We start from the raw sequence: 141,383 nt of genomic DNA, 5'->3' as shown, positions 1-141,383 counted from the left end.
TAGTTTCACCCAGTTTTAGCAGCCATTGACGATTCTTTGGCCGAATCAGTTTTTGTTATAGTGGCTACCTAAGTGTGATTTTTCTAAATCCATCATTCTTTCCACACTTATCAGCTGCAATTCTACTATAAGGAAGACCTTTTCTCCTTTCTCATTTTTTAAAAATCTTTTATTTATATCAGTGTGAACTCATGGATTTCTACCTGATCATCCATTAATATCAACATTTATTTTCATGCTCACATTGTCCCCATTTGGCCCGTGGAAGCCCACCAAGTTAGCTCTCATGCATTATATAATTTAATTGTGCATTATTTATTACAAAAAATTGAACTAAGATATCTTTTCAAACAGCGAAAAAGAACAAAAACTGACAAGGGCCTAATAGAAGACAGTGGCAAGTGGAAAAGAAATTTATAAGTATATAGGTGGCAAAATTGTGATGATTAGGTATGGGGAGTAAGGGAGAAGTCTAGGATAGGATGCTTTGCTGGTTTTGTCTGGGTGACAAGAGAGCCGCTGGTAATATTCACTAAGAAGGGGACTACAGAACTTTGGTATTTTTCTATCCATATGCTTGTATAAAATATCATACTAGTTACTTCATCCAATACTTTCTGATCTAATGCCACTTCAGAAAGATCTCTGACCAATGAATCTAAAGGAGCCCCAGTCACTCTCCATCTCTTACTCTGCTCTACGTCTGTTAATAGCACTTAGCACTACCTGACATTATATTTATCCTTTGATGGGTTTGTTTGTTTATTTATTTATTGTTGCGGCATGCGGACTTCTTAGTTGCGGCCTGCAGACTCTGAGTTGTGGCATGCATGTAGGATCTAGTTCCCCGACCAGGGATTGAATCTGGGCCCCCTGCATTGGGAGCTTGAAGTCTTACCCACTGGACCACCAGGGAAATCCCATGATGGGTTTTTTTAAATTGTTGGCCTCTCCAATAAACCAAGTTCCATAAGAGCTCAGATTTTGTCTGTTTTGTTCAATGCTGTATCTCTGCCATAAAGAAGACAATCAAAATCAATTAGTGAATAAATAAATGTGTGTGTGTGTGTGTGTGTGTGTGTGTGTGTGTGTGTGTAGGGGGACAGAGAGAGAGAGATATGATCATAATTAAACATTGCTTTGCAGGATACTACTTTTTTTTCTCTTAAAAAACAGACATCATTTTATGTTAGTACATAGTAGGCCTACTTAATGTTTTTTCCAATGGTTACACAGGTGGGGAATGACATCCTAAGCTTAGAGGCAATATACTAAATTATAAAGAAAGTTATGAGAATGTAATCAAAATAAATACAAGCTATGTAATTGCACATTTCTGCCACAAATTTGAATCAAAGGACTAGCAAACCTTGATAAGAAATCAGTATGAGGGCTTCCCTTGTGGCGCAGTGGTTGAGAGTCTGCCTGCCGATGCAGGGGACACGGGTTCGTGCCCCGGTCCGGGAAGATCCCACATGCTGCGGAGCGGCTGGGCCCGTGAGCCATGGCCGCTGGGCCTGCGCGTCCAGAGCCTGTGCTCCGCAACGGGAGAGGCCGCAACAGTGAGAGGCCCACGTACCGCAAAAAAAAAAAGAAATCAGTATGAAAACCTAATCAATAAACATGCAAAGTATGTCCCATTTATAGAAAAAAGGACATAGCATTAAACATATACGAAGAGCTGTTAAACGGAAACAATGGCAAACCATATACAAACTGGCAAATATTTTAAAATGAAAACATCCAATATGCAAAAAAAAAAAAAAAAATTTCCTTTGTAGACTTCTGTTGCAAGTAAGCATTAATTCATCCTTTTAAAAAAGCAATTTGGCAAGATATATCAAAAGCTTTAAAATGCTTGTGCTTTTTGAGTCAATAATTCTACTTCTGGGCATTTATCCCTCTTAAGATATGCCCAAGAAATTCACTGTGATGTTATTTATTTATTATCATTTAAAAACTGGAGGCATCCTAAATATCCGATAATAGTGAATGGTTAAATAAACTATGACACATATCCTTGACACATATACATCAAAAGTTATAGATTTAAATATTTAAGAATATATTTTTATGTCACATATTTATACTTCAATCTTAAATATGTTTATGAATCAATCTTTTTTTTTTTTTTTTTTTTTTTATGCGTTACGCGGGCCTCCCACTGCTGTGGCCTCTCCCGTTGCGGAGGACAGGCTCCGGACGCGCAGGCTCAGTGGCCATGGCTCACGGGCCCAGCCGCTCCGCGGCACGTGGGATCCTCCCAGACCCGGGCACGAACCCGTGTCCCCTGCATCGGCAGGCGGACTCTCAACCACTGCGCCACCAGGGAAGCCCATGAATCAATCTTAAGTTAAAAATATGGTTGATAGTTTTTTTTTACAAAAAAAGAAAAGGAAAAGAATCAAATCCAATCACCATTAGCAGATGAATTTTTAAAAAGAAAATCATTAGAAATATGTTAACTGATTCCTGATTATTATTATAGATTTCAGCATAAAATACTTCTCTGACATTCTACTTTAAAAGGCTTTTCCTCTAGACCCTCTCATTTGACCATTTTTAACCTTACTGGATCTTAAAGGATCAACCAATACCATTACCACCATTTTGCTGATGATGTAGGTGTTTAAGGGGTGACTTTACATGCATGTTTAAGGGCTATGCGTTCTATATAAGTAAGGTAGGACTCAAAACTATGAAGACTGGCATTGGAAGGGATTCAAATCCAAATCCTTCAAGGATACTCATTTTTCTTAGTGTCTTTACTCATCACAATTTTAACCTTTCAAGACTTACATAACATTTAACCTTTTGAGACATGCATTACAAATGTCTTGTACCTGCTGCCAATTCAGTTAGTAAGGATTATGCCGGCAGCGGTGTAGTCTGGGCTCTGGAGCCAGGCTGCCTGGATTTGCATTCCGGCTTCATCTCATCACTTATTAAATGTATTCCCTGGGTATATTTCCTAGGTATATTACTTTGGGCAGGATGCTTAACTTTTCTGTGCTTCAGTGTTTCTCATCTGTAAAATGGGGACAATAATATCTACCTTATTAGGGTACTGTAAAGATTCGATTAGTTAATAGAAGTAAAACATTTACACCATGCCTGGCACATGGTAAATGCTCAATAAACAACAGCACTTCATGTTTGGTGCTTGAAAAGGTACATGCACCAGTTGCTTTCAACTAATTCCTTTTTCACTAACTGCTTGCTGCTTTGCTTGGAAGTAACAACTTACAGTTGTACATAGCATTTTTTAGTTTTCAGAACACTTTCAAACACATTATCTCATTTCACTTTCACAAGCAATTCACAAAGTAGGTAAGCTGCACAAGGCTAAAAGTGTCCAATTTAGAAAGAGACCCCAGAGTCCCCGGTGGCTCGTGCCGCTCTACCATATCCCACCACTAAATGATGAACCTCCTTAGCCTTAGAGCAAATATTCCTAATTGAAAACCTGTTACTCAAGAATTTCAGGGCTGTCTTGGTACAGCTGGATCTTTACAAAGCTTTTTTTTTTTTTTTTGGTACGCGGACCTCTCACTGTTGTGGCCTCTCCCGTTGCGGAGCACAGGCTCCGGACGCGCAGGCTCAGCGGCCATGGCTCACGGGCCCAGCCGCTCCACGGCATGTGGGATCTTCCCGGACCGGGGCACGAACCCGTGTCCCCTGCATCGGCAGGCGGACTCTCAACCACTGCGCCACCAGGGAAGCCCTACAAAGCTTTTTGATGCAAAGAGAAACCTACTCCCAGGAGTAGGATGAACCCATTCCTTTTAGAGCAGGAGGGGAGAAAGACTATAACGGCCTGAAGAAAGAATCGAATGTTCATTTCTCCTGAAATCTTTCCATCCATTATCTTTGTGAGACTGGGACAGGTAGGGTCTAAAGAGATTTTCTTCCTCTTCATTTGGGCGTTTTATGTGAAAATGTCACACATCCAGAAAGGTACATAAAACACTTGCACAGCCTGCCTATTTGTTGTTAAGTATAAAATGTAAATAAATGAATGACTGCTATGGGTGGTGGATTTTAGCAATGTAGCTGGTTTTGATCTTATCTATTAAAGTCTTCAAGTAGGGGAGATTCTAAAAGCTCCCAAGCTTGAGAGAATAAAGATTGCAAACTCTGAGATGACTTATTCAGAATTTAGAGACAAAAATCTCATCATAAATCAACACCCAAAGAATTAGGTTTGGGATTATAAGAATAACCCACCCTGAATAATGGTTTGTAAATTCTAATGGATTCTATCCGCTGCTCAGAAAGTTATAATGACAGCTAAAATCACCTCAGGCTAAGTGATCTAAGAGATAACAGTAATTCTGGCAAGTGTAACAACTAAAGATAATACAAATAAAAGAGAAGTCATCTGCCCTGAATTGCCAGGAGTCCAGAAAATGATGGCTTTGGAAAGAAGCTTCATCAACGTTTATCTTGCACTTTTCAGGGTAGACTATATTTGGCAGACATCTAGCCATCCCAGGGCTACAGCTTGTGTTTAATCCTTCAGGCCTTACAGTCTGGATATGAGATGCCTTGAGGGTATCCAATTCTCACTAAGCACTCCGACCCAGAGGAGGGGCCCTGGTCAGCTGATATTCTATTTATTGGCAAGGCATATCTCCCTCTGTGAAATGGCATTCTGGGGTCGTTAAATCAGTCTCCAACGGATTAAGTTAGTGTCAACTCCTATCCCTGAACCAGATTTCCTCATGGAGGGGAGAGGACATGAGAGAGGTTGTACCATGAGAAAGCACAGCTGAGGACCAAATTCTCTGCTTAAATATAGGATGAAACACATGGGATCAAATCCCATTTTCTTCACTGACTAGTGTTGTGACACTGGTAAGGTTAGTTCATTTCTTTGACCTTTAGTTTCCTCATGGATAAACAGCCAACTTTAGGGGACTTCCTTGGTGGTCCAGTGGTTAAGAACACATGCTTCCACTGTAGCGGGCACAGGTGCAATCCCTGGTCAGGAAACGAAGATCCTGTATGCCGTGTGGCACGGCCAAAAACAAACAAACAAAAAACCTAGCCAACTTTAGAGTTGTTGGGAGGATTATTTACACTGTTTAGCACAGTGCCTGGCATAGTCTGATTCCTGTTGTAGAACTGAGGCAGACGTTCAACAACAGGGGACCCCCAACACAGCACTTTATAAAGTCATAAACAGACACTAGCCCAAGACCACCCTCCATCCTTCCACTCTCCATTTCTCCTCCTGGGTCAAATACTTGGTCTGACAGTGCAAAGAAACGAGGGCAAAAGACTTTGTCTTAAGTAGACAAATTCAGGAGGAGGAAATGGATACCATACCTTGGAAAGCAACTTGTTCCACTAGTCTCTTTTAGCAACCAGGCTATGGAACTACTCACGGCAGTAAAAAACCAACCGTATGCAAAATGGAATACATTCATCAGCAGACAAAAAACTTAAAAGTGGTAGAGCAGTTGTGAAACTTCTTCTGATTGGAAAAAGGTGATCATAAAAAAATTAGGTAGCTGATACACAGTGAAAGCATACGGGCTTTCTTCTATCTTAAACAATTGAGAGCAAAACACAGCCAATTCCTCGTGCAAAGTGTCTGCATCAGCCCTTGATTCCACCCACACATTTCTAGGTGTGACCACTTCCTTGTAGGTTCTTGACTAGCTAAACCCAGGCTTCTGGATCCATGGCAGCAGAACACTTCTCCAAGCTTTACCTCCTTGCTAAAGCACAAAATAGGTTTATTACTAAGGCAAGAATCTTCCTCAGAATCAAGATTTGCCCTACCCTTCTGGTCAGACCATCAGCCTGGCTTTTTTTTTTTTTTTTTTAATATATCTCTACCCTCCTCCTTCCGGATTGTGGCTCTGACCTATGCCTTGTTGACTCACTCTCTGGGTGAGCCCTGGCTGTGGAAATATTATACATTTCCTGGCTCGTGGCAGCTAGCTCAAAACTGACAGGAGTTCCCAGTGACATTCTCATATTTAGCTGAGCTTCAGAGATCCAAGGCCTGATCCCTAACTCAAGAGCCATGACCCCAAATTCCCACGTTCTTGGTGGTGACCCGAAAAGGGAAAGACAACTTAAAAGATATTGACCACTATCAAACATTTAGAGAAGAGGTAACACCTATCCTTCTCAAACTCTTCCAAAATATGGCAGAGGGAGGAACACTGCCAAACTCATTCTACAAGGCCACCATCACCCTGATACCAACACCAGACAAAGATGTCACAAAGAAAGAGAACTACAGGCCAATATCACTGATGAACATAGATGCAAAAATTCTCAACAAAATACTAGCAAATAGAATCCAACAGCACATTAAAAGGATCATATGCCATGATCAAGTGGGGTGTATCCCAGGAATGCAAGAATTCTTCAATATATGCAAATCAATCAATGTGATACACCATATTAACAAATTGAAGGATAAAAACCATATGATCATCTCAATAGATGCAGAAAAAGCTTTTGACAAAATTCAACAACGATTTATGATAAAAATCCTCCAGAAAGCAGGCATACAGGGAACCTACCTCAACATAGTAAAGGCCATATATGACAAACCCACAGCCAACATCGGCCTCAATGGTGAAAAACTGAAACCATTTCCACTAAGATCAGGAACAAGACAAGGTTGCCCACTCTCACCACTATTATTCAACATAGTTTTGGAAGTTTTAGCCACAGCAATCAGAGAAGAAAAAGAAATAAAAGGAATACAAATCGGAAAAGAAGAAGTAAAGCTGTCACTGTTTGCAGATGACATGATACTACATATAGAGAATCCTAAAGATGCTACCAGAGAACTACTAGAGCTAATCAATGAATTTGGTAAAGTAGCAGGATACAATATTAATGTGCAGAAATCTCTTGCATTCCTATACACCAATGATGAAAATTCTCAAAGAGAAATTAAGGAAATACTCCCATTTACCACTGCAACAAAAAGAATAAAACACCTAAGAGTAAACCTACCTAAGGAGACAAAAGACCTGTATGCAGAAACTATAAGACACTGATGAAAGAAATTAAAGATGATACAAACAGATGGAGAGATATACCATGTTCTTGGATAGGAAGAATCAACATTGTGAAAATGACTATACTACCCAAAGCAATCTACAGATTTAGTGCAATCCCTATCAAACTGCCAATGGCATTTTTCACAGAACTAGGACTAAAATTTTCACAATTTGTATGGAAACACAAAAGACCCTGAATAGCCAAAGCAATCTTGAGAAAGAAAAACAGAGCTGGAGGAATCAGGTGCCCAGACTTCAGACTATACTACAAAGCTACAGTCATCAATACAGTATGGTACTGGCACAAAAACAGAAATATAGGTCAATGGAACAGGCTAGAAAGCCCAGAGATAAACCCACGCACATAAGGCCACTTTATTTTTGATAAATCCATGCACATATGGTCACCTTGTTTTTGATAAAGGCAAGAATATACAGTGGAGAAAAGACAGCCTCTTCAATAAGTGGAGCTGGGAAAACTGGACAGCTACATGTAAAAGAGTGAAATTAGAACCCTCCCTAACACCATACACAAAAATAAACTCAAAATGGATTAAAGACCTAAATGTAAGGCCAGACACTATAAAACTCTAAGAGGAAAACACAGGAAGAACACTCTATGACATAAATCACAGCAAGATCCTTTGTGACCCACCTCCTAGAGAAATGGAAATAAAAACAAAAATAAACAAATGGGGGCTTCCCTGGTGGCGCAGTGGTTGAGAGTCTGCCTGCTGATGCAGGGGACACGGGTTCATGCCCCGGTCCAGGAAGATCCCACATGCCGCAGAGGGGCTAGGTCCGTGAGCCATGGCTGCTGAGGCTGCGCGTCCGGAGCCTGTGCTCCGCAAAGGGAGAGGCCACAACAGTGAGAGGCCAGCGTACCGCAAAAAAAACCAAACAACAACAACAAAAAAAACAAATGGGACCTAATGAAACTTAAAAGCTTTTGCACAGCAAAGGAAACCATAAACAAGATGAAATGACAACCCTCAGAATGGGAGAAAATATTTGCAAATGAAGCAACCAACAAAGGACTAATCTCCAAAATTTACAAGCAGCTCATGCGGCTCAATATCAAAAAAACAAACAACCCCATCCAAAAATGGGCGGAAGACCTAAATAGACATTTCTCCAAAAAAGATATACAGATAGCCAACAAACACATGAAAGAATGCTCAACATCACTAATCATTAGAGAAATGCAAATCAAAACTACAAAGAGGTATCACCTCACACCAATCAGAATGGCCATCATCAAAAAATCCACAAACAATAAATGCTGGAGAGGGGGTGGAGAAAAGGGAACCCTCTTGCACTGCTGGTGGGAATGTAAACAGATATACCACTATGGAGAACAGTATGGAGGTTCCTTAAAAAACTAAAAATAGAACTACCATACGACCCAGCATCCCACTACTGGGCATATACCCTGAGAAAACCATAATTCAAAAAGAGTCATGTACCACAATGTTCATTGCAGCTCTATTTACAAACCAGGACATGGAAGCAACCTAAGGGTCCACCGACAGATGAATGGATAAAGAAGATGTGGCACATACATACAGTGGAATATTACTTAGCCATAGAAAGAAACTAAATTGAGTTATTTGTAATGAGGTGGATGGACCTAGAGTCTGTCATACAGAGTGAGGTAAGTCAGAAAGAGAAAAACAAATACTGTATGCTAACACATATATATGGAATTTAAAAAACAAAAACAAAAACAATGGTTATGAAGAACCTAGGGACAGGACAGGACTAATGACGCAGATGTAGAGAATGGACTTGAGGACACGGGGAGGGGGAAGGGTAAGCTGGGACGAAGTGAGAGAGTAGCATGGACTTATATATACTACCAAATGTAAAACAGATAGCTAGTGGGAAGCGGCCGCATAGCACAGGGAGATCAGCTTGGTGCTTTGTGACCACCTAGAGGGGGCGGATAGGGTGGGTGGGAGGGAGACACAAAAGGGAGGAGATATGGGATATATGTATATGTACAGCTGATTCACTTTGTTATAAAGCAGAAACTAAAACACCATTGTAAAGCAATTATACTCTAATAAAGATGTTTAAAAAATAATAATAAAATAAAATAAAAGTTATTGACCAAAGGACTTTTATGCACAAGAAAGCAGACCCAGATAAAGTGTGTTCATAGGAGCAATAATGTTGGAAGCGGAGTTTTTCCCTAAGCAACCAAGAGCTGTAGGAAATCCAAGGAACTTTCAGCCCCTTAAGTAAAAGAGTAATAAGAGGGTTTGGAGGCTTTTCTATAAGCAGAGATGGGAAAAGATTTAAAAAGCACTAAGAAAGACTGTTTCAGATGTAAGTAAATGTAATGGGTTTTTTTGTTTCTTGGGGGTTTTTTTGGCCGCGGAGCACAGCTTATGGGATATTATTTCCCCGACCAGGCCTTGGTGGTGAAAGTGCTGAGTCCTGACCACTGGACCACCAGGGAATTCTCAAATGTAATTTCCTTAAATGTCGCTCAAAGCCAGAATTGTGTTTTGTTTTGTTTTTTTTGCGGTATGCAGGCCTCTCACTGTTATGGCCTCTCCCGCTGCGGAGCACAGGCTCCGGAGGCGCAGGCCCAAAGGCCATGGCTCACAGGCCCAGCCGCTCCGCGGCACGTGGGATCCTCCCAGACCGGGGCACGAACCCGCGTCCCCTGCATCAGCAGGAGGACTCCCAACAACTGCGCCACCAGGGAAGCCCAAAGCCAGAAGTTTTTAAGCTGTCTATGCACACTTTGAGGGATGGAGATAGAGGATGTTTATGAAACCATGAACATTTTGTATGTATGTGTGCATATGTCTTTTTTTGCTGGAAAGGTACCTATTTCATTGCCTTCTAAAATACATCTATGTCCTAAAAGGTAAAGAACCAGTGACCTAAACCTCATTCTTCAATGTATATCATGGTAATAATGAGTTGTTTATTAAAATGAAGGCTTTACAATATAAAGAATGCTATTTTCATTCAAAATCCATATTTAACTAAAATTCTATGCTAATCAATGACCTCAGCTTACTATTTCCTGGTTTTGATAGTATACCACAATGATGCAGGATGCCAAATCGGGGGAGGTGGGGTGAAGGTTGCACAGGACCTCCCTGTATATTTCTTTGCAACTCCCTATTAATCTATACTTATTTTATTTCAGAATAAAACAGTTACAAAAATTTTAAAGCATAAGTTCTGGAATCTGGTGGAGTTTGGTTCTTAAACCCAGCTCCGCAGTTAAAACTTGTAGGATGCTGGGTAAGTTATTAAGTTCTCTGAATCTGTTCGTTGTAAAAAGGCACAATTGCAGTTCGAATCTCACAGAACTGCTGCATATTCAGTTCTCAGCACAGGTATAAACTATCATGATTTCTGTTAGGCCATATGGTCATAGCCCAGATATCACCCTTCACTTGGTGCCAGGTATGTGGCTTTCAGACATGGTTCTGAAAAGGGAAATAAACTGTGTCATTTGGGGTAGTCTTGGAAACCCAAATCCATAAGGTGAGTAAACAGCATAAACAAGGAACTGCTTTTTGGAAATTAGAAGAGAGAAAATCTACCGTAACAGAGACCATAAGGGGTTAGTAAAGGAAGGGACACACAGAGACACAAAAAACAAAAGCAGGGAATGAGACAATTTTTTAAAATGTGTATTCCAGTCCATATTTGCTCAGCATCAATGGTGTGCTTAAGGACCCTTAGAGTTAGATAGAAGCTTCATCTAAATTGTTTCTGAATAATAGTAGACAAAATAACGATAGTGTGTATTTCACAAAGCCGCATGTTTTCCATTAAGGATTAAACTAAACCTAAAGTTTGGAAATGGGCCAATATTACGATTTTTAAAAGAAAAATAAAAGGACAGTTATATAAGTCATCATTTTAACTGTCATTAATAGTTTGCTTTCAAGGAGTGTATCTGCTAAGGTTTAAGACAGAGATTTGCTCAGGGTGCAGTGAGAACAAACAGAAGGGGCAGTTACATTTGCAGCAACATGGATGCACCTAGACATTGTCATACTGAGTGAAGTAAGTCAGACAGAGAAAGAAATAGCGTATGATATCGTTTATATACGGAATCTAAAAAGAAATGATGCAAATGAACATATTTACAAAACAGAAATGGACTCACAGACCTAGAGAATGAACTTATGGTTACAGGGTGGGGTGAGGCGGGGGCGGGGGGGCGGATAGTTAGGGAGTTTGGGATTGACATGTACACACTGTTATATTTCAAAAGGATAACCTAACCAACAAGGACCTACTATATAGCATGAGGAACTCTGCTCAATGTTATGTGGCAGCCTGGATGGGAGGGGAGAATGGACACATGTACATGTATGGCTGAGTCGCTTTGCTGTACACCTGAAACTATCACAACGCTGTTAAGTGACTATACTCCAATATAAAATAAAAAGCTTAAAAAAAAATACAGTGTCGCTCACAACTTTCAGGGCATTACCTGGGCCCTGGAGAGTTGCTGGGTGGGAAGTACTGTGGAAGAAAAAAACAACAAAACAGAAGGGGCAATTATGTCAAACTGGAGGTTCAGAATTCCTGGAGGAGGTGACACCTGAGCTCAATCTTGAAGATGAAGTAAGAATGAGCCAGTGAAGAAAGTGCAGTGGTTGACAACAGCTGGCCCAGGCAGAGGGAAGAGCAAGCACAGAGGTGCAGCAGCGGTGACAGGGCTGGCAAGATTAGGCAGTTTGGTGTTACCATAATAATGATATCAAGGCCGGGCAGGATATCTCAGAAAGGATAGGCATAGGGTAAATAGAATTTAAAGAAACATTTTCTTTAAGCTTTCCCACTGTATATAAATCCTAGATGGGCTTCCCTGGTGGCGCAGTGGTTGAGAGTCCCCCTGCCGATGCAGGGGACACGGGTTCGTGCCCCGGTCCGGGAAGATCCCACATGCCGTAGAGCGGCTGGGCCCGTGAGCCATGGCCGCTGAGCCTGCGCGTCCGGAGCCTGTGCCCCGCAACGGGAGAGGCCACAACAGTGAGAGTACCGCGTACAGCAAAAAAAAAAAAAAAAAATTCCTAGAAAAAATATTTGCACAAGCACTTTCACCCCAGAACCTATTTCTGTGATGGGCAAAGATGACACGACAGACGTCTCAGAAAAGCTGGGCTTAGTTTCCATGAACTCTGCGTTTCCTCCCTATTTCACTACAAACTGAGAAAATAGAGTTTTTAAGCATTTAAGAGCAGTCTTTTTTCTTTCTCTTGGAACAGGCAGGGGTGTGATGACCTTTCCTATAAAATGTGGGGTCTTAAGGGAATCACAGAGTAATCTGGAGCAATACTTAGTCATAGAAATCTGTAGAAGTGATTGGTTTCTGCCAGTTGGCTTAGGGATACATATTTCAAATCATTTTTGGAAATTTCTGGTCTGAGGACTAAACATCATTGCTAATTTTATGGACACAGGGAAGTAGTATCTAGTGAAGGAAGCACATTTATGGGTTACTATGTTTGTTGTGTATATTTTAAACGTCACAGAGCCTTCATTTTCAATGCTTCTGATCTGGTTGGTCTCAAATCAAGACACTGACCTCATACCCCAGTTGCTCTGTGATATTCTAGATAAGAAAGCACAGCCCAAGACCCACATCCCTCCCCCACTTTCAGAGCCTCCCTAAGGCACCTGAAAATTCAAATACATTAGGAAAAACCAGATTCACAAAGACCTGCTTGTGCTTTATACTGAAGGGCAAACCTTGTTCGTACATAAAATGAAATTCCACACAGAACAAATTTCTGTGCAAAGTCCTTCGCCATGTTTAGCATGCATTCTACTAGCTTGTCTGAGTGTGCAAGGAGAAGAAATTGCTAAGGAAACTAGGAGTAAATCATATGGCACTTCCTAACACTTGCAGGTATAAAAACGCTACTTCATTCCTAGCCTTATGTTTGGTCTTAAACATTCCTAAGTGAAGAAAGGGGTTGGTTTACAGTATTGGATATTAGATGTGAAAGAAAAAAAAATTATATAGGAGGAAAAATCATAAGCAGCTCCCAAAGACATGCCAAAATAAAAGATCCCAGGAAGAAAGACCTAGATAAGGAATTCAATTTCTTATGTTTGTTAAATGTTTATAAACATTAAAGTTTATTCAGTTCAAGTTTACTGACTCGTCCAACTAACTCCCCAAGCCGGAGATGCTTTCACTCGCCCTCAACAATTTCAGTCTTCTGAATTTAAATTTCAAAAAAATCCTCCAGGACTAGATTATTTTCATACTGACCAAAGGAGGCGGCTTATTCAATAAATCATCTGAAGAATATTTTAGAGTCTCAATGAACCTTTCCAAATAATTTGTTCTGCAGGAAACTAGGTGAATTTAACATCAAAAGATCACCATGGCTACTGGCAAGTATGGATCTCACAAACATAATGTTGAGTAAAAGAAGCCAGAAACAAAAAAGGACATATTCTGTAAGTCCATTGGTACAAAGTTCAAAAGCAGGCAAAACTAACCTATGCTTGTGTAAGTCAGGAGAATGGTTACCCTTGAAGGAGGGGGGCACAAGGGAAGCTTCTGAGATGCTGATAAGGTTTGTTCTTGACCTGGTACTGGTTATCTGGTGAGCTCAGTCTGCAAAACTGTACTGAGCTGTAGACTTATGGTTTATGCTTTCTTTCTGTACATATGTTATGGTGTAATAAAAAGTAAAAAATAGATAAAAATAACAAGGATCAGCATGGGTCCTGCATCAGTGAAGCACCTGGGTTAAAAACCAACATTTGGGTCCAGAAAAGGAAAATCTATAGAGAAGAAAGTAGATAAGTGATTGCTTAAGGCTGGTGGTTGACAGCTAAAGGGTATGGAGTTTCTTTTTGACTGTGGTGATGGTTAAGCAGAACTCTATGAATATACTAAAAACTATTGAATTGTACACTTAAAAAAAAAAATGAAAACAAAAACCAATATTTTATACTCCCATTGCTCTATTCCACTGACTGGTTCCTACTTATTCCCTCAACTCCCAGACTGGCTATCTGGTTGTACAATGAGTACAGATGTACATTTCCACTGGAAGGAAGAACTGATTAAAATAATACTACTTGAGTTCCACTGGCCTCCTTGACCCCTATCTGTTTATTACTCACTTCTTCCCTTCTCTGTGAGCAATGCTCAGCAGGAGTCAATATTGTGGGAAGGACTCAGGGGTTCTCCACCTTGGCTGCCCACTGATATCACCTGGGGAACCTTGAAAACTACCAATGCCTGAATCCTACCACTAGAGATTCTATTTAATTGGTATGGGGTGCCACCCAGGCACCTGAATTTTTTAAAGCTCCCCAGGGATCAAACTCCAGACCCAGTGATATATTGCCTAAACACACAGACACAGAGGCGCACACACACACACACACACACACACACACACACACACACACACACTCCCCAGGTGATTCTAATATTCAGCCAAAATTAAGAACCGCTGGTATAATGGTTTCCACAAAGAATTGAAAATCTAAATTCTCTGCCATTTTTTAGCTGTATGACATGAGTAAGCTATTTGATCTCTCTAAACTTTGGTATGACTTTGACACATACCTAGCACAGAGTAGGTTAGTTGCCCTTCCTGTTTTCTTTCCCTTCAAAAACTAAAAAGTTCTGTCTTATTTTTAAAAGCTGTTGTCTTGGGACTATTCTGAAGCGCCATTCTGATCTTCAGTGTCCTGCGTCTAGTACTTGCTCAGACCCCTTCACCCAAGTCACAAACTTCTTGTCCTCTGGCTCTCTGTTCCCCACACTTGTAGATCGAGAATGTGATCCCTGCCTCGGCTGACCTCCCAGGATTTGGTATCTAGACCACATGTCAACCCACTGCTGATTTTGGTTTCCCCTACTTGCTGCTGAAAAGCCAAGCATGCCACACAGCTGACTTTGAGTTTGATCTTAAAGGTCAGGTAGGAGTTAGGATTTAGATCAATGGAGAGAATGGGGTTGGGCAGTCCAGCTAATGGGATGCAAAGGACAAAAGGAAGAGCCAGGAAAACACAAGGGATCGGGGAACATGGAGGGGCTTGGAGGAGTTTCTGGAGAGTAGAGGTGCAAACTTGGAGCCCGCAGGCCAGATCCAGCTCACAGTTGTTCTGCTTAGCCTTCACAGGGTTTAAAACGTTTTTGAATTTGTTACTAACATTTAAAATTGGGAGATTTCACACCAAAATTTAAATGTCCAGCTTCTCTTGAAAAAGGTGACGATTTGACAACATTGGACCCACAGTCCACACGGAAACAATGGGGAGATGAGTTGTTGCTGCTCCCTTGGGGTGGCGGGGCATCATCCCTCCAGTCTTCTGCAGCCCCCACTGCCACGGGCTTCTCTCTCTTTTTTTTTTTTTTTGCTGTATGCGGGCCTCTCACTGTTGTGGCCTGTCCTGTTGCGGAGCACAGGCTCCGGACGCTCAGGCTCAGCGGCCATGGCTCACGGGCCCAGCCGCTCCGCGGCATGTGAGATCTTCCCGGACCAGGGCACGAACCCGTGTCCCCTGCATCGGGAGGTGGACTCTCAACCACTGCACCACCAGGGAAGCCCGGCTTCTCCTCTTTATATACTGACCTGCCTCTCTAGGTGATCAATAATTATTTAGTCAGTGAATGCATTAGAATGGGAGGGAGAGGGGATAAAGAAAAGGAAGAGGAGGAAACAGAATCCCCCTATTAATAATACCAAAGAGTTATATCAAATCCTCACACTGTACACCTTAAAGTACACAATGTTGTATGTCAATTGTATCTCAATAAAACTGAAAAAAAAATGAATGAAAAACAAATACTAGAGAGTATCTGCAGAAGACCTCCAATAGCATACCAGTAAGTGTGGACTATATGGCTTGAGGTGAAAGGTAACTGAAGGCATTTTCCCATGCAGCAACACGATAAAGCGAGTATTTGAAAATATTTTAGGTACAACTTTAGTAAACAAGCACATATGTCAAAAGAGTGCTTGCTTGACTTTATGGGAAACTACCAAAGCCAGGCCCTCCAACCTTTCATATGATATGCAGTTGAAAATAAATAATAAAAATAATGCTAATAAAATTAGTAATTGTAAAAAAAAAATGTACTTTAAAGGTAAGTATATCTTTATACCTCACCAACTTCTAGGAACAATTTTATTTTAATATTTATTTATTTATTTGGTAGTGCCAGGTCTTAGTTGCAGCAGGCAGGTTCCTTAGTTGTGGCATGTGAACTCTTGGTTGTGGTATGCATGTGGGATCTAGTTCCCTGACCAAGGATTGAACCCGGGCCCCCTGCATTGGGAGCGTGGAGTCTTAACCACGGTGCCACCAGGGAAGTCCCTCAAGGAAGAATTTAAGATGGCACCTAGAAGGTAGGAGGAGCTGAAGTACGAGGTACCACATCCAGAAATAACACTTGGAGGGATTTCCCGAAATTATTAGCATGAGGTAATAAAAGCATGAAGGAAGCTGGAGCAGCAGGACACAAAAGAAGGCAGGACTTTGAGAAGAGGTAATGGTCAAGACCTATGAATGTTCAGAAGAGCCCTACGGCTTATTCTGCCCGAGAAGGTTAGGGCACAACACTAGTGGGGATGGGAAAAAACAAAACAAGATTTGATTGTCTGGGAAGGGACATGGTAAAACTAATCAGTATTTTCAGGGCCTCAGGAAAACAGGCTTCAGACCTAGAGGGAAAGTAAGCTCAGTAGTTGTGGCTCGCGGGCTCTAGAGCGCAGGCTCAGTACTTGCGGCGCACGGGCTTAGTTGCTCCACGGCATGTGGGATCTTCCTGGATCAGGGCATGAACCTGTGTCCCCTGCATTGGCAGGTGGATTCTTAGCCACTGTGTCACCAGGGAAGTCCCGAAAGTGAAGTTCTTGAAAAGAAAAGACAAGCAGTATCCAGGTGCCCTGGAGGGAAGGTTGTGTGACTGCAGTCCCTCTCACGTACCACAGGCTCAATTCAGGCCTGCCTGGTTTATAGCAATCAGACTCAATTCTAAGAGTCACCAAACTGTGATCCTTTTTGGTTGCTGCCATGACCATCTCCTGAACTGGGTGGGTCCGAGCCTGGAGGTGCTGGGTACTAGTGTCCGGGATCTAAAGTTCAAGGCAGGAGTTGGGCTCAGAAGTCCAAAGTAAGCCAGGTCAACCTGACATCGCCGGAAATTAGCCAGAAATGTGGATCAGGAGCTCAGGAAAGAAGTTGGGCTTGAAAATGGAGCTTTTGGGAGCAAAAGAGTTGAAGCTGAGGAGTGAGTGCTAAGAGAGAGGCACAGGTGACTCTCAAAGCCTACAGAGGAGCCACAATTAAGGGATGAAGGGAGAGGAGGCAGTGACCACAGCAGTCAAAGATACACACAGAGGGGCTCCCCTGGTGGCAAGAAAGGACACTCAGGACAGAGAATGAAATAATGTCCAGGACCTGGCCGGTAACCTTCCAAAGAAGAATTTTCGGAGAAAGAGGTGGAAACCAGATCGGGTAGGAAGTTAGAGGCTGCCAAACAAATCCGTTGGTATTTATGGTAGTAAGGTTTGAGTCATGTTTGGCTGTGGAGGTGCTAGCTCTGACAAGCACACGCAGCACTGCCGCCCTGCCGCCCCCTTTTATGTCTGGAACTCTAACATATCACCTAGTCTTACCCAGTCCTAATTAATAACTGTACTGGTTATAGTTCTTATTTTTTGACGTGGAAGCCAATGGCTCTCTAATCCCGTCTCTGGTTGCCAACAGTCCATCCCAGAGTGGGCTGTGTTAGACAAAGGACCGTGGGGCTCACGCCTTTGAGAACAGGAACGGGGTCATCAAGCAGCAGACTGACTATGAAGAAGGGGATTCGTTCTTCCCCTCCGTTTCGTATTTGTTTTTACTTCCCAGTGCCCCGAGGCCTTGGCAAAAAACACTGAAAAGTGTAAATGATGCAGGTGTGGCAGACAATTGCCAGTCTTCTAGCAGTTGTTCCCAATCATCAGTGTCGTCATGGAAAGAGGACTAAATCAGGAGTGCGGGCACCAATGGGCAGGCTGCTAATTTTATAACTGTAATCCTTTCACACAGTCCCCTGTCCACATGCACGCAAAGGGTAACGTGAAGTTGAATTTACAGCATTTTCTGTATGCTCAAATATACTTGTTTAAGCAGTCAGAAAATGGTCATTCCTAATAAAAACAAGTTAAGAAAAAGGGAACATGACTTCCTTAAAAGGTACAAAAACATATATTCAGACTCTAGTTTCACCCCCTTGAAAAAGACAAGTGAAGTGAGCTTTTTTGTACATGGCACCAAACCCAGAAACCTTAGAGAAAATAATCTAAGAAAATTTAAATCGTAAAATTAATGTATTTTGCTGAAATATTCATGGATGAAATGATATGTCTGGTATTCAATACAACAAATAATTTAGGGGAAGTAGGTAAGAGTACAGATAAAATAAGGTTAGCTTTGAGTCGATAATTACTTAAGCTTGGCGATAAATATGTGGAAATTTAATATACTCATCTATTTTTATTTGTTTGACATCTTCCACAATATAAAGTTTTAAAAAGGAACACGCTTTTTTAAAGTCAGATAATACCTTGTAAACAAAGTTGAAAAGCAAGCAATAAACTGGGGGGAAATATGCAAAATGCTGCACTGTTAGGGTTTATACCCTTAAGAGAAAGAGTTCTTCCAAATGAATGAGAAAGACTAAGAATTAATAGAAAAAAATGTCAGGAATGGGTAGTTCACAAAAGAAGAAATACAAAAAGCTAATAATCATATGAAAACATATTCAACTTCACTAATTCTGGGAGACAGAATAATGGCCCCCCCAAGGATGTCTGAGTCCTAACCCGCAGACCTGTGAATATGTTACTTTACATGGCAAAAAGGGACTTTGCAGATGTGATTAAGGATTTGAGGATGGGGAGATTGTCCTGGATTATCTGGGTGGGCCCAGAGTAATCACCAGGATCTCAAGAGACGGAGGCAAGAGCGGCCGCGTCAGAGAGAAGGCAACGTGAGGAAGGAAGCAGAGTCAGTGAAGGAGATTAAACAACGCTATGTTGCTGGCTTTTTTTTTTTTTGCGGTACGCGGGTCTCTCACTGTTGTGGCCTCTCCTGTTGCGGAGCACAGGCTCCGGACACGCAGGCTCAGCGGCCATGGCTCATGGGCCCAGCCGCTCCGCGGCATGTGGGATCTTCCCGGACCGGGGCACGAACCCGCGTCCCCTGCATCGGCAGGCGGACTCTCAACCACTGCGCCACCAGGGAAGTCCCTATGTTGCTGGCTTTGAAGATGGAGGAAGGGACCATGAGCCAAGACGTGCAAGTGGCCTCTAGAAATGGGCACAGGCAAAGAAACCTGTTCTCCCCTAGAGCCTACAAAAGGAAGCAGCTCTGCTGACACTTCAGCCCAGTCCCTGTGCTTGGAGGAGAACACACAACAGTGCCAGCTGATCTCACTGGCCTACTGACTTCCAGCAGGCCCTCAGTGACCCTACCTCCACTGCCACTGCAATTATACGTTTCCTATCAATTTACTCTCCTAAACGACTATGTCACAGCTTCTCTGCTGTCCTCAATTTGCCAACTTCCCCCACTTACCTTCCCAATGCATTCCCTTTGGTGGTGCTGTTTGTTTTAGGGACTTAATCCCATAACACAGTCAAGAGCAACCAAGACACTTGCAAACTCTCCCATGTGCCAGCATCTGCACCTCACTCCCGGTCCCCCTGCTGCTTTCCATAGACTATGCTCCCACCTAAGGCTAATCCTCCTCTCTCACCTACTCAGCAGCATCACTGCTGCAGTTCTCCATCATCACTACTTTTTCTCTCTCCACTAGATCATTCCCATCAGCACATAAACGGGCTTTGAAACAACAACAAACTTCCCCTACCACATTCCCCTCTAGCTACCCCTCCATTTCTTTGCTTCTTAGAGTACAATTCCTCAAAAGAGTTTTCTATAGTTGCTCTCTCTAATTCCTCTTCTACCCTTTTTGAGCCCACTCCAGTTGGCTCCATTCTCAGCACAGATCTGCACGGTGGGAATCATTTCCATTTACAGAGGAGGGAACTTGTTCAAAACCACGTGTCAGGACTTCCCTGGTGGCGCAGTGGTTGAGAATCCGCCTGCCAATGCAGGGGACACGGGTTCAAGCCCTGGTCTGGGAAGATTCCACATGCCGCGGAGCAACTACGCCCGTGCGCCACAACTACTGAGCCCTCATGCCGCAATGACTGAAGCCCGGGAGCCTAGAGCCTGTGCCCTGCAACAAGAGAAGCCACCGCGATGAGAAGCCTGCGCACCGCAACGAAGAGTAGCCCCCGCTCGCCGCAACTAGAGAAAGCCCGTGCGCAGCAACGAAGACCCAATGCAGCCAAAAATAAATAAATAAAATAAATTTATAAAAAAAAAAAACCACGTGTCAGTCCACAGCTGACTCTGAAGGCTGGGCCATTCCTATTCACTGCTTCAGCCTGCCTCTCCCACTGTCCTTTTTTATTTTCTCCTGCAAGTTGGACCACCCAGCCAGCCTCCTATAACCCTGGCCTTGTCTGCATGCCTTATAAAGTGTTTATAAGATTTGATTCTAATTAGTTTATGAACCACAACATACTATATTGATTTTGAAACTAATGTATTTCAGATTTTATCTGCCTGTGTCATGGCTTACACTGAGATAATGTTTTCACCTATAGTTACTGCTTTTAGGAAAGATTTCATGAATATTTCCCTAAGCTACATCATATCACTGATTTGTAAGTTTACGCATTATTTTCATTTTCACTAATATATACTCAGTACAAAAATGTAGAAAACGGGAAGCAAAAATACGTCAGCCATAATTACACCACCGAATACAAATACTGTTAGCTTAGCGATTTTATTTCCTTCCAGGTTTAAATATGTACGTTTTTTGCCTAGTTATAAGCATAGCAAATATGGAAAAGTAATCTTGTATTATCCATTAAAATATGCAAAGAAATCAACATAAATAAAAACAGGATAGGGCTTCCCTGGTGGCGCAGTGGTTGAGAGTCCGCCTGCCCATGCAGGGGACACGGGTTCGTGCCCCGGTCCGGGAAGATCCCACATGCCGCGGAGCGGCTGGGCCCGTGAGCCATGGCCGCTGAGCCTGCGCGTCCTGAGCCTGTGCTCTGCAACGGGAGAGGCCACAACAGTGAGAGCCCCGTGTACCGAAAACAAACAAACAAACAAAAAAAACAGGAGCACTTAAGGACATATGATTTAAATGTTTAATTGAGCATGGAAAAAAACAGGAAATAATGTTCATCAGTAAAAGAATAGTTACATAATTTGTTTCCTCTTCTGTAAAATCGAAATAATACTAGTACTTTATGGGACTGTTGTAAGAACTAAATGAGGAAATGTTTAGAAACCATATGATATGTTAAATACAGCTGATCAGAAAGCATACTATTTGTACAACAGCTTATCTCCTCAACCCTATATTCTCTAATTCAGCCCTGTCTAGCTCAGGTCAAACTTCTCTAACCCGGCATCACTATTCTAGAAAGCCTCATTACTCTTTCGATTTCTAGGTTCCAAAGAGATGAGGTCATTCTGTGAACGCAACATATATCAAGGATATTTATTCTTCTGTGTCCTATTTCCCCAAAAGATAGGTTCTGCTACATTATTTTGTAGGTACTGAACCTTTTCTCCAGCTTTAGCCATAATTTACCAATTCTAACCTTTCAGGAGTTAAGACTGCTGGGCATACACCTCTGTTTTTTTCCTTTCTCTTTTGGGGCCACTTCCTCAAAGTTTTCTTTCACTTCATCTCCCTGGGGGTAGCAAGCTCTTGGTCTTTTTGATCCTGTATTTAGTTTCCTTGCCCATCTTTGGCACATCACAAAATGAGTAAAAAATAAAACTCCCAGCAAATAGAACAGTGCTAGTAAGATAAATATTTCTTGAACGAATGAGATTATTTTTTATTGTCAGAGAAAGAGAGAAGGGTGCAGAAAATATACTATTAGAGTTTATTAATGCCACCCTTAAAACTGGGAAAAGATTAAATAAAATTGGCCTGATAATTTTAAACCATTTGGTTTGAATAAAATTGTTTTCTTATCCCCCTTAATTTGCTAAAAGGAATCTTGTTGAGTGAGTAATATTTTACACTTGAAACAACAGTGTCATCTGGATCCAGTAAATAATACCCTAGTCACTATGTTTGTTTTTATTTGTTTTATATTCTAGACCCTGTTTTAAGGTTTCTGGGCTCCAATACAAATACTGATATAATTTGGGAGAACAATTTCATCCAATTCTCTCCTACCCATTGAAATACTCTAGAGTAAAAGCACTTCAGTGAAGGGGTCCAGAATATGTCGCTGTGGCATAAAAATTATTTTGAGCAGAAGGCATTTGAGTTCCTGAAATCTCTTATCTGCCTGAGAGCAGAGCCTCCCAAAATAACTCAAAGCACCCAATTGTCAGAAACCAACCAAGGAACATTCTTATCACCAGAGATCTTGAGAAGTCACCACAGCACGACTAAACAAACATTGTCACAAAAACTATCATATCTCCCATGATACTCAGGGCCCATTTACCTTTCCAAAAACTTGTTTTCTCATACATGCCCTTTCTCCCCCTCCCCTTCCCTTATTAAGAAGTCTTTTGTTTTCCTGTAAATGCCCTCCTCCCCTCCCCTTTCCTCCGTTAAGATGGGATATAAGCCCCCAATCCTAACTGCCCCCGTGAGTCACATTTTCTGTGAACTCCTGAACACACATTAATAAAAACACGTGATTAAATTCTGTCTTTTCTCTTGCATATCTGTTCTTTGTCAGTTTAATTCAAAGGCCCCCAACAACTGAACCTAAGACTGTATAGCAATTCTTTCTCCCTGACAACCTGATGATCGAGTATGTCCAATATTTCATTGCAAATACTGAATTTTAAATCTCCACATGGGCCCTGCTATAAGAATAAGCATTATTTATGGTTACATCAGCAGAAGTATATTTGGAAGCTACAAGCAAGGTGATTACTGCCCTGGACACCCCTGCCCACCAGGCCTACCCTGGAATTTGGAAATAAGACTGGCATCGGACACAGCAGAGGTATGTCAATGGCCCGGAAGAGACTTCTAAGTGTTTCCATGAGGTAAATCTGGACATAAGCAGCCTGAATGTATAAACAGAAGGCATCAGTGAGAAGGTCAGTTGGTCAACCTTGGAAGGATAAAAGAAAGGCACCCAGGGCCCACCCCAAGGCGTGATTCCTGCAGCATCCAGCGCTAGGGCCACTATACTGGCACAGTAATGCCTGCATAGCAGGAAGAACAGTCTCCTAACTTCCTTAGCTGAAGGGCAGTCCTTAAAATCACCCACATGCTTTTGTTCCAACACAGTAGGCACTACTAAGTAAATGCTGTTTACAGAAGGAAGAAGGAAAGAGGCTCCCACAAGCAACCTTCTGATTGTAATCTGGCTTCCTTGTAACTTCCTGTGGGCACAAAAAGTGCTGAAGAGGAGTCTATTCCTCCTGTTAACATATCTTCCTACACATAACAAATGAACAAACTTAAGGTCGGTGCAAGGTCCGGTTAGCAGAAGCCAGTCTTACAGGGTTTCAAGAAATTTACGGTCTAGTTGTGAGGACCAGGCACTCGGAGACCTGACACAGTACGAGGGTGCAGCCCCCAGCTCCCAGCCCACAAGACTACACCTGTCAGTCCTCCCATCCACAGCACTTACCAGTTATGCAACCTCCTCCCCGGCCATCCTTTCATTCAACAACTATTTACTAAGTGTCTACAAGAGCCAAACACTAACCTGGATGGAGGCCTGTGAAAGAGACAAAACAGGGCCTCCTGTAGACTGAGGTCTGCTGAACTGGACATACAGATTAGCCAGCAGGGAAGTTTAACACAGTGGGGTAAAATCTATAGGAGAGGCAGATGGGAGCACCAGATTCTGGGGGGCGGGGAACTGAAATGGGAAGATGAGTAGAAGCCAACTTTGTGGATGGGAAGTGGTCTAGGTGGAGGGTAAGCCGGGGCAAACTTCTGGAGGTAAGAATGGTTAGGAACTGAAGCTGTTTAGTGAAGCTCGAGTTTAGGAAGTTGGGGCAAGGCAAATTTGAAGCCTGAGGGACTTATATAAATCAAACGTTTTGAATTTTATCCTGAAGGCAATGGGGAAGTACTGAGGTATGTTAGCCAAGAGAGAAACCACATGTGGTTTTCTTAAAAATATCACACAGGCTCCAGCAAGAACAAAGGAGGGGGCAGGAGGAAGACAGAAGGCAAGGGGTGCCTTTAACTAACATCTTTGGCAGCTGGCCTAATAACTTACCTTTCGTTCGTAATTCCCTCCCCTCTTTCGCTATTGACTTGACTCATAAAATGTTTTTAAGGTCATTTCATTTTCTTATTATGGATTACATGTTGGATTACAAGATAATTTTAACCTAAATATAATTTCATTTTATGGCAATGCCTCTTGTCTGTTCAGAATAAATGACTTCTCTTGATAAATATATTTTGGATCTTAGACAAAATGCCCTCTGTAATCTTTCTATGAAATTTTGTTTTTTATTTGTTTATTTTTTACCTCTTGCCCTGGCCAGAGATCACCTAAACTCATTGCCCAATTTAGGGAGGAAATGCCCAGAGGGGATAATCCCCAGGGAGGGGAAGGTACATTTAACTGCCTGAGGTCCCCACCTGCAGCTCCTCAAAGATGCAAATGGCACACCTGAGGAAACAGAACACCTACGCCTGCCTGGGCAGCAGGAGGTAAAGGCCCACCCAAAGAAAACAAGAGGCCAAAGCCTAAAGAAAATCTGTTGTATTCTCAAAAGTAAAAGCACAGAGGCAGAGCCTGAAGGGGATGCTAGTTTACCATTTCAACAGAAGTCAAGATTATAGACTAGAGCTAAATTAAGTCACCTTCGTACTTTCTTATGGATTTCCCTACAGCTAGTTTCCAGGCCGTTCCCCTGCAGTGATTAGCTATAAAGCTTATTTAGAAAACAAAAGCCTTGTGCTGAGCAGGACAGCCAGAGAGCACTTCCCACGCACACTGGGCCTGGGGAGAGGGGTCCCCTGAGAAAGAGTGGAAGTGGGGGCAGGCCGGCCAGGGAAAAAAGGACGGGGCAGGTGCCAAGGCTAAGGAGTGGCAAGTCCCTGGGACCCTGGAAATGTTCTTCTTCAGCCACTTATGAGAGCTCCCACCTTAGCACCGGCAGGGTCCTTAACAGCTGGCAGAGGGTGAACAAGGACCTACGATACAGCACAGAGAACTATATTCAATATCTTGTAATAACCTAAAATGGAAGAGAATCTGAAGAAAGAATATATATGTATGTGTGTGCGTGTGTGTATGTGTGTATATATATATATGTATGTATGTATATAGATATAACTGAATCACTTTGCTGTATACCTGAAACTAACACAACATTGTAAATTAACTATACTTCAATTAAAAAAAAGGTTAAAAAACAAGAGTTGGTAGAGGGTAAAGGAGCTGTGGAAGAGGGCTATGAAGGAGGAATGTGCGTGAAGGCTTCTTGGTACCTAGACCATTGGATATCAGAAAATCTTACTGTCCTTGAAACTCACAGATGATTGTAAGGGCAGCTATCATTTATTGAGCACAGGAATAGTGCTTAGCATAATAAGTACTTGCTATATGCCAGGTCCTGTTTAAGGTTCTTCACATATGCACACATACATACATATACACACACACACACACATATATACATATGCACACATACACACACACACACATATATACATAAACACACACACACACACACACTCATTTAATCCTCAAGCAGTGCTATCAGGTCAATTCTATTATTATTTCTATTTTATAGTTGAGAAAAGTCTCAGAGAGGTTATATATGTATCAAGATATAATTCACAGGTGAGTCCTTTTGGAAACTCTACTAAGATCCTACTTACCCTTGAACTTCAGCTATTCTAATACACCTGAATATTGAGGCAGTATTGTATATTTTTGCATAGTGTTGTAGACTCTGTAGCTCGATTGGGTTTGAATCCCAAGCTGTGCCTCTTGCTGGCTGTGTGACTTTGGCCAAATAATCACAGAATGGGCATCATAATGGTAGGTACCCTACTGACCACCTAAGGGCAGTTACAAGGATTCTGTTAGCTGATACCTGCCAAGTCCTTGGAACACAGTACATACTCAATAAAAGCTGGCCACTACTAAAAGTCCATATTAGATCACAAGGAGGAAATCAGAGTGCAAAGGACTATCATGCATAGCAGTGGGAACTGAAAGCTAACAACCGTAACAGCAAAAGGGAAATGTAAAAGCACAGATAACCAAGTATATATGTGGAAATGTGTTTTTTTTTTTTTTTTTTTTTTTGTGGTATGCGGGCCTCTCACTGTTGTGGCCTCTCCTGTTGTGGAGCACAGTCTCCGGACGCGCAGGCCCAGCGGCCATGGCTCACGGGCCCAGCCGCCCCGTGGCATGTGTGTGGAAATGTGTTTGATGGGAGAAGACAAAATTTATATTTGGCAAGTCTAAGGCCAGTCAACATTTTTCTAAATTCAAACAATCATCAAATTGATGAATGAGGATGCCATTCACATTTCTTCTATAAAGGATCATTACTGGTTAGTTTTATTAGAATCCTAGGGTTTAACAAGTCAACTTAGAAAAATGTTGACTGGCCTTAGACTTGCCAAATAGAAATTTTATAAAATTAAAATAAACTTGTATCGTTCAAATCTCATGACATGTATTCAGAGCAGAACTGGATTTAATGAGAGTAGAACCTATTATTCAATATTAAACCTTGAATCCTGAGAATAAAGATGTAAACATAATCCCAATTGAATGAATTAGCTAATTGGTTTTCTTAGCTATTATATCAATACCTGTATTTTGGCCAATTTATACATAAAATAGAAATTTATTTCATAGTAAGTTCAAATGCATACTCAACAAACAGACCCTCTATTATCAAGTACATGAATTGACAAAATGCGTTAGGACTGTGCTGCGTGCTGCAATGGCTACCCTGCTGGCGATAGGTGTTGTCTGAAGGGAAGTATCCTCAGTGCCAAAGCAGAAAACCAGGCACTGTGAGGGTGGATCTAAGCAAGGCTGTCAGGGCCTCCCCTTTGCCATGTCTCTCCCCTACTAGACTTGACTGTGAGAAGGGACCTTGCATTTTGTTCTGCCCAACCCCTAGCAGCAAGCCTGGTAAGTGATTCCTCAATGTTGGGATTAAAGAGGGCCCAATCTTCATCAACAGTCCAAGAGCCAGGAAGACAGGATCAATACACTCTCCTTATAAACCAGATTATAAAGATTGGCATCACTCTCACTCTCGGTGTTTATTTCCCTGTGGTTATCTCCTAGCAGATAAAACACAGCTTTAGTTAGGCTCTGCCTTAGATTTGATTCACAGCCAGTGAGGGGTCCACAGCCTTGGAGGGGAAACAGTGCCTCTTAGAGGCCAACATGTTGGTGGCAGGAGTAATTTGTTAGAGACCTGAGGAGGTACATCCTGGGGACACAATGATGATATTATGGTCCAGTTGATCCCTCTCCACTGGGATCTTCTCCTTCAAGTATAAAGTCTGTGGCTCATTTTTATTTGAAAAGTGTCATTTTTTTTTTTTACAGAATCATCTGTTTGAAACATTGCTAACCTGTTAATCATGATTCCTTTCAATTCCTTCAACTTCAACTTGGTGCTAAAGTCTGATTATTTGTTTCCCCCTACAAAATCTGTTGAAATCCTAGCACCCAATGTGATGGCACTGTAGGTGGGGGCTTTGGGAGGTGATTAGGTCATGAGGGCTCCAAATGGGATTAGTGCCTCCATAAATGAGGCCCTTGTCCCTTCTGCCTTGTGAGGACACAACAAAAAGACAAAGGTCTGTGAACCAGGAAGTGGATCCTCACCAGACATGGAATCTGCCAGCACCTCGATCTTGGGCCTCCAGCCACCAGAACTGGTAGAAAATAAATTTCTGTTGTTTATAAGCCACCCAGTCTATGGTATTCTGTTACAGTGGCTCAAATGGAGTAAGGCCCTTGGATAATAACAAACTAGCGCTGATGACCCTTGGCTTCAATTTGATGAGAGGATATAAGCTAAAGTTGGCTAGTTCAGTTTAACGAAAAAAAAAAAAAGCTTATTGAACATACCACCACATACCAGGTACTAAGCACTCAGCTATTATTGAACATTAATGATAACTTATAACTTATATAAGAGCCAAAGTATAGTGTGTGTTTGGACCACTTCTTGGGTTGGTGGATGACTCAATATGAGAAACCAAGACAGCAACCTCTTCTTGTCTACATATGTTCTGGCAAGATCACAGCTTTGTCTCAGACTGGAAACAACTGGGAAACACTGTTACTGGGTGGAGCTCTGTAGCCTATTGGTTAGAGTTCTCCTTCTAACAAATTATCTACTTCTCCAAAGTGGGAGAGCTTACCTGAGGGAAGTACTGGGGTTAAGCTATGGCAGTGGTCAGGACCAGCCAATGACATGCCCAGGGATAGATGTGGAAAATCAGGAGAGGACACAGGCTCTGCAGTCACAAAAATCTCAGCTCAAATCCCAGTAATTGAGCTTTGTGACCTTCGCAAGTTACTTAACCTCGCTCTTTCAACCATTTCCTTTTGCATGAAGGGGATGAAAGTCAGGAGGTTGAGACAGTTAATGAAGACAATATATGAAAAGTGAGCAGCACAAGAAATTGTTGGCAGTAATTGTTGTTAGGAAATAATACCAACTACCAGGGCTTCCCTGGTGGCACAGTGGTTGAGAGTCCGCCTGCCGATGTGGGGGACACGGGCTCGTGCCCCGGTCCGGGAGGATCCCACGTGCCGCGGAGCGGCTGGGCCCGTGAGCCATGGCCGCTGAGCCTGCGCACCCGGAGGCTGCGCTCCGCAGCGGGAGAGGCCACAGCAGTGAGAGGCCCACGTACCGCAAAAATAATAATAATAATACCAACTACCACTAAACTCAAGTAAAACTGAACAGTCCAAAGGGTCTTTGCAACAGGATACACCAAATCTCCTGTCCTCCCACCTCCCTTACACTCTGTAAGCCAAGATAAAGGAGAACATAAGCAGCAATAATGAGGGAACATTTATTAAGCACACCTTCTAACTGGACCAGGATGGACACCTGACCCAAGCTGAGCCAGTCAGATTCCCAGAGTCATCTTGAGTCAGTTACTGGGAGCTGAGCTGTGAGGTTACATTGAGAACGGGCTGGGGTCTGGTCAGTGGCCAAAGCCACTTGCAATCCTGGAAGCAGAGAGGCCGTGAGTCAGCACAGAAAGCAGGAGAATGGAATAGACTCATTGAAAAAAGCACAGACGAGATTATGAAGCCTGACATATCTAGACACACACACGCACGCACACACACACACACACACACACTCACACACGCTACCTGCATGTTGACTCTCCAGTTCTCATGAGGCCCAGGCTGTATTTCATAAAGATTTCCTTGAAGATTCCCCTATATCCTTACAAGACACTCTTCTTTAACCTGAGTTCTTTTGAAGACTCAGGATGGACCCCAGACTCTCACAGAACTTCTTCACAACCTTACGTGACACAATTTCAGAATAACAGGAATAGAAGCACCATCGTGGTTGAGGTGAAAACTGAACCAGAGGGAGGATGATGTAGAGATAGAGATGTAAGTATAAACCTTGGTATCTGCATGTTTTAAATTTTGTTCTTTTCAGAGACCCAGAGGTCTCTGACAGTGAACTGTCATTTAAAAGTGTGAGCAAGAGGGCTTCCCTGGTGGTGCAGTGGTTGAGAGTCTGCCTGCCAATGCAGGGGACGCGGGTTCGAGCCCTGGTCTGGGAGGATCCCACATGCCGTGGAGCGACTAGGCCCGTGAGCCACAATTACTGAGCCTGTGCATCTGGAGCCTGTGCTCTGCAACAAGAGAGGCCCGCGCACCGCGATGAAGAGTGGCCCCCACTAGCCGCAACTAGAGAAAGCCCTCGCACAGAAACGAAGACCCAACACACCCAAAATTAAATAAATAAATAAATTTATAAAAGTGTGAACAAGAGGCAAGCTACTGAATGAGCAGAGGACTTGCATTTGCATCTCAATGGGGCTGTTACTGATCTTTACTACTTTTAAAAATATGTACTCATTCATTCGTCCATTTATATCTTAAGCATTTTGTGAAAGAGATGATACATCCTAGGAGTATTTGATAATGTGAGGGATTGAGAAAGGTCACAGATATGTATCTCAGGAATGTCCTGGTCCTAAGGTACTCTTTTAAAAGAAATACGTGATTATGAAGGGAAGGAGGCAGGGGAGGTATCTAAACCTGGGAAGACTTCTGGATCCCCAAGACAAACTCATACATGTTAAGGGTTAAATTTATTTCCTACCACTGTTCTTTCTTCATCTGCTTTGCCCTTCCTAAATTACCTCGTGCCACAGGACCCTCATAGTGCTTACTCGGAAACCCACTCAAGAGTACCCTTCCCGGATAGTACCTAATGGGCCTCTCACAATTAAAATGCTCATTCTAGCAAAGCATGGTTCTCATTTAGCTCCTGAGGTATATGACAATTAATTCACACTAATAAATGAAGGACAGTTAAGCATGATGAGAATGTACTCTTTTCATTGATATTTGCATTTTAAAAGAAGATGTTTGGGCTTCCCTGGTGGCCCAGTGGTTGACAGTCCGCCTGCCGATGCAGGAGACACGGGTTCAGGAGACACGGGTTCGTGCCCCGGTCAGGGAAGATCCCACATGCCGTGGAGCGGCTAGGCCCGTGAGCCATGGCCGTTGGGCCTGCGCGTCTGGAGCCTGTGCTCTGCAACGGGAAGATGTTTGTTGACCCAAAAGGCTAAAAGAAGATGTTTGTTGACCCAAAAGGCTAAGTCCTTCATGGCATACTTTTATGCATTGTAAACATCTGTTAGGAAGGTAATTTTTGATCCAAGGGTCCTTCCAGGAACTTTTAAATCACACTGTCTACCCCCATTAGAATATAAGTTTCATGAAAACAGACATTTTTATCTGTTTTCAATCATTGCTGAATCTCCAAAGCCTACAATAGTACATTCCATAGTAATTGCTCAGATAATGTTTGTGGAATGAATAAATGATGATGCCAGGATTCGTATCTATCTGGCTTTAAACTGTAATGTTCTTTCTACTATATGAAACTCTATCTCTTTCTTAAAATTAATCTCTTCACCTACCTTACAGTAAAAGAGAAAAGAAGGAAAGAAAGAATGGAAGATAGAGAGGAAAGTAGATGGTACCAAGATGGATGAAATGAAATTCAAGTTCAGGCATCAGCTGCAACATGAGGCTCCTTGGGTTTCTCCTCAAAAGCAAACTAATAGTTTTGTCAGGGGCTCCAGATGTTTCTCTTCCAAAACTGTTTCTACCTAATATCTTTTCTAAGCTTGTTATTATTTGTGATTATTTAGAGAAAAAAAAAGGGCATATTTATTTAAAGAAAAACTTATCCAGTAAAAATTATGGAACAGTTGAAAGAAGAAAACATGACCCATATCCTTCCACCGAAATATAACTACTCTGAATTCACATCTTACTACATTTCTTTCTAGGCTTCTTCCTATGTATATATTTTAAATACTTACCCAATTTTATTTATTTATTTTATTTAATCTTTTTTTTTTTTTTTCTGGCCACCCCATGCAGCTTACAGGATCAGCTTGCAGTAGCTTAGTTCCCCAACCAGGGATCGAACCCTGGCCCCCTGCAGTGGAAGTGCGGAATCCTAACCACTGGACCGCCAGGGAATTCCCCGTATATTTTAAACTTAGCTATTATCATTCAGTATATACAATTTTGTATCCTGATTTATCACTTTTCTATCATCATTTTTTATTTCTGTCATGTACTGATATTATTATTCTCCATGATGTTCAGTGTAAAATTCTGAGTTAAATGAAGTGACATTTTCTGCTGCCAACTGGTATTAAAATTTTATGTTCTTTCATACTGATTCTGTGACAAGGGAATTTTAAAATTCCAATTCTTATCGTTGGCAGGAGATAGAGTTTTACAATTCTCTCTTTCTCTTAAATATTTTAAAAACTGCAAAGAATCAATAAAACATGGGGGTGTATTTATTTATAATGCTGAGCAGACACCTTATTCTCTAACCATTTTCCCCTCGATGTCTTTCCAGATTATGATTCCTGGAGGAATTAATAGCCATTACCCCAAAAGAGAACAACTGCCTTGGACTACATGGAGAGGAACACACCCAAATATAAAGAAATTTAAGCCAGGTTTTATTTATTTAATATATACATAATGCTATCTTCATCTAGGTAAACAGGACCATTCTACAACAGTTGTACAGATTAATATAGTTTTATATATTAATATACTGTAGAGGTAGTTTTAGTCATACGGCTGAAAGATTTAAGAGAATACAGAATTTCTAAAACCAGCAAAAGGAAACTATGGTGTAGGGACCAGACTAGGGTTTGTAGACCTGTTCTGCTATTTACTAGCTATGTGACCACAAGTGATCAACAAAACAAAACAAATAAATAAAACCCTGTTCCCACAGGTTGGGGAGGGATATTTTAAAATATCAACCATGTTACAGGCTCCTTGGTAGATGTTTTTACAAAGACCATTTAATTTAATCCTAAGAATGATGCTATTGGGTTGGCAAGGTGTAGTAAGTTTTTATTCTCCCCTCTTTACTTAAGAGAACCCCAATTTTACTGGGGGTAGCAATATGCTTATACCAAAGCAGAATAACATAATAAGGCATTTCCCAGGCTCTCTTGCAACTAAGGCTGGGCAAAGTTCTTAACAAAACAGGTAGAACTTGAAAGATGGGGCTTCCTGGAAAGCAGACTGGCAACTACTATTGATTCAGGTAAGAATTATCAATGGATGCTAGAACTGAAGGGTGAAAGTTTGATGAGAAGAAACAGGATATTTATCAATATTAAAGCATATCCCCCCAATTATACTTATTAACATCAAAGGGAAAAAAACAGTTAAATGTACAGTAGAGAAGTTTGGCAGACAACACCTTAAACAGATGATCAAAATTAATATCACTAATAGTGGGACAAACAAATGTTATGTACCTCCTGAGACGATGCACTGTGAGAAGGGCAGCACTTCTGCGATATTCCTAGCAAAGATGCCAAAGATGCACCATCTGAACTTAATCGGGAAGGTCAGACAAACCCCAATTGTGGGGCATTCCACAAAGTAACTGATCTATCCTGTACTATTCCAAATATTGAAATCATAAAAGACAAAGAAAGAGGAACCGTTCCAGACTGAAGATGACTATAGAGACAACATCAAAATGTAGTGTGTAATCCTGGTTTGGATACTGGGCCAGAAAAGAAAATAATTGGGACTCCTGGCAAAATTTGAATAAGGCCTGTGTTATTTAAGAAAATGCTTTTGTTGTTAGGAATTTGACACTGAAGTAAAGGGACATCATGCCTATAAATTCTTCTCCAGGTGATTCAGGGGAAAAATGTATATATTTAGAGAGAAAAAAAATGATAAAGTAATTGGGGTAAAAATGTTAACGTTTGATCTGGGTATAAAATATTTGGGAATTCTTTGTGCAATTTTTGCAACCTTTCTTCAATTCTAAAATTAGTTCAGAATAAAAGTTACAAGAGTAAAAAGAGTGGGGAAGAACAGGTAACTTGTTGATAGATAACTTTTGACCTTGACCTTTGCCCTTCTTTCTTTCCAGATAAGGATGCAATTACAACCAGCTTGTAACAAAAAAGATGAAAGCCTCAAGCCAAGTAATTGCTTAGCAGAAAGATTCCAGCTTAGATCCCAGACAATTTGTTTTAAGGCATTCTTTGGTTTTCTGTTGCAAGGCAGAAGGTAATCAAAACAGATATAGCAAAATTAAGTTTAATTTGCCCAAGGCTACACCATTCAAAAGTGGCAGGACTAGAATGAAAACCCAGTTCTGTTTAGGTTTGCAAACAAAACATGCCATTTTGACCTATACCATGCTGAAGCCCAGGCTTCGCTCTCTATGAAATGGGAATAAGAATTTTAGCACTCCAGAATGAACCTATAGTGGGAGAGAACTTATAGCAGGGCCTGGCAGAGAGGACAGAGACTCATATGTTTGCTGAATCAGTAGTTCAGGAAACCAAGCACATCTGTTTTCAGTATTCTGCTATACCGAGCAATTTTTAAGTACTGAAGAAAAAAAAAAAAACAAAAACCTGTATTTCTGTGGGTGTAATACTCTAGTTGCAGATATTAGTCAGCAGTTCCATTCAGTTTCTTGGATCTCTTTCACCACTCTCTCCCCTTCCTCTTCTTTGCCTCTTCTCTCCTTCACAGAAGCCTTTCTAACCCCCTCTCATTATCAATCAGCTCCTGCAACTCCATCTCCTACCCCATCCCACCCCTCAGAAAGAGGGAGGGGCTGAGTATGAATTTTGGGAGAAAAGCTCTTTGAACAAAGTGGTTCATTCCACCAGGGAAGGCAGGAGTTAGTCCCCAAGAAGGACCATCCTTCCTAAAACGGCAAGGAAAAATCAAAAACAGGGAGCCTAAGTCTCTGGCCAGACCCAAGTAGGTACCTACAGGCCAAGATTCCAAAAGCTCCAGGCAGAAGACTGAAAGGTACAGGAAGGCACTGTACTCAGGTCCAACCAACCCATCAGATATGCAACTCTCCTGAAGTTGAAGGACACAGCAGAACTTAGAATCACTAATTCTATTAAAATGAAAGGTGTTAAATTTGTAGTTTCATTGATTTGTTTTAAGTGGTTATGAATTTTGAGCTTTTAAAAAAAACAAAAACAAAGATCTTGATATTTATTATACCATGAAATAAGTATCCAAATGCCAGTAGAGTCATTTTGCTCTGACCCAGAAACCTGAACCAGACCTAGATAGCAGTGCCCTCACAGGAAGGAGATTGGCTGTGGCAATGACCTATTGAGACCTTGGATTCTGAGCAATTTAGGACTCACTATGCACATACCTGGGAGAGAGGGAGCAGTTTAAGGACTTGGTTGTGGGTCCTTTGGGTCTCACAAACTGTGGCTCTGCCCTGGAAAGGCCATGTGTGTATGCGGGTGTTGGAGTTAGGGAGAGGGTAGTGGGAAGCGTAAGCTGGAGCTCTTCTAGTTCTTTATACTACCCACGACTAGTACGGTATTTGAGATCCTGGGCAGGGCAGCATCATGGAACAGTCAAGCTAAAGAGAAGACTTCTCTCCTCTGCCTCTCTGTGCTCATAATCTTCTCATCTTCCATTCCTCTGCCCGTGGACGCCTGATCTGCGGGCAGACAATTAGGTCCACACCCAGCTCCCTCTTCTTTCCTCAAACTGCCTGCCAGCTCTGGACCCTCCACCTAATCTGCGAGTTACTGAGCCTACCCCAATTATTCATACAGTGAATAATTTGCCATCATAGGCCATTGTTTGCTCATAATCAACATCATTAAAGAACTGGAACTGGGGAGAGAGGGGATCTTTGACATGTGGGCTGGCTTTGAAAAGTTCTGTTCCAGGTCAGTTACCATCCTGCTGGCCTGAAGGTCCAATCTACATTGACCGACTGTAGGCTCTTCCAAGAGAGAGCCTACAGGGTCCCCTGCTCTTGTACTCACCTGGGCCACAGACTCAGGCAAATGAGGTAGTCAGCTGCAACTTGCTCTGGGTCATGAACTGCTAATGAACGTGGCAATGACTCCATACTAAGTCATCTTAAGCTTCCAGGGAATCTTGGCATCACCTAGTAATGCGAACTTCAAAGGACTTAGTCTAGCTGTGCAATGGGGCAGTAAAATCTGCCACCCCATCCTGGCTATTCAGGACCTGCCTGTTCAGCTAGTTATAGATGTTGGGGGAACACAGTGGGTGTGGAGAGGTGACAGTCAAATTCTCTACAGGAGGTAAGAGTGCCTGGGCCTGCAGCTGATAAATTTGTCCTTTAATAAACAGTCTTATAAAAAGTCCGTTGGAACTGAAAATGGGATTTCCTAGTTAAGGTGTTTCATAAGTAAGCAATTCTCTTTATTGTATTTTCCTAAGAATGGAAACACACCTGGACTGTACTTTTTTAAAAGAGGGTGTAGATATGGCTTTGCCTGCAGATATAAATACAAAGCAGTGTAAAATTACTTTTATTAAATAATGCAACATGATCTCTTGAACATTTCACACAGCAACAGTACTGATATGAGCAAATGCTAGTCGCACTGCTGGGAAAATATTTTTTAAAAAAACCTGGCGGGCTTCCTTGGTGGCACAGCAATTGAGAGTCCGCCTGCTGATGCAGGGGACACGGGTTCGTGCCCCGGTCCGGGAAGATCCCACATGCTGCGGAGCGGCTAGGCCCATGAGCCATGGCCGCTGAGCCTGCGTGTCCTGAGCAAAACAAAAAACAAAAAAAACCCCCCAAAAACCTGGCAAGCAGTCAAGTCCATCAGGGCATATAGTGAGCATCTATTCTATTTTTCCTATCCTGATAAACTTTCTCCTGGAACAGTAGTCTAGCTCTCCTTTGAAGAAAGTCCCTGTTCCCCTGTTCTTATGCCATATGCTTTGAATTGAGGGGAGGATTCCCACTGCTTGTTTTAGAGGTGGGCGTGTGAATCAAAGCCAATCAGAGCACCTCATACACAGGGCTATAGGAATTGGCCCAACACAAAGACACGTGCCCCAATAAGATCCAGTGAGTCATAAGAGGACTTTTGCTGAGATTCTAAGGAGAGAGGTGAAGAGTCTTCCTTGATGAACTTGGTCCTGGGAGGTTACAGGACTGCAGGAACTGACAGCCAACTTGCCCTTGTACAGAGCCAGAGAAAGAAACCAATATAAAGAGCAGAGTCCAGATATAATGAAAGCCCAGATCCTGGAGAGATTATCTTGATGCCCCAGATCAAGTCATATCTGAAGTATCAGACTTTTCAGTAACATGAGCTAATAAAGTTTGAGTTGAGTACTATTATAGGGTAATGTCTTTAAATGTTCGGTTGTTAAGAAATTGATGATATACACCAAAGGTATCTGAGTCTCCACTCTAACCTTTATTAAGTACTTACTCTGCTTCATGTACTAAAGTACTAAGCACATTAAAGCTATTATCTAATAAAATTCTAACAACCATATGAGGAAGATACTATTATTGTTCTTCTCAAAACAGGTAGGGCAGAAATTTGCATCCTGGACTCTAGAGCATGTGAAACTACTTGACTGTTCAAAGTGCTTGCCTTGGTCATGTTTCGCATCTCCTAAGAGAGGTGGCTGTCCAACATTTTAGCCTCTGAATCTTTTTGTTCAAATGACATAGGAAGTATAAACAAATGAAATCAATCAAATGGAGCAGGATGGGGGCCCAGAACCCTCTTTCTTGCACCCTCCTCTTCCAAGGAATTCCTAGGGCTTTAAAAAATATTTTTAAAGCATTTCATGGAACACAATAAGAAAGGATGAAGAATACCTCTTCTTGTATGGAACAATTTCCATGATACATTAAATGGGAAAAAGTAAGGTGTAAAACAGTGTGTACAATGTGCTACATTTATTTGTGTTATTAAAAGCGAGAGAGTCCATATGCATATATGTATATCCGGAAGGATAAACAATAATTGTCTATATTAATTGCCTGGGTGGCCAAGGAATAGTAGGGAGACTTTTTGCTAAATACCCTTTTGCACTTTATATTTTAACCATATGAATGTATCACCTGTCTTAAAGAAGAAGAAGAAGGAGTCTACGATGATGACAATAACTGCATTAGTGTAACGAATTTCAAACAAAAGTAAGCTTGCCACTGGGAGGTTGAGATGATTCTCCCAATGGGATGCTATCTGATCCTAAAAATTTAAGTCCTTCCCCAGACGTTTGTCTTTACATCTGACTAAGTGTTAATTACTAAGTTGGTTACTAAAAGCCAACAAAACATTCATAAACTAAAATTAGTTAATACAATTTTCTGAGGACCCTGTTTCAGACTCTATTGAGGAAGTCTGGCTGCCATGCAATGCAGCAACACTGCAGAATTTCTGCTTCCATGCATACAAGCTGAAAGTGGGAATTTCCTCGTTTGGGGAGTTCATTCATCCATTAAAGAGCTACCAAGTGCTGTCTATGCATCAGATACTGTGCTTAAGCACTGAAGATATAGCAATTTACAAAATGGCTAAAATCCCTACCCTTAAGGGTTTACATTCAGGTGATGGTGGGGGAATACACAATAAACAAGATTCCATTAATGCCATGATGAACATTTCTTCACATTTTATGAAACCTAAAATTGGGATGTGTCTTTTGGTAGATGGCATCTTAGAGTCAGCGGCGTTTTTGGTTTTTTTTCTTTCCTTCTTTCTCTGAGGTGAACTTGATGGCATCTTAAGAGAATAAGGTATCGGACTGATAAGTGCTACAGAGGAAAATAAGCACAGCAGAGGAAGGAGTATGGGGAGGTTGCAACGTAAAACAGTCAGGAGAGACCCAAGTGGCCTTTGAGCAGACTTAAATAAGGTGAAGGGAGTGAGGCATTTCTCCATGTGGGTAGAGTAGCAAACAACCAAAACACAGGAAAAAACAAGCACAAAGGCCATGAGGGGAAATCAAATTTCAGGAACACAAGCAAGCCAGTGTTGCTAGACTAGAAGGAATAAAGCAGGAGGTAAGGTCAGAGAGACAACAGAGGGGCCAGATTACACAGGGACTTGTATACCACCTTTCTACTTAGTGCCTTGAGTCTAGAGAGGTCAGATAGCATAGTACATAAGAGCACAGGCTTTGGAGTTAGATTGCCAATTTATGTCCCAGCTGTGCCACTTCCTAGTGGTATGACATCAGGCAAGTTACTCTCTGTGCCTGCTTCGCCATCTGAAAAATGGGGCTAATGACACTACCCATAAGGTTGTTGTGAGGATTAAGTCAATCATTTTATGTAAAGTCCTTTGAATAGACAGTCTAGCAAAGATAGAGCACAAATGTTTTTGATACTGTTACTATTGATTGCTTATGAATTTCAATTGCTGTTTCATCATTATCAATTTATTTTGCTGTGTGTTGTTTGATTAATGAATAAAATTAATACATAATTTTATCAAAAATATTTTTGAACCCTGATTTTCCAGTAACTAGTCTTTAAAAACCTGTAGTGATATATTTCAAACACAAATTATCACCTCCACTCATCCTCCTAAGTAGGTATGGACAACACCCCACCGTATCACCACCATCCTCAATCAAAACACAATCTTGTGCAATGATATTTCATTGTTATTGTTGAGTTTGCCACTAGAAGGTAAGAAAGGATGGGGAAAGTGGGCCACTGAGGAGAGCGACTGAACTAGGGAATTGTAAGGAAGCAATTCTAAAAGTGGATTTCAAACCAATGAATTTTGTTAGTTGCTCTGTTGTCAGAAAAATAATTTTAATTTACCCAAGTTAAAATTTTGGATTATACGTATGTTAATGATTCATGACATTCTTATACTGAATATTTAGACTTAAGAAAGTGAGAAGTATAAGGGCGTAAGTCAGGCAGTCACAATTTTTTCATGTTTTTTCTCTTCCTTTATGGTGCTTGAGCATCTGCCATGTAAAAGGAATTATGCTAGATCGTTAAAGGGTACAAATAGGAACGAGACATGGTCTCTGACTTTTCTCTATAAAATCAGTGGAACTGGATTTGCATGTAATCTCCTTTCTCTTTTCAGTCCATTTCATGGCTGCTCCCTTTTCAGACGCCCGATTGGGGGAAAAATTAGGCACTGTACCCTCTCTGCCTCCTCTTTTTCCTGGAAGCATCAAGCAGCTCTACCCCTTCCCAGACACCAGGAGAGAGGCAAGACTGTGAGGTCAAGGGGAAATCTGGGGGCTCCACCCTCATTTCCTCTGTCCCAGACTGCCCACTCCTCCTGCCCATAGTCCTTCCTGGCCAGTGGAGGCTGTTAGGGAAGAAAACAGGTCAAATGAAGGGAAAACTCATAGTACGCTGTTAGTGACTTACTACATTCAGCAAAATTTAAAACAAAGCAGGGCATTTTGAAAAGGGTGGTGTCTTAAAATAATTCTGCTAAGATGTCAAGGCGCTACTTTTTATTACCAAATAATACATGTGATAGACATCCATGAGTCCCACTTGACCTCAGAGCTTTATCTCTGATAGTGGGGTAGAGTGGGGCACAGGGAGGAGGTGAGGAGAGGCTCAGGGAGGGGTAAGGCTTAGGGACTGGGTGAAGTTCTTTGCACACATTACCTGGTAATAAAAATGCTGAGCATTTATTGGTTATTTTTTTTAGGCTGCAATGAAATGCCCCCATGGAAAATGTCTGAAGCAAAATGTCAAGTGTCCAGTTTTAAAGCAGAGGACAATGCTTAGTGTACAGTATTTTGGGCAGTATGATCCCCACTGTTCTCCAAGTCACCCAGGCTTAAAACCTTGGCACTAGGAAAGGAACATGCACCAGAGCCTTTGTGATATGTGTTATCTGCAATCCCACTTTACAGATGAAAAAAGGACCTTCTTCCTTAGCATTATATTCATATTTCCTTTAATGTTTTGTTCATGTATCCATTAATATCACCTTTTATGGGACAATGCTAAGCCACAGAGATATAAAAATGAATAACACAGTCGTGCCCTTAACAGTCCGGTTCAACAGGCATTTATTGAGAGCTTCCCACATATCAACAACTGCACAGTGCTAGCATATACATACGTATCTGGATTTCAGGAAGAGCTTTCAGAGGATGCCAGAGTTAAGTCTTAAGGAACTATGGGGCTTCCCTGGTGGCACAGTGGTTAAGAATCCGCCTGCCAATGCAGGGGACACAGGTTCAAGCCCTGGTCTGGGAAGATCCCACATGCTGTGGAGCAACTAAGTCCATGCGCCACAACTACTGAGCCTGTGCTCTAGAGCCCGTGAGCCACATCTACTGAGCCCACGCGCCACAACTACTGAAGCCCACAAGCCTAGAGCCCATGCTCTGCAACAAGAGAAGCCACCGCAATGAGAAGCCCACGCACCGCAACGAAGAGTAGCCCCCGCTCGCGGCATCTAGAGGAAGCCTGTGAGCAGCAACAAAGACCCAACACAGCCAAAAATAAATAAAAATAAATTAAAAAAAAAAGTCTTAAGGAACTAGCAGGAGTTTCCTTGATGAAGTGGAGGGAGGGGAAGGGCATATCCAGGCATATATCCAGAGTATGTGAGGGAGACAGGAGCTAGAAAGACAGGCAAGAGCCAGAACATAATAGGCCTGTACACCAAGCTAAGGAGTTTGGATTTTATTATGGAGAGAATGGGCAACCACTGGAGGACTTTCAGAAGAAGATCAACACAGACAGGTGTTTTGTTATTGTTAGGCTCACCCAAGGGTGGACTGCAGATGACTGGAAGGAAGCCAGGGCGTGAATGCAGACAAACTAGTTAGGAAGCTATTGCCATAATCTTGGTGGAAAATGACAACATAAACTATGTCAGAAGCAGAGAGCATGGAGAGCAGAGACCTATTTGAGCAATATTCTATAAATAGACATGACAGGATTGACTACTGAACACATGGGGGTGCAATCCAGAGTTTCAGATTCCTCCCAGCTTCCTCCTTCTAGCTTAGGCAATTATTTGGCTAATGGTACCAAAGAGCGTGTCAGGGCACACAGAAAAAGCACATTGATTTTGTTTTCTTTAAGGGAGGCCGGGGAATCTGAGACCTGTGGGGCATCCAAGTGGAGACGTGTATTAATCAATTAGCTAACTAGACCCTGCGCTTTTTAGGTTCAAGATATTTATTTACAAGACTACTCCATAAGCGTGTGTACCTGGCACTCTCATTTCGAAAGAAACAAGGCATACCGATTTGAAAAATGCCATTTTTCATGCTAAAAAAAAAACCACACCGAAAATGTAGGGGTTTAGAGTTAATAACAAAACGTCATGCTACTAGCTGCCGAACTGACACGGCAGATCAATGTATTTTCTCTAGTAAGTTAAATGCAGGTTTCGAGTGGTTTCCTCCCCACACCACAGGAAAATAGCGGTGTACCTGGTATTTAGATCCAGGAATTCCTTTTAGCAGGTTGGAAGAGCAAGAGCTGAGAAATGCGCCCTCCTGTGGCAGTGGAATGAGGGGGCTCTAGCAACCTTTTTACCACCAAACAAAGCCCTGTAAAGAAATGCAATTTGCGGGGACAAGAAGGCCACAACGCCGGTACTGCTACACCGCGAAACCAAAAGAACCCTTCCAGGGGCCGGGAACCCTTACCTGTCACGTCGGCCGAAGGAAAATTTCACTTTCGACTCAACAAAATACGACCCCAGATTTGACAGCTTGCACTACGTCCGGCGACAATTAAACACCCTGCAAGCCAAAATGCGTACACTATCCGGATCCTCTCCAGCTGGCAGGGCAGGGCTCGGACCACGTGGGTGGTTGGGACCAGCCCGAGCGACCAGCGCAGGGCTAGGGTAGGAGGAGTGTCCTTGCGGGGGGAGGCGGGGCCTGAGCAGTGGGCGGGGCTTGGGCGGACCCAGGCTACCGGCCTCCTCTCGCCTGCTTTCCCCCTTGCCTTCGCCCTTCGAGCAGCCACGTAATGCCACGTCCCCGCGCATGCGCATTTCGACAGGTGGTGGAGGCTGTTTCCGGGCTTAGGGGGCTGGAGCTGCAGCCGAGTAAGAGGCGGTGTTGGCGGCGGCCGGAGAGCGCTGAGTGCGGGCTTGGGGGGCCAGGCCCTGCGGAGGACAGGGGAAGTTATCTTTTCTTTCCCGACGGGGCCGGTGGAGCCGGTGGCTGACCGGCAAAATGAATTTCCTCCGCGGGGTTATGGGGGGTCAGAGTGCCGGACCCCAGCACACAGAAGCTGAGACGGTGAGAGGAGCGGCGGGTCCGGGACTTGGGAAGGGTCCGGGCAGGAACTGGGACGGAGGACTCGGGGGCCCGGAGGTCACCTCCCGCGCGTCACCATGGGCCGGGAGTCCAAATGCCTCCTCCCCCTTTGCCCCCGTGCCTTCCTTCCTCTCCTGAAACCCCCGAGTTATTTCCTCACGCTCCCAACGAAACCCCCAGCGCGGCGGCTCGGCCCTGCTGACAACAGCTCCGCAGGCCGCTTGGTGGTGGTCCGCGGGTGGTGCCGCCCGGGAAGTCATCGATACGGGGCAGCGGTGGCCCGACCTGTCTCCCACGCCCCTCGGGGCCGCGGGCCTGTCCCTCCCGTTTCGCCAGTGTCTACACTGGCGGTGAGGAAAGTCCAGCTCCCTCCCTCGCGGTCTGGAATGGGGCTTTGGGGAAGACAGCAAGAAGGTTTAAAACCCAGCTGTTGACCAGAGCAGTTGGCTAAGAATAATACGATAGTTTGGGCACGAAGCTGCCTGCCCCTGTCCCTTCAATTGGAGACAGGTCGTTCTGCCAGGTGTTATTAGTTCGGACCCCGTTTTTCAGTCTTACCCAAATATTTGGGAAATACTCCCTCGGACGTTGTAGGGATCTTTCGCGCTCAAACTGCTTTGGAAACACATTTCCCTTCCATTCACCCCATTCAGAAGTCTAAACTCGTGGTAACAGGATTTGCAGCGTCACTTTAAAAAAATTGTTAGCTACTACAAACAGTATTTGATAAGTTGGTTCGATTTTAGGTTTAGGATAAACTTTCTTCGAAGTTTGGTTGTCTATTAGAAATGAGTGTATATGACATTTTTTAAAACTAAGCTTTTAATTTGAGAGTAATTTTAGATCTACAAGAAAGTGACAAACTACGACCTTTTGGGGGGGCTGCGTTGGGTCTTCGTTGCTGCGCGCGGGCTTTCTCTAGCTGCAGCGAGCGGGGTCTACTCTTCGTTGCGGTGCACGGGCTTCTCATTGCGGTGGCTTCTCGTTGCAGAGCACGGGCTGTAGGTGCGCGGGCTTCAGTAGTTGTGGGACACGGCCTCAGTAGTTGTGGCGCATGGGCTCTAGAGCGCAGGCTCGGTAGTTGTGGTGCAAGGGCTTAGCTGCTCTGCAGCATGTGGGATCTCCCTGGACCAGGGCTCGAACCCGTGTCCCCTGCATTGGCAGGCGGATTCTTAACCACTGCGCCACCAGGGAAGTCCAAAGTATGACATTTTAAAGGTAAACTTTGGGTAGTATTTGTATGCATTACTGGGTTGTCTATGAACATAGATCCCATGTTCTGTGTTAACTGGGATCCTGAAGGGTAAATAATAGCTTTCATTTGTCAAGCTCTTACCTTGTGCTGGGTACTGTGCTCTTTATAGTTCACATTCTTCTTAGATCCCTAACCACCCTGAAAGATAGGTGATAGTATCCTCACTTTACAAATGAAGAAATGAGGCTTAGAGAGGTGAAGTAACTTGACCTAGGTCACACTGCTAGTAATGGAGCAGGGATTCAACCAAAGTTTGCCTTACATCAAAGCCTAGGCTTTATTGCTGCTGCCCTGTATTTTAATACTTATCTGGGAATTTTGGAAATTTATATAATTATTAGAACTAACCTCACAAAATCTGAGTTAGAACTGTTTAAAGCAGAAGCTGAAGGCTGGTGAATCTTATCTTCCTTCATATGAAAATCAGGAGATTTCACATGCAGACACACAAACCGATATTTGGCTTCTCTTGCCATTCCCATCGGGGCTTCAAGGCAGCTGAGTTGCGCTCTTAGAAGACCACGCTCTCTCCAGGTTACCATAGTCACAGCCCACCCCTTCAGCTTTTGTTTGTGTATATTATCTGTCTGATATTTTTCTTTGAGGCACCAAGTTTTATAGTGTGGTTTATTAGAGCTTGCTTTGGAGTTAGACCTTGATTTGAATCCTTGCCTTCCACCCCTAATTGGATTGAACAGGCAAGAGAGGCTAAAACCTTATGAGTAAAATGAGGAAAATGCCTACTCTGATGGGTGTAGTGAAGATTAAGTGAAGTAAGGAATAGAAAGAGCCTAAGACTTAGTATGTGCTTAATAAAGGCTAATTTTTATTACATGTGTTTAGGGAAAGAATACTCTTTTTGTTATAGTTAGTCTTGGCACAATGACTTCTGTAGAAAAGGTGATGTTCATTTAACTGGGTATAGGATTTTAAAGCTGAAAGCCCCTTTGCAGATCATCCAGGTGGAACCCCCTTATTTTACAAGTTAGGAAACTGAGGCACAGAGCACTAAAGCAATTTGTGCAGTATTGCAGAGCTGAGACTAGAACACTTTGATCTTGCCATAGTGAATGGAACAACATAGCTTTTATATCATGATTTCAAAGTGAAACTTGAGTATCAGATGTGTATCTTGTATATATAAACTGAAAGGAAAGTTGGGGGGATCCTTGTTCTTGCCTAACTTTGAACGTGTATACTCAAAATTGGAGAACTAATATGTCTTCTGATGAGAATTAATAGTTTACTCTGAGTTACAGTATGAATAAAATTTATTTCACCATCTCATTCCATCAGGAAGAATAATTGATATAAGGGGTCATGGGTCACTAATTTAGAAGTATTTATAGAGCATCAATAGAGTGTGTTGGTACAATATTAGATCTTTTAATTGGTGATTTGAAGTGACCTGGATATTCCAGTTGCCAGAGCTTAGAATATCTAACTTCTGCATTATCAGCTAGTATTTTGTAGGTTTGTCCATTCCTGCAAAATTAAATTATTTTCATTGTGGTTTTCCATCTTTTTTGCTATTCTCATCTCTTTCCAGTGGAAAGCCTCTTTTCATTGTCTAAATTCTACTTCTCCTTTAAATCCATCATCGATCCCTTCCCTGATTTGCACCCCTTACTTCTTTCCCCACCAAACTGCATAGAATCTTTCCCCTCTGAGCAATCTTCACAATTTAAGTAGATTGTGCATTTCTTAGGCTCTTTACCATTTTCTACCCTTTAAATCTGTGCCATCTCTTCTGGACTCTTAAGCATCTTTTGGGCAGTGTTCATATATATTTTATTTTTATTTTTAATTAATTAATATTTGCATTGGGTCTTCGTTGCTGTGTACGGGCTTTCTCTAGTTGTGGTGAGCAGGCGTTACTCTTCGTTGTGGTGCGCGGGCTTCTCATTGCAGTGGCTCCTCTTGTTGTGGAGCACGGGCTCTAGGCCCATGGGCTTCAGTAGCTGTGGCACGCGGGCTCAGTAGTTGTGGCACACAGACATAGTTGCTCCGCGGCATGTGGGTTCTTCCCGGACCAGGGCTCGAACCCGTGTCCCCTGCACTGGCAGGTGAATTCTTAACCACTGTGCCACCAGAGAAGTCCCCGTAGATATTTTAATCTTTGTTTTTCCGTAGTAATACTAAATAAATATTTGTTAAATGAATTAATTATGGTGTTATGAAAGAAATCACAGAACTGTAATCATAGCAGCTTACCAATTACTAGGTGCTGAAACAATACTTTTTAAAGACTGTAGGAATCAAAGTTCTGGAATGATTGAAATTCATTACGTCGAACTTTTTTTTTTTTTTTTTTGTCGAACTTTTTACTTAAAGGATTTTTCAGGTTTGCCGTGCTTTGACTGCTTTCCTGCTTTTTCTTAACTAAAGTGCCTTCTAACTGTGTGAGCTGTGTTATTGCTTGCATAGTGCCTAGCTTTTCATACTTAGTTAAGAGTAACTTTGGACTGGTATTAAGATGTTCTTTAGAAACAAAATAGTAAATATTTGTGTTTGTATCATATGATAGTCAATAATTCTATAAAGTTTGGAATATTTTAAGTCTAGAATTTCATTCACATTAAACCTTTCCTGTTTTAGAGTCAAATACATTTTTTTTTTTTTTTTGCGGTATGCGGGCCTCTCACTGTTGTGGCCTCTCCCGTTGCGGAGCACAGGCTCCTGACGCGCAGGCTCAGCGGCCATGGCTCACGTGTCCTCTGCATCGGCAGGCGGACTCTCAACCACTGCGCCACCAGGAAAGCCCTCAAATACTTTTTAATTTGATTTCTCCTTTTTACTTTAGTAGAGAAAGGCACTGATTTCTGATGATTGAAGCCTCCTTAGCCTTGGCATCCTTTGCTAGGTCCAAATAAACACTAATTATAGTAAAAATCCTACTCATTCTTTTGAGTGCTCAGACGTGCTTAATTTCCCATCTACCTTCCAACTAATATCTTTTTTTAAAAGCGAGTTTCTTGGCAGATTCCAAGAAAAGTGTTAACTACATTTGGTGATAAATCGTGGAGAGGGGGGATTCTCTTCTCAAATTGTGTCCCAAGGCATGAAAGTTGCAAAAGTCCAGAAAAGATATGTAGAATTACTCTACTGTTAAGGCATCTCTTTTTCCATCAGACTTTGGTCAGCTGGCTTAAAAAGCAAAAGAGCTAACAATACGGACACAGCTGTAGTTTCTTTTAATAAAAATTGTTATTAAGGAATGTGCACTTAAATTTAGACATAGTTTTGGTTTAGTCAAGCACATTAGGTACCACGTTACTATAAATGTGTAGCCTGAAACTCCTGTATCTGGATTCCTGTTTCATATTCTACATTAATAACCAGGTCAGTATAGTAATGTGTTTTCCCTCTTAGCTCTCTTATAATAACAGTGTCAGAGAAAGCCTTAATAATGATCTGTGCTTTGATCACTTCTATACCCAATCAAAGATGTCTCTTATATTCTTTTTAAGTAGTGTCTATTGAAAACTACATGACTTTTTTTTTTTTTTGATAAATGTATTTATTTTTGGCTGCGTTGAGCCTTTGTTGCTGCGTGTGGACTTTCTCTAGCTGCAGTGAGCGGGGGCTATTCTTCATTGCGCTGTGCGGGCTTCTCTTTGCGGTGGCTTCTCTTGTCGCAGAGCACGGGCTCTAGGCGTGCGAGCTCAGTAGTTGTGGCTCCCGGGCTCTAGGCGCACGGGCTCAATAGTTGTGGCTCACGGTCTCTAGAGCGCAGGCTCAGTAGTTGTGGCGCACAGGCCTAGTTGCTCCGTGGCATGTGGGATCTTCCTGGACCAGGGCTGGAACCCGTGTCCCCTGCATTGGCAGGTGGATTCTTAACCACTGCACCACCAGGGAAGTCCCTACATGGCTCTTTTGAAGGTTTATTATGTATAGATTATTTGTATCATTTAAAATTTGCATACCAAACCATGTCCCAAAGAAAGTGAGTAGATGTACTTGAAAGGGTTCTGTTACTAAAGAAGTGTGTACTGAGTGATGGTCAAAAACAAAACAAAAAACCTGATACTTATACAAGGTTTATTAAATAGGCACTGTGTGATGTTTTCAAATATTTTCAAGATGGAGATATAAACTAAGTTGTGTTTGCCAAATCTAATTGATGATATACATTTTTTCCTCCAGGAAACCTTGTATGTCTAGTGTTCTGAGGAACACATGTTGGTTACTATTGTCCTAAATGATATATTTTTTTAAAGGAATGCTGCATTTTAGAAGTTCTTCATTATCATCAGTTTTATGGAGTTCATGAAGCGTTGCCCATTTGGCTGCCTAAAAGACAAAGTAATTCCTGATGCTTTATGGTTTGAGAAGTAATTGTAATCACTTCTGAATTATCTTTTAGGAGAGAATGTAAGAATTTCTTATATAAATTTGTTTCTCTTTTTATACATTTATCTCTTATTATTTATACTGTTCTGTCTGATTTTTGTGTTGTAGATATCATAGAAAAGACATGCTTATATTTTTATACCTCAGGCAGAAATGCCATAAACATTCTTTGTATAAAAAGTTAGTCACATTTAACTTGAAAACTTTGGTAGTGTTAGACTTTGAGATGCTAGCATTTGTTATTTGGTAGAGAAGTTTCATTATGATGCCTTGCTTAAAAGGGTGTGCTTTTGGAAAACATAGTTCATCTCTGAGAGAAAGCATGGAGAATAAATGCAGTATATTATGTCAGCTGACTTATTGGTAATTGTAATGGAAATAGATTGTGTTAGGTTTATGGATTTATCTGCAGAGAGACTGTTTGACTGTAATGTTCCTACTTTTTTTTTTTTTTTTAGATTGTAATAATTTAGGTCATCTGAAGATAAGTCTGGCTTTTGCTTTTTTTTCTTTTTGGAAAATCTTCTCAGTAGTAGAGTTTGAGTTAAACCACATTTCTAGCTCTTTTTTGTATTTGAAAACAGTAATTTTTTTATTCCATTAAAACAATATAAATGAATTGACTGTTGATTAGCATGAATTATTTTAGTCCTATAGTCATGGTTGGGGAAGTTCGCTCCAAAAAAGTTATAACTATGTTTTAAGCTCCATGAAGGCAAAGTTATATCAAATAAGTTGGTATTAGGTGCTTGATAAATATTGTTGAATAAATGATTGAATGGTTGAATTCAATTTTTTTAAATTGACATTCCTTTCATTTTTGCATGTCAGTTAAATAGTTACTGAATAGTAAAAAAAATATGGATTTCTATTAGGAATTGTGAGAAAATATTGCAAACTACATTATGTCAGTGTCTTTTAAATGTGACTCACCAACCTAGTTTTATGCCATCTTCTTTTTTACCCCTTTTACTTCTCAGAGGTAAACCTAAAAAGTTTCACATTCCTCATCTCAGGTTTTTCTTTCCTAGTCACTCCTATTCCCATTGCTTCTTTTTTGGCCTCCTTTGTGTATTACTGAATAAAAATAAATGACACTATTAGTAAGCAAAACAAACAAACATTAAATTTGGATTATAAGGTTATAATTCTGATTATGCCCAATTTATCAATTATTAATGGAATTTTTTGTTCTTTTCATATTTTTCTTAATAAGTGGAATTGTGAACCTCACATGGCAATTACTGAAAACAAGAGTCCTGAAACATAGTCACCTGCATGAGGTTATATATATTAGTTTACTAATTAGCTTTTTATTTTATTACACAAAATGGCAAACAATACTAGTAAGGTTTAAGTCTTCTTTGACTACCATCTCCAATTTCAGTTCTCTTTCCTGAAATAACCACTATTCTTAGTTTGGTATAAATCTTTCCAGACCTTTATGAATAATCATACAGTATAGAATTATATATTTGTATGAGCATATTTATCTTTTTCACAAATGATACACTGTTTATAGTGTTTTACAGCTTATCTTTTTCATTGATTGATATGTCTTAGAGGTCTTTGCATGTTAAAACATACAGCTACTTTATTAGAAATTATTTAAAATATCAGATTTTTAGTTGCTTTTCTTAATTACACTATATCCTCTTCTAATAGACTATAAAAGCATCTTGATAACAGGATCCATATCTAATTCATCATTGTATTTATCTCTGATTAACTCTAATACCTAGTTAGCATAGTATGAATTAGTTGAAATACTGCTGTCTCTTAAGTTTTTCCTTCTTATCACCCCTTTCTGATCCTTTTAAATAAGATTAACTCTGGGTTAAATTTTACTCATACATATTATTTCTCTTTAGAACTGTTTTTTATTAATATGTAGTATTCTGTTGTTTAATGCAAGAATCACAAACTCAAATCCCAACAGTGTCAGTTGGGTAGCATCATTGTTCAGTGAAGCAGGTCGGGTTAGAGAAGAGAGCAGAGGTCTGGGATGAAACTGGAGCCTGCATGTCCTGCCTTGAGAGTGTAGCTAGTGCTCAGCTTCAGCCAGTTGTTGCAGAGTGCCGATTTAATGGCTTTGAATCCCGTCGCACCACATACTAGTTCTGGGAACTTGGACAAGTCACTTACCCACCGTGCCTCTGTTTTCCTTATCTCTAAAATGTGGATAGTAATAGTGCCTATCAATAGGATTTTGGTGAAGATTAAATAAAAAGTATAAAGAATTTTAGAACATAGCTGGCACATAGTAAGTGCTATACATGCCATATTTTAACAGTTCTGTAATGCACTTTAGCATTTAAACATCTCTGAAGTCAGGTTGCATCTTGTAATTATAATTGGCAGTATTTCTTTTTTCTTGGCAATACATTTAAAAAATGGTGGATCTTATAATCATTGGCTTCTCAAATTGTATGAAATACAGTGTTAGCTACCATTAGCTAACAGGCTGATGTTTTTCAAGAAAAGGTAGAGGGCTTCCCTGGTGGCGCAGTCGTTGAGAGTCCGCCTGCCGATGCAGGGGACACGGGTTCGTGCCCTTTCCCGGGAGGATCCCACATGCTGCAGAGCGGCTGGGCCTGTGAGCCATGGCCGTTGAGCCTGCGCATCCGGAGCCTGTGCTCCGCAACGGGAGAGGCCACAACAATGAGAGGCCCACGTTCAGCAAAAAAAAAAAAGAGAGAGAAAAAGAAAAGGTAGAAATCTGGAGTTTTACATGAAGTCTTTTGATTTTGAAATATTGGCTTAAAAATTATTTTAAACACTGTATAGGCCAAATAGATTTTTTCAGAGGTTTATAGCAAATAACTACATTATTACTAAGTAGGTAAAATTGAGTAAAGTTTTGAGTATTAAGTAGCCTTAGAATTTATCTAGTTTATTCTTCCATCTTGTAGATAACAAAACTGACTTAGAAAGCTTGTATTTAAGATACAGTCAATCCTTGTTATTCACTGATTCTGTATTTGTGAATTCACCTACACGCTAAAATTTGTTTGTAACCCCAAAATTAATACACGCAACACTTTCACACTGATTTGTGGACAGATGCAGAGTAGCAAAAAATCAGCGTCACTGATGTGTGCATTCCCAATTGAGGTCAAACAAAAAGATATTCTGCCTTCTTGTTTCAACTCTTATACTATAAACAAGTGTCCTTTTCACAGTCTGTTTAGTGTCATGTGTTTTGCATTTCTGTGCTTTTTAAAAATTTTGCTGTTAAAACTGGCCCCAAATGTAGTGCTGAACTGTTGTCTAGTGTTCCGAAGTATTGCATAAGAAAGCTGTAATGTGCCTTGTGGAGAAAATATGTGTGTTAGATAAGCTTACTCAGGCATGAGTAATAGCGCTGGTAGCTGTGAGTTCAGTGTTAATGAATCAAGGGTATATATTGAATAAGATGTCTTTAAACAGAAGCACATGTTAAACAAGGTTATGTATTGGATCCATTGATGAAAATGATACCAGGGACTCACAGGAACCTAGCACTGTATTTCCTTTAGGCACAGCAGTTCAGTGTCTGCTAATTCAGCGTTCATGGTGACTATAGAGCATAGCTATTATGAATAACAAGAACCAACAGTGTTCAGAAAGTAGATGAACAGTGAGTCAATCAGGTGGTATGTTAGAGCAGGTAATAGAATCAAAGCAAAGTCTAACATATTCTGGAAATTTCTTTAAATGTTTGTGTTATTGAAACAGTAGTTGAAAACATGCTTATTATAAATAATTCAAATCGGTATATAGTCTAAAGTTGCCCCTTTCTTCCTCTTTTCATGATCTTATTTCCCATTACCAGGAGTAATCTCTAATGAAGTTTGTTGTACATCCTTCAGAGTGTTTTCTTTGCATTTACCAATGTTTGTTACACAAATGAGTTTCTTTATGAGTGAAATAGTTATATTCATAGCTATTTGATTTTTTAAAATTTTAACAGTAGGTATTAGAATTTTTCTATTTACTAATCAATGAACATAGTTGTTTTTTTTAGAGAGTTTTTAAAAATGTTTGTAAGTTTCTTTGTTTCAAGCAAATAGACAGAAGTTCTATTCTGTAACCTTACATATCCTGACTGTACAGTTGACCTTTGAACAACACCAACGCTCTGCACAGTAGAAAATCCTCCTGTAATTTAATTTATAGTTGACTCTGTGTATCCACGGTTCCTCCATATCCTCATATCCTCGGATTCAACCAGCCAAGGATCACATAGTACTGCAGTATTTGCTACTGAAAAAAAAGTATAAGTGGACCTGTGCAGTTCATAACTGTTGCTCAAGGGTCATAACTGTTGTTCAAGGGTCAACTGTACTTATATCTCTGTTGATTCAGGCAGAAAATCTGGGAAGGTTAGTTGTTTGAAGTCTACAGAATGGTCATCTGAAATGTGGCACCTTGGTAGTATGCTGTGATAATGAGTACTTTGGTAAAAGGCGTAGGGACAAATATTTCTGATTTTTTACTGAAGTAGACTGGATTAATTTTTTCTGTATTATAACTCACTCTTTTGATCAATAATGGCAGCAAAATGTTAACTGAAAAGGAGCAGGATGGCATTGAAATCTGTGGGATTTAAACTTGTACTTCCTTTCTAATGCTCCCGTCATGTAGGTAAGGGTGTTGAGGACTAGGGCAACAGTCTGTGACCTCAAAAAAATAGTAAATTTATAAATTTTGCTTTAAACTACTAAGTGGCCTCCTTGGTCGGATTCTGAGAGAGTGAGTGAGTTGCTAGCAACAAAAATCTCTCACCTCAGGATCCCATGTGGGACACTGAATAAACATATCCTTCAACTCTAAAATACTGTCCTTTTTCCTTCTGATGGTAACATCCTCATTCACTCTGCTTCCCTACTTTTCCACTTGCTTCATTTTTGATACCAATTATCCACACATCCGACTATATGCAAATCATTGCATAACTTGGGACCTTCTGACCAGCTATGCTGTCCAAAGTACTACTTTCCACCCAGTCTCTGTCTTATTTCCCTAATCATTTCCCTCAGTGCACTTATTATTTTCTGTATTTATCTTGTTTTTAATTTATTCTGTTGTCTCCTTGCTATTATAATTTCATTTGAGTAGGTACCTTCTGTAGTGATTCACTACTGTTTCTCCAAAATAGAATTTTGCAGGGCCCAGCAAGATATTAAGCACTTTAATAGTATTTCTCAAACTGACTGTGGTGAAGAACCAGTTGGATTGTTTTTTTATCCCCCAATTTCCAATTCATCACAGACCAATACTTTTGTAAAATATAATAAAAATGTATTTATAGGAAAATGAAATGACAATATACACACACATACTCATGGACGTACAATATACAAGCCCAATTTTTTTTTTTATTAAACAACCACAGAGGTATCCGGTTGTTGTAGAAGTTTCTAATGCTTAGTCCCAGTTTCTTTCTTTTTTCTTTTCTTTTTTTAAAAAATTATTTATTAATTTATTTTTGGCTGCGTTGGGTCTTTGTTGCTGCGAATGGGCTTTCTCTAGTTGCAACCAGCGGGGGCTACTCTGTTGCCGTGCACGGGCTTCTCATTGCGGTGGCTTCTGTTGTTGTGCAGCATGGGCTCTAGGCATGCGGGCTTCAGTAGTTGTGGCATATGGGCTCAGTAGTTGTGGCTCTTGGGCTCTAGAGCGCAGGCTCAGTAGTTGTGGCACACGGGCTTAGTTGCTCCATGGCATGTGGGATCTTCTCGGACCAGGGCTCGAACCCGTGTCCCCTGCATTGGCAGGCAGATTCTTAACCATTGTTCCACCAGGGAAGTCCTCTTTTTTCATTTCTATTGAAGTATAATTGACTTATAATATTATAATAGTTTCAGGTGTACAACATAGTGGTTTGGTAGTTTTGTACATTACAAAATGATCACCACTGTAAGTCTACTTACTATCTGTCACCATGCAAAGTTATTGCAATATTATTGACTATATTCCCTATGCTGTACATTACATCTGTATGACTTATTGTATAACTGAAAGTTTGTACCTCTTAATCTCCTTCACCTATTTTACTCATCCCTCACCCCCCTGCTTAGTCCAATTTCTGAACTTACCTTGTCACAAACCACTGCTCTCTGGTTGCACTGACCATGGCCCTGATGAGGGTAGCAGCACTCTAACGTTTGTTGAATGAATGAATGAATCACCAACTTCAAGATTATGGCATGGAATTCTTCAGACACTATTACTCCTTTGACTTTACCAAAACCAGAATATTCTGAGATATAGAAAAGTGATTGCGGATTCATATCAAATTTCAGCTAGCTTATTCAGTGATGCTTTTTGATTCTCTGATTCTTTTTTTTTTTAAAGACAAAAGAGACATTTGAATACATGCTTAAGGAAAAGCTGTAGAAGTGTATAAAATGAAAAGTGTAAGTGCTCCATGAATGGGTATTTAAGGTCCTTCTGTTTTGTTTCTTTTTCTATTAAGTGCTGCAGTGGTTGTTCTTGTAATTATGACTGTACATATATTGCCTTAGGACAAATTTCTAGAAGTTGAATTCCAAACAGCAGCTGTTTCAGACATTTTATTCTTTATTCTCAAGCCTCTTAAATTCATTTCTTTCAAATATTCTTTTGTCTTATCTATCGCTTCAGCCCTTCCCCATTGCCACCACCCTAATGCCCTTTTTTTTACCTTATTTCTTGTCTGTTATAATGAGCTGACATATTTTTTCTGTAATCTCTTTCTGCTCTAGTTTCTCCTTATTATCTCAGCCAGATTAATTCTTTAAAAGTGAGTATATTAATTTCTTAAGTACTTATATATAGTGCTGACTTTTTCATAAATACTTGGTAGCTTCTGATTATAGCTTTCCCAGAGTAAAGCTCCAACTCCCTTAGAACAAGGGACTACCCTGGCTGGGCAGGCTTATGAGGGTCCTTACTGGTCTGTAGTGAAAGTGGAAGCTATTCACAGGAACTACATTACAGTGTTCCCCTATTTACAAAAAAGAAAAAAAATCTTGCAGTCCCTGTAGTTTGCAACAGGTGCTCAGGCTCCCATTTCTCTGCATAAGAGGCAATGTAGGATAGTAGAAAGTGTGTGGGCTTTGCAGTGAGACATCTGTAGCTCAGTTAGAATCTGGACTGTACCACCAAACTGGCAGGGTATTTTGGGGTGCATTGCTTTATCCCTGAACCTTAGTTTCCTCTCCTGTAAAATGCGTTTATTAGTTTAGGTATTGGATCAGCTGCTATAACAGAGGTCTAACCAAGATAAAAGTTTGTGTCTTTGTCCAATAAAAGTCCAATTAGAAGGCAATCCCTAGGATAGGTTAGTTATGTTCCTCAGGGTGATCCAGGGGCCCAGGTGCTGCTCTTTATCTTGTTCTGCCATCTGCTGGGATGGTGCCCTTGTTTGAATTGTTGAAGGTGCTTCATTACCTGCAGGTTAAGTTCCAGGCTGAGGGAAGAAGAAAGAGGCATGAAGAACAAATAGCTTCCTTTTAAGGACATGACTTGGAAGGTACAAGGAACTCATTGGCCAGAGTGTAATCATTTTCTATGCCCAGGTGTAAGGAAAGCTCAGAAAGTAGTGTAGGTGGACAGCCTTTGTGCCCAGCTAAAGCACAGAGGGTTCTAATAACTAAAAGAATGGTTAATGAAGCACAATCATACTGCATTGTGTTGGTGTTTTAAGTCAGGAATAAATGGAATAATGGTCTTTGAAATCTTCAGTTTCTGAAGAAAAATTAAGTGTACTTGTGCCACAAAATTTTTTCTTGGTAAATGTCAACTGAAAAATATAGACCTGTGTTTGGCCTGAAACATTGCTGTCTTTGTAAGGTTTGGAACATATGTAATATTTTCCTTTCATTTGGTTTCCATTGTCTGTAAAAGGTTGCAACATAGCACTTTATTATGGAGAGATCACTTATTCAGAAACTTCAACTGTATGGAATATTATCAGGAGGTAATATGGCTTTCGCATAGCAAAAGTAGAAGTTGCGAAGTCCATGTACTCAATCTTGATTTCAAGCCTGAGTAATTTGGGGTTTTAGACATATTACTATCTAGCCTAATTATCAGATTTCTCACTCAGTAGCAGATTAAAATCTGCAAAACTTGAACTGTCTGTTAGAAACGTATATGATGGAAATGACAGCCAAAAGCCTGATAGGATAGAAAATTAATACAAAGGACTCATAGAAGTTTGGTAATAATAAAGTTTGTTAAACATTTATTGAGCATTTATAGGTGCCAGGTACTCTGCAAAAACTTTTTTTTTTTTTTTTTTTGCAGTATGTGGGTCTCTCACTGTTGTGGCCTCTCCCGTTGCGGAGCACAGGCTCCGGACGCGCAGGCTCAACGGCCATGGCTCACGGGCCTAGCCGCTCCGCGGCATGTGGGATCTTCCCAGACGGGGGCACGAACCCGCGTCCCCTGCATCGGCAGGCGGACTCTCAACCACTGCGCCACCAGGGAAGCCCTACAAAAACTTTTATATTCATTACTTCATTTAACACCTAAGACATCCCTATATCTGATATTGGAGAGGACTTAAGTTTAAATGCTAAGAAAGCTTATAATTATGTTCTTTGTTTAAGAAGACAGGGAAGGTTGTAATTAGTATTAGATTGCTATCAGAAATCACTAAAATGAAAAGACCATTTTGGTGCCTGACAGAAAGTATCTGAAATAGCTTAATTATGGTTCTGGATAAATAAGTTGTTCTTATATTCATTTTTTACTCTTATTGGTTTGCAGTATGGTAATTGCCTTAAGTCACTAGAGAGAAAGTTCCGATTAAAATCCCCAATCAATTGTGTCAATTATATCTCAATAAAGCTGTAAGAAAAAAAAAGAAAAATAAATAAATAATATAATAAAATCCCCAATCAGGAAGAATATGTACTTGCCACTAAAACCCAACTTTAATAGATAAAAAGCATGTTTATAGTATTGGTTTTGGCCACATCACGTGGCTTGCAGGATCTCAGTTCCCTGACCAGGGACTGAACCCAAGCCACGTCAGTGAAAGCCCAGAATCCCAACCACTAGGCAACCAGGGAACTCTCAGAATGTTTATAGTTTTAAAAATAGTCTTGATACATATTTACCCAAACTCAGGAATGAATGGATTTTATTTCTATAATTGTAAATACTACACTTTAAAATAGTGATTAATTTTTAAGTTCCATTTTGCAACCTTCTAAAAAACACTAGTGATTTGCTTATTAATCAGAGTCAATTGAAGCAGAAACATATAATTTGAAGTCATTAGAAATCTGTTTTTAGCTAACAGTTTAATCTTATATAATCCTTTCCCCCCCACACATTATTTTAGATTGATCATCATTCCCAGAAATAAGAAGCATTTAAAATTATTGTAGGGAATTCCCTGGTGGTCCTGTGGTTAGGACTCAGCACTTTCACTGCCAAGGGCCCAGGTTCAATCCCTGGTCGGGGATCTAAGATCCCGCAAGCCACATGGTGTGGCCAAAAAAATAATAATAGTAAAATAAAATTAATTTAAAAGGAAAGCTTTCATATTTTAGAAATTTCATTTGGTATATTATTTTAATAGAACAAGTATATATATGTATGTGCATAATATAAAAATTGTTCATAGATATATAAAATTTATAAACTCAAATTAGACCAATTTTCTTATTTGGACTATAAAATGCTATTTTCTACATTAAAATATGTATACACAATTATAAAGTAAGAAATCATTTTCTATGCCTGGCATTCCTTCCTTATATTGTCTGGTGAACTACTCATCCTTTAATTCTTGACTCAAGAGTGTCATCCTCAATATACCATTCTTAAACAGTATCTGTCTTAGTTTATCTGGGCTGCTGTAACAAAAATACAATAGGTTTGTTGGTTTAAGCAACAAACACATTTCTCGTAGTTCTGGAGGCTGGGAAGTCCAAAATCAAGGTGCTGGCAGATTCTTTGTCTATTGAGGGCCTGCTTCCTGGTTCATACACTGCCATCTTCTCCAGTGTCTTCATGTGGCAGAAGGCATGAAGGAGCTCTTTGGGTCTCTTATATAAGGGCACTAATCCCATTCATGAGGGCTCCACCCTCCCACCCTAATCACCTTCCAAAGGCCCCTACTTCCTAATACCATCACACTGGGGGTTAGGATTTCAACACATGCATTTTGCAGGGAAGTAAACATAACAGTTTCACTTTCAGATAGAATTTACTACTTTTTCTTTTGTGCACCTGCTTTATAAGCATATACTTATATAACTTTAATTTGTTAGTGTAGTTTATTTACACAACTGTCTTCCTGTCTAAGCTCTTTGTGGCCAGAGAGCATATCTTATTTTGGTTAGCACAAGAACAAATACATACATGCTCAGTGTGTATTTATTGACTGAGTAATGACTGTGCATTCTAGTCTAAAAAAAAATGGACTTTATAGGCAGTAGGGAGCCATTGAGGATATTTTTATTATGCTAGTTTATTTTTATCAGTTAAGAGCAGATTTCATACTATTTTGATCAGCAGAGTAAAGATAGCATCTTTTATTTTGATCAGCAGAGTAAAGATAGCATCTTTTAAAGATGAGTTCAGTCAGTCATGAAAATATCCTAGAAATTCCAATAAAACATAAACCAGTTCACTTTATTCCATTATTACACTTTTCTGCTTATAAAGGTAATACTTGTTCATTATCAAAATTCAAACATCAGAAATAATGTAGAAAATGAACATTTCCAGCAACCCACTGAAAGACAGTATGGTACATAGTCTTAATTTTTTCTATACATGTTCACATAGTATTTTTTTTCCTTTGAAAAATTATTTATTTCTATGTTCCTAACTTTCACTCTAGCAGTAGAATCACATTAATAATTCTTTTTTAAATTTTTTATTAGAGTATAGTTGATTTAAAATGTTGCATTAGTTTCTGCCGTACAGCAGAGTTAATCAGTTATACATATACGTATATCCACTCTTTTTAGATTCTTTTCCCATATAGGTCATTACAGAGTATTGAGAAGAGTTCCCTGTGCTATACAGTAGGTCCTTGTTATTTATTTTATATATAGTAGTGTGTATATGTCAATCCCAATCTCCCAATTTTTCCCTCTCCCTTCTTTCCCACCCCCTGGTAACCATAAGTTTGTTTTCTACATCTGCGACTTTATTTCTGTTTTGTGAACAAGTTCATTTGTATCATTTTTTAAAATTGCACATATAAGCAATATCATATGATATTTGTCTTTCTCTGTCTGACTTACTTCACTCAGTATGACAATCTCTAGGTCCATCCATGTTGCTGCAAATGACATTATTTCATTCTTTTTTATGGCTGAATAATATTCCATTATATATATATATATATATATATACCACATCTTCTTTATCCATTCCTCTGTTGATGGACATTTAGGTTGCTTCCATGTCTTGGCTATTGTAAATAGTGCTGTAGTGAACACTGGGGTGCATGTATCTTTTCAAATTATGGTTTTCTCTGGATATATGCCCAGGAGTGGGATTGCTGAGTCATATGGTAGCTCTATTTTTAGTTTGTTTGTTTGTTTGTTTTCTGTATGTGGGCCTCTCACTGTTGTGGCCTCTCCCATTGTGGAGCACAGGCTCCGGGTGCGCAGGCTCAGCGGCCATGGCTCACAGGCCCAGCCGCCCCGCGGCATGTGGGATCTTCCCGGACCGGGGCACGAACCCGTGTGCCCTGCATCGGCAGGCAGACTCTCAACCACTGCACCACCAGGGAAGCCCTATTTTTAGTTTTTTAAGGAACTTCCATACTGTACTCCATAATGGTTGGACCAATTTACATTCCCACCAACAGTGTAGGAGGTTTCCCTTTTCTCCACACTCTCTCCAGCATTTATTGTTTGTAGATTTTTTGATGATGGCCATTCTGACTGGTGTCAGGTGATACCTCATTGTAGTTTTGATTTGCATTTCTCTAGTAATTAGTGATATTCAGCTTTTCATGTGCTTTTTGGGCATCTTGATGTCTTCTTTGGAGAAACGTGTGTTTAGATCTTCTGCCTATTTTGTGATTTGGGATTGTTTTGTTTTGTTTGCCATTGAGCTGTATGAGCTGTTTGTATATTTTAAAGATTAATTTCTTGTCAGTTGCTCTGTTTGTAAATATTTTCTCCCATTCTGTAGGTTGTCTTTTCATTCTGTTTATGGTTTCCTTTGCTGTGCAGAAGCGTTTAAGTTTAATTAGTTTATTTTCATATTTTCATTGTTTATTTTTATTTTCATTGCTCTAGGAGGTGGATCAAAAAAGATCTTGCTGCAATTTATGTCAGACAGTGTCTGCCTATGTTTTCCTCTAAGAATTTTATAGTATTCACATAGTTTATTAATGGTATAGTTTTAAACCAAAATGAGCTCATGCTAAATATACTATTAACTGTTTTCTATTTTCACTTAATGTATCTTGGACATCCTTTCATGTCAGTGCATATGGATCTGCTTTACTCATTTGATTAATTGCATAGTGTATGTGTACTATATGTTAGTTAACTGTTTTCTGATTGGTGGATGAACCTTTAGATTCCATCCGCCCTTTCTTTTTTACCCCAATAAACAGCATAAATTTATTGCTCACAGTTCTGGAGTCTAGAAGTCTGAGATCAGGGTGCCAGCATGGTTTGGTAAGGGACCTCATCAGTGTTACAGACTTATTTATTATATCCTTATGTGATGGAAGCTAGATTTATTTTTTAGCTGTTAAAAATATTGCTACAAAGAACATTCTAGTATATAACATTGTGTATTTGTGGGCATTTTGTTTTCTTTGTTTTTGGCTGCGTTGGGTCTTCGTTCCTGCGTGCAGACTTTCTCTAGTTGCAGCAAGTGGGGGCCACTCTTTGTTGCGGTGCGCGGACTTCTCATTGCAGTGGCTTCTCTTGTTGCAGGGCATAGGCTCTAGGCGCACAGGCTTCAGTAGTTGTGGTGCATGGGCTCAGTAGTTGTGGCTCACGGGCTTAGTTGTTCTGGGCATGTGGGAATCTTCATGGACCAGGGCTTGAACCGTGTCCCCTGCATTGGCAGGCAGATTCTTAACCACTGCACCACCAGGGAAGCCCCCTGTGGGCATGTTTTTAAAGGATAAGTTCCTAGAAATAAGAATGCCTGGTGGAAAGGGTATGAACATTTTAAGTTGTAATAGTTTTTGCCAAATTGACACTTTTTTAGGTTACTTTCCATCTGATAGAATATAAGCCAGTTCATTAATCTATGTCTTTCTCTATCCTGTATAGTTCTGTTTTTAAAATCATTTTATTGAAGATATAGAAAAGTACACATGTCATATACATAAACCTCATAACCTGAACACACCTATGTATCCAGCACCCAGATCAAGGAACAGGACATTACCAGCACCCTAGAAGTCCCTTTTGTGCTTCCACTCACTGCCCACCCCCATGAACAACCACCATCCTGACTTCTGATAGCTTAGATTAGTTTTGCTTGGTTTCCTGAGTTATAAAAATGGAATCATATAGTATTAATATATGGTAGTATTATTTTAATTTTTGTGAGACTGATAGATGAAAGATAACATCATTGCTATTTTAACTTATATTGAATATTTATCTTCATGATGCTGAAATTATTACCTTTGTGTATATCTTAAAGCATTTAAAAATAATTAACAAGGTTCGGGACTTCCCTGGCGGTCCAGTGGTTAAGACTCCATGCTTCCAATGCAGGGGGCGTGGGTTTGATCCCTGGTCCAGGAAATGAGATCCCACAATGCCACACAGTGCGGCCCCCCCACCACAAAAAAATTAACAAGGCTTAAATGTTAGCATGTTAGAACACAAAATAAAAGATTGAAAGTGAAAACAAAGCAAACCCCCAAACTCTAGGATTATGATCATCTCCCTTCAATATTCCTAAAGCTAAGTGTCTCCCCCAGATTAAATAGCCACCTTCAACAGATAATGATTAAAGAGCTTTTAGACATGGAAGTTCGTATTCTGACACAAATCTGTCTGTACACCAACCAAAGATGGGGCTGATACTAAAATTCAAGCATTACAGGGTACTGGGATGAAGTACTCTAACCAAGATGGGAATCTCAGATTTAGAACCAGTGCTTGAGGTTTAGGGCTAGGAAGAAGCAGGAAATGCCTTCCTATTTTTTAGGTACCTCTAAACTACCTAAAAAAAAAAAATTATGAAAAGATGTACAAGACCTGAGAAGCAAGAAAAACTACAATCCTGCAGCCTGTGGAACAAAAACCATGTTCACAGAAAGATAGACAAGATGAAAAGTCAGAGGGCTATCTACCAAATGAAGGAACAAGATAAAATCCCAGTAAAACAACTAAATGAAGTGGAGATAGGCAACCTTCCAGAAAAAGAATCAGAATAATCATAGTGAAGATGATCCAGGACCTCGGAAAAAGAATGGAGGTAAAGATCAAGAAAATGCAAGAAATGTTTAACAAAGACCTAGAAGAATTAAAGAACAAACACCAAGAAGACTTAAAAAACAAACAAACAGAGATGGACAATACAGTAACTGAAATCAAAAATACACTAGAAGGAATCAATAGCAGAATAACTGAGGCAGAAGAACGGATAAGTGACCTGGAAGACAGAATGGTGGAATTCACTGCTGCGGAACAGAATAAAGAAAAAAGAATGACAAGAAATGAAGACAGCCTAAGAGACCTCTGGGACAACATTAAACGCAACAACATTCACATTATAGGGGCCCCAGAAGGAGAAGAGAGAGAGAAAGGACCCGAGAAAATATTTGAAGAGATTATATGTGATCCCATCCTTAACATGGGAAAGGAAATAGTCACCCAAGTCCAAGAAGTGCAGAGAGTCCCATACACGATAAACCCAAGGAGAAACACACCGAGACACATAGTAATCGAATTGGCAAAAATTAAAAGACAAAGAAAAATTATTGAAAGCAGCAAGGGGAAAATGACAACATACAAGGGAACTCCCATAAAGTTAACAGCTGATTTCTCAGCAAAAACTCTACAAGGCAAAAGGGAGTGGCATGATATTCTTTTGTTGTTGTTGTTGTTGTTGTTGTTCGCGGGCCTCTCACTGTTGTGGCCTCTCCCGTTGCAGAGCACAGGCTCAGGACGCGCACGCTCAGCGGCCATGGCTCACAGGCCCAGCCGCTCTGCGGCATCTGGGATCTTCCTGTACCGGGGCACGAACCTGTGTCCCCTGCATCGGCAGGCGGACTCTCAACCACTGCGCCACCAGGGAAGCCCTCATTGGTGAAAATTGGAAAGCATTTCCTCTAACATCAGGAACAAGACAAGGATGTCCCCTCTCGCCACTATTATTCAACATAGTTCAAAGTCTTAGCCACGGCAATCAGAGAAGAAAAAGAAACAAAAGGAATACAAATTGGGAAAGGAGTAAAACTGCCAGTGTTTGCAGATGACATGATACTATACATAGAGAATCCTAAAAATGCCACCAGAAAACTACTAGAGCTAATCAATGAATTTGGTAAATTTGCAGGATACAAAATTAGTGCACAGAAATCTCTTGCATTCCTATACATTAATGATGAAAAATCTGAAAGAGAAATTAGCAAACACTACCATTTACCACTGCAACAAAAAACCTAGGAATAAACCTACCTAGGGAGACAAAAGACCTGTATGCAGAAAACTGTAAGACACTGATGAAAGAAATTAAAGATGACACCAACAGATCAAGAGATACACCATATTCTTGGATTGGAAGAATCAATATTCTGAAAATGACTATACTACCCAAAGCAATCTACAGATTCAATGCAATCCCTATCAAATTACCAATGGCATTTTTTACGGAACTAGAACAAAATATCTTAAGATTTGTATGGAGACACAAAAGACTTCGAATGGCCAAAGCAGTCTTGAGGGAAAAAAATGGAGCTGGAGGAATCAGGCTCCCTGACTTCAGACTATACTACAAAGCTACAGTAATCAAGACAATATGGTACTGGCACAAAAACAGAAATATAGATAAATGGAACAGGATAGAAAGCCCAGAGATAAACCCATGCACCTATGGTCAACTAATCTATGACAAAGGAGGCAAGGATATACAATGGAGAAAAGACAGCCTCTTCAATAAGTGGTTCTGGGAAAACTGGACAGCTACCTTTAAAAGACTGAAATTAGAACACTCCCTAACACCATACACAAAAATAAGCTCAAATTGGATTCGAGACCTAAGTGTAAGACTGGACACTATAAAACTCTTAGAGAAAAACATAGGAAGAACAGTCTTTGACATAAATCACAGCAAGATCTTTTTTGATCCACCTCCTAGCGTAATGGAAATAAAAACAAAAATAAACAAATGGGACCTAATGAAACTTCAGAGCTTTTGCACAGCAAACGAAACTGTAAACAAGACAAAAAGACAACCCTCAGAGTGGGAGAAAATATTTGCAAACGAATCAACGGACAAAGGATTAATCTCCAAAATATATAAACAGCTCATGCAGCTCAATATTAAAGAAACAAACAACCCAATCCAAAAATGGGCAGAAGACCTAAATAGACCTTCTCTAAAGAAGACATACCGATGGCCAAGAAGCACATGAAAAGCTGCTCAACATCACTAATTATTAGAGAAATGCAAATCAAAACTACAATGACGTATCACCTCACACCAGTTAGAATGGGCATCATCAGAAAATCTGTAAACAACAAATGCTGAAGAGGGTGTGGAGGAAAGGGAACCCTCTTGCACTGTTGGTGGGAATGTAAATTGATACAGTCACTATGGAGAGCAGTATGGTGGTTCCTTAAAAAACTAAAAATAAAATTACCATGTGATCCAGCAATCCCACTACTGGGCATATACTCAGAGAACCATAATTCAAAAAGACACATGCACCCCAATGTTCACTGCAGCACTGTTTACAATAGCCAGGTCATGGAAGCAACCTAAATGCCCGTTCGCAGATGAATGGATAAAGAAGTTGTGATGCATATATACAGTGGAATATTACTCAGCCATAAAAAGGAACGAAATTGGGTCATTTATTGAGACATGGATGGATCTACAGACTGTCATACAGAGTGAAGTAAGTCAGAAAGAGAAAAACAAATATCGTCTATTAACGCATGTATGTGGAACCTAGAAAAATGGTACAGATGAACTGGTTTGCAGGGCAGATGTTGAGACACAGGTGTGCAGAACAAACGTATGGACACCAAGGGGGGAAAGCCGCGGCGGGGGGGATGGTGATGGTGATGGTGGTGTGCTGAATTGGGCGATTGCGATTGACATGTATACACTGATGTGTATAAAATTGATGAGTAATAAGAGCCTGCTGTATAAAAAAATAAAATTAAAAAAAAAAAGATGTACAAGACCCAAGTAGAAGAAATTATACTCATACTCAGGAAAACTGTTTTTGGCTTGAGAAATTCTTTTAAGCTGAGAGTTCTGAGATTTATCTCTTCTCAGGAGATATTTATGTAGTTTTTTTCATGGTAAAAAAAAATTGTTGTAGCAAAACTATCAACCAGTTATTTAATAAAGCGAAAACTTTATTATTTTCGTTTTGGAAAGTCAATATAATTACTATGAAGTAAATACAATTTAAGGTAGGAATAATTTCAAAATGTGAGTAGGTAGAATGAATTAAATCAAAACGTAAAGCGAAGCTCGGTTGACATACTGCATTTGCAGTATGAAGAAATTAAAATCAGCATAACAGTGCAGAAACATATTTAATTTTTTAAAATAAATTTATTTATTTTTGGCTGCGATGGGTCTTCGTCAGTGCGTGCTGGCTTGCGGGGGCTACTCTTCGCTGCATTGCACGGGCTTCTCATTGCAGTGGCTTCTCTTGTGGCGGAGCATGGGCTCTAGGTACGCAGGCTTCAGTAGTTGTGGCACACGGGCTTAGTTGCTCGGCGGCATGTGGGATCTTCCCGGACCAGGGCTCGAACCTTCGTCCCCTGCATTGGCAGGTGGATTCTTAACCACTGCGCCACCAGGGAAGCCCAACATATTTAATTTTGTATAACCTTGTGTTTCCCACTGGTTCTGTGATCATAGGAAGTCTGTTGATATCTTCTGGGACACTGGAAGTCTATAGAACATAATTTGGAAAACACTATATGTATTTAAGCCATTAATTTCAATACATAGGTTGCAAAAGTTTGTGCTATGCCAAACTCATATTTATAGAATCTTACTAAGAACTGTCATTAAGGAATAAATAATAATAAAATAGTAACAAACTGTTAGAGCTGTAAAGGACCTGAGTATAGTGGTTTTAAAAACCGTTCTTTATCAGATGTTTTCCAAGTATTTTCATCTATTCTGTGGCTTGTCTTTTCATTCTCTTAACACTGTCTTTTGAAGAACAGGAGTGATGAAGTCCAAACTACCATGTTTTTCTTTTATCAATTATACTCTTAGTATGTGTCTGAGAAAACTTTGCCTACTTTAAAGTCACGAGGATTTTCTCTAGTGCTTTCTTCTAGAAGGTTTTATAGTTTTAAGTTTCCAAATTATTTTTTAATGCAATTTTACATACACATACAGTTTGGTACTTTTACTACAGTGGACTCACAATTTATTTATACTTTTACCACTTGCTCTTTTTTCCCCACTATTTATTAAATCACAGTATTTTCATGTCAGTACAGTTAATTTTTTTGAGTAGCTGCATAGTATTCAACTGAAGAATGTACCACAATTTATTTAGTTTTTCTTATCTTGATGGACAGTTGTTTCCAATTTTTTCCTATTGTAAATAATGCTCCAAGGTTTATTTTAAAGTTCAGTTCAAGTTTTAATTCCTGCAAATTTATTAAAAGCTTGGAACATTTCACCCTTCTAAATTTTGAGGCACACTTTAAATTTTTGATAAACAGTTCTGACTTTTCTCGTTCAAATATATAGTGGAAACGTTAGGGTGAAGTTATGATGTAAACAATCGTTATTTTAATGTTTTTTATTAACTTCCCATCATATACCGTAACCCTAATGGATTATGCAACCCTCTTGGTTCAAACAGCTGTAATAGATATGTTTAGAAAGCTCTGGTTCTACTAATTTCTCCTCATTCCTCAATTTATATGACTTACTTTATTTGACTTCTCTTCCGCCACTTCCATTTCTCAAGTCTCTGTGAAAAATCTATTTGATCTCTGTAACAAGATTATAATACTACCTAGTTATTTCGATTTGTGAAAAGACTATTTCCATGACATCCCATTTATTGATTTTTTTTTCCAAATGTATAAATTTGGGGGAAAATTTCATGTTTCTTTTTTGTTCTTTATATTCTATTAATGCTATTTCATTTTTCCCTGACAGATTCAAAAGCTTTGTGATAGAGTAGCTTCATCTACTTTACTGGATGATCGAAGAAATGCTGTGCGTGCTCTCAAATCATTATCTAAGGTCTGTAACACTTTATCAGTTATTAGGTTTATTAAGTTGGATATTAGTTACTTAAATAACATTTTTCTTTTGTGCAGAAATATCGCTTGGAAGTGGGTATTCAAGCTATGGAACATCTTATCCATGTTTTACAAACAGATCGGTATGTCTCTACTTAATGATTTTTCTCCCTAATTTTTCTTGAAATTTTAATTAATTTGTTTTAGAGTCACTATTCCAGAAATGATTGACATGTTAAGGCTATTAAGTTTTTACTTTCAGTTGTCATTTCAATAAACAGTTATTGGATACTAGGTGCAAACCACTGTGCTAATTAAGCATTAGGACAGACATAATCTCAACCTTCAGGGGTTGAAAGTTTTCCATTATATAAAAATATAATGAAGTTACTGCTAATTAAAGGCTTAAAATTTGGAGTTTGAATTGACCAAATGAATGTGTTGATTTTCATTCAGATATACTATAATGTACTGTTCTATAATATAATATGAATATTATGGTATATCAATTATCCAGACTTTGTTTTTGGGGGGAGAGAAATAAACTGTACTAATAGAATGATGTCTTAAGGGAAAAATCACTCAGCGTAGTTTTTGCTCTTTCAATTTCTCTTTAAGAGAGTATCTGCCTCTTTGGTTTTAATTAACAACTGTACATGAATAACTTTCAAATCTTACGCCTAGTTAATAAATATATCCTAAAGCTTTAGCTGTTCAACAGACTTCTCTACCATATCAAGAGCTCTCAGAGGTATCTTAAATTATAAATGTTCAAAAGTTAATTTGTCTCTAGTTGTCCTACTCCTATTCCACACATGCCCCCTACCCACCCAATCCACTTCAACTGCCTTTTGACCCAAGTTCATCCCAGTTAGCACCTTTCCATTAAAACAGGAAACTGGAGGATTTGTGCTGAACTTACCCCTCTCCTTTACGCATTATGCCCATCCAGACAAAAAAGAAGCTGGAATCCGTGAATTTTCTTGATTTCCATTGTTGGTCTTAGTTCTGGCTCTCAATATTAATCATTTAAGCCATTTTCATAGCCACTGTATTAGTTATCTATTGCTGCATAACATATTACCTCAAAACTTACTGGCTCAAAATAACAAATATTAATGTCACAGTTTCTGTGGATCAGGAATTCAGAAGTGGCTTAGCTAGGTGGTCTGGCTCAGGGTCTCTCATGAGGTTGCATGCAAGATGTCAGCCAGGAGTACAGTCATCTGAAGGCCTGACTGGGGCTGGAGTATCTGATTCCAAGATGGCTCACTAACACTGCTGTTGGCAAGAGGCCTCAGTACCTCACCTTGTTGCTCTCTCTGTAGGGCTGCTTGAGCATCCTCATGATATGGGAACTGGCTTCTCCCAGAGCAGGTGATCCTAGAGAGAGAACAAAGCCACAATGCCTTGTAGGACTTAGTCTCAGAAGTCACATATCATCAATCCCATCACGTTTTATTTTATTAGAAGCAAGTAAATAAATACAGCCTACACTTAAAAAGAGGAGAATTAGGGTCCACTTTTTGAAAGGAGCTGTATCAAAGAGGGTTTTTTGACATATTTTAAAACCACCACGGGCTTCCCTGGTGGCACAGTGGTTAAGAATCCGCCTGCCAATGCAGGGGACACGGGTTCAAGCCCTGGTCTGGGAAGATCCCACATGCCGCGGAGCAACTGGGACCGTGAGCCACAACTACTGAGCCTGCGTGTCTGGTGCCTGTGCTCCGCAACAAGAGAGACCACGGTAGTGAGAGGCCCGTGCACCGCGATGAGAAGTGGCCCCCGCTTCCAGCGACTAGAGCAATCCCTTGCACAGAAACGAGGACCCAACACAGCCAAAAATAAATAAATTCATTAATTAATTTAAAAAAACACCACCACCTCAAACTGTATTCTTTGCCTCTGATCTCTTTGTCCTTCCATTCATTTCAAGAATTTCATTTCATTTACATTTCTGTCTGAAATGTAAATCTTCTGTCACTCACCTATTTAATGTATTTCACAGCTCCCTGCAGTGTGAAGTCCAAGTTCCTCAAACAAAGCAAAGCATATAAGCTTTTTAAAGATCAAGATGCTGCTTGTCTAACCTCATAACCCCTTTTTAAATTATATTTCAGCAATGCCCAGCTGCTTGTTCATACCAATTAGAACCTTCTCTATCCTCCTCAGTATGACCCACATTGGCTACCTTTCATATCCAACTAATTCTAATGTGTTTGAATAAATCCACTGGATATGTCAGGACTGTCTGTTTTATTAACACCAGAGTGGTGTTAATAAAACTGCAGTAGGCAGAGTAATGGTTCCCCCAAAGATATTTATATTCTATCAGCACAACCTATGAATGTTACCTTAGATGGCAAAGGGACTTTGAAGATATGATTAGGTTATGGATTTTGAGATAGGGGAGATTATGTTGGGTTATCCAAGTGGACCCAGTATAATCCTGAGGCTTCTTAAAACGAGAAGAGGAATGCAGAAGAGGAGGTCAGAATGAGGTGATGTGAGAAGATCTCAACCTGTCTTTGCTGGCTTTAAAGATGAAAGGAGGCCTCTAGAACTGGAAAAGGCAAGGAAATGGATTCTCCCCTTAAAGCCATCAGAAAGGAAGGCAGCCCTGCTGAGACCTTGATTTTAGTCCAGTGAGACCCATTTCAGACCTCTGACTTCCAGAACAGTAAGGTACTATATTTGGATTATATAAGCCACTAAGTTTGTGGTAATTTATTACAGCATCAGTAGAAAACTAATAAAATAACCCAAGTTAGTTACCTGCTTTAAACAATATTCCAAGTTATGAGAAAATGGGCCTTAGGTCAAAAAAACTTCAGTGTGATTATTATACATACATATAATTTTTCTTTTTTTTATTTCATGTGTCTTTATGTATACATTTTCTCACTGAGTCTTATAAAGTTGGTAATGAAACGACTAACATCTTGATATGGAAAACAGAATCTACCTCTATGTAAAGTGGCCCTTATTGTCATTTTTAGTGCACAGTAGAAAATAAATGTGTAGATACTCTTAATATAAAGGTTAAGAAATAATATTTTTTAAAACATTTATAGCACATTTACTATGTGCCAGGCACCATGTTTAGAAATAAGGTATACCATATAGCCTGGTGAATGTGTGAACTAATAATTGATCACGTTAGAGGCTGATGGGTGTTTTATTATGACCCTTAGGCAACAAACAAAGCCACACTTCTCTGAGCCTTCTTGTGTTTCATTCCTTCTCTTGTGCTAAATTCCCTTTCCATTTGCTTCCAATACTTATCTGTTATCTTCTGTTCTCAAAATGTTCTGTGAGTGTTTTCTTAACTTCATTGATTGCAAAGGTCCATATTCTGCAGCCATCTCTTTCCACTTCTCATCTTCATTACTCTTTTATGCTTCTGCTCTTGGCCTAACTAACACTCTCAGAATCCTTCAACTGAATCCGCTTCATGCCTGGCTACATCACAGAGAGTTGTGTTCCCTTTCTTGGCCTGGCTTGAAACTCTCCATCTGTCCATGGGGCTGCTTCTCTTATAGCCATCTTGAGGAGAGACTGCTAGTTCTCCCAGGTCCCACACTCAGGGCCTGAAAGTTGTCTGATGGAAACTGTTTCCAAACCATGACACCTCAGTAGTTTTTTGTTGTTTTTTTTTTAAGTGTACATTTCAATGGTTTTAGTATATTCACAAAGTTGTGCAACTATCACCACTATCTAATTCTAGAACATTTTCATCGCTTCAAAAGAAATCCAGTATCCATTAGTTGTCATTGCCTATTCCCTCCTCCCCGCAGTGCCTAGCAGCCACCAGTCTCCTTTGTGTCTATATAAATTTGACTGTTTTGGACATTTCATGTAAATGGAATCATACAATGTGTGGCTTTTGTGTCTGGCTTCTTCCACTTAGCATAATATTTCAAGGTCCATCCGTGTTATAACATGTATTAGTATTTCATCCCTTTTCTGTCTGAATAATATTCCATTGTATGGATATACCATTTTTGTTTATCCATTCTTCTGTTGACAGACATTTGGGATATTTCCGTTTATTGGCTGTTATGAATAACGTTATTATGAACATTTGTGTACTAGTTTTTGTGTGAACATATGTTTTATACAAAGGAATGCAATTGTTGAGTCATGTGGTTTAACTTTTTAAGAAATTGCCAAACTCTTGCATGGAGGCTGCACCATTTTATATCTTCATCTGAAGTGTATAAAGGTCCAATTTCTCCTCACCAACACTTGTTATTGTCCCTTTTTTAAAATGGCCATCCTAGTGGGTGAACTTGGCATCTTATTTTGGTTTTGATTTGTATTTACCTAATGACTAATGATGTTGAGTATCTTTCCATGTACTTATTTACCATTTGTGTATCTTTTTAATTTTTTTAATTATTATTTTTGGCCCCGAGGCATGTGGGATCTTAGGTCCCTGACCAGGGATTGAACCCGGGCTGCCTGCAGTGGAAGCGTGTAGTCTTAACCACTGGATCACCGGGAAAGTCCCCTTGTATATCTTTTTTAGAGAAATGTCTAAGTATTTTGCCTGCTATTAATTTGGTTACTTGTCTTTTTATTATTCAATTGTATGTATACATTCTGGATACAAGTCCCTTAACATGATTTGCAAATATTTTTTTTCCCATTCTTTGGGTCGTCAAAGGACACTTTTTTTTCTTTTAATTTATTTATTGTTTTTTTTTTTTTTTTTTTTTTTGGCTGCAATGGGTCTTCGTTGCTGCACGAAGGCTTTAGTTGCGATGAGCAGGGGCTACTCTTCATTACGGTGCATGGGCTTATCACGGTGGCTTCTCTTTGTTTCGGAGCATGGGCTCTAGGCGCGCAGGCTTCAGTAGGTGTGCACAGGCTTAGTTGCTCTGCCGCATGTGGGATCTTCCTGGACCAGGGCTCAGACCTGTGTCCCCTGCGTTGGCAGGTGGATTCTTAACCACTGCGCCACCAGGGAAGCCCCAAAGGACATTTTCTTGATAGTGTCCTTTGAAGGACGAAAGTTTTTAATTTTGACAAAATGCAGTTTATCTGTTTTATCTTTTCTTGCTTATGCTTTTGATGTCAAATCTAAGAAACCATTGCCTAATCTAATGCTTTGTATATTTGTACCTGTGTTTTCTTCTAAGAGTTTTATAGCTTTAGCTCTTACATTTAGATCTTATATCCCATTTTGAGTTAATTTTTGTATATGGTGTGAAGTAGGGGTCCAGCTTCAGTTTTTTGCATGTGGCTATCTAGTTGTCCTAGCACCATTTGTTCAAGAGACTGTTCTTTCCTCATTGAATGGTCTTTGCATCCTTGCCAAAAATCAATTGAAATAAATGTTAGACTTTACTTTTAGGCTTTCTATTCTGTTGATCTCTATGTCTATTCTTATGCCAGTGCCACAGTCTTGATTACTATAATTTTGCGGTAAGTTTTGAAATCAGAAAATGTGAGTCCTTCAACTTTGTTTTTGAAGATTATTTTGGCTATTCTGGATACGTTGAATTCCCATACAGATTTTATGATCAGCTGGCAGCTGGGATTTTTATAGGGATTGTGTGAATCTGTAAATCAAGTTGGGGTATATTACCATGTTAACAGCATTACATCTTCCTGTTCATGAACACAGATTATCTTTTCATTTATTTGAATTTTAGGTAATTTCTTTCAACAGTGTTTTGTAGTTTTCAGTCTTGTACTTTAGTAAAATTTATTCCAAAGTATTTAAATCTTTTTTATGTTATTTAAATGGAATTGTTCTTTTAATTTTATTTTCTGATTGTTCATTGATAGTATACAGAAATACAACTGATTTTTTTTATATATTGAGCATATGTCCTTCAATTTTGCTGAATTTGTTTACTAGTTCTAATAGGTTTTTAGTGGATTCCTTAGGATTTTCTGTGTTCAAGACCATGTCATCTGGGAATAGGTGTAGTTTTAGTTCTTCCTTTCCAATCTGTATGCCTTTTATTTCCTTTTCTTGCCTAATTGCTCGAGCTAGAACCTCAAGTTCAATGTTGGATAGAAGTGGCTGGAAGAGACATCATTATCTTGTTCCTCATCTTAGGGGTAAAGCATTTAGTCCTTCACCATTACATATGTTAGTTGTTGGATTTTCATTTTCAGGAAGTTCCCTTCTGTTCCTACTTTCTCAATAGTCTCTTAAAAGATGTCCCTCAAAATTTCTCAAAAACAAGAATGGTAAATAATAATAATTCAAAAGACCCACTTCATTTGAGATTTATATCCTCTGGTTGTGACCCCCTTTTGTCCCTCATCTTTGCTTTCACTCCTAGTCACTTCTTCATATTCACTGAATCTTTCTGACCTGTATCTCACTCTTGCTTTTCACTCTAAATGCCATCATCCTCCATCATGCTTTCAAAATTTGTCTGTTTATCAACAACTAAAAAATCTTATACTTCCTGAAACAAAAGAGAAAAGAAAAATAGAAAAAAATCTTACACATCCTGATATTATAAATAGTACATGTTTACCATAAGTTTTTTTTTTTTAGAAAATAAGATATAAATCAGGGAAACAAATCCTAGAGGTCCAACTAGAGATAACACTGTTATGTTTATATAAACATTATATGTGTTATATAAAGATTATATATATATTATAAAACATATATGTAAACATACACACAGACTTATAAAATTACCTGACTTGTACTAATTTTGCTGGTTTTAAAGTTGGGTTTATTTTACAAATTTATTTATAAGGTTTTCTTAAAATATGTATAGACACATGAATGTATATATATATTTTTTGCTAGATTGGATCATTCTGCACATTAATTGTTAATATTCAGTTTTTTCCTACTGGCACTAAATCAAGGGTGTTTTAATTACCATGTCATTAAACATTCTTTAAAAATACATTTTATAATTGCTGCTATAGGTATGGATTTACCACACTTTTTAAAAAAATTATTGGACATTTAGGTTGCTTCTAATTTTTCACTATTATAAATAAAAATGAACCTTTATACATCTTTACAGTTTGCACTCTGATATTTTCCTAGGGTAGGTTTTCAGAAATGGGATTAATGTTTCCTACAGTCTTATTAAATAAGAGTATAAAATGGTCATAACAGCTATACTCTAACTAGCATTGTATAAGTATAATAATTTCTTTCTTCCAGTTCGGATTCTGAAATAATAGGTTATGCTTTGGACACACTATATAATATAATATCTAATGATGAAGAAGAAGAAGTAGGTAAGTTTCTTTTACTGTGTTCTCTGTACATAAAATCAACTGGATTGTGCCAATTTTGCTGGTTTAAGGTTGAGTTTATTTTATAAATTTATTTATAAGGATTTTTTCTTTTTTCTTTTTTGTTTTTTGTTTTTCATCAGTAAAGGGAAGACATTAGCTTAGTTCCAGAAAAATATCTTTAAGATGATTGCTTTGTATGTGAATAGGAGATGGAATTAGATTCTTCTTTTTTAAAAAATATTTTTCCCTCTCTTTGTATTGATTTTAGTTGAGCAGAATGAATATTAGTATTCTCTAGATTAAATAATCATTTTTGGCTATTGATTAAAAATCAAACTATTTTATTTATATGTTACCTGGTGAGCAGTATGAAGTTAGAGGGTTTTTCCTGATATATACTTAAACTTTTCACATAAGGCTTACGTTAACTTATAAAGAGCAACAATTTTTTAAATTTAAAAGGTTTTGTTTCGTTTTGTTTTGGTCACACCACACAGCTTCCAGGATATCAGTTCCCAGACCTGGGACTGAACCCAGGCCACAGCCGTGAAAGCCTGGAATCCTGACTACTAGGCCCACCAGGGAACTTCCAGCATGTGAAATACTTGACTGGAAGCCTATACATTTTGTTCCATTTATTGTATAAACATGCACTGAGTAACATTTTACAGTGCTGTTGAAGAGTGCTTTCCTCATATCACATTGGCTGTTGTAGTAGGACACAGTGGGTCTTTCATTTTTCTAGACAATCAGAAGGGCAATATTCATGTATTTTTTAAGTCTAATTTAGACGGAAGTTATAGGGTCTTCCAAAATCGGAGTAGACAAGGCATAAGGAAATGTAGATAATATTGAGTTTGCACATATTTTATTGAAATAAAAGTAGAACAGAAATATATGTAGATATTAACTTCACAAAATACCAGTAGTAGGAACATTTGAAACTAGGTTGTCCTGAATAGTCACAATTTCTTAGACTTGAATATCTTTTTCTTAAATTTTTATTTCTCTGTGATATCTAGCTGACAATTTAACTTTATTAATTTCTTTAGTAGAAAATCTTTAGTAAACATAATTTGGTTCCCATGGAAAAAGAGGCTGTCAGTCACATGACAATACTTAAATACAGTACACGCAAGAACACACTTTGAAGATAAAGATACTTATTTCTCCTAGTCATTTCTCAGATGAGAAAATTAGATACAATACACTTGTTAGAAAACATTAAAGAAAAAGACTCTTCTTAGTTGTTTCAGATGGAAAATTTAACTCTTTTCTAGTTTGTAGTGATAATTTTTGTGTTTTAAAAAACTATATAGCATCAATTAGGTAGTTTTCCTTTATTATAAATTTGCAATCTAATAATGTTTAAAGTCTAACTTTTTGCTTCTCTTAATGTATTTGCGCTCCTTATTTTTAATTCAACATCTAAAAATGATTCTTTGGATGAAACAGGATAAACGATTCTTTGGAGAAACAGTAATAGAATCATTTCTTCTAGGAAAGATTAAAATATGAAGTTAGGGTAATAGCCTGAAAGAGTCAATTTTTTTAAATCTAGATATTGAGAAATATGGCCTTCAGTTCTGTTATTGATACTCTCTCTTTACTGCTTCATCAAAAGATAATTCTTAGCTGCCATAATGAACTTCATTTTAGAGTTCTTTACCTTGAGGATATTTTAATAACCCTTCAATTTATTGATAAATATGTCTCATAATCCTACATTTATAGCATATGCTGTATCTCTATTAGGATATCTCAGATTTGAGTAAAATGAGTATGTGTCTCTTCTTTCAAGAGATTATATTGTTTATTTGATGTTTTTAAGCTCTTATTTATTTTATTGTGAATACTATTACATAAGAAACTTTTTTTTATCACCCACTTTTTATTTATTTCTGTCTACCTTTTCAGATGATGTTGAAGGTAAAAGATTGCATTTAATATGCATGATGCTTTTAGGCATAATTTCTGATAATATAAAAGGACACTGTCAAGTGAGTTTCTTCTGGCTGGTACAAAAAGTCTTGAGATTTGTTTCACTATATATGAATTTCTTCATGAAAGAGGAATATTTGATAATCTTATATTACTATTTATTGTTTCTATGGCTACTAAATCTATTGTCCAGAACACAGAAAATATTCTAGTGCATATTTTAACAAAATTAAACTTTTTCTCTGGTAGGACAATCTATTCGAATTACTTTTTATATACTTCCTGGGGAAAAAATTTTGAGGAAGTTTATTTAAAAATAAAAATAATATTTGAAAATGTATACATATATATGTATACATATAAATTTTACCTATATTCAATAAGAACTGGAAGGTATTCCAGTTCAGAGAATACTTGTATGTTGATATTGTCCCTTTAAAATAATGCATGCACAATAATGTCTGGTTACTGACATTTTTTATATTAATTTATAAAACTCACCAATACTGTCTTTCTTTTTTCTGGTGATCCTTTTCAAGTTCCATTTACTTTTAACATTATACTTCTTTTCCTCATAATTTAAGTAACCACATTTTATTTTGTTTTACCATTTTTCGTGAGATCCTTAACTTTTTAAAATGAGGAAGAAAAAATCCTTTTCTAAAGTAGGTTTAAAATGGTACATAACAAAATTGCCTATACCTAACGAGAAACTAACAAAGAAACTAACTTATTAAGCTGTATAGCATTACCTTTTGTGAAATTTGAACCCCTTGTTTGAAAGCAGATAATATTGAGCATTATGCCTTGACTCTTGTGACAGTGCTATTTCCTTGTTGAGTAGTACACATCAGTAGCTGTTGTTTCTATTATTATTTCATCATATTTGTATAGAGCTTTAAATTTTACAGTGCTTTTATGTCAATTATCTTATTTGATCCTCATAGCAACCTGTGAGGTAGGTGACATTTTTGTCTTTTCTAAAAAGATGAGAAAATGAAAACCCTGTGACCATGTAAATTACATAGTATTGTCTAGTAAGTAGGGTAACAGGATTTTTTTTTATACATTTTTTTGTATTCCATAGATTTCTGATTTAATAAATTATGGCCATTTTTCTGACTAGATTCTTTATTAAATCTTATAATTTTATAACTAGTTTATACGATGCAGACAAATGTTAAAAAAATATAGGTGTACTTGTTTAACTAATTGACCACAGTGTAAAAGAAGGTTACTTGATATTCCCTCACTCTGAGATAGGACTACTTTTATTAGAATATCTCTTTCTATAAAGCCGTTTTGTCCTCCATAATATGGGTTGTGAACTTGATATGGAGTGGAGTTCCAAAGAGAAGGTCCAGAATGCTTGTTTTTTGTTTCTTTTTGCGGTATGTGGGCCTCTCACTTTTGTGGCCTCTCCTCTCCTATTGCGGAGCACAGGCTCCGGACGCGCAGGCTCAGCGGCCATGGCTCACGGGCCCAGCCGCTCCGCGGCACGTGGGATCCTCCCGGACCGGGGCACAAACCCGCGTCCCCTGCATCGGCAGGCGGACCCTCAACCACTGCGCCACCAGGGAAGCCCCAGAATATTTTTTAATATTGCTTATACCACTGGAAAAAATACAACTAAATAGATATGAAGAATAAATGTATATACAAATATTTAGTTAAAAACCAGTTACATAAATAGGCCTGAAATGTTTCCAGAGGTATATAAGGACTTTTTAAAAAGCAATCTTTAATTTCATGTACCTGTCATAGGTTTATTTTCACTATAATATCAAAGGGCCATTTTATTCTTAATTTTTCATTTATCTTACAGTAAAGGGACATTGACTTTTACAGGTTATGATAAGTATACCAAGTATCAGCTATATCATCCTATCAGCTATAGGATGTAAAAAATAGACTCAGCTCTAGAATTTTAAAAATATATTGGATGAGAAAGGATGGTTAATTGTCTCACACCTTTGCTTACATGTGAAATAGATATAATATTTCATGAATCTAGTTTGGGTTTACAACCTTTAGATATAATTAATGTAGTAGTTTTAGCTTAATTTACTTCTACATCAAAATAGCTTTGTATGTTACTTTAATTGCTTAGCAAAGCTTTGTAGGACTCTACATTAAAATTCAGAAGTGCTGTCTTAAGACTATAACTTAAAGGAAGTAGGGTATATCTCACTAACACTTTTTTAGTTGACAATGTTAAACCAGAAGGAGCTGTAGATTCCTGGAACTGGATCATATTTTACTAGTTCAATTCAAAACATAGATCTTAATTATATACTGCTAAGCTATAGTATTTTATACAGTATAGCTACAGAATAAATTGAATGTACAGTATTAAGTCTACTTCCTGCTAAGTTATTAGCATGTGCTCAATGCATACATTGAATTAAGCTTTTTCTTGGGTTAAACCTGTGTTCCTTAAAGTATAGCGCAAAAGACCTAGAGTTCTCCGTATTAAAAGGTGTCTATGTTAAATAAACGTAACATAGTATATCCCGCTCTGAAACTTCACAAAATTTACATTCGTATAGTAAATACTGAGGATCCTGCAGTAAAGAAACCTGTTCAATTTTGTTTAATCCAAATACATTTTTACACCTGCACTTGCTTTCATGAGATACCTGTTAACGTGCCACACAATCCTGCATTTCGAGAAATGCTAACCAAGGCTTAAACCCACAGCTTAATTGTTTGTATTTATCCACATAAAAATATTTCAGCATTTTTTAAATATTTCATGGGAGGAATCCATCAAGTCTGTATATGGTTTTCCTGCCTTTCTTTCTTTCTTTATTTTTGGCTGCATTGGGTCTATTGATTAACTTACAAGTCTTTGAATATTCTCCCAAATGTCAATGAATTTTATTTTGAGCTCTTCTCTAGAAGTCACAATCTTTGGGCCCAAGGGCATTATCTGTCTTATAAGCAAGCTTGGCCACTTAGTATTTTAGATAATAAATAAGTTCCTAATATTAAAATTTTGGAGGTTTTGCATCAGTTTTTAGATTTTAAACTTCTCTTTTTAAAAAATCTGAAGACCGACAACACCTGGACCTGCATTCTCCCACGGCAGAGTCAGCTGGAGCTGAGTAACTGCTGCTTTCCTTAGATCGGACACGTACTCTCCATCCTTTCTGTAGTCTTATACCTGGCCTGCTTCATTTACGTACATTACTGTCTTGTCCCTGTAGTTGAGTTTATATTCTCTACTGTATTCACACCACTCAAATAAAAACCATTGTAAAATAAATTATATTTCAAAAGCATTTTATTAATTATATACCCAAGTGTTGTTTCATGCAATAAATATGAAAATATGCAAATGCAAAATAGCCCTACAAAGCATCGCAATTAGGTCATTGCATTGCTGTGATAGTAGTTTCTAGAGGGAAACAGTTCTAAGGTGGAGACAGTTAAGTTACTTGCCTTTTCAACATAGATTTCTCATGTATTTGGAGAGCTATTTTCACATATGTGGGCCACTTTTTGTAGTTTTCTTTATCTGCTTTTTTATCTATAGAATTTCATTAGAATTTGGCTAGGTATTTGTTCTTGGTACCATCCGCCACAGAGCCATGGTTTGTTAGGGTTCCAGGGTAGGTAAAAACAAGGTAGGCTCATTAGCCCAGCGAATCTTGTGAAATTTTATTGGATACAGGGCATTTACCTACCATACCATGGGAATCAGGGCTCTTATTCATAGCTGATTCCAAAGAGGGAGATTTTCAGGAGATTTTATTAGCTCCCAGATTTCCATATCTTTTCCAATTTGTCATCTCCCTTTCCATCATCATGTCACCTTGCAAATAAAATGGGAAGGGTGTGCACTCTTGCTACTTAACCAGTCTGAGTTTTTTTTCCAACTCCATGGTAAATTCAACTTTGAGCATTGAAAACCACAATGTACCATGCAAAATTTTACGTTCAGAGGTGTTTGAATAATTAGGGCACAGGATTTTGTCTGCTCCCAATGGAACAACAGGAAATCTTTTAAGCAGATCAATGATAGACATCGTCCCTTGAGTCCACGCTAGTTATGTTTGAGTATTAGACTTCCTTCTGATTAATATTAGACCTTTGTAGCATCAAGCCTTTGCCACTTTAACTTAATACCCTTGACATAATAATTGTACAGTAACATGTAGATAGCTTTCAAGCTATCTGTTTTGCCCCCCTCTATCTGTTTTTCCTGAAATAATGGAAATGTTTCAGTGGAAATAATGACTGCTTCCCTAAACAATTCTTCCATTAATCTAAAAAATTAAACTTGAAGGGCAAAAATTAATAGCTTACTAATGTTACAAATCCAGGAAATTTATTTTTATTTGGCATCCAAACAACCATAAACTCAAGTAACTACTTATTTTGGGAGATTGCATGCAGCTCTTATGAGAAAGAGATACAAGGTAAAATATCAATAACAGGATTTGCTTACAGACAAGCATGTTTCTGGGAATATCATAGGATATACGTTTCTTTAAACATCTTTTGCATCTTGGTGATAATACTCATTAATAATAACCTTACAAGAATCTCAAAATTTTTTTGAATCATCAAAAGAAGATTTATGTTCTGTATAATTTTAAAACTTGAGGGAATTCCCTGGTGGTCCAGTGGTTAGGACTCTGCACTTTCACTGCCGAGGGCCCAGGTTTGATCCCTGGTCGGGGAACTAAGATCCCACAAGCTGTGTGGCACAGCCAAAAGAAACAAAACTTGATAGTACATGTACATGTATAGCATATAATAAATCTTAGGACTGTGGTTCTTAAGGGCAGTTTGGCCCCTCCTGCCACCTAGAGGACATTCGTTAACATCTGGAAATATTTTTGGTTGTCACAACTTGAGGATACGTAAGGGAGTGCAACTGGTATCTTGTGGATAAAGGCCAGGGATGCTGCTAAACATCCTAAAATGCATAGGGAGTCTCTCACAACAATGTCATTGTCAATAGTGCGGAGGTTGAGAAATCCTGCTTTAGAGATGATGATGTTGCTGTTGTTAGTTGAGCACTTATTATTCACCAAGTACTGTGCTACATGTTTTATCAATACTTATTTTGAATCCTCAAAGAAAACCCTGTGTGAAAGAAAATTGTTCCCATTTTACAATTAAGGAAACTGAAGCTTGATATATCTGGGCTATTTGCCCAAAGTAATGTGACTAAATGGATGAATATGGGCTTAATTGGTCTGACTCAAAAACCTTTGTGAGCTTCTTCCTTTTTACTGTATTGCCTCTCAAGAAAGTATTTGACTACTCCATACCCTAGCCATTCTGTTCATAAACAAATTACTTTTGCCTGTGTTAGCAATTTCTCTTTTGTCTTTTAGCAATTTCTCATTTCTCTTTCATGTTAAGTTCAGAGATAGTACTTGACAGTTAATTGCTCCTTTCTCTTTGAAACACTTTTTCACTCATTTCTCAGTCTCCACTGTCCCCTGATTTTCTTTCTGTCTCATGGCGCTACTTTTTCTTTGTCTCCTTTGCTGTTTTCTTTCGTCTCCCCAGCCTCTTAACATTGGAACATTCCAGGGCATGGATTTTTTTCCTTCTCTATCCTTTCCTTTGGTGATCTCATCTAGGCTTGTGACTTCACATATAGTTTGTATGCTTGCCTCTCAAATATATGTGTCCAACCCAGACCTCTCCACTGATGTCCATAATTGTGTATTCAAATACTTACTTGATATCTCCAATTGGATTTCTTTTCCCCACACACAGCTTTATTGAATTATAATTGAAATATAACAAATGTACAGATGTACAATTTCATGAGTTTTGACATGTATAAACCCATGAAACCATCACCACCGCCACCAAAATAATGAACATATCCAAGTTTCCTTGTGCTTGTTTGTAATCCATTCCTCTTCCTTCTAGCCCTATCAATCATAGATCTGTGATTACTGTAGATTACTTTGCATTTTTCTAGAATTTTATGTAAATGAGATCATACAGTATATACTCTCTTTTTGGTTTTTTTGGTCTGGCTTCTTTCACCCAGCATAATTATTCTGAGTTTCATTCATGGTGTATGTCAATAGGTTAGTCCTTTTTATTGCTGAGTGGTATTGATATTTTGTTGTATGAGTATATAACAATTTGTTAATCCATTCCCCTGTTGGTGGGCATTTGGCTTGTTTCCAAGTTTTTAGCTGTTACATTTGAAGCTTCGTACTATGCACAAGTCTTTTTGTGGACATGTATTTTCATTTCTCTTGAGTAAATACCTAGGAATAGAATGGCTAAGTGATAGTAGGTGTATATTTAACTTTATAAGAAACTGCCAAACTGTTTTTCAAAGTAGTTGTACCATTTTACATTCCCACTGGTGGTGTATGAGAATTCTAGTTCCTCCACATCCTCTCCAATACTTGATATGGTCTGTCTTTTTAAATTTTAGCTGTTCTAGTAGGTGTGAAATAGTATCTCACGGTAGTTTTAATTTGTATTTTCATAATGAATGATTATATTGAACTTTTTTTTTTTTTTTTGCGGTACGCGGGCCTCTCACTGTTGTGCCCTCTCTCATTGCGGAGCACAGGCTCCGCCGCGCAGGCTCAGTGGCCATGGCTCACGGGCCCAGCCGCTCCGCGGCATGTGGGATCTTCCCGGCCCGGGGCACGAACCCATGTCCCCTGCATCGGCAGGTGAACTCCCAACCACTGCGCCACCAGGGAAGCCCTGTATTGAACAATTTTTGATGTGATTATTTGCCATCCATATACCTTTTCATTCTTTGGTGAAGTGTTTATTCAAATCTTTTGTTCATTTTTTTACTGGATTGTCTTCTTATACTTGAGTTGTAAGAGTTCTGTATATATTCTAGATATAAGTCCTTGTGATGTATATTTCACAAATACTTTCTCCCAGTCTGTGACTTGCCTTTTTATTTTCCTATCATTGTCTTTTGAAGAGCAAAATTTTTAAGTTTGATTAACTCCAGTTTATCAATTTTTTTCTTATATAATTTGGACCTTTTGTTTCCTATTTATGAAACCTTTGCCAAACCTAAAATCACTTAGATTTTCTCCTGTGTTTTCTTTTAAAAGTTTCATAGTTTTAACTCTCATGATTAGGTCTGTGAGCCAATGGGTCTATTTCTGGACTTCGTATTCTGTTGGTCTCTATGTCTGTCATTTTGCCTACGTGACATGTGTTGGTTACCCCACCTTTATATCTTGAAATTATGTAGTGTAAGTCCTCCAACTTTGTTCTTTTTCAAAATTATTTTGGCTCTTTTTGGTCCTTTACGCTCCCATATCAATTTTAGAATCAGTTTGTCAATTTCGGCAGAAAAAACTTACTGAGATTTTGATTGGGATTCTGTTAAATCTACAGATTGATTTGGGGCAAACTGCCATTTTAACAATACTGTGCCTTCTAATACAAGAACACAGTATATATATTATCTAAGTCTTCTTTAATTTCTCTCAGCACCATTTTGGAGTTCTCAAAGTAAATAGGTCTTATACGTCTTTTATCAGATTTATCCCTAAGTCTTTAATACTTTTCGATGCTGTTTTAATTGGTGCTGTTTTTTAAATTTGAATTTCTAATTGTTCATCACCAGTATATAGAAATGCAATTAATTTTATATATTGACCTTTTGTTCCACTTAACTTTGCTAAATTCACTCTCTAGTAAGTTTTTTGTAGATTCCATAGGATTTTCTACATAGACAAACATGTCATCTGTAAATACAGTTTTACTTCTTCCGTTCCAGTCTGTATGCCTTTTATTCTTTTTCCTACCCTATGGCACTAAGATCTCCAGTACAATGTTGATTAGAATTGGTGAAAGTAAATATTCTTGCCTCTTTCCTCATCTTAAGTGGAAAGCATTCAATCATTTACCATTAAGTTTGATGTTAGCTATAAGTTTTTTGTAGATGCCCTGTATCATCCAGTCTTGTGACTTTAAATATCATTTTTATGTTTATCATTCTAATGTGTATGTCCAACCCAAACTTATCCACTGACAGCTATGCTTGTGTTTATCCAACTGCTTACTTGATTGATATCTCCACTCAAATTTTTATGTGTCTCAAACTTAACACATCCAAAACTAAACTTATGATTCTGTCTATACTCTCAACTTGCTTCTTCCAGTGTTTCCAATCTCAGTAAGTGGCAGTGCCATCCTTCCACTTCTTTAGGCTGAAACCTTAGAACCACCTTTCCTTTTCTTTTCCCCCCTTCTCATACCCCTGTAAGGAATATGCCAACAAATCTTGTTCCTTCTATTTTCATAAGAATTGTGACCAGTGTCTAAGTCACTGTCACCACTTACCTTGATTATTGCCTCCTAATAGCTCTCCTTATTATTTCCCTCTTTCCCTGACATCTTAGCACAGCCAGACTAGTCCTTTTAAAAATGAAGTATTTTTTGTTTAAGTAATGTAGTTTTAAGGTTCAGAAACTGAATTCTTTTACTGATGCAAGAGATGATAAAAGAAATATTTCTTAGGGTTTCTGAAGGATAAACCTAGCATATTAATATGTGAGAAATTAGGTTTTATTAATAACCCAGAATATTAAAATATTTCTTTTCTACTTTTGGTCTCTTCTTTGTTCTCTTTTCTCTACAAATAATTAGATGAGATTACCACTGTCACTGTCAGATTGTCTTGCTTTTCTTGTCATCTGCTGGGTTTTTTCCATTTCTAAAGTATATTAATATTAAAATCTCACATTTAAAAAAGAACTATTTGAGAGATAATAAATATGTTTGATCTTAACTGCCAACTCCTTTGGTTTATAGTCACTGCCTGGAGCAATATGTGGAAAAGGCTTAGCTATGTCTGGAATGGGTAAGGGAATGGGGAGTAGTGTATTTGCCATCTCTAAATTGCATTTATTAGAGTAGGCAGATTTTAAATGATAATTTGCTTTGGCAATTGTTGCTTCAGTTTTTAGTGATCCTTTACATTTTTTTGACAAAGTACATTGAAACAACAAATAGCTTAAAGACTTTCTTTTTTTTTTTTTTTTTTGCTGTACGTGGGCCTCTCACTGTTGGGGCCTCTCCCATTGCGGAGCACAGGCTCCGGATGCGCAGGCTCAGCGGCCATGGCTCATGGGCCTAGCCGCTCCGCGGCATGTGGGATCCTCCCGGACCGGGGCACGAACCCGTGTCCCCTGCATCGGCAGGCGGACTCTCAACCACTGCACCACCAGGGAGGCCCCAGCTTAAAGACTTTTAAGTGTTAAGGACAAATATAAAATCTTTTAAAGAATAAGTGAAAACTTAAATGCAAATTCTGGTTTTATTGCCAAATAACTATAAGATATATATGTTGATTTGCTTGAAAAAGATACTGAAAAATCTGTAGATGATTGGTTTAATTTTAAAATTAAATTATTTAACATAGTAACAGAGTCAGCAAGGACTATATGTTCACTAATGTTTGGGGGGGAGGAGCTTTTGAGGTATAATTTACATACATTAAAATTTATTTTTTGGGGTTGTATAGTCCTGTGTGTTGGGCAGATGTATACAGTAGTATAACCACTATCACATTTGAGATAGAATATTTCCATCACCCCAATAAATTCCCTTGTACTCGAGTTAGAAGTTTAACCGAAAAATAACCTTGGGAAAATGTGAAAATCTAAATATATTGTCTTTGAATATCATATTTAAACAATTAAAGAATAAAAATTTATTTAAATGACCTTGAAAGTTATTTTAAGGATATGTCTTTCTAGCATAATTGTGGTATCACTCCCAGGCACACTGTTCCAAGAAAATTATCATTTCTGCTTAGCTTTTTCAACAAAAAGGATACTTTAAAATAACAAAGCGTCATATTCAAATACTTTGTCTTTGAATATTACAGAAGAAAACTCCACAAGACAGAGTGAGGATTTGGGAAGCCAGTTTACAGAAATTTTCATTAAGCAGCAAGAAAATGTCACTCTTCTGTTATCTTTATTAGAGGTAAGTAAAGAACCTTGCTATTTTTGTCATCTTAATAAGCTTGTTTTGTGACCCTTTTGGGTGTTTTTGAGGAAGCAACATATATAGATACCTTTTTTTTAAAAATAAATTTATTTATTTTTGGTGCATTGGGTCTTCGTTGCTGCATGCGGAAGCCTAGTTGTGGTGAGCGGGGGCTACTCTTTGTTGCAGTGCACAGGCTTCTTGTTGCAGAGCACGGGCTCTAGGCACACAGGCTTCCGTAGTTGTGGCTTATGGGCTCTGGAGCGCAGGCTCAGTACTTGTGGCGCACGGGCTTAGTTGTTCCGTGGCCTGTGGGATCTTCCTGGACCAGGGCTTGAACCTGTGTCCCCTACATTGGCAGGTGGATTCTTAACCACTGCACCACCAGGGAAGCCCCTATATACCTTTTCAAGATACTGAAATTTGTTGTATCATTACAAGAGATTCACATGTGTGTTTTAAGAACTATGTAGTTTCTTAGAATACTGTCTGCTTCTTACTTCCATTTTTACAAAGTACTGTTATATCTAGTCAACAACAGTTTAATCAGTTTGATCAATTTATAATAACTCTTTTCTTTTTATTGCTTTTTATTTCTTAAGTTAATTTTTTAAAGTTTGACAAACTCTTTTTTGTTTGTTTATAGTTTTTGGTACCATTCTACTAGTTGAAAAGTTTTGCTTGAAAATGTGAATTACAAATGTTACATTTTTTAAATTCCTATATTGTAGGAGTTTGATTTCCACGTCCGCTGGCCTGGTGTGAAGCTTCTTACTTCTCTTTTAAAACAACTGGGGCCTCAAGTGCAGCAAATTATTTTAGTCAGTCCTATGGGTGAGTGACTCATCTTCCTTATATTATTGTGATTTAAAAGTGAGGATCATAAAAAACAAAAACAAAGTAAAATTGAGGATCATTCCTACGGGGGGGGGACTGAAATGATGTGTTAATAAATTGTTTATAATTTGAATCACTATTTGTGTTTTTGATCTGCCAGTGTTTTTCACATGGTTATATGTTTCTAGGTGTTTCAAGGTTGATGGACTTATTAGCGGATTCCAGGGAAGTTATACGTAATGATGTAAGTCAAGTTTGAAGAAAAGTCTAAGAATATGCAGCTTTTTTTCTCTTTTTGCAAATGAAATCTTTGTTGACCCTTATTCAGAGTCATAGAAGTTAGATTTGGAAAGTTGGGGTAATGGTTTAGACCTTTTGAAGTTATATACAAGGCCACATTTTTTCTTTGTTTCCAACCTATTCAGTATTTTGGCTTAGACAAATGACTTTGCTATTCAAATTTATGCCTTCCACAAGTTTAGGATTTCTTCCATCCTTTTCTGAAAGGTTGTATTGACACCAAATTCTACCTCCAGAAAGAGCAGAGGAAACATCCCTAGACATTGAACTGTATAAACTTAACAAAGTGTAACATTTGGAATCATCACCCTTAGTTGATTGAATACATATTTCAAAGGATTTTCCTTGTAATCTCTCTTTAACTATAGAGCATGATTTGCTTTGGAGTTAATTTTTCATTCTGATTTATTTTATTATTTGCATATACATTTGAGTATTTTCTATTGATGAATATTGTTTTGTTACTTGAACATTCTTTTCTGTTGTTATCTACAACTTGATCAAAACCATAATACTTTAGGTAGCAATTGGAAAAATCTTTTTTTTTTTTTTTTTTTTTGCCGTACGCGGGCCTCTCACTGTTGTGGCCTCTCCCATTGCAGAGCACAGGCTCTGGACGCACAGGCTCAGCGGCCATGGCTCACGGGCCCAGCCGCTCTGCGGCATGTGGGATCTTCCCGGACCGGGGCACAAACCTGTGTCCCCTGCATCGGCAGGTGGACTCTCGACCACTGCGCCACCAGGGAAGCCCCTGGAAAAATCTTAAAATTAAAATTTAGAGCTAGGGGATCTTATCAAGCTAATTCAGTCTCCATATTTACACTGAGAAGCCCAAGACTCACAGAAACCAAGTGACTTGTCCTTTGTTAGTGATGTCTTATTCATCTTAGTGTTTGTGGTACCTGGCCCTGTACCTTTCTCATCTTAAGTGCTAATAAATACCATTTGGATTGCTTTTAATCTCACAACTGTTTCCTGACAAAGCAGAGACAAAACTGAAATGCTCTTGACTTCTAATCCACATAGACAGTTTTTTTTTTAGCTTTGCATTTAAAATTTTGTAGTACATACGTCAATGCAGTAATATAAGTGGTGAAATGATATAGTAGTATAACTCATGAGAAGGACAGTTTTTATTCTTTAATATTCTTTTAAGAATTGTGTACCTACCTATTAGGAATGTTGAGTGTCTTTTCTTGACTAAAATATTAGTATGTATCTGAAACCTGAATTTGGTGTTCTGCTCTTCTCTTTCCTTTAACTCTCTACTCTTTTTTTTCTTTTCCTAACCTTTTTTCCTCAGTTTTTATTTGAGACAGATAAAATGATTCTCTATGTTGGCTTTCATTACTTTTATGATTAGAGATTAAGTTATATTTTTGCTGTGATGTTTAGATTTTGGAGTTTTACAGCCATCTTTCCTTTGGCTTCACAGATTCATTTAAATTCTTTGTGGAGACTTACTATCGAATATTATGCAGTAAAACACAGTGTAATACACCACAGTTGACTCCAGCAACCAGAGGAAACTAACTGGCACCTGTGGCAGTTACTAATGGCACTCTGTTCCTGCCCAGAATAATACACTGCTTCCGCCCCCCACCCCCCACCCCCACCGCATCCTTTGTATCTTTTTCTTTCTTTATCCTTCTTTTAAAATTCTCTTTTCATTTCCTTCTTTTTAATATTTCTCATTGCATTCAATGACAGTTATTAACATTGACTAACCTCTCTGGGAGCCTGTTGGTAAAGATTTTTAGCCTCAGTTTGTTTTATATTTGAAACATTGAATTTGATCTGGATTTAGAGAATTAGTTGGTCATTTATCATAGATACAGTGAACTATCATATTTATTTATGTTACTTAGGGCTTAAAAATTAGCAAGAAAGGTTGAGAAAACTCTAGGAAGTAACTACCAGCTCACTTCTAAATGATAGACTGTAATTCCATTCTTTAATTTTTAGTTTTTTATTATGAGAAATGTAAACACACATGAAAGTAGAGAGAATACAGACAAACCCGTCCCCTAAACCCATTAATTTTCAAGATTTTATTATACTTGTTTCATCCATCCCTCCCCTCACCACTCTCCTTTATTTTTGACTAGGGTATTTGAAAGGAATCAAACAATCTGTATAATTTCACTATTACATACTTCAGTATACATGTTGTGTGTGTGTGTATGTGTGTGTATTTCCTTATATAACTACAATGCCATCACATTTAATGAGATAACAACTTTGTCTTAGCTCTCATTTAATAAGGTAACTATTTCTGTACTCAAGTTTCCCAGTTGTCTCATAAATGTCTTTTACAGTTGGTTTCTTCAAATCAGTTTCCAGACAAGGCTCTCTCATTACATTTGATTGTTAATGTCTGTTAACTTTCTAAAGGGCTTGATTAACTTCTGGTTCACCTCTTTGCTTTGATATTTCCTAGATGATGCAGTGTACTTAATTTTGCAGCACATCAGGAAATGTAATATCTGGCTGTCTCACTTGTAGTGATAAGTGTGTTTGATTCAGGTGGTGACAGCCAGATCCCTCCATGGATCCCTTCATCCATTACATCTGATCATTCATTAATGATCATTGCCTGATTCATTTATTTTGTTAAGAGTTTCAAAATGATGATTTCTATAATTCTGTCATTCATTCACATTTATTCAGCTGTAATCTTCCTCAAAGAAGAACTTTACTTCATCAACCAGTATATTTTACTACCCTGAATTATAATTCATAGATGAAAGGGAGGATAAATAGCTAAATCCCTTTAATTACCAGTTTTTTTTTTTTTTTTTTTTTTTTTTTAATTACCAGTTTTTAAAGTAAGGAATTGGTGTCCACTTACTTTCAATGACCAATGAGTATACTTTCATGTCTAGTAACATTTTAGTGGATGTGTTTGATTAGAGGAATATGTCTCTTAATAGTCAGGGAAAAGAAACTGATATGTATTGAGAATTTAGGTTCTATAGGAGTTATTTTATCTCCTTTAGTCCTCATAAAAACCCTATGACAAAGATACCATCCTTGTTTTACACATGGGTATACTAAGACTTACATTACATACAGAGTTTATGTAATTTGCTTCAAGTTGCACAGCTAGTAAGTAGACCTTTAAGAAACCCACTGTATCGAACTCATAACCTTAGTGTTCTTTCCACTGTATTTATTCCTCCCTTTGTTAGCAGTTAAACTCAAGTTAAGATTAAGTAGGAGAATATGACATGTAAAAATAACCACTTTTGCTTTCTCTCTCATCTAATGTTGAGACTGGACAGTAAGGGAAATGAGTAGGAAAACCCCAGTAAGGCTGTGGGTACTTTTTGTCTTATATAAATACTTACTTGCCCAGTACTGACAGCCAACGGCTTATTTGACTCTTTGGAACTTTTGAACTACTTAGTTGCTCTTCCTCTTCCTCTAAGAAATACCTGTTTTTTTCATTAAATATTTTCTGTCTCTTTGACCATTCTGGTATTTTTGGGCTCCTGTGGGCTCATAAAATACTTGTTGTTTGATAGTGAAATAAGCAGAAATGGTTAACAGTGAATATTTCTTGAATAATAAAGAAGTTGCAAAATATATAACCTAAATCTAGCTCAACAGGAGCTGAGAAAACTAAAAATCAGAAGCAAAGACTACTGAGAATTGTCTCATACTAGACATGGTGTTCATGAGGCATGAATTCTCATTCTTCTTTTTTTCTATCAACTTAGAATCAAGTTTTGGGAATTTCCGGGCCAGATAATTACAAGAATATCTGAACTTTCCCTGCTAAAATGTGGTGATGTTTATTGATTTATATTATTGATTTCACAATTTTTTATTGTTACTGTTGTGAAGCATGTACCAAGGCATTACTGAGACAAATATAATCATGTTCAACTCTCTTAGACCACAGTGAAAGCCAGGTAATGAATGATTGATGAATATGCAAGAATTGTTGTATATTTATATTATACGGTGAAAAGAGAAGTGAATTAGGAATTGGTAGTCAAGGATCTGTCTTTCGAGATTTATATAGCTTAGGGAGGTAAATTGCTCACCTTCTCTGTCCTTGTTTGCCCTATCTATAAAGTGAAGGAGTTGGACTTGTGAAATTCCTGCCACTTCTAAAACTCAGTGGTTTTTAAAGTAGTTTTTAAATGCCTTGTAAAAGCTGTATTCCACTAAACATTATCTTTCTTCTCCATAAGGGCGTCTTACTACTACAGGCACTAACAAGAAGCAATGGAGCAATCCAGAAAATTGTTGCTTTTGAAAATGCTTTTGAGAGACTACTGGACATTATTACCGAGGAGGGGAACAGTGATGGAGGTATGGTATGAAGAGATTGATCTGGAAAGATTCCTTTTGTTCTCACGGACTTGTTAACTTTTCAGGAATGCAACTGAAGGGAGAAATGAGGACATACATTTTCTTTGTTGTTTTGTTAGATGTTGAGAGAGGCTTCCCTGAGGGAGGATGGATACTTATATTCTTTCTTTCTTCCATTATGGTGTGTTGAATATGGATTTCTTTTTATTTATCCTGCTTAATATTTGTTAAACTTCCAGAATCTGTTGATATCTTACATCATTTCTGGAAAATCTCAGCTATGTCTCCTCAAATACTGCTCCATCACATTTTTTCCTATCTTTCTGAACTCAGATTCAGTTCTCTGTCATATGATTAGATTCTCACTTTATCATCTTACTTTCTTGTCTGCATTTTCTGTCTCTTTATCTTTTCAGGCTTTCTTCTGGATTATTTCTTCTGACCTGTTTTCTATTTAAACGATTCTCTCTTCACCTGTATTTGATCAGCTTTTGAATGTGTCCATTGAGTTTAAAATTTTTCTTTTCTAGAAGTTCTGCTTTTTTCTTTGGCAAATTTGCTAGGTAATTTTTTTATAACTTCGTTTTCTCTGCATGTATTTTCAACTTATCTTTTATTTCTTTGAATATAAGAAACAATTACTTCACGATCTCTGTCTGATAATCGCAGTATTTTAAGTCTTTGTGGGTCTGATACTTTGCTCTGCTGGTTCTTACGCATGGTACAACATTTTCTGTGTACATGGTTCTCTTTGACTATGTTTTGTGTCGTACTTAGCAGAATTACTTATAGGAATTTGAATCCTAGGATGAAAGTAATTTCTTTCAGAGAAAATGTGCTTGTTTCTGCCAAGCCCTGGGGGTGCAGTTTGTCTGGGATCACCTCATTCCAGATTGAAGGGTTGATATTCCCTGGACTACTCAGGTAATGCAAACCCGAGCTACAAAACCTATGAGGACTAGTTGTCTTTGCATTTTTTGCACCCTGAGGATATATCCTTTTTTGTTTTTTTTTTTTTTCCTTAGGATATATCCTTTTGAGGTCCCATTTTATTAGGTGAAAAGTTTTCTGTTAGATTCCTTCCCTACTTTGTGTATACCCTTGGCTTTGGTTTGTTTTCCCTCTGTCCCATGAGACTGTCAAAATAAAAAGTTTAGATTTCTCAAGATTGAGAAACGTACTGCCAGCCAAAAGGTACTTTTATACTTAACTATCTGTATAGATATCCATTTTCTTGTCAGTTTTAGCCTGCTGTACTATCAGTTCTTCGTTGCTCCTAGGCTTTTTTTTTTTAATTCAGCATTTTTGTTGTTTTTAATGAGAAATTGATCAAAAAACCTAGCACTAGAGTCAGAGGAGAAAAATGAGTTTATTTGCATTCACTGAACTGGGGTTAGCAAGTAGTGTAGTATAGGTTGACAGTTGGCTTACTAATCTGGAAGGCAGGACCAGGCTGGTGATAAAGATTTGAGAGTCTTTATAATATAGGTAAAACAAAATTAGATAAACAAGAAAGATTAGATGAGTCACTTAGAGTAAGTGAAGAGTGAGAAGGGAAGTGCTAGGACAAACCCTAAGGAATACAAATTGTTAAGAGATCATAGAGGAAGAGGTATCGGTAAAAGAGACTGAGAAGAAACAGGCCGCGAGGCAAGAGGAAAACCACACTTAGAAGGGTTGGGGGAATCGGTAGCAGTGTAAGAAGTCACTGAGATATCAAGATAGGACAGAAATGTATCTGTAGGACTTAGAACATAGACATCATTGGGGACCTTGGGGACAGCATTTGTGTTTAGTGGTTGCCTCAGAATCAAGATTGTAGTGTCAGAGGAGTAAGTTAGAAGAGGGAAAATAGAATAGCAGAGAAAACTCATATCAGGAATTTGGTAAAGTCAGGGGAGAGCCAGGTGAACAGAACTGGAGGTTGACAAGGAACTATTTTTCTTTTCTTAAATTTTTTTTTGAGATATGAAATATTTCAAACATACAGAAAACAATAGAAAATAGCATAACAAACACTTGTGCACCTACCATCCAGTTCTTTTAAATAAAGTATCCTTCTGAATATAATCTCACAAGTTACTGTTTTGGGTTTTTTTTTATTAATTTTTTTTTCCGCCACACGGCATGCGGGATCTTAGTTCCCCAACAAGGGATTGAACCGGCACCCCCTGCAGTGGAAGCTCGAAGTCTTTACCACTAGACTGCCAGGGAAGTCCCACAACTTGCTGTTTTTAATTCAACATTGTGTTTCTGAGATTTATCCATGTTGATACATGTTACTGTAGTTCATTTATTTTAAGTGCTATATATTATTCTGTATTATGAATATACTATGATCTATTATTTTCTGATTGAGTTGACAATTAGATTGTTTCTATTTTTGCTAATATAAACTGTTACAGTGAATGGTCTTTATGTATTTACTTGTGTGTTAAGTTTCTCTATATACCTACAAATAGAGTTGTACTTTTTTCACCATTACCAGATATTGTCGAATGGCTCTCTTAAGTGGTTTTATCAACCTATACTCCATCAACAGTGTTTTCAAGTTCCTGTTTCTTCACATCCTTGTCAGTCCTTCCTTGCCAATTTGATGAGTGTGAGATAATGTCTTATTGAGATTTTATTTCATTTCTTAAATTAATGAGATTAAGCATATTTTCATGGGAGTAGTCACCATTTATTTTTGTTTATCTTTTACCCCTCTGAATTACCTTCTCGCCCGTTTTTGTATAAGATCGTTTTTCCTTTTCCAGTTGATTACTGGGAGTTCTTTATGTATTCTGGATACTAATCATTTGTTGATTATACATGTTTCAGTTATCTTCTATTAATTTGTTTATAGTGTTTCTATTAAAGTTTAAAATTTTAGCATAATAACATGTTGGGTTTTTTTTAATAGTTTATGCTTTTATGTTTTGTTTAAGAAATCTGTCTCTACCTCAAGGTCATAAAGAGAGTTTCCATCACTTTCTTATACTGAAGCCTTTTTAAATGTGTCCTTTACATTTAATTAATAGGGATTTTGCATTTGAATGATGTTATAAGATTTGTGATCAAATTTCCATACGTGTGAAGGTCTGTTTCTGAGTTCTCTGTTATGTTCCATTAGTCTGTCTAGTTCTACACTAAAACCACACTCTTTTAATTACAAAAGCTTCATAATAATATCCTATCTATTAGAATATATGAAAAATTTCCTATCTTGGCCCTCTTCAGAATTGTCTTTTGCATCTTTCCCTTTTATTCTTCATATGAATGAAACTTCTTTGCTAGTCAAGTTATCTGAAAATCCTAGTTGGGATTTTGATTGGAAATATATTGAGTTGTTTGGGGTTTTTTTTAAGTTATTATTTATTTATTTATTTTTGGCTGTGTTGGGTCTTCATTGCTGTGCGCAGGCTTTCTCTAGTTGTGGCGAGCAGGGGCTACTCTTAGTTGCGGTGCGCAAGCTTCTCATTGCAATGGCTTCTCTTGTTGCGTAGCACAGGTTCTAGGCATGTGGGCTTCAGTAGTTATAGCACGCGGGCTCAGTAATTGTGGCTTGTGGGCTCTAGAGCACAGGCTCAGTAGTTGTGGCACACAGGCTTAGTTGCTCTGCAGCATGTGGGATCTTCCCGGACCAGGGCTCGAACGTGTGTCCCCTGCATTGACAGGCAGATTCTTAACCACTGAGCCACCAGGGAAGCCCTGATATTGAGTTTAAAGATTAAGGAGAATCATCATTGGCTTTTTCTATCCATGAACCCAGGTATATCTTTTAATCTATTCAGGTCTTCTTTTATGTCTTTCAGTAATGTTTTATAATTTTGAGCACAAGAGTTGTATATTTTTTTTATTAGATTCATTTCTAGGCAACTTATACTTTTTGTTACATGTGAATGGGATCTTTTTTTATTACATTTTCAAATTGGTTACTACTTGATTTTTGTATATTGATCTTGTATTCAACCATCTTATTAAACCATTAGTTCTCCTTGGACTTTCTGTGTAGATACGATATTTTCTACAAGTAAGTGTAATCTTTTTTGTTTTCAGTTCTTATACCACTTTTCTTTTCTTTGTCTCATTGCACTGATTAGAATCTTTAGTACAGTGTTGAATAGTTGCTGACTGTAATGAGAATGTTGATGTTTCACCTTTAAGTTTGATTTTTGCTAAGAGTTTTTATCATGAGTCTTGCATTTTAATAACTTTTTATTTTTTTTCTACATCTGTGGAAATTATCAGATTATTCTCCTTTAATCTAAAAGGGCTTTTTCTTTAAAATGGAAGAGACTACAACAACCGTGAGCAAGCAGAGAGGGGACACAAATATGATATGAGACAGAGAGAGAGAAAGAAAAGACAACAATCAGTGGTACATAATACCTGAAAAAGGAGGAAGTTATTAGAATCCACAGGAGAGGTAGGAACTGGCTGTTTAAGATAGGAGAGGAAGGAGCTCATCTTCCATCATAACGGGGGATAGCGCAGGTGAAGATGCAAGTCCTTTTTCACATTTGGTGACAGGGAGTTGAGTTGAAGGCAGAGGCATATGCTGAGAGTGAAAGAGGAGGACTGAAAGAGGAGAAGGGGGAGAAGACTGAAAATAGTCTTTTGGAGGATAGGAGAGCTTGTTGACTATTGGAATTAGGAAGATTTCCAGGCAAGGATAAAGGCCCCATTGAGGGTGTTCACCATGATTTCATAGCAGTGCAGGCTACTTGATTGTGTGATCCCCTGTCTCCCCCAGTACTCAGATGTCTAGGTACAGATATAGAAAAAAAGCCAGGCAGGCAGTTTTTGACAGGATAGTGCCTTTCCAGGCGGGTGCTATGAAAAGATAGTGAGACAAGAGAGCTCAGCAAATTACCTGTAGGGTGGAAGAAATGAAGACCTATATGTGCTAAGCTAGATCGGGAAGGAAGTAAAGACAGAAGGGTTTTTAAAAAGAAGAAAGGGGGCTTCCCTGGTGGCGCAGTGGTTGAGAGTCCGCCTACCGATGCAGGGGACGCGGGTTCGTGCCCCGGTCCAGGAGGATCCCACGTGCTGCAGAGCGGCTGGGCCCGTGAGCCATGGCCGCTGGGCCTGCGTGTCCGGAGCCTGTGCTCCGCAACGGGAGAAGCCACAACAGTAAGAGGCCCGCGTTCTGCAAAAAAAATAGAAGAAGAAAGAAGACTTGTTGATGGGTTGAAAGTCTCAGGGAAGCCATAGAACAGATATATTGAGAATACTTGAGCTAGAAAGATGGGAGGTTTTAGTAATAGAGTAAGGATTATCTCTGAAGATGAGGCCAAGGAACTGAGGGGTCCAGATATTAGATGGGTTGTCATTGAAATTGAAATCAAGAGTGACAGCAGAACATGGAGATAGAAAGAAGACTCTGAATGAGGTGCTGGTGTTTGCAGTGAACAAGGAGTAGTGACCATGAATTTGTTACAGAACTGCAGTGAGGACTGGTAATAGATGGTACAGCTAGATGGCCTGAGCCTTAGTGAGTAAAAGTAATTTACTCTTAGATGAAAGAGAAAATGGTTAAGTGGGACTTCACTAAATTGAAAATTTAGTCTGCAAAAGACACTGCTGAGAGAATGCAAAGGTAAGCCACAGACTGAAAGAAAAGATTTGCAAAACACATCTGGAAAAGGACTTGTATCCAGAATGTACAGAGAACTCTTAAAGTTCAATAAGAAGTAAAGAAACAACCCAATTAAAAAATGAACAAAAGATCTGAGCAGACATATCACCAAAGAAAATATATAGATGGTATATAGCATATGAAAAGACACTCAACGTCATATGTCATTAGGGAAATGCAAACTAAAACAATGAGACCTCACTATACACCTATTAAGCAAAAATCCAGAACACTGACACCACCAAAAGTAAGCAAGGGTGTAGAACTCTCATGTATTGCTGATGGGAATGCAAAATGATACAACCATTTTGGAAGACCGTTTGGTGGTTTCTTACTAAGTTTAACATACTCTTAACATACAGTCCAGCAATCACACTCCTTGGTATTTACCCAAATGAGTAGAAAACTTATATCTATACAAATCCTGCACGTGAATATTTATGGCAGCTTTATTCATAATTGCCAAAACTTGGAAGCAACCAAGATGTCCTCCAGTAGGTGAATGGGTAAACAAACTGTGGTACCTTCAGACATTGGAATATTATTCAACGATTGAAAAGTTTTCAAGCCATGAAAAGTCCTGGAGGAACCTTAAATGCATATTGCTAAGTGAAATAACACAGTCTGGAGAGGCTACATACTTTATGATTCCAAGTATATGACATTCAGAAAAGAAAACCATAAAGAGACAGTAAAAAGACCAGTGGTTGCCTGAGATTCGGGGGTAGGAAGAAAGAGGAATGAATAGGTGGAACACAGGATTTTTAGAGCAGTGAAACTATTCTGTGTGATACTGTAACCGTGGGTACATGAAATTATACATATGTTGAAATCTATAGAATTTACAACACAAAGAGTGAACCCTAATGTAAACTATGACGTGAGTTAATAATGTATCAATATTCATTCATCAGTTTAACAAATGTACCACACTAATGCTAAGTGGTAATAGCAGTGCAAACTGACACGAAGAGAGTATATGGGAATTCCCTTTATTTGTTGCTCGGTTTTTCTGTAAACCTGAAGCTGCTCTGAAAAATCAAGTCTGTTTTTTGGAGTTTTTGTTGTTGTTTTGTTTTGTCTTTGACCCTGCCGCACGGCTTGTGGGATCTTAGTTTAGTTCCCCAACCAGGGATTGAACCCAGGCCCTCAGCAGTGAAAACGCAGAGCCCTAACCACTGGACCACCAGGGAATTCCCTAAAATCTGTTCATTTTTTAAAAGCAATTCTTTTTTTTTTTTTTTTTTTTTGTGGTACGGGCCTCTCGCTGTTGTGGCCTCTCCCGTTGCGGAGCACAGGCTCCGGACGCGCAGGCTCAGTGACCATGGCTCACGGGCCCAGCTGTTCTGCGGCTTGTGGGATCTTCCCGGACGGGGGCACGAACCCGTGTCCCCTGCATCGGCAGGCGGACTCTCAACCGCTGCGCCACCAGGGAAGCCCCGCAATTAATTCTTATAATCGTGCAGCTTAACTAGTAGGAGCAAAAGTGTGCATGTACTACACAGAGGAACCTACTCGCTGTGAGCATCCAGCCTCTTTTTTTCATATGCTTTGCAGAGGAAACAGAGCTCATTGGTTAGGAAGCCTGAGGAGTGGCCAGATATCTGTAAGGAGAACCAGGAGGGAGTCCTTAGTGTTTTAGAAGCCAAAAGAAGAGGAAGTTTCAAGGAAGAGGCATAAAGACAGCAATGTCAGGTGCTTCTTAGCGATTAAATAATATATGATTGATTCATTCAACAAATATTTAGTAGTGACCTACCATGTATACATCTGCTATCTTGTCTCTCTTTTTTTTTTGGCCTCATCACGTGGCATGCGGGATCTCATCAAACCTGCGCCCCCTGCGGTGGGAGTGCAGAGTCTTAACCGCTGGACCACCAGGGAAGTCCTGAAATGTAGACTTTTTTTAAAAAGCCATTTTACTTTCTTCTTGGAATGCTTTTCTGCATCCCACCCACTTCATGCGACTAATTCCTGCTTATCTTTCCCATTGGTGTTTATTTTATTATTATTTTTTTATTTTGGCCGCACCATGTGGCACGTGGGATCTTGTCTCTATATCTGCTGAGGATACAGAGAGGTAAGTAGGACATTCCCAAATTCCTGTCTTCATGAATTATAATCTAGTGAAGACAGATACTGCATAATAATAAAAGGGGCAGGCTACTGTGAGAGCATAGAGCTGGTGATCCTAACCTACTCACTGGATCTTGCTAATCATTCCTGAAGAAATGATGTGTAAGCTGGATTTGAAGGAAAAAATGTGAGTTACTGAGGTGAGTGGATAGTTGAGAATAGAAGTCAGGAGATCACTGGGGGACCTGAGAAGGAGCAGGCTCACTGCCGTGCACACTGAAGAGATGCTGAGCACTGAGAGTTTTCTTTTGAAGTGTTTGAGGATTGAATTTTCCTTCAGGTTTTATCAGCCTCAACATTCCATTCTACATTCTTTCCCCAGGTATAGTAGTGGAAGATTGTCTGATTTTGCTTCAAAACCTGTTAAAAAACAACAATTCCAATCAAAATTTTTTTAAAGAAGGCTCATATATTCAGCGTATGAAACCTTGGTTTGAAGTTGGAGATGAAAATTCAGGCTGGTCCGCACAGAAAGTGACTAATCTGCACCTAATGCTACAGGTATACAGTCCTTAGACATAAATGTGATAACAATTTTGACAGTGATACTTTCAAAGAAAAGAAAATGGCTTGTGTTTTGATAAATCCAGGATGTTGAGTTGGTTTCAGATGGGCTTTAAAAAAAAAAAAACGCTTTTAATATGGAGATTTGCAGTTATACGCAGAGATGGAGATTCCTCCCCCACACCCATCAGTTAGTTTCAATAATTATTAACATCTGGCAGTTTTGTTTCATCTTTTATCCCTCTCTCTGGCCCTGCAGGATTATTTTAAAGCAAATCCAAACATACAGTTTCCTGAAAGGTTTTGCACTAGAAAATAACAGGTTAGCTTGTTGAGTTGAATTTTTAAAATCTACTATCTTCAATTAAGGTTCTAATATCATAAATTTTAATACTCAGAATATTAAGTTCAAAGAAATTCATTCAGTAAACATTTACTGAGAGCCAGGCACTGGATGCTTGGAAATGATTGGTAATGTCCCTGCCCCCAAAGATTAATAGTCTTGAGTTTTAAATCTAATACAAGTTAAATTGACAAATCACGTGTAATTTTATTTAAGCTTTATGGTGAAAGCTTGGTGGTGATAGACAGTAAAAGTGAAGACAGTAGAATCCCAAATGAATTCTACATCAGAGAAAAATGACAGAGTTTTTAGAATATTTTACTTACTTATCCCTTTATTGAATTCCCCTTCTCCAGACCCTTAAGCTTATACGGGTCTCCCACCTTACTGACTCTCTAGTGATTCCTGTGGGTCTTCGAGTGTCTCTGAATTGTGCCTGCATCTCTGAAGTTGTGTTCCTCAAAACTAGATGGTTAATCAGACTGGTAATTAGAATCCACATATTGTTGCATGCTCTGGGAGTTGCCTGCATAGCGTTGATTGATAATTAGGGTGACCATATGCCCCAGGTCACCAGGCCAGTATTCATTTTGTAATTACTAATAGTGTCCTCTTTCACTTCAGAAGTGTTCCAGTTTAGATAATAAATTATATACTTAACCTATTTAGAATATGCCTAAAAACTGTCAGGAAGATATTTTACAGGAGAACATGGGCAGAATCATTCTATTTATACTCCTATCTTCATTGTCTATATTTTTACTTGTCAGTATTACACATTTCAAGGCCATTAGTTTTTTATGGTTTAGAAATAGTGTCCCAGTGGTAAGCTTGATATTTTTGCTCAACGTTGCTGTCTTAATAAAGGAAATTCCTCTAGAAAAGTAATTTTCAAAACGTGATTAGAGAAAATGAAGGCATCTAATGATGTACAAATTACATATATGTTTCCTGCCAGAGTGAAAATTTAAACTGCTTCAGCAGCTTACTCATGTTTTATAGCTTAGGGTACTACGTAAATAATTATTTTTGAAGGAAGTGTCACTTGTTAAAAAGTAAAAGGACTATTTTACCCCCTAAAAAAATTTAGAATATAAATATTTATATAAATAAACAGAAAAACACAGTATTCTGGTTATATAGTAAGTTAGTTCTTTCTTTAAGTATTCTTTGCTTTTAGAAAGTGAATAAACTAGATACTAATCTTGAAGAGCATAAACTTCAAAATAAAGAAACTGAGTTTAACTCACTTTAATATATTCTCCACACAAAGACTGAGTAGTTGATGGAGTCATAGCTTCACAGGCCACAGGTTATCTTCTGCTTTTCAACCTATTAGAGGGTTCTTTCTTGATAGCTTTATTGCTTATATTTAGGGTTGCTTGTATTTCAAGTTCTCTATTATGTACCAAATGAAAATGCATTACAATTGATGATAAACAATCCTTTTTGGATAGATATTTCCATTTAGAATTATTCATCATCACAGTTATAATTATTATGGAATTCTAGGCCACTAAAAATTGAAATTGACCCACTTGAGGATAGTTCATTCACATTTTGCAAATTAAATTTGGGGGAAGCATCTTATTGAAAAATTTTTTAGTTGTAAAACATTTAAATTTTTTCTTGGAATGATAATTTTATGACTAATTCTACCTACAGGAACCCATTCTGTGCCATTTTTTGGATAGATACTGCCAGTGACTCTCAGAAAGCTCATTACCTTATGAGAGACTCCTTTTCATTATTATTATATTTGTTATGGTGATCTGCAATCAGTATCTTTGATGTAACTATTGTAATTGTTTTCGGGCACCACGAATCACACCCATGTAAGATAGAGAACTTAATTGATAAATGTGTGTGTTTGACTGCTCCACTGACTGACTGTTCCCCGTCTCCCTATTCCCTGAGACATAACAATATTGAAATTAGGCCAGTTAATAACTTCACAGTGGCCTCTAAGTGTTCAAGTGAAAGGAAGGGTCCCATGTCTCTCACTTTAAATCAAAAGCTGGAAATGATTAAGCTTAGTGAGGAAGGCATGTTGAAAGCCTTCATAGGCCAAAAGCTAGGCCTCTTGCACCACTTAGCCAAGTTGTGAATGCAGAGGAAGAGTTATTGAAGGAAATTATAAGTGCCACCCCAATGAATACATGAACAATAAGAAAGTGAAACAGCCTTATTGATGATATGGAGAAAGTTTTAGTGGCCTAGATAGATGATCTAACCAATGACAACATTCCCTTAAGCCAGAGCCTATTCTGGAGCCAGGCCCTTACAACTCTTCAATTCTGTGAAGGTTGAGAGAGGTGAGGTAACTGCAGAAGAAAAGTTTGAAGCTAGCAGAGGTTCATGAGGTTTAAGGAAAGAAGCCATCTTCATAACATAAAAGTACAAGGTGAAGCAGCAAGTGCTGATGTAGAAGCTGCAGCAAATTATCCAGGTGATTTAGCTAAGATAATTAATGATGGTGGGTACACTAAACAACAAATTTTCAACGTAGATGAAACAGCTTTCTACTGGAAGAAGATGCCACCTAGGACTTTCATAGCTAGAGAGAAGCCAGAGAGAAATCAATGCCTGGCTTCAAAGCTTCGAAGGACAGGCTGACTGTCTTGTTAAGGGCTAATGCAGCTGGTGTCTTTAATTTAAAGCCAGTGTTCATTTACCATTCCAAAAATCCTATGGCTCTTAAGAATTATAAGCCAAATCTTTTCTGCCTGTGCTCTATTAAATGGAACAACAAAGCCTGGATGACAGCACATCTGTTTACAATATGGTTTACTGAATATTTTCAACCTACGGTTGAGACCTACTGCTCAGAAAAAAAAAAGATTCCTTTCAAAATATTACTGCTCATTGACAATGCACTTGGTCAGCCAAGAGCTCTGATGGAAGTGTACAAGGAGATTAATGTTGTTTTCATGCCAGCTAACACAGTGTCCACTCTGCAGCCCATAGACCAAGGAGTGATTTTGACTTACAAGTCTCATTATTTAAGAAATACATTTTGGTTTCTTTGTTTTTTAATATTTATTTGTTTGTTTGTTTGTTTGGCTGCACCAGGTCTTAGTTGCAGCATGCGGGATGTAGTTCCCTGACCAGGGATTGAACCTGGGCCCCCTGCATTGGGAGCGTGGGATCTTAACCACTGGACCACCAGGGAAGTCCCTAAGAAATACATTTTGTAAGACTGTAGCTGCCATAGATAGTGATTCCTCTGATGGATCTAGGCAATTGAAAACTTTCTGGAAAATGAAGAACATTTGTGACTCCTGGGAAGAGGTCAAAATATCAACATTAACAGGGATTTGGAAGAAGTTGATTCCAACCATCATGGATGACCTTGAGGGATCAAGACCTAAGTGGAAGAAGTAACCGCAGATGTGGTGGAAACAGCAAAAGAACTCGAATTAGAAGTGGAGCCTGGAGATGGGACTGAATTGCTACAATTTATGATAAAACTTGAATGGATGAGGAGTTGCTTCTTATGGATGAGCAGAGAAAGTGGTTTCTTGAAATGGAATCTACTCTTGGTGAAGATGCTGTGAAGATTGTTGAAATGACAACAAAGGATATTACAAAAACTTAATTGATAAAGCAGTGACAGGGCTTGAGAGGATTGACACCAATTTTGAAAGAAGTGTGGGTAAAATGCTATCAAACAGCATTGCATGCTACAGAGAAATCGTGAAAGGAAAAGAAAGCCGATGCACTAAACTTCACTGTTGTCTTATTTTAAGAAATTGCCACAGACACCCCAACCTTCAGCAACCACCACCCTGATCAGTCAGCAGCCATCAACATCAAACTCCACCAACAAAGAGATTGTGACTCGCTGAAGGCTCAGATGCTGGTCAGCATTTTTTAGCAATAAAGTATTTTTTTAATTAAGGTTTCTCCATGTTTTTTTAGACATAATGTTATTGCACACATAAGGGACTACAGTATAGTGTAAACATAACTTTTATTTGCAATTAGAAAACCAGAAAGTTTGTGTGATTTGCTTCATTGTGATATTTGCTTTATTGTGGTGGTCTGGAAGAGAACCTGCAATATCTCCAAGGTATGCCTGTATGTTTTAAAAAGCAGGAATAGAAGGGTAATAAATTTAAAACAAAAATCCACAAATAAAAACCACCGACGTCTAACTAGAAAGGTCCAAAAACAAGAGCCAATGTGTAGTCCTAAAGCCTCTCTCCTGTGACATCAGTTTATTAATGAAACCTCTTGGAGAATGTCTGCTAGGCCAGACGTGGAAACATTAACTATTTCAATTCTTCATAATTTACTGATTTAACTACTGACTGAGTTTTTCCACAAATTCTAGTGATTGCCGGTCACCTTTTTATTCACCAGCAGTAAAAATAGCGCTTTTCATACCCATTTTATTTTTTATATTTTATCTCCCCCCACAAAAACGTCCCCTTTCTTAGTGAAGTCATTATCATATGCACCAGCTATAGCAATAAAATTGTTTTAGTCTCCTCTGTTATATCATTGATTACTTCTGTACATTTAGGGTAACATTTGTATAGCACTTTGTCATTAATAAAGTATTATCATAAATATACCATTTGATCTTGATATATATATATAAGATTTTGTACACACATATACATATAACTTTAGTTTTAAAATGTAAGGTATATACAGATTTATTTTGAAGATGTAACTGTGCTGAACAGTTGTTTAAGATAACATTTTTCATGTCTCTGAAATTTCATGTTCAAGGTTAGACTAATCATAGCATCATAGAACCTTAGGGATTTAATTAGCATTAACAGTCAATGAGGCTAACGCCTTGCCTAATGCACAAATCTTCAGCCATGTCTCCAGTTGTTCATTTTGCCCTCTCTTTAAATATTTCCAGTTTGGGAGGAATTTTATCACACCTCAGGCCGTTCTATTTTCAAACCTGCTTTACGATTAGGTCTTTCATCCTTACTTCCATAAGAAATCTACCATCCTCTTACTTATTCATTATTCATTTTTTGAATACGGACTATGTTACAAATACTGTGCTTGTTGTTTGAGATACAAAAAGTGACTGGGGCAGTTTCTACTCTCTGGGAGTTCACAATGACCTGAAGGAGATAAAATTAAGGAAATAGCATAATGTGGTATGTACTGTAACAGAACTATGGCCATGAGAGCATGAAGCAAAGAGCTCCTAGATCTGGCTGAGCAGTTGAGGGAATCCTTCACATAGGTTTTCTGTTCATATAGATCAAATTTGTCTCAAGACTTTTCAGATCTTTAAAAGACAGATTTTGTGTTCTCTATCTTTCGCAGCTTGTTCGTGTACTGGTTTCTCCAAATAACCCTCCCGGTGCTACCAGTAGCTGCCAAAAAGCTATGTTCCAGTGTGGCTTACTGCAGCAGCTTTGCACTATCCTAATGGCCACTGGAGTTCCTGCTGATATCCTGACTGAGGTAAACCAAATAAAGGCAGAGGCTACTCTGTGGAAGCTGAAATCAGGAAGCCTAGGAAGAATTAGATATCAGCTGAATGAAAAATAGGAATTGTTAACCATTCTTGTATGTTAAATTCCTTATTGACCCTATAAAATATTAGCATAATGATGACAGTATCAATTCCAAAAGGTGTATTCATTCCTCAAGTTTAATAGTATATAAATAATGTTAAAGCTTAGAAGATTTCTCATTAATTTTATTGTATTCAACATGAGTGAACAGTATGATTTATGTTTTTAATTTTGAGAAGGGTATGACTTAGTCAAGTAAGATTTGAGTCTTATTCGTAGAATAATAAATTCTTTTTCCTTGACATGGCATTTTCTGTTTCTTGCCTATTAAGAAAAAGAAGTTAGTTTGAAGAAAAGAAAGGTTTAGTTTATTTAATTTTTTTCTCAAATTAACACATGCATATTAAAAAGCACAGATAATAGTAAAAGTTTTATAGCAAAAACTGTCTTTGGACTCCCTTCTCCCTACCCTAAGCCCCACTTCCCCCCTATATAACCTTCCCGCTTTACTTCCTCCTTGTCACCCCCGTAATTTGTATTTAAATCAATAATCAGGGTTTATAGTTTTATGACTATTCCAATACTGTTTCCTGCTAAGCCAAATAGAGCTCTATATCTTTTTTTAATAACCCTTTTTCTTTCCTGAGTTATAATAGTATTCTTTTTTCATTTTACAGATTTTCTATGTATCTATACATATTAATACTGTTATATGTGTTAATGTGTTAACACATTGTTCCGCATTCCAGACCTTCTTCCGGAAGCCCTCCATCTTCCTACTCAAATATGGGCTGCTTATTCTCTATTTCTGCCACACATCTCTTATTCTGGGACTTTCATTCACCATCCTCCAACGATCCTTTTTCCTCTCTCTTAACTTGGGGATTCCTTGGTTATCTGGATTCTGTGTCTTTTTCTCCCACCCCTTGGTTCATTATCTTATTTTACTTCCTGAGAGAGGGCAAATGGCAAGATAATTTGTTTTTAGCTCTTTCATGTCACTCCTCCACCTGCAGTATGACTCTAATGTTTGGTTAGGTATGGAATTCAGAATTGGAAATCATTAACATTCAACTTTTAGAACATTATTCCAGTGTTGCTGTTCCAGTGTTGCTGAAATCCGAAGCCATTTTGAATCTTCGTCCTTTTTGTGTAACCTGCTTTCTCTCCCTAGAATCTTTCTTTGTTTATGGTTTTCTGAAATTTACTGGTGATGTGCTGTACCACACACCCCACCCCCACCCCCAGTAATTTTGGGGCCCTTTTAAGCCAGAGACATAAGTACTTCAGTTCTGAGGATGTTTTACGTATTCCTTGACCATTTCTTTCCTCTTTTCTGTTTCTGCAACTCTATTAATAGATTGTTGGACTTTCTGGATCCAGTTTGTCTTTTTATTCTGTTTTCTTGGAGGCTTTTTTTCAACTTCATCCTTAAATTGAATTTTTAATTTGTTAACGTTTTAAATTTGTTCTCTGATTTTATTTTTAAGCACCCTTTTCTTGTTTCATAGAAATGGATTCTATCTCTTAGGAGATATTAATTTTAGTTTTTTGAGATTTTAAATGCATGTGGTCACGTGTTATTTTTAGTTAGAGGCCTACGCTTAATGTTTTAAAATGTTATCTCAAGAAAGTGTTACAAGTCTATAATGCTGTCACTGATTTTTTTGGTGTCTAAGTTTTACCATTTAAAAGCAAAAAGCAAAAGAATATAACATTTTCTTCTTTTGGAAACAGGGTTTTTCCCTTGACTGACTTTCTCTAAATTCTCTCCCCATCCCCATTCATTACAGACCATTAATACTGTATCAGAAGTTATTCGAGGCTGTCAAGTAAACCAAGACTACTTTGCTTCTGTAAATGCACCTTCAAACCCACCAAGGTAGGAAAGGGGAAATACTGAGATCCCACAGAGGAAGTGAAAACTTACTTTGGGATTTAAGGATATCTCATATACATACCTTATTCTTTTAAGAAGTTCAGTCATGTGTTTTGAAACAAATTATCTGACAAGATAAATATGTTGGTATTTAAAGAGTTTGTGGTCTTTGGAACTTATGTATTTGGGCTCAGGTATCACTTCCTAGCTATGTGCCTCAAGCAAACAGATCATTTCTCACAGCTGCAGTTATCTTTTCTGTGAAATGGAGATGAAAATAGTTACTCGCTTGTGTTCTGGCTATGGTTTTTCAGTCAATAAAAATGACTAGCTATTGATTTGTGTACCTGGCTTACAATGTTTCTTTTTGTTCTTTTCTTTTTAAATGCAACAGACCAGCCATTGTAGTACTTCTTATGTCCATGGTTAACGAAAGACAGCCATTTGTATTGCGCTGTGCTGTTCTCTACTGTTTCCAGTGTTTCTTATATAAAAATCAGAAAGGACAAGGAGAAATTGTGTCAACGCTTCTGCCTTCCACTATTGATGGTAAATAATTTAATTCTTTTTTTTTTTTAATATTTATTTGGTTGCACCAGGTCTTAGTTGCAGCAGGCGGGCTTCTTAGTTGCAGCATGCAGGTGGGATCTAGTTCCCTGATCAGGGATCGAACCCAGGCCCCCTGCGCTGGGAGCACAGAGTCCTATCCACTGCGCCACCAGGGAAGTCCTGTAAATAATTTAATTCTAATTTCAGTTTTAAAGTAAGTAATTGTCTTTTAAGCTTTTAATGGTAAAATATATCATAAATGTGTAGTAGATATTTAAATGTAGAATATTAGAATGTAATAGAATATTTAAAATATTGCATTTCCTTGAATTTGTTTTAGAAAGTAGTTTTTAATTAAGGTAATAATTTCTGGAGTATTACCATCATCAGTTTGATGCCTAAAATATTCTAATATTTCTTTGTTCTGCAACTTTTCTTCCAAAGTACTTTTTTGTCATCTTTGCATTTGTTTTTGAAAAAACAGACTTTTGAAAGTATTACTTAATACTACTAATTAGCAAATTTTTAAGTAGCATTTCATACTATTTTTGTGTGTTTGGAAAGCAACATAATTAATTTTTACCTTATTATCTGCCTGCCATCTTTGTAGCAACAGGTAACTCAGTCTCAGCTGGTCAGTTGTTATGCGGAGGTTTATTTTCTACTGATTCACTTTCAAACTGGTGTGCTGCTGTGGCCCTTGCCCATGCTTTACAAGAAAATGCTACCCAGAAAGAACAATTGCTCAGGGTTCAACTTGCTACAAGTATTGGCAACCCTCCAGTTTCTTTATTGCAACAGTGCACCAACATCCTTTCACAGGTAAAGTAGCCAGCAAAACTTCTCTAAGGGGGCGGGGGGAGAAAGTTTCACTTTGATGTCAGTGATACAAGCGTTTAAGGATGTCCTTAGTAGATGTAGATGAAAAAGGAGAGAGGCAAGGACTGCTCATTAGCTCACTGTCACCAGAAATGGTTTTGTGGAGAGAAAGCAATAAATATTCTTATAAGAATGGTTTTGCCAAATTGTGAATAAGGTCTGCATCATGATGGGAACACATGTTCTGGACAGAAAGGTGGTTTTTTTTGACTTGTTTTCTTTTTATATCATCCACACAGTTCTTGCATGTCATTTTCTGTTTCTGCTTAATAGCTGAATTCGGGTCATTTATGAGAGGGAATAGAATAGAGTGGTTCATAGCTGTGCACCTCGCTCTTTCTCTTCCCAGAGCAATTGATCTTCCTTTCAAAAAACAAAAATAAAATACCATTCCAATGCTTATATAGTTAAACAGTAAACCCCCTTGATGTTTGTGAGCTCTCAAATCCTCAAAATGCCAAGACATATAATTTACCTAGTAAGATGTAGGTAAACAACTTAAAATGTTTACATTCCTTTAGACTCCTAAGGAAAGCAGCTAAGCTTCATTGAAATGTGGATGCTAGGGCTTTTAGGAATGTCCCTTACTATTATTAGAGGATTTACCCACATGTGCCAGCCTTGTTGTTAAACAATTCAGGTTCATGCGTTAGCAAAACTGTAAAGTCATAGACATTCAGATTCACTCAAGGAGAGTAAAAATGTACATAAGCCTAAAATTGATCCATCCACTGGTATTATCCTAATCCCTTCCCCCTGATATGCGGAGTCCTTCTTAGTTCTTAATTTTGCCACACTGGTTGAATTGTTTTATTGTGAGCTTTTAGAGAACGTCAGTGCTATCCATATGAAGTTATAAATGAAACCTTGAAAATTAACTGTACTGAAATGGGAGTTGAACACTTCCTTTGTTGCTTAGAATAGGTTTACTTTGATTGAGAGCCTATTTTAACTTTATCATTTGTCTCTTAGTGATTTTTTAAAAGTACCCCAAAGCATTCATATCCTTACTTATTTAATACTTGTCATTCTCTTGTTGCTGTGAGTGGAAACAGCTATTCATTTCTTTGTTTTTTCTTAATTTTTTATTGGAGTATAGTTGATTTATAATGTTGTGTTAGTTTCACATGTACAGCAAAGTGAATTAGTTATACATATATCCACTCTTTATTAGATTCTTTTCCCATATAGGCCATTACAGAGTACTGAGTAGAGTTCCCTGTGCTATACAGTAGGTCCTTATTAATTATCTATATTATATATAGTAGTGTGTAACAGCTTTTCTTGAGCCAAACAGAAATTAACTGCCCAACAGTCATCACCACATACTTCACTCTAACATTGCAATTACAATTAATGCATAATGAGAAATCCTCAAGATAGTGGTGTGCTACCAGTCTAAGTAATGACAGTGCTATAAAATTATCCATTCTCCTCTAAAATGTATATACATTGTTATAGAATAAAAGATTAGAACTATCCTGTCCCAGATTATTGGCTTGGGTTTCTAGAGACTGTATTTGAGGGACTTTTCTAGATTTACATTTCTCTAAAGCAGTAATATTTATGAATAATTTTTAATGTATAATTTGCAGGGTGATAAGATCGACCGACGGGTATGTATTACTTGTTTGGGCTTAGGCATTTTCCTCCTACAGCAAGCCTTTTTCTTTGTCTTGGGTTTTGCTGATTGGTTTTTTTAACTGCTTGTTTGAAGTTATATTCTACTCACACTTGTATGTGTCAGCAAGTTAATCTCTATCGTGGCTCTCCAGTTTTTCTCCGTGGGGTATTGTAGTGGTGTTATTAAGGACTATAGGAATGGGAATCTGAAGCTATACTGGTGCTTCCTCTGGGGATGCTTGCACTTTCTGGAATTCCTTGGTTTTGGGTTTTTGGTGTGATTTTTCACCCAAGCTTGCTTCTTTATTTCCAATGAAACCATTTCAAAGGTAGTAAAATTTAGGATTAAGAATTTTGTCTTTAATCAGTATGTGAAAGAATGTGATGACTTTTATATTACTTAGGTTATTGAAAATATACAATAGTAAGTATTATTTTGTAATTTGAAAGAGTTTAAATCTCTTGAATTATTCTGGATGTAACCCATATGCTACACTACCATTGGGGATTAGTTTTTGATGTGTGTTGGGGGAGAGTGTGATTTGTATTTAGTTTTGATTTGTTTTCTGGAGTATTTGGCAAAAATGGCATGTACCTTAATCCCGTACTTGGAATTTGTGTTCATAATTTGTGTTCAATTATGCAGTGTGGACAGTAATAACAGGTCCTATTAGGAATTGTATGAGCATGATTTAACACATGTTAATAGCTCACACACAGACATATTTGGAAGCTTTAGCTGGCAGAATTTTTTTATATTAGGTAAAGTATAAGTATACATGTCATTCATTTAAAAGGGAAATTTTTGGAGGTATAATTTATATACAGTAAAATGCAGAGACCTTAAGTGTTCAATCTGATGATTTTTGATGGTTGAATATACTTCGGTAACCACCACCCAAAACAAGATATAGAGCATAGTATTCAGAAACCCAAAAAGTTCCATCATGTCCCTTTCCTATTAATTCTCTGTCCTCAGAGGCCACCACTAAAACATGAATCTGAGGGCTTCCCTGGTGGCGCAGTGGTTGAGAGTCCACCTGCTGATGCAGGGGACACGGGTTCGTGCCCCGGTCTGGGAGGATCCCACATGCCGTGGAGCGGCTGGGCCCGTGAGCCATGGCCACTGAGCCTGTGCGTCCGGAGCCTGTGCTCCGCAGCGGGAGAGCCTGCAACGGTGAGAGGCCCACGTACCGCATAAAGAAAAAACAAAAGAGTGAATCTGATCATAATACTCTAGAACCTCATTTTAATACTTAAACACTGAAAGTTTAAACTGTTACCTTTACATATTATTTAAATGAACAATGCACAAATACTAAACTTGAAATCCACAGAGTAAGAGTATGAGGGATTTTTATTTAGAAAATATAATTGGGGCAACATAGTAGCTTATGTTAAAGGTGATTCAGGATCGTTTATTTTGTCTGTGGTTCTCTTCCATCCTATAAAATCTTTGGTTTTGTCAGCGGTTCACAAACTCTAAGGGGCTGAGAAGAGATAGGTATTTTTTCTTGACTTAAACCTGTAAACAAACATGCAAACAAATGTGTTTGTGTAACACATAAACAAAATGAATAGTTTTAGCTTTTTTTTTTTTTTTTTTTGGCCGCCCTGCATGGCTTGTGAGATCTTAGTTCCCCAACCAGGGATCAAACCTGCGCCCCCTGCAGTGGAAGCGTGGAGTCCTAACCACTGGACCACCAGGGAATTCCCAAGTGTGGCATTCTTTTAGCTGGTCTAGCTGTTTATATTGTAAGGAATCCATCAGAAAATGAGAGAGCGCTGAAATAGAATGTTTTGATAGCTTTTACTGCTCAATTTCTAATTTTACTTATTTGGCGGGATAGAGCAGCTTGATCAGGATTTTGTTGGATTTATATTATTATCAACATTTTATGATAGTATACTGGACAAATACTGTAACATTTTTGCGCTCTCTAATAGTTTATTTTTCTTTTCATTTTGGAAAATTTCGAAAAATAGAAAGTAGAAAGAGAATAATGTCCCTCATTCTACTACCCAAAGGTAACTACTGGTAAAATTTCAGGCTTTTTTTTTCCCTATACTGTTTATTTACGTAGCAGTGATCATGCATTAGATTCTATTTTGTATTCTGCATTTTTTCTTACAAGTATTTTCCGTGTTAGTAAACACTAAGTCAACATCACCTTATATGGTTGCACAGTATATATTTCACTAAGTAGATATACCCTAAGTTAGTTAATTGCACATTTAATTATCTTTTAATTAAGTTTAATTGCACATTTAATTATCTCCCATTTTTCCCTGTTATAAATCATGGTTTGATGAACATCAGAATAACGTAGTCTGCACAAAAGACCATTATTACAAAGTACTCACTTTGCACGTTTACAGTATGCATGGATTTCTGTTAACGCAGCAAAGCAAGGACTTGCCTGCATTTCACTGATGTTTAAAAAAAAATTATCCCAGCAATTGTATCATTTTTTTCTTTTCCCAGTTCAAACTTCTGCCATCTATTTTAAATTGGGGGCATTAGTTCTGCTTTTAATATGCTAGTAGGTAGAGAGTTGTATGTAGAGTCACAGAGTTAGAAATGATGGTAATAGTTTATAACATTTGTAGAGCACTCACTGTGTACCATGCGCTGCTTCTAAGTTCTTTACATGTATTAACCCATTTATAATCCATGAGATAGGTATTAACTGTTACTCCTGTTTAAGGATGAGGAAGAGAAGTTAAGTAAGTTGCCTGAGGTTTCATGGCTGTTGAGTTTTAGAACCAGGATATGAATCCTGGTATCTTGGCTTCAGAGCCTGTCTTCTTAACCTCTTTGAGATCATTTAATCCAGCCACCTCTGTTTACTAAATGAAGGAGTTGAGGCCCATGTAGTGTATTGAACTTGTCCAAGGTAAGGCAGTGGAAGATTTGGTTCTTCTAATTCCAAACCAAATGTCATTTTCACCGACACCATACTGCCACTCTTAGAATTAAAACTTTAGTCCTTTAAATTTGAAATGGATAAATACATGGTTTAGAAATCAAAATGATACACAAAGTCTTGGCCCCAACCCTGTCCTAGTTCCCTGCCTCCTGTTACTCTTTTCTTCTACATCTGGAAGTGTTTTTTCCGTATGTGCCCTGATCTGCACCTTGGTGTTTTGTTTTGTTTTGTTTCACTTAATAGAACCTTGCACTTCTCCTTGCAAAGTAAAGTAAGATTACAATGTGCTAGGTGCTCTCTTCCCCCACAGCCTCCCAACAGTGTGTTGTCACACTTGTACTTTTGCCAGTCTGCTGATAGGTGGAAAATGTTATCTTAGTGAGTTTTAATTTATATTTTTCTTACTAAAAGGCTGAATAGTTTTCTATATATTTATGCATCATTTGAAGGTGTTTTCATTAAACCCTTTTATCATCTGCCCATTTTTCTATCGGGTTGTTAATCATTTCTTCTTTATAGGAACTCATATTAAGGAACTTAACCCTTGTCTGTGATAAGTTACAAATATATTTTTCCTGATAGGATCTTGGTGTTTTGCTTTGGATTTTTTTTTTTTTGGGGTATCAGACTTTTATTTTATCGCTTCTACATTTTAAGTCATACGTAGGCTTTCGCCACTTCAAGATGTTAAGGAATTTGCCAGTATTTCCATCTCATACTTTCTGGTTTCATTTTTGCATTTAAATCTTTGTTCTCTTTTTCTCTGAATTGTGTGAGATATGGATCCTCTGCTCTTTTGAACTGCTCTCTAGTTTTGCCAACATCTTTGAAGTCTGTCTGTAACCACTGATAGTTATATTCTGTCTTTTTCACATACTAAATTTCCATTTGTAGCTGGATCATTTCTGGACTTTCCGTTCTGCTCCTTGATTTGTCTGTTCATGAGGTAGTATCACCTCATTGCTCTCTTTCATTTTTTTACAGTTTCTCTAGTTATTCTTGCTTGTTTATTTTTCCATTTGAACTTGAAAAGCAGGTTGTTTTGTTCCAGAAGAAAAAAAACAAAACCTGTTGATATTTTTATTTGGATCACATTAATTTTACAAATTAATGTAGAGTCAATATCTTCATGATCTTGAGTCGTTCTCTCTAAGAACATGTGTCTTTCTGTTGATTTGTGTCTGCTTTTGTGCTCTTAGAAGTGTTTTTAAACTTTCCTCATTTAGGTTTTATAGAGTTTTGATTAGGCTCATTCCTGAGTACTTTATCTTCTTTTGTTGCTGTAGTCAACAGGGTGTTCCATTCTATCTTCTGCCTGGTTCTAACTAGTTATGTTTGACTGTGCTCTTAACCTTCAGTTAGACCCCAAATAACCTACTTTTCAAAATTGAATCTAATTCCATTTTTGTTTACTCAGACATCAGCCAGTGATTTGATAGAATGCCCTTGTATATACAATGTTGGTATATTTGGTACCTGCAAATGGTATTCCGGTAATAAACTTTTTATGTATAACCAGGGGAAATCAACAAAACATTCACATTTATAACTTGAGTAATTAGTTGTAAATTCTCTGTGGCACATAGTCAGTTGAGAATAACTATATTTTTAAACTTCAGTGTACTTGGGTAACATGAAAATTTATTGTGGACAGTAATGACATAAAGGTAAGGAAAAAGCAAAAATAATGCCTTATGTAAAAATTAAATTCATACTGATTAACGCTTACTTGGTAAATCATTTGAAGAGGTCTAATTTGAATTTGTTTAATTAAATATTAAGTATACTTGAAAAAAGATTATGGAAAGTTCAAGATACTGACATCACGGTTCGTGAAATTAGAACTGTCTGGCTGAGTGATAGAAATTTTTCAAAACACAGTAATGGTTACTTTAAATCCATTCATTGTCTAGATTTTTGAATAATTGCATTTTGGATATTTTCTGAAATTACTCCCAGAGCGATGCATTACTGTGCTAATTTCCATTATTTTGTTTCACACAAGTTTTGTTTTTCTTAAACAAAAATACGGGTTATGTAATATAATGTGAGCAATGGCAATATTAACGAGCTAAGAGAATATCTCATAAGAGATACAAATGTGTTGTATCAAAATTTAGGAAACTGTAATGTTGATGGACATGCTAGTTTTCAGTATTGTTTAACATACTTGGCGGCAGTATAGTTAGTGGTTTGAGGCACTTAGCTAATTTAAATAAATCTTTTTCTCCTTCATTAAGTTTGTGATTTCTCATTATTTGGCATTTCTCAGGGGGTTTGTAACATGGTTTATTTATTTTCTTGTTAGAGAAATATATTCGTTAATGAAATTTGACTAAATAATTCAGCAGATTATTTCTTTGTATTTTTCTTGATGTTTTTTGAAGCAGGTAGAATTTGTCCTTTTACGAGAAAATTGTTCTTAAAATTCCTATTGAAACATCATAAATTTGCCAGCAAATTTATGTCTTTGTAAAGTGTTTTAGGACTGATAAAATTTTTTAAGCATCCACATCATATATTTCTTCCTTAGCATATCAGATTTTCCGTTAATAGTATTTTAGATAACCTGGTGTATGCTTATGAGCGTGGATCAAGTCTAATTTCTGCTCTCGGTTTATTTTGGGAAGTGCAACCCAGAGAGTATACAAGAATGCATTCTCTTGTTCGATTTTTAAAATCCAGATACCTGACACATCTTTTATAAGATGTTAAATATCTTTTTATGCAGATGGGGAGGGATCTTAGGGCAACTTTAAGTTTGAAAAAAATAAAACAAGATTTCTGCCACCTTGTTTATTGCAGGGAAGCAAAATACAGACAAGAGTTGGGTTACTAATGTTGCTTTGTACCTGGCTTAGCAACTGCCCCATTGCAGTAACACATTTTCTTCACAATTCAGCCAATGTTCCCTTTGTATCCTTTATGTTTTAGTAAGATGCATGTAAGTATTTACCTTTTTTATCTTTTCTATTTCTTCTCAACTAGAGTTAGCTCCATGCCCCAAATATTTGAATCCTCTTTATCTATGTAACAACTTTTTAAACTGTTATGGTGACAATGATGCTTACTTAAGCTGTGTGGGTGTGGGTGTGGGTGTGGGTGGGTGGGTGGGTGTGTGGGTGTACGTGTACCATTGTGTTATGTTTACTCGGACTGCGTATAGAATTTTTTGTAGAAACTCTTACATGAAATACATGTCAAATTCAAATTGTAAAACAAAGTACTCTGCATATTATGAACCATTAGTTTTCTTAACAAAGTTTTCAGCTTACAGGACAAATTGCAGAAAATCTTGGAGAGGAAGAACAGTTGGTCCAAGGCTTATGTGCTCTTCTGTTGGGCATTTCGATTTACTTCAATGATAACTCACTTGAGAGCTATATGAAGTAAGTAAGGGGAAAATGCCAGGGGAAAATGACTTGCTAATGTCATCAAGAGATAATGATAAATTTTTTCTGCCAAAGTATAATGTAGACCAAGCTTTTATGTTTCGTTATGCCTTTTTTTTTAAGCATCTCAATATGCTTATCTCTGTAGAGAGAAACTAAAACAACTGATAGAGAAGAGGATCGGCAAAGAGAATTTCATAGAGAAACTAGGATTTATTAGCAAACATGAGCTGTATTCCAGAGCATCTCAGAAACCCCAGCCAAACTTCCCCAGTCCAGAATACATGATATTTGATCATGAGTTTACAAAGCTGGTAAAAGAACTTGAAGGTAAGACAACAAAGTTTATCTTGATATTCATTAGAAAGTAGTACCTAGGATTGTATTGCATATGTATATCCTGGATACATGCAGATTATATGATAAGCCTAAAAGTATTTTTTTTCCTAGCTCTTGATCTGTGGCCCACTTAAGGACTTTTGGCATTCAGTAAGATTGGAAAGGTGATTTCTTATCTCTCATGCAGTTAGGCCATACGTTTTTACTGACTAAGTCTTAATAATAAAACAGTATTTTAAATAAGTCTTCTTTTACAGGTGTGATAACTAAGGCTATTTATAAGTCCAGTGAAGAAGATAAACAAGAAGAAGAGGTGAAGAAAACACTAGAGCAGCATGACAGTATTGTGACTCACTACAAAAATATGATTCGAGAGCAAGTACGTACTGATAAATTGTATCCAACCTCGGTTATACTAAAAGTATAGATACTTCTCTACTTCAGGGAGGAATTTCTCTCAGCATTTCCAAATGCAACAGGATACACAAAGTAAAACTCATCGTTTTCCTAAATAATTCAAAAGCATCTGAGTATTCAACACACTGAGAGCTTAGTATATGCTAAGCAAGTCTAGTGGTAAAGATAATCGAAGGTATGTGGCAGCATTGAGAGGCACCTAACTTAGCTAGGTAGGAGCAGGTGCTCGGAGAAGACAGAGAAGCTGAGTCCTAAAAGGATGACAATGAGTAAGCTAGGCAAGCAGAGAGAGGGACGGGAGGTGTTACTGGCATGGACACAGAACACTCGTTGGCTGTATGAAGGAGAATTTGAGAGGCAAGGCTACAGAGAGGGAGCCCAAGGAGGAGGTGGTGGTGGTGGGTGGCAGTTGGGAAACTGACGGTTGACGACGATGATAGCGGCTGCTGTTTTGTGTACTGTGTTCTAGGTGCTCACCGAATACAGTTAAACACCATCTCATTTACTTTTCACAATATCCCTTCAAAGTAGCTGACATCTGCAGTTCGGAATAAATGAGGAGTCTGAGACTTAGAGAATTTAAACTTGTCCAAGGTCACTCAGTGCTTGGTGGAACAGAATTCAAATACACGTGTGTTACTGGGACTCCAAAGCTCACGCTGTGTGGTATAGAGGGGACGGTCCTGAGAAATGTGGAAACCAAAGAAGATAAAACTGACAGGACTTGGTAGTGATTGGACCTGGGGACGAGGGAGTAGAAAGGGTCAGATACGATCCTTAGATCTCTGTCTTGCGCACCCGAATAGATGATATTAAATTAGATAGAACAAGAGGGAGCTGATTTACTAGAGTGCGTCATGATGAGTTAAGTTGAAACTACATTTTCAAAATGGTCAGCTGACATTTTCTTTGCAGGATACCGATGAACCCCACACTTGGGTAGTGTTGAGCACCTTACGCCTTCCATTACATTCCTTCAGGATGTTTCTTGGTTTTCTTCTCTCATTTAATTCCTCACTCTGGTACATATACCTTTATTGGAATGGAATCCTAGAAAGTGCTGCAGTGTTATGGTGTTAAAATTCCAGAGTCATGGAAACAATATACGGGGGCGTCTCATGCGGGGCAGGCTGCTGCCCCTTCCCTGCACTGCCCTCCACCCCCTGCTGATTGTGACAGCTTGAGGCAGGTGTGGCTCCTAAGAGCTTTTGTGTAGAGCCCTCTAAATGAGAGCTGCCGATGTATTCTTTTCCCCGCAATCTGTATTGTTGAGAATGAAATTCTCAGAAAGAATAAAAATATACTAGTGGTGTATTTAGCGTTCAGTCTGAGCTTTTCAGTTCATAAGCAGATTAGTAAATTAGAATCATCTTTGAATGATCCAAATTTGAATCGTTACACTACCCATGGTTATTAGGATTTTTCATCTGTCTTAGTACAAATTTGGAGTCATTTCCAGATGGTAAAATGTAATTTTTAGAGCAATGGGAAATAAATACTTGGAATGTGATATTATAGCTTGCTTGCACTTGGAGCTGATAAATATGGTTGATTTGGAAGAAGAAAAGAGTGATTTGACACAATTACTATAATCACTTTTCTTTAGAAATGTTAATTTTAAATATTCTCATCACTTAGAATGCCATTTGACAATTAGGCAACAAGCATCGAGAGCTGTAAAATGTTTATATAAACTTTGAATTACATTTGATAATGCATCCTAAGGAAATTCTCCAAAATTCAGGAGAACACTTATATGGACTAAAATATTTATTGTAATGATATTATCATTTAGAAAAATGGAGAGCAACCTCAGTGTTGCTTTTGAGTATAAATTACATTGCATCTACTGATTAATATTGGGAAATTTTGATTGAGTAGTAAGCAAATTAAAGGTTACAAAATGTATGTGGACGGATTATGACAAGTTTAAAAAACCTGGGTTGGAAAGAATTAGAAGAAAATGAAGACAGATCAAATTCTAACTAGTTACTACACTAGGGTGATAAGAGATGAAACCTGTTTTTTCCAGAATTCTAAGTGTTCTGTTATATGATTGTCTTTTAATGTTAAAAGTAACAGAGGTACATACATATCTATACATATACTAAGCTTCTTAAATAATTTGGTATAAATATCTTAAATAGTTTGATGGACCATAGAATGAAGTTTTTAAAATTGACCTCCCCCCACCCCCAAACCAAAATTACAGTGAGATCGCAGACGGCGCCATATAATGGGGCCTTGAAAGCTTACAGTCCTGCTGCATGTTAATTGGCCTTGGTGCATATATTAATGTGTTACTGCTTAATTATAGAACGCTTTTGGAGATATTGAGTAGTTTAACATCCTCACCCAAAATAATCTCTAATTTTTAATTTGTTCATCCTCTTACTGCTAACTAGTCTGAATGTAAAACACTTCAGTTATGTTTTGGTTCACAGGATCTGCAACTTGAGGAATTGAAGCAGCAGATTTCTACGTTAAAATGTCAAAACGAACAGCTCCAGACAGCGGTCACACAGCAAGTATCTCAGATTCAGCAACACAAGGATCAGTATAATCTTCTTAAAGTACAACTAGGTAAGTGTAGCTAGCCATTCCTGTTGTAGTGTCCCCAAGAGCTGGACAAAGTCAGACAGGTTATTCTTGTGGACTAGTCTTTCTGTAACCTTAAATTAATCACTGTGACAAACATGTAAGTCAGAGTTTGAAGTCCAAGCTCTCTGCTCAGTGTTTGATTATCTGATCCATTTGATTCTCAACCTTAGCTACCTATACATTAAGATCCCCTGATATTTTTATTTTTTTAACACCAATACTGAAACCCCACTGAGGTTTCTAATTTAATTAGTTGGGAGTTGGGTCCAGGCATCAGTGATTATTAATTACAAGCTCCCCAGGTGATTCTAATGTCTAGCCAGTTGACTGGTCTAACCTTTTCATTTCCTTATCTGCAAAACGGAGCTGATAGTAGCACCTGTGTCATCTGAGAATTAAATGAAATAATATATATAAAATTCTAGTTCAGTGCCTGGCACATGCTAGGAGCTCAAATGCTTGTAAATAGTCTCATTCTACACTGCTTATGGTTGGAATGCTAGCTACTTAGAAATATAATTAATTTTATTTATATGAAGGTGACCAAAATTTTCAGAAGAAAATATCTTTTACTTCCTCTATTTAATGACAATAAGTTGTCAGTTCTTTTAGTCCATATAGAAAGCTAGTCCTCTGTGAAGTTTTTTTTAGAAATATTTATTTATTTATTTGGCCACACTGGGTCTTAGTTGCTGCGTGTGAGATCTTTAGCTGCAGCATGCGAACTCTTAGTTGTGACATTTGGGATCTAGTTCCCTGACCAGGGGTCGAACCTGGGCCCCCTGCATTGGGAGTGCAGGGTATTAGCCCCTGGACCACCAGGGAAGTGTGCTATGAAGATTTTTAAAAGGATTTTATTTTCTCTTATATTAATTGACAGAATTGGAATTTCAACTACTGTAATTCTTTTTTTTTTTAAATCTTTATTGGAGTATAATTGCTTTACAATGGTGTGTTAGTTTCTGCCTTATAACAAAGTGAATCAGTTATACATATACATATGTCCCCATATCTCTTCCCTCTTGCGTCTCCCTCCCACCCTCCCTATCCCACCCCTCTAGGGGGTCACAAAGCACCGAGCTGATCTCCCTGTGCTATGCGGCTGCTTCCCACTAGCTATCTATTTTACGTTTGGTAGTGTATATATGTCCATGCCACTCTCTCACTTTGTCCCAGCTTACCCTTCCCCCTTCCCCGTATCCTCAAGTCCATTCTCTAGTTAGGTCTGTGTCTTTATTCCCACCTTGCCCCTAGGTTCTTCATGACCTGTTTTTTTATTTTTTCTTTTTTTTTTGATTCCATATCATATGGTATTTGTTTTTCTCTTTCTGACTTACTTCACTCTGTATGACAGACTCTAGGTCCATCCACCTCACTACAAATAACTCAATTTCGTTTCTTTTTATGGCTAATATTCCATTGTATATATGTGTTACATCTTCTTTATCCATTCATCTGTTGATGGATACTTAGGTTGCTTCCATGTCCTGGCTATTGTAAACAGAGCTGCAATGAACATTTTGGTACATGACTCCTTTTGAATTATGGTTTTCTCAGGGTATATGCCCAGTAGTGGGATTGCTGGGTCGTATGGTAGTTCTAGTTTTAGTTTTTTAAGGAACCTCCATACTGTTCTCCACAGTGGCTGTATCAATTTACATACCCACCAACAGTGCAAGAGGTAAACTACTGTAATTCTTAATCTTAGATCACTAAACCATGCAGTTTAGTCTTAAGACTATGCTCTTTTTCTTCCCAGAAAATATCATTATTTTTATCAATACACTGTTTTTCAGAACTTCCCTGGCAGTCCAGTGGTTAAGACTCCATGCTCCCAATGTAGGGGGCATTGGGATCCCTGGTCAGGGGACTAAAATCCTACATGCCGCACCTACGGCGTGGCTGGAAAAAAACAAAACAAAAAAACACTATTTTGCAAAGATGAAATGTGCTTGCAAAAATCCTGCCAAAGTAATTATTAAGGAAAGTATGTATTTATTTTATACTTGAATCATCAATTCAAAAAATGAAAAGTTTCGTGCTGGCTTTTCAAATTTTATGCCTGTCTAATAGGAAAAGACAATCAGCATCAAGGTTCTTACAGTGATGGGGCTCAGATGAATGGTATTCAGCCAGAAGAAATTGGTAGGTTGCGAGAAGAGGTAGAAGAATTAAAAAGTAATCAGGAACTTTTAAAAAGCCAACTGGCTGAAAAGGACGCTTTCATTGAAAATTTGGTAAGTGAATGTTGACATTTTTTAAACGAGAAGTCAAGAATAATTCTCATTATCCAGCTTGTTTATTTTGCTCGATCCCTTAAGCTACAGTATCATATTAAGGTTTTAGAATATGAGCTCTGGTGTCAGACTGTCTAAAGCTTCAGTGCTTCCTAGCTAACTGAATTTAAGCAACTTAGTTAACCTCTTTAAACTTGTTTCCTGGGGCTTCCCTGGTGGCGCAGTGGTTGAGAATCCGCCTGCCAATGCAGGGGACACGGGTTCGAGCCCTGGTCTGGGAAGATCCCACATGCCACGGAGCAACTGGGCCCGTGAGCCACAACTACTGAGCCTGCGCGTCTGGAGCCTGTGCTCCGCAACAAGAGAGGCCGCGACAGTGAGAGGCCCGCGCACCGCGATGAAGAGTGGCCCCCGCTCACCGCAACTACAGAAAGCCCTTGCACAGAAACAAAGACCCAACACAGCCAAAAAATAAAAAAATAAAAATAAATTTAAACTTGTTTCCTGAGCTATAAAATGGTAGTGGTGATATCTGTCTCATTGCTGTGAGAATTAAATGAGATACACTGTTAAAAGCTCTTTTAGTGATTTTCTTTTTAAAGATAGATTTTATTCATTTCTTTAAAATTTTTTATTTTTTTTACTTTCGGCTGCATTGGGTCTTGGTTGCTGTGTGCGGGCTTTCTCTGGTTGCAGTGAGCAGGGGCTAGTCTTCGTTGCATTGCACGGGCTTCTCATTGCGGTGGCTTCTCTTGTCACGGAGCACGGGCTCTAGGCGCACGGGCTCAGTAGTTGTGGTTTGTGGACTTTAGAATGCAGGATCAGTAGCTGTGGCGCACAGTCTGATGTGCTCCGCGGCATGTGGGATCTTCCCGGACCAGGGCTCGAACCCATGTCCCCTGCGTTGGCAGGCAGATTCTTAACCATTGTGCCGCCAGAGAAGCCCTGTATACGGTTCTTTTAATACATGGAAATCACTCAATAAATACCTGCTTTTATGCTCTTTCTTCATATGACCTCAGTTAAGTGCCTAGATTTAATAAATTACTTGGCATGAGTATAAATTTATTAGCTATGGAAAATTTGTAGACAGTAGGTGCTATGTTGAAATGTTATTTTGAGTATAAAATTTTACATGTCAATGTGAAATTTTTTGGTAAACGTATACCAGACATAGCTTATATATGTACAGTTTTGGGTTTTTTTTCTGTCTCTTTAAACTGAATTTATTTCATAGTTTATTTCTATGCTCTTTGTAGAAATCGTCCCAACCATCACCTGGCACAAATGAACAGTCTTCAGCGACAGCTTCAGCAAGAGATTCTGAACAAATTGAAGAATTAAAACAGGTCATTTTTCAGCTTGATCCAAGCTCTGTTTTGCCTTGTTTTAATTATAATAGCATAACAGCACTGCAGTTCCATTAATCTAGAACTGCTTTGTCAGGCGTAAGCAAACTTTGATAGTGAAGACAGCCATTTGAAAACCCAGAAGCTGTTTTAATTATACAGTAATGGTATTTTGCCTTATATTGTGTTTTTATTTTTCAGTGATGTTCTTTTTAACAGATCTCTGCATCTTACCCAGATTATTTATAGATTATCAGTAAACTAACAGTTAAGGAAACCTTAAATATATTTATAAGCCACAAATATGAAGATATAAAGTCTTATGCCTAATTTTCATGGTAACTGGTTGGTTAAATGTATTGGGCATTTAAGTCATTCTATCCAGGAAAATGTTGGTTTTTAAAATTGGAAAAGGGAAAAACAGGAAGTAAACTTGTATATATCTCAATTAGATGACTCTAGCTAAAAAGCAAAATATATACTTTTTCTGCTGTAGTAATTTATATTGTTTAGAAAAGCAAATAAGCCTTTTCCTCCTTCCATCCTCCCTTCCTTCCTTCCTTTCTTGAAGAAGGAATATATGTTTCTTTAAAAGAAAAAAAAAGTGTTACTAAAGAAAGAAGTGAACAGCCTGGCCAAGCTAGGACTAACTTCCTTCTCCCTCCAGTAGCCAGCTGGTTCTTACCCACTGACATGTCTGATATGATGGGAATGATCGGAAAGAGAGAAACAAAATGTCTTACTTTGATAGTGTCTTTGTACCCCAGAGTAGATTCTACAATCTACTTAAATTATGTTTTTTAAAAAAAAAATAATAATTTGTCATTAACGATTTACAACTCTCTAATACGTGTCCATAATGTTTTGTTCTTGTGAGGAAGAGCAATATCTATTTTGATTTTATTAATTCTAGAACTATATTTAAATTAATGGGAATTAAGTTATTAATATATACCCTTAGTTTGTAAATCCCAAGTAAAAATTTTTACTTTTTGTGTTTCCCAAAGATATATTTTAAATATTATTTATTTATTTGGTTGTGCCAGGTCTTAGTTGTGGCATTCAGGCTCCTTAGTTGTGGCACGCGGGCTCCTTAGTTGCGGCATGCATGTGGGAGCTAGTTCCCTGACCAGGGATCAAACCCGGGCCCCCTGTATTGGGATCGCAGAGTCTTACCCACTGCACCAGCAGGGAAGTGCCCCAAAGATATATTTTAAATGATAGTTTTGTTTTTTATAATATGTAGTAAAATATGGTATAAAAAGAAAACCAGAAAGGTTCATAAATTCCATGTTTACATGACTCATTTTGATAACTGAAAAAAAGCAATCCAAGAAAAGGGGTGTATGTACATGATAGAAAGTTTTAAGAGAATAAAAATGCTTTCTACATGACAGCACCCCACTACTTACCACAATATCTCCAGACACTGCCAGATATCATGGGGGAAGATAGCCCCTAGTGGAGAACCACTGTTACAATTGTTTTATTTTCCTGTACTTTTTCTGGGGGTGGGGGAGAGAGCAAGAAGTTTGGAAATTTCAACATCTGTAATACATAAACTTTCAATTAATTCTGCCACTTTCACTAGAGTACTTTTTTATTTTTTTGGCCGCACTGTGTAGCATGCAGGATCTTAGTTCCCCAACCAGGGCTCGAACCTGTGCCCCCTGTATTGGGAGCATGGAGTCTTAACCACTGGACCGCTAGGGAAGTCTAATGCTTTCGTCTATGTTTGGTGGCCCCCAAGTCTAAAACCATCCTATTTTGCCCTTTTCAAATAATATACCTTTAGTCTTCCACCAGGAGAAAAGGAAAAGTTACCTGATGCATGAGAGTAGGACAGGGATTTGGTGGTCTATTCCTAAGCCAGCTTACAACCAACCCTGCTGTTTTTGACTCCATTTTTACTCACACTTTCCAAAACATCCCAGGCCCTTTGGTAGTTACGCATTGTACGTCAGGTAGCAGCATGGCTTTCTAAAAGGTCAGCCTACGTTTCAGCTGTCTCATGTGTGCCGAGTCAGAAAGTCAGTCGTTTGCTTTCTGAAATTCCCCAATTTATTGCTCTTTTCTTTTACTCTCTGTCCTTGTGGGTTTCTCCCTCCTGCCCACCCTTCCACCGTCCCTCTCTCCCTACCTCCTTCCCACCTTCCTTTCTCGTTCCCTGCCTCCCTCCCTTTATAATTTTTTACATTGGATCTCACAAGGAAGCAGAGGTGAACATGTTTAATCTACACGTTTAATTCTCCATCTTGAACCCACCAAGTTCAAGAATAGTTCTTCCACTTAAATTTTAAAACTTGGAAGTTGTGATTTGAGAGAGAAGGGCCAAGAAAGGAAATAATTTTTTATTTCTTCCTGTAAATAGACATTTCCTTGATGAAATTAATGCTATTTAATGTTACAGCTTAACTATTTTTGTCTCTTAGGAACTGGCAACATTAAAGTCTCAGTTAAACTCACAGTCTTCTGAGATCACCAAACTACAGACAGAAAAGCAGGAGCTGTTAGAGAAAACAGAAGCATTTGTAAGTTAATTATTTTTTTGTTCTCAAAGGTAGTAAACACAAGGTTGGAAGGTTATTTATCAGCCACTGTGGAAAAGAAGCAAATTTGTCAGATAGCACCTTCCATTCAGGTTATCCGTTAGCCAGAGTTCCAGTCACGCAGGCTTCTTGGCCATGAGGACAGCCATATTATAGTCAGACTCACCAGGTCAGTTTAATCAGTTATTCACGGTTCATTTTGTTGGTGTTTTATATTTCACCCCATCTTTGTCTCCTTCATTCTAACCTGGCAGGTTTTCTGCTGGTATAAAATTGTCAAAAACCTTGTTGGTGACCCATGCAATTCACAGGGTTCCAAGCCATCAAGCAAAGTCCTCCTGGATCCCTCCTGGGGAACTACATTTCTATTCCAGCTTCTACAGAGATGGTTGATTGTGTCCATGTGTTACACGAGTAACCGCTTCACAATTGGTTGTCCAGCCACACCCCTGATGTTTCAGTAGAACATGCTTTGTCATTTATTGCAATAGGGATAGGTTGAGAATCTTCTGAATCTTCAAGTTCTGATTCCCTTTTCTTAACAGTTCCTCCTTCAGTTTATCTCTGTCCTCTCACATTTTACTATAAGCAGCAAGGAGAAACCAGGCCACACCTTTAATGCTTTGGTTAGAGGTTTCCTCAGCTAAATAGTTCGTCACTCACAAGTTCTGCTTTTCACAACACTAGAACTCAATTCAGCTAAGTTCTTTGCCACATTATATATAACAAGGATCACCTTTCCTCCACTTTCCAATAACATGTTCCTCATCTCTGAGAGCTCACCAAAACCTTTAACATCCATACTTCTACCAACATTCTGTTCATGATGATACATGTTTTCACTAAAACCATAGAAGCTTTCTCTATAGAAAGCTTTATGAGCCCTTACTGGAATTACCTTGAATGTCCATATCTCCATCAACAGTCTCTTCAAGCCAATTTAGACTTTGTCTAACATGAACCTCAAAATTCTTTTAGCCTCTACCAGTTCCAAAGCCCCTTCCACAGTTTAAGGTATTTGCTTAACCCAGCCTTCCTCATACTCTGATGAGAGCTGATGCCATGCCACTCCTGACTCAGCCTCCCGCTCCACTGAAGGGGCAACTTATCTATGTAGGGAAAGCACTTTATTGTGGGTAAATACATAAAGAATTAGACTTTCTGTTATTGGAGAGAAAATTTCAAAATAGCTAGAAAATTAAATCATCTTTGGAATTTCGTTTAGATTGTAACTGTAAAGAAACATTTGTTTTTCCAATTTCTACTTTCAGGCAAAATCAGTTCCTATACCAGGAGAGAGTGAAACTGTAATAGCTACAAAAACTACTGATGTAGAAGGAAGACTGTCAGCATTATTACAAGAAACTAAAGAATTAAAGGTTGGTTTTGGTGAAACTTTTACTCATTGCATATTATATGAAATGAACTCCAGGAAATTTGATTTTATTTCACTTAATTTCTCAAATCCTTAGATTTATGCAGAAAGTTAATGGAGTGTAATTTTATCTCACAATACGTCCATTCCTATTTGGATGACTAAAGGTGGCACAAGTGAAGGGGGTTTTTTTTGTTTTGTTTGTTTGGGCTGTGTTGGGTCTTCATTGCTGTGCGCGGGCTTTCTCTAGTTGCAGCGAGCGGGGGCTACTCTTCGTTGCGGTGCACAGGCTTCTCATTGCAGTGGCTTCTCTTGTTGCAGAGCATGGGCTCTAGGCACGTGGGCTTCAGTAGTTGCAGCACATAGGCTCAGTAGTTGTGGCTCGCAGGCTATAGAGCTCAGGCTCAGTAGTTGTGGCACACTGGCTTAGGTGCTCCACAGCATGTGGGATCTTCCCAGACCAGGAATCAAACCCGTGTCCCCTGCATTGGCAGGCAGAGTCTTAACCACTGTGCCACCAGGGAAGTCCCACAAATGAAGATTTTTAAATGCCATTTCAAACAGTGGTATTAAATATATAAAATAAGAATGTATATGAATGTACTTTGCAAGTAAAAACATAGATTTTAGTAAGAGTAAAAAAATAGTTAAGTTTGCTTATCAATCTTTAATCACAGTAAGAAACGAGGAGTATAGATTTGGCTAATACACAGGCCACCTGTAGGTTTTCCATAGGCTGAGGAACACAGGCATATTAAATCCTGCCAGCCTTTTGTGTGACAGAGAAATCAAAATAGATAACATGAAGAAAGGAATGAGGTAACAGTAATAAAAAAAAAAAGGTAGGAATTAAAACATGGAAAAAGGAAGATAATGTGTGATTTTGCCTTTTGGATTGTGGTCAAATTCTTTTTTTTTTTTGCGGTACGCGGGCCTCTCACTATTGTGGCCCCTCCCGTGCGGAGCACAGGCTCCAGACGCACAGGCTCAGCGGCCATGGCTCACGGGCCCAGCCGCTCCGCGGTATGTGGGATCTTCCTGGACCGGGGCACGAACCCGTGTCCCCTGCATCGGCAGGCGGACTCTCAACCACTGCACCACCAGGGAAGCCCAAATTATTTTATTTTTAAACCATTGATTTTACTTGAAGCTATTTTTCTTTTCCATTTAATTGTATGTGTGAAGTTGGATAGAATTTTATTTTTAAACTTCAATTCTAATTCTGATGCTAACTAGGCTTCTGTTATAAAATGTTTTATGTCTTTATTTATCCCTCTGATATCTGAAATGGTAGGATTTTTTGAGGAATAGGTAATTAAAACTATTTTTGGTTGTTAAACTCTATTTTTTACAGTAACCATCTTTGATGTATAGCCTAACATAAATTCTCATGTTACTAGATGAGTGAGTGTGTGTGTGTGTGTGTGTGTGTGTGTGTGTGTGTGTGTTTTAAACCTCCTGTTCCCCCAACCCCTAACCCCAAATTCTTCAGACTAGACAATTGCAGCAATTTATCAAAGAAAGAACATATTTGTTAAAACCCTAGGAGAGTGAATACTAATTTTAGATTAGTGATTTTCACCTTTCTTTTCCTAGAATGAAATTAAAGCTCTGTCTGAGGAAAGAACTGCTATTAAAGAGCAGCTGGATTCATCTAACAGTACCATTGCCATTTTACAAAATGAGAAAAACAAGCTTGAGGTGGACATTACAGATTCTAAAAAAGAACAAGATGATCTCTTGGTGCTGTTGGCTGATCAGGATCAGAAAATATTTTCATTGAAGAATAAACTCAAGGAACTTGGTCATCCAGTAAGATTGCAGTGTTTCCAAAAATGATTTATATTGTGTTTCTTTATGATGTATTTTTAAATATTGTACTGTGACATGGGAATGTTGTGCCTATATATCGATACTACAGGCAGAGATCTGTAGGTACGTGAACGTGGTATCATCTGCACCACTCTTATGGTATTCAGTGAATTGACTTAAGACACAGATTAGATGCAATTTCCAGCGTTTGTTAACTGTTCTCTTTGGGGCTCTGAGCCTAGAAAGTGAATTGATTTGATTGCTCCTGTGGTAACAAGACTCTCACTATCCAAATGTGTCGTCCTCTTTTGCCGTGTTGATTCAGGTTTGTGTGTAGAGAGGTGTAGCCATCTGGCAGCAAGTTAACCTATGTATCTCGTGTCATGTTAAAAATGACAGGGATCCTTGAACATTAAATCAAGGAAATCAGATGGCCTGTAATCTACTTTAATTTCTGGAATAAAGAATGTATCAACAGAGTAGATATCATTATGTGTTGAATGTGAAGTGAGCAAATCCTCAATGTTAAATGTATATATTTTCCCTTTAGGTTGAAGAAGAGGATGAACTTGAATCCGGAGACCAAGATGATGAGGATGATGAAGATGAAGATGACAGCAAGGGACAGGGTCATATCTAGCTTTACAATCTCTAGGAATGATAGGGGTTACATTGTAACTTTGAAGACGGAGTCTTAAGACAGTGCTTTGGTTTGCCTCCACAGGAAGTAAAGATTTAGAAACCAAGTGGCAGACATTCACTAATACAACTATTGATGTATTTTTAAAATGAAGCCACCACCCATGTTGATAATCCTGTTATTCTGACTTCATGTAGAACACACATCTTTTATTGAACTGGACTATCCCAAAATATAATTTGCAAAGAGCTTCAGACACCAAAAATATAATATTTTCAGGCATGTGGTGGCAATGCTCTTTGCCTTTAGTTCATTGGTTGTTTATCTAAGTTCTGTATTTGTCTGCTATTTTTACTTTTCAGAATTTGTGACTTTAAATACTAACACGGTTGATTTAATGTGTGTTGGAATCACTTTCTAAATTCAGTATTGGAGTTCTTAGCTAATGATTTCCTTTTAAAGGAATGGATTTACTTAAAGGCAAGATAGCATTATTCTGGGGGATAATATATCATCAGCCCTCTATCCAGTGTGACTCCTAAGGTGAGTGGGATAGGGCAGTGGAGAATGAGTGCCTTGACACTTGATATGGCTGCATTCTGTACCTCAGTGAAGAAGAAGGATATTAGCACATAGTGAAGAGGAGGGTGTTTCTGAGAAACTTCTGCAACAGTGTATCAGCATGTGTTTGGTTTTGGTTTTATTTTTAAGCTAAACATTAAAACAGATTACAAGTTAACAGCTCATACAGCTCAGAATTAGTATTATTGTTTGATTATTATAAAACATATTATGTTCCTAGTTTTAAAAAGATCCAAACTATGGTTTATATAACTTATTGGCATTTTTGCTGAATAGGTTTAAGTCAGATAATAGATTTTTAAAAAGCAATGAAGCAATGTGTCAAAATTTAATGTTTTCGTAATAAAAATAGATATTATGTTCACCTAATCCCTCGTCATGGTTCCCTTTTTTAGATTTTGAGAGTAGTAGTCTTTGTACAAGATGAGGCAGAAGGAAGTGGTGAAAGGAGTCCTTCTCTTACTAAAAGGGCTTTGCTATAACTGCATGATAACAGCAATCTTATCATTTAAAGCCAATAATTCGGATTCCGTAAGAGCGGAGGGGCTAATTGGAGAAAAAGCAGAAGTTGGAGAAGGGCTTGGATGTTTCTAAATTGAGCATTGAAGTTCTTTCTTCACAATGATTTCTATTTAAAGAAGTAGGCTTTCTTAAAGGCAAGACAGCAAGAGTTGGGGCATTATGTATATCATCTGCCTCCTGGCTTCAGGAATAATTTGAGCAGTCCACTAAGGGGCACAGACTTTTGAAAGAAGTATCTTCACATGTCTTGAAAGGGGAGATGGCTGTGTGTTGCAGAGCACCCGTGAATACTGCACCACGCCCCTGCCTAATCCCAGCGCTGCCACGCCATCCTGAGATGGCGTCTGCCGTCAGAGAACCATGTGATTATTACTGGACCAGCTCAGACCGTGTGGAGTTTTCCTAAACTTGACCCCGCGTAGTAAACACTTCAGGCTAATGTTACAAGGATAAGGAAAAATGTGTCAGGAGTAAGAATCATACTTCCAGAAATCATGGAATACCAAAGATCTTCAGAAAGAAATCTCTGCAAAATCAGTGATAGTTTGCCAAAGTTCAGTCACTCAGGCTGGCTTGGAGCAGAGAAGACACAAGAAGGCCTCAAAGCTGCACAGTCCAGCCTGGAGCCCAGACGGACACCTTCCTAGCATAGCTATCGTTTTTTGGGGTTTTGTTTGTTTGTCTGTCTGTCTTTGCCTGGATTGCTTCTGGAGCCTCCTAAACTGGTCTCTGCGCCTCCAGTTGGATGCTGCCTCTGCAGGCCATCCTCCATATTCACTGCAATAAGCTTTCTGAAATGCAGATAGGAGCCAAAGAGATTGCAGTTGCCTACTGTTTGGAGCCCTTAGCCATGTGGATAAGACTCTTTGTGCTCTACCACTATCTAGTTTAGCTCCCTTCAAGTATACTTTAGAACCATACCAAGATATTTGCCATCATGGCACATATCCTGCTTTTTCATTTCTCACTTTGCTTTTGCATGTGTTCTTTCCTCTGCCCTTTTGTCAGCCCTCACATTAAAGGCTATCTCCATGTATTGAGAGCTCTAACAGTGGAGCAGTCATGAAGCACAAAACATATTTGTCCTTATTTGAAGTTTTATTCAAGTGTAGTTTACACTTCTAGCACATTGGAAAGGAGAGAATAATCATCCAAGGTTACTACAAAAGGTAAAAGTAACAGCTCACATTTTAGAGTCTTAAGTTACTACTTTGAAATTATGCTGAGAGCAGATCAAACCCTTGTCTGAAAGTTTTGGGGTTTTTTTGCGGCCAGGTAAGGGCCTCATAACGTTCATCAGAACCAAAATCTTTACTGTTACAGCAAAATGTATTAATACATTCAATGAATATTTACTGAGTGTATAAATGTGCTGAGTACTGCTTGTAGGCACTGGGGATATGAATGAGACAAAGTCCCTTCCTCATATAACTTACGTTCTGGAGGAGAAAACAGTAAACAAGTACATAAGACAATGTCAAGTGCTTTGTAGCTTCTGGAACGGAGCTTGCATTAACCAGAAGGGCGATTAGATCTGATTTGTATTCATAGATTACTTTCTCCGCTAGGTCGAGAATTGTCTATGGGGAGGAGGCCAAGAAAGAAAGCCAGGGGACTAGGTAGGAAGCTATTGGCCCCATCTAAGCAAAAGCAGGTGTAGTTCAGACTACACTGTGGGGGTGGAGGTGTCTAAAGTGTAGGATTTGGGATACATTTTACAGGTAGAGCTGAGAGGGTTCGTTGATGAATTGCATGTGTCTGGGGAGTAGAGGAGCAAGACAAGAATTAACTCCTGGGGGACGGCGGGCGGAACAGGTTTGGGGTGAGATCTAGAGTTGTGTGTTAGGCTTGCTAAATCTGAGACCCAAGTCGATAGATTTATACTAATAGATAGATGTTCAGTAGGCAGTTTGGAGCTCATTTGTGTTGGAAAAAATAGTATAGAGATGGAATTTAAGTCCGCCCAGTAGGGTAAGTTCTTATGGGGAGTGAGTGTAGAGAAGGCAGCCAAGAACTGAGCCTTTGGGCAATTCAGCCTTCAGTGGTGGGGATGGATCTTAAGAAATATTAAATGAGTAACGAAATAATCTTACTCCAGAGCAAATTTGAGCCTTGGAATTAAGGGCTAAACTGAGCAAGCTCTGACCTTTAAACTGATTTCCTACTGCAATTTTGGAAAATAAAAACTTAATTCTTTTCAAACAGCTTTAATGAAACACATTATTCTATTAACATAGACTAGTACTTTACTAGTGAACCTAATTAAACTGTGGGGTTTTTTGTTTGGTTGGTTTTTGTTTTTGTTTGTTTGTTTTGAGGAATCTGCCCTGCTAACCAAATAGAAGATATTTATCTAAAGAAAATATCTGTTTACAATTACATTATATCCTTTGAAAGGTTTTATTTTAATGCAGGTTATTTTATCAAATTGTACCTTTTGTGGGTTAGTGACTTGCTTCCCTTCCAGAAACTCTAAAGTTATTCTTGCAGTTTTTCTATGTCTACAACTGAGAAACTTTAGGATTTTCTATAACCTTTCAAAATGAAAATTAAAATGTTTCCAGAGAGGGCTTCCCCGGTGGTGCAGTGGTTGAGAGTCCACCTGCCGATGCAGGGGACACGGGTTCGTGCCCCGGTCCAGGAAGATCCCACATGCCGCGGAGTGGCTGTGCCCGTGAGGCATGGCCGCTGAGTCTGCGCGTCCGGAGCCTGTGCTCTGCAACAGGAGAGGCCGCAACAGTGAGAGGCCCACGTACAGAAAAAAAAAAGTTTCCAGAGAGAAAAACATTAAGGTATGACACATATCTATCTTAAATGTGGTTTCCCTTCCTGCGGATTGACCCATTTTGTCTAGACATAGGTTTTCCCATATTCATTCTAAGCAACCGTGACTAGTTGTTTTAGTTTGAAAAAGCTTAAACATTGACCTTGCTACAGTTATATGTTACTCTTGATTTTGCTCCTTACAGAAACGTGAGACCACTTTGTAATTATGTTTTTCTACCGTGAGAACGTAAACAAGTGAGTCCCAGTATCTACTTTGCTAGTCTTTTTTCAGCTCTGGCTTTTAATTCTAGATTTATTTAAATAAGTGTATTCTCTGAATCTAGTAGGATATCTAAAAGGGTAAAACCATTTTGTGACCCTTAACAAGTTCTGTCACTTCTCTGTGACATTTCATGCCAGTACCCTGTGAAATAACATGTTGCCTAGTATCAGGGAGAAGGTGAGATGCAAACTAGTTGCTGTGGTGGATATGGAGTGGAACTTTCTGATTCTTTTTTACCCTCGTGTTCTAGACCCAAAATGAGGTTGCATAAGTAAAGCCTGTAAAACAAAAATTGTAGGCAACTGTTTTGCAGCAAAAATGGTCAGCCTGTTTAAAGGCAGGATGAGCAGAATAAAAGCTTAAGTATTACCTAGGTGTCTATACTGCACTACAAATTACCACAAATTTAGTGGCTTAAAATAACACACATTTATTATCTCCCTAGTCTTTGGGTCAGGAGTCAGGGCACAGCTTAACTAGGTCCTCTGCTTTTGGTCCCAAGGCCGCAATAAGGTGGCAGCCAGGCTGTATTCTTATCTGCAGGCTCAACTGGAGGAGAATCAGCTTCCAACACTCATTCAGGTTGTTGGTAGAATTCATTTCCTTACAGCTGTATAACTGAGGGCTTCAGTTTCTTACTGGCAGTTGGCGGAAGTCTGCCCTCAGCAACTAATGGTCACCCCTAGTTCCTTGCCTCATGGGCTCCCTCAACATGCTTGCTGACTTCATCAAGCCAGCAAGGGAAAGCTCTAGCCCCAGTCAGCCAGCAAGACTGTGTTTTATACATAGTAATATAGGGACTTCCCTGGTGGCTCAGTGGTCAAGAATTCGCCTGCCAATTCAGGGGACATGGTTCGATCCCTGGTCCAGGAAGATCCCACATGCTGCATCACAACTAATCCTGCAAGCCACAACTACTGAAGCCCACGCGCCTAGAGCCCGTGCTCTGCAACAAGAGAAGCCACTGCAGTGAGAAGCCCGGGCACCACAACGAAGAGTAGCCCCTGCTCGCCACACCTAGAGAAAGCCGCACACAGCAACGAAGACCCAGTGCAGCCAAAAATAAATAAAATTAAAGTAATATAATCACAGGCGTGACATTCATCACCATGCTGTAGTCAATTGGTTAGAAACAAATCAGGTCCTGCCCACTCTTGGGAGGGGATTACACAGAGGCATGAATACCAGGAAGTGGAGATCATGGGATGCTGCATACTTTTGTTTTCTTGAACCATATTTCTTTTTCTTTTTTTTTTAATTTTGGCTGTGTTGGGTCTTTGTTGCTGTGTATGGGCTTTCTCTAGTTGCGGCGAGCAGGGGCTACTCTTCATTGTGGTACCCGGCCTTCTTGTTGCGGTGGCTTCTCTTGTCGTGGAGCACAGGCTCTAGGGCACATGGGCTTCAGTAGTTGTGGTGCATGGACTCAGTAGTTGTGGTGCATGGGCTTAGTTGCTCTGCAGCATGTGGGATCTTCCCGGACAAGGGATCAAAACCCGTGTCCCCTGCATTGGCAGGCGGATTCTTAACCACTGTGCCACCAGAGAAGAAGTCTCCCAAGGATACTTCTTGTTCATGTTCGTGTCCTTAGCATGTCCTCTGTACTCTGCTCCAAATCGTCATTCCAAGACCAACACTGAAGAAGCAGGTTCTTCTTTGGACAGGCAGGTCTCTTGGCAAAGGGAAAAGAGAGGTGGCAGAACCTCACGGTGGCGCTTGGAAGTGGCATCACTTTTATTCACATTTCAATGACCAAAGCAAGTCATGGCCAAACTAATGTCAATGCAGAGTATAATCCTTCAGTGGGAACAGGCCTGAGAGGGAGGGGCGGTGAATCACATGTGAAAGTATAACCAGTAAATGTTAGTGTCCTTCACCTCCATCTTTTCCCTTACTGATCCTGCTGGGGAAGATGGTTGTAGAGCATGAAGAGGCAGTGTAAGACGTGGTCAGTGGTTAGGAGTCTAGATTCTGGAGATAGACTGCCTGAGTTTGAATCCTGACTCTGCCACTTTCCAGCTGCATGGCCTTGAGCAAGTTATTTAACCTCTCTACGCCTCAATTTCCTCTTCCGTGAAACGAGACTAATAATAGTATCTATGTCATGGAGCTGTGGATTAAATTAGTTATGTATGTAAAGTATATAGAACAGTGCCTGGCACGTGGTAGGCCCTGTATAATTGTCAACTGTTGTTGCTGCTGCTGTTATTGTTAGTATTGAAGGAAACCTGGCTTGAAGTCAAAGGACTGGATTTAAAATCTCAGCTTATTCTAGGTCACTAGACTCAAGTGACTTGAGGTCACTTATCCTATTACTGACCTTCAGCAAGTACCTTAATCTCTGAGTACTGATTATTTCTTCATCTGTAAAATTGGAATAACATTCATTTCTAGAGAGGCTGTGTAGAATAGCGGTCCCCAAATTTTTGGCACCAGGGACCGGTTTCAGGGAAGACAGTTTTTCCACAGATGGGGGCAGCAGTGGGGGGAAGGTTCAGGCGGTGATGCGAGCGATGGGGAGCAATGGGGAGCGGCTGATGGAGCTTCCCTCGCTCACCTGCCGATCACCCTCTTCTGTGTGGCCCGGTTTCTGACGGGCCACGGACCAGTACCGGTCCATGGCAAATGGGTTGGGGATCCCTGGTGTAGAACAGTGAGTAAAAGCATGGACTCTAGAGCTGGGTTACTTGGGGTCAGATTCCAACTACACCACTTTTAAGCTGTGTGACTGTGGGCAAATTACTTAACCCCTGTGTGCCTCAATTTCATTACCTGTAAAATGAGATAGTAGTCATACCTTATGTTCATAGGCATATTATGGGGATTAAGTGAATTACTAAGAGTTAATATATGTAAAGGTGTGAGAACAATGCTTGTAAATGCTCAAGAACTGGTGGCACATATCTAAAGTGCTTAATAAGTTTTAACTAGTATTCTTTTCTTACAGAATTTTGAGGATTGACTGTATGAATAGGCATGAGGGACTTCCCTGGTGGTGCAGTGGTTAAGACCCTGCACTCCCAATGCAGGGGGCCTGGGTTCGAACCCTGGTCAGGGAACTACATCCCGCAGGCATGCTGCAACTAAGACCTGGCACAGCCAAATAAATAAGTACTTATTTTAAAAAATAGGCATGTAAAGGTGTTTTATAGAAAGTACTAGTCAAATGTGAAGACTTAGAAATCTGCAATATAGTCTTCTGTGGCTTTTCTTTTGGAAGTCTCTTCAGCTCAGAGCAACCCCCTTAACTGCCTCCTTTAGCTGGGGATGGACCCTGGCTGCTATGTTTGTAGCTTGTGAATTGTAGATACAAAAGCTGACCCTTGGTCTTGCTTCCAGTATAACTGAACACTTTACGTATCAAATTCGGGACAAAGCTTTGCACCCTGAGATAAACCAAAAAAATTGGAGTCATTCTGACTGGTTCTGATCTCCAATAGCGTTAACTATTTCCTGTAAACCTGGACTCCCTAGCCAAAATAATTTTGTCCCTGATTTTTGCCATGCTGCTGTCTAAAGATACATCATGACCTTTGTGAAACTGTGGGAAAGTTGCTGTTTTCCCACCATGAGCAGACAAGTGTAACTGTCATAACCTTTGTAGTTTGAGTTTCTTTTCCTTTAAATACTTGTGTGGGTTTTTTGGTTTTCGTTTTTGTTTTCATCTGGGAAGGCTGTTCCCTTGTACTGTTTGCAATTAAACTTTATCTTTTCTAAATGTTCCTGTCTTGACTATAGTAGTTGAGTGGACTAGGGGTTGCACCCCTGACCCAAGATGGGCCAGATTCTCTGCTCCAGGAATTGATATTTGTATTCTCTTCCAGCTTCTTAAACCAGGAAGATGTGAACTGGAGGGCTGTGGAGTAGCCGTCCACACCAGATATGGAACAGAGAGGTGGAGAAAGTTCACTGCAGAGAGGAATGAAGCAGAAGCAAGGTGGGGTGGGAATGAGACAGGGCTTGAAGGACAGTCCTAACAGCCAATATGCCAGTAGCCTCCATCCTATCACACTGTTTTATTCACTTCGTAACACCAATCACTGTCTACGAATGTTTGTGTCTCTACACCTCCAAGAATGAAAGTAAGCCCCGAGAGGGCAGGAAAATTGTCTTGTTCATATCTGAATCCCAGTGCCTAGATCAATGCTTGGCATATAGAGGGCAGTCCATAAATACTGACTAGATAAATAAATTCTATTTACTTTTTCGTATTCAAATTAGAAATATGAGAACTTCTGTCCCATTGTTTCAAAGATGTCAATATCTGCTTTGAGTACTTACAAATTTAACAGAATTAGGGACATTGACCAAATAATAATTGCATGTAATTAATTTTGAAGCCTGAGACTTCAAAAATTATAAAGAACTTGCATTCCATGGAGTGGGTTGCATTCTAGCATCCCTTCAAGAAGGCAAAGTTCATGGGTCATCATGTAGAATGGTCTGGGATGATTTCTCCCAGCCATCCCTGGGGTTTTAATGATGAGCCTTTAAGAAAATGAGAGAGGGCAGCCGTCTTGTTCCTGTCTTCACTATGAAATCTAGGGGCATAGACGTATAATTGCTTGGCTTTATGTGTGACTTACATAGAACATTCATTATCCCTTCAAAAGGCCTTTTTCTTACAAAATGTTTAAGGGAATGCCCTTTATAAGTAGCTAATTAACATGGGCATTTTGTGCAATTAATAGTAATGGACTAAAATTTTTCATATATTATCCACCAGTGCTTATTCATGATAACTCTGTTTTGATCATAATGAGTGTTTTTCTCTGGTTAGGTATTTTATCTTTGTTAACACAGAGATAAGTAATTTCCCACCTTAGTTAAGGGGTAATATGGATCTGTATGGTTCATTTATGTTTCTTTTCCACTAACTTTACCTTCCTGAGTCAAAATTTCTCTATGGGGTAAAATGTCATTTAATAAACTTAAGCACTCCTTGATTTTTTAAACCAAAAATGTTTATTATGTCCAGTTTGTTCTCAGCGTTTCCTTCTTTTTGAGTTTTTAACTTTTCTCTCCTGTGTGTGTGTGTGTGTGTGTGTGTGTGTGTGTGTGTCTGTTTGTGTTGCATGTGTGGTGTGTTGGAAACAGATTAACCATTTGGGAGGGAATAATTGTTTTTTTAGAGAACTCACTTTCAAATTATGTAGCAGAACCTTTTATTATTATTATCAACTTTTATTAGAGTATAGTTGCTTTACAATGTTGTGTTAGTTTCTGCTGTACAGCAAAGTGAATCAGTTATACATATACATATATCCCCTCTTTTTTAGATTTCCTTCCCATTTAGGTCACCACAGAGCACTGAGTAGAGTTCCCTGAGCTATACAGTAGGTCCTTATTAGTTATCTATTTTATATATAGTAGTATATATATGTCGATCCCAATCTCCCAATTCATCCATCCCACCCTCCCTTACCCTCCTTGGTAACTGTAAGTTTGTTTTCTACATCTGTGACTCTATTTCTGCTTTGCAAATAAGTTCATCTGTACCATTTTTCTAGATTCCTATGTGGCAGAACCTTTGACGATATTTTACCTTTGACAATATTTTAAGCCCTTCTGACCCGTATTTAGCTTTACAGAGGGTCTGCCGATAATGACGCCTCCAGAAGGAACAGAGCATGGGACACCACAGCTTGTTCCTGTCTTCACTACAAAACCAACAGATCTGCTCAACTGTATTTACGTTTATTTGGGCAAAGAAACATTTACTTGAAGTCCTCTTTTAAGAATACCTTTTTGTGCCATGCTCTCCGTACTTTTTCTTCATTCTTTCTGACTTTCATTTGCTTTATGTTAGTGTCATAATGCCCATGCTCTTGTGATAATTGTATATATTTTTTTCTTTTTCTTCTTTTCTTTAAGAAAGGAGGTTACTTTTGTTCAGATTGACTTGAAAGCATTCTCAGAAGTGATCTGTGGGAACTTGGATGAAAAGAGACCCATTGTTGGTCACTGTTTTTGAAAGTTTTCTTACTATCTATTAATTACCTAACAATTGAGTCCTCCTGCAACAAATCTGATTTTTTTTAAC

The 141,383-nt window shown here is 38.6% G+C and overlaps 1 protein-coding gene and 1 non-coding gene across 2 annotated transcripts; both read left to right on the top strand.

Moving 5' to 3' along the window:
* The first annotated feature begins 42,683 nt into the window (after positions 1 to 42,683).
* Positions 42,684 to 132,137, top strand: USO1 (USO1 vesicle transport factor). Its single transcript, XM_065877437.1, has 24 exons — positions 42,684 to 42,907; positions 67,833 to 67,919; positions 67,997 to 68,061; positions 75,075 to 75,151; positions 86,955 to 87,055; positions 87,790 to 87,892; positions 88,084 to 88,139; positions 92,398 to 92,518; positions 100,600 to 100,778; positions 106,426 to 106,566; positions 108,413 to 108,501; positions 108,893 to 109,047; positions 109,658 to 109,869; positions 117,285 to 117,395; positions 117,750 to 117,868; positions 118,020 to 118,201; positions 118,468 to 118,589; positions 121,072 to 121,210; positions 123,302 to 123,465; positions 124,725 to 124,814; positions 127,247 to 127,345; positions 128,635 to 128,742; positions 130,335 to 130,550; positions 131,101 to 132,137. The coding sequence occupies exons 1-24, from the start codon at positions 42,842 to 42,844 to the stop codon at positions 131,188 to 131,190; spliced, it is 2,892 nt and encodes a 963-aa protein (XP_065733509.1). The 5' UTR covers positions 42,684 to 42,841; the 3' UTR covers positions 131,191 to 132,137.
* On the top strand, positions 81,710 to 81,782 carry TRNAE-UUC (transfer RNA glutamic acid (anticodon UUC)). Its single transcript has one exon. It is a non-coding gene; the product is annotated as a tRNA-Glu (tRNA).
* Positions 132,138 to 141,383: the final 9,246 nt, after the last annotated feature.

This window comes from Phocoena phocoena, chromosome 5 (genome assembly GCF_963924675.1).
Source record: "Phocoena phocoena chromosome 5, mPhoPho1.1, whole genome shotgun sequence".
In the NCBI taxonomy this organism is placed as follows: domain Eukaryota; kingdom Metazoa; phylum Chordata; class Mammalia; order Artiodactyla; family Phocoenidae; genus Phocoena; species Phocoena phocoena.
The sequence above is the reverse complement of the archived record's forward strand: the minus strand, read 5'-3'. Positions and strand labels throughout refer to the sequence as shown.

Coding starts and splice junctions, on each gene's coding strand:
- USO1 (XM_065877437.1), top strand. CDS start 42,842: ATGAATTTCCTCCGCGGGGTTATGGGGGGTCAGAGTGCCGGACCCCAG. Junction 88,140..92,397: donor GGGAAGTTATACGTAATGAT/GTAAGTCAAGTT, acceptor CTTCTCCATAAG/GGCGTCTTACTACTACAGGC. Junction 123,466..124,724: donor ACGCTTTCATTGAAAATTTG/GTAAGTGAATGT, acceptor TGCTCTTTGTAG/AAATCGTCCCAACCATCACC.